General features: G+C 37.8%; 3 protein-coding genes across 12 annotated transcripts; all 3 read left to right on the forward strand.

Annotated features, from left to right (window-relative positions):
• Positions 1-2,665: 2,665 nt before the first annotated feature.
• On the forward strand, positions 2,666-30,914 carry PAIP1 (poly(A) binding protein interacting protein 1). 2 transcript variants are annotated; one of them, XM_036910926.2, is made up of 11 exons: positions 2,666-2,879; positions 3,668-3,837; positions 10,121-10,306; positions 13,556-13,668; positions 18,817-18,928; positions 20,341-20,466; positions 21,654-21,760; positions 22,282-22,399; positions 23,157-23,211; positions 28,692-28,785; positions 30,552-30,914. In XM_036910926.2, exons 1-11 carry the CDS (start codon positions 2,852-2,854, stop codon positions 30,643-30,645), a joined length of 1,203 nt encoding a protein of 400 aa, XP_036766821.2. In that variant the 5' UTR covers positions 2,666-2,851; the 3' UTR covers positions 30,646-30,914. The 2 variants fall into 2 exon arrangements, with proteins under 2 accessions (XP_036766821.2, XP_036766820.2); XM_036910925.2 differs by having other exon boundaries at positions 2,844-3,119.
• Positions 30,915-41,145: 10,231 nt separating this feature from the next.
• Positions 41,146-70,368, forward strand: C2H5orf34 (chromosome 2 C5orf34 homolog). 3 transcript variants are annotated; one of them, XM_036910920.2, is made up of 13 exons: positions 41,149-41,428; positions 43,995-44,228; positions 44,389-44,478; positions 46,375-47,012; positions 49,359-49,457; positions 50,611-50,734; positions 54,218-54,309; positions 55,701-55,770; positions 58,927-59,097; positions 59,455-59,591; positions 61,683-61,781; positions 64,983-65,023; positions 69,985-70,368. In XM_036910920.2, the coding sequence occupies exons 2-13, from the start codon at positions 44,034-44,036 to the stop codon at positions 70,176-70,178; spliced, it is 1,950 nt and encodes a 649-aa protein (XP_036766815.2). In that variant the 5' UTR covers positions 41,149-41,428; positions 43,995-44,033; the 3' UTR covers positions 70,179-70,368. The 3 variants fall into 3 exon arrangements, with proteins under 3 accessions (XP_036766818.2, XP_036766819.1, XP_036766815.2); XM_036910923.2 differs by lacking the exon at positions 49,359-49,457 and having other exon boundaries at positions 41,146-41,428; XM_036910924.2 differs by lacking the exons at positions 64,983-65,023; positions 69,985-70,368 and adding an exon at positions 63,444-64,555 and having other exon boundaries at positions 41,148-41,428.
• A 5,542-nt stretch (positions 70,369-75,910) lies between these two features.
• Positions 75,911-100,437, forward strand: TMEM267 (transmembrane protein 267). 7 transcript variants are annotated; one of them, XM_036910914.2, is made up of 4 exons: positions 76,435-76,575; positions 76,777-76,923; positions 95,368-95,755; positions 99,083-100,437. In XM_036910914.2, exons 3-4 carry the CDS (start codon positions 95,444-95,446, stop codon positions 99,416-99,418), a joined length of 648 nt encoding a protein of 215 aa, XP_036766809.1. In that variant the 5' UTR covers positions 76,435-76,575; positions 76,777-76,923; positions 95,368-95,443; the 3' UTR covers positions 99,419-100,437. The 7 variants fall into 7 exon arrangements, with proteins under 7 accessions (XP_057351392.1, XP_036766807.1, XP_036766809.1 ...); XM_036910916.2 differs by lacking the exon at positions 76,777-76,923 and adding an exon at positions 78,454-78,574 and having other exon boundaries at positions 76,466-76,575; XM_057495397.1 differs by lacking the exon at positions 76,435-76,575 and adding an exon at positions 78,454-78,574 and having other exon boundaries at positions 76,582-76,923.
• Positions 100,438-106,178: the final 5,741 nt, after the last annotated feature.

The raw sequence follows: 106,178 nt of genomic DNA on the forward strand, positions 1-106,178 counted from the left end.
GTTAAAGCCTATTTTGGACCAATCCCAGAGCTAAAATCTAAAGGTATAGAGATTAAAAGATGCCCTCTTCCTTCAGAAGGCTACTTGAGTGGAGGAAACAGTTAAATAAACCAATATTAACAATCCAGTATGCTAAGTGCCAAGACAGCTTCCTCAAGGTGCAACTATCACAAAAAAGGAAACCTAAGATTAGGCAGTTTGGGGAAGTCTTCCTGGAAAATGTCTTTCAAACCCAGCTTGACAAATCTTTTCCATATATAGTGCGTCCTTTCCCTACATTACAACATATTTTCCAACCTCTCTGAATTTAATGCACCTACTCTTTTATGATAAATCATTAGCAAAGGCATAAATGTGGAGGAGGAGGAGGTTTTTTGATAATTCTCTTCAGAGTCCCATATGGTGCACATATTTGTGTCTGTGTGTGTGTGTGTGTGTGTGTGTGTGTGTGTGACGCCTCTTGGCTTTTTGAAAGACCTAGCACCTGCCAGTTAGCCCTATAGCAGACCACAGATGGATCTGGGCCCTTGTAATATCTTGGCACATTTTCTGTAAATGGGAATAATTGGAACATCTACTTCATAGGATGTGAGGATTAAATAAGATGAGAAAAGTAAAGCTCTTAGAACAGTGGCTGGCACAGAATAAACACTCAAAAAATATTAGCTATTGTTATGATCATAAAGCTAAATCCATTCATGTTATCCCAAAGTCCACCTTTTATACACCATAAGGATAGGACTAAAGTTACACAATAGTAAATAGGAAGAAGGCAAAGGATAACATCTCACTTATCTACCTTATTTATCAAAAAGAGGCTGTAAAGACACCCTGATGTCACCATGGAAAAAATATCCTTATCCTCAGATAAGAAAGTCTCAGGTGTAGAAAAGGTGCTGGCCATCATAAAAGTTGTAGGGGAACAAAGGGTGATGAGTGCAAACAAAATCCTGAGACAGGACTGGGACATCTACTTCAGCAGAACATACAGCGTAACTCTGTTTTTGACCATGCTACTTGTACTTCCTACTTAATAGAAAAGTCTGCACAAGAAGCAACTGACAATTACAAAAGAGAATGGATTTTAAAGTTATATTACCTCACCTAACTTTTAAACTAAGCTTGTGTTTGTAACATATGCTCAGTGCTGCTACAACATACTTATTTTATAGATGAGGAAACTGAGGCTCAGAGAAGCTTACTTACCCAGGATCACAAAGGCATTATGGGGTCAAGGCCAGGTTCCAAACCAAGTTTCTACCTACTTGGAGTCCTACATTTTTCTCTAGAGGAAGGAACCACACTTGTTGCTGGCTTCTTTCCTTGACTTCATCATTTTGCCAACAATCAACAGCATGAATCATTTATTCATGATTGCCCTCATTAAAGTCACTTTTCTCATTCATTTAGGTGAAGACGTTAATATTTTATTAGCAAGAAGAGAAAATGGTTGTTTTTGCTCCTAACTGAAGTGATTCTCAAGATGACAAGATTAAAAGCCACTAGACCCTGCTGAAAATACGGTTACAATTAGAATTTGTGAAGATCTTTCCATCTAACAGTAACCTTTTCTCCTTTTCTTTTCATTGCTTATATTCATCCTTCATTTGCCTTTAACACTTTACGGCCTGAGAAAATCATTTACACATAAATAATGCCTAGAACTTTGATGTGCAATGAGGTAGTGACAAGCCACCCGAGGCTATTGAGCGCTTGAAATGTACCTAAACCCATCTCAAAAGGGCTAAAAGTGTAAAAATACATTGAATTTTGATTAGTACAAAAAAAGTGTCTCATTTTTATATTAATTACATTTAAATAATATCACTTTGGATATATAGGGTTAAGTAAAATGTACTAATACAATTAATTTCACCTGTTCTTTGTATTCATTTAATGCGGCTTCTAGAAAACTTATCATTACGTAAGTGGCTTGGCATTTGTGGGTCGCACTGTATTTTTATTTGATAGAACGGATAGGGGAGATAAAGAGGGCAGTTTCTATGAAAGGTAGTGCATTTAAAAAAATTCCTGGGGAGCAAAAGAGAAAAGGGCAGAGATTGAAATTTGGTCACAGTAGGTCTCACCTACTGTGATAAATACCGACTGTGGATCGAAAAGGGGAGGGAGGGGATGTATTTTGTTTTACCTCCCTTCCCCGCTGGTAACGAAGCAGGTGGCCGAGCTTCTTCCAGGGCCCCCCTCCCGACCGTCCTCGGGTCTCGGCCGGCGCCGGGTCATTGCACACACCTGCGCGCCCACGGAGCGGCGCGTCCGCGAACCCTGGTGCAGGCTCCACGCCCCCTCCCCTCTTATTTTTATTTTCCTGGCATCAACGCGCACTTCTCTCCTGAGAACCATCTTGTTGGTCGGGCCCACCTGGGGTAAGCGCCCCTCTCTGTCCCCAGCCAGGCCTCGGGAGCCGAGGTGCCCCCTCCGGCCTCGCGGCGGGCAGGGCTGTCCAGCGGCCGGGACACCGCTCGCCGGTCGGCCCGCTGGGCCGCGCCTGCCCGCCCGCCACTACCGGAAGGAGCAGCGCCGTGCGTGCCCAGGCCTCCGGGCCGCGGGGCGCCGCTGTGATCTGCAGCCGCCCCCTCCCCCCGCCGGGCCGGAGGGGGAGAGTCGGAAGGCGGGCGGCAGCTGCGGGGGGCGGGCGCTCGGGAGCGGCGAGTGCGGCGGTCCTCCGGCTGCCGTCCGCGCCGCCGGAAGCGCCGAGGAACCGAGCGGGGGCTCGTCACCCTCCTCCTCCATGAGGCCCGAGTGAGCGCGGCGGCGTCAGCCGATCCGCGGCGCCTCCCCCGTGTCCTCTCCGCAGCGCAGCGGTAGCGGCCCCAGGAGGAGGAGGAGGAGCATGTCGGACGGTTTCGATCGGGCCCCAGGTGCTGGTCGGGGCCGGAGCCGGGGCCTGGGCCGCGGAGGGGGCGGGCCTGAGGGCGGCGGTTTCCCGAGCGGAGCGGGGCCTGCCGTGCGGCCGCGGCAGCCGCCGTCGCCGCAACCCAAAGCCCCGGGTATCCTGCAGCCGCCGCCGCTGCGCCAGCCCAGGACGGCCCCGCCGCCAGGGGCCCAGTGCGAGGTCCCCGTCGGCCCCCAGCGGCCTCCCCGGCCTGGGGCGCTCCCAGGTACGGAGCCGCTCTCGGGGACCCCGTCCTCCTGGGCCAACGCTTCTCCACGGCCCGCGCGCTGTTGCCTCGCCCGCCCCTCCGGGTCCCGAAAGCATTCCCAGAAGGGCCGGGTTGTTACGGGGAGGGGACGAGCCCGGAACGGGGTTTGGAAGGTGGCTGCCGGAATCCTTTGTGCGCCCTGCATGGGGGAGGGGCCCAGTGCGCGGTCTCCGAGTTGTGCTGTCCCGGGAGGAAGTAAAAACTGCCTCCGCTCACCAGCCTCAGAAGCGAGCAGCCACCCTGTTTAACACACTACTTAGAAAAGAGTCAACGGGGGAGAAAAAGCATTCATTTCAGAGGCAGTTATGTTCACAAATGAGCTAAAGCAAGTCTTTTGTTCCTTTTTTGCAGGGTTTCTGTACATACTCTGGCAATAAGTTTAAATTTCGTGATGGTTCTTGTCTCTTATTAAAAATCAGCCCTTCTCGGATGGCTTTTCAGTGCATAATAAGCTGTTATACAAAGGAATGGACACATCTAAACCCCTTTTTTGTTTCCTTTCTCAGAACAAACGCGGCCTCTGAGAGCTCCACCTAGTTCACAAGATAATATCCCACAGCAGAACTTGGAGTCAGCAATGGCTAAACCCCAGGTGGTTGTAGCGCCTGTATTAATGTCTAAGCTGTCTGTGAACGCCCCTGAATTTTACCCATCAGGTTATTCTTCTAATTATACAGTAAGTACATCCTTTTACTACAACTCTAGGTTAAGTTTACTGGAATAATGTGTTTATTCATTAATCAGAGTATGCTGGTGCTTTGTGTACTACACATAAAAACATTTTATTTTGAGTCCATTGAACTCATAAGGAAACAACTGATTTAGCAGTGTATTTTGTAGTTACTACATTCAAGACGTCAGATTTAAATTGAGAGTGGACATTCTTGTCTGTTTTGTTCACCACTGTATTTCCAGCATCTATAGAGTATCTCTAGTAGAAATTTGTAAGTAAACTTTTATCTAATAAACTTAATGTAGTCAAGGACACTTTCAATCCATGAAACTGAAATCTGTGTCCAGACTTTATGGATGGACAACCTATAGAATAGTGATCTGGCAGAGGTGATTTTTTAACTTGATTTTAGCAAGAAAGACTAACAGTTTTCCAAACAGACTCTTCCAGTGTTTGCTGAGTAGTATGTCATTTCCAGTTGCTCTGCTTCCATGTTAGCACTTGGTATTTTCTGTTTTTTAAGTTTAGCAGTTCTGGTGGGTATGTGGTATCTAGTTATGGTTTTAATTTTTATTTACCTGATGACTAATGATGGCACACCTTTTTTGTTACTTTTTTTTTCTGGCTTTTCTTCCATATTTTATATTTTCTACCATATTTTAAGACAAGTATGGAAAAGCTGTATGCCATGTTTTGGAAACTCCATGCATTTTAGACTGTATAAGGAAAAAACTTCAGGGCTGAAAAGGGGAAAGGATAGGCATAGCAGAAAGAGCAGTTGATTTGGAGTGCAAGGGACCATCAGTCATGTAAAGTAGATGGGAGGGCAGCTTAAATTCTTAGCGGAAAATTTTATTTAGCTCAGAGGAAAAGGAACCATTGGAGAGCTGTGAGTAGTTGAATAAAGTGTTAAGGATACCTACCTTCTAATAGCCACAAACAGTTCCCCATTTGTTTGTCTCCACGTTGACTTGGGCTATTTTGATAGTAGGGTTGCAGTTTTTTTCAGTTGTGTACCAGCTAGCTTTACATAGTTCAAGTGACTCCTGGGCTACATAGAATAGTGTATTGAGTCATGTTAGTTCACCTACTTTAGGCATTCCTTGATATCCTCTATTAATTAGATCAGCTCCTTCTGCACCCAGTTTGCCAGAACAGATTGCAAACTAGAAACCTGTGACTCACATGTGATCAGCGGGTATGTTTTCTTTTGGCCTTCAGTGTTTTTCTTAACGGCTTTTTAATTCGATAGAGCAAAAATTGGCTGGAGCTGAGTAGATGTAGCCCCTTTACATAGATGGCATGAGCTCTAATTTGCTGATTGGCTTACTTCATTTATTTGTAATCCACCTGGATTCTGTATGCTTGCTACCCCTGCTCTGGTACATTCTCTAGCCTTAATCATTTACTCTTCAACCATCTGTGAGAGTTTTTCTCAACCCAGTTAGTGACAGAACAGCAGTATCCTTTTCCTCTAACTCTTAGGATAGGATTTTGTTGTGAGGGAAACTTCCTTATGGTAACTGTAATCCAAAGTTAGCTGTGTTCACACTCATTCAACCTATAGTTGAATATGTATCTGGGAATACAACAGGGAACAAAATGGATAAAAATTCCAGCCTTTGTAGAGCCTCTATTCTAGTGGTCTTCTGGGTTGGTTTCCAGGAATTCCTTGAGTCTGCCTTTGTTGTACACATGAAAATTTTGCTTGGTATCTTTGAGCTGGATCTCTTGAGAATGCATGCTTTTTCTAAAAGCCTTTATAATAATAGTCTTTTGCTCTGCTTTCTTAACCCTTCTAAAACTCTACACTCTTTTATCTTCCTCTAATCCTGCTAGAATTATCTGCTTTCCAGGACTTCTTACCAGTGAGATGCTGTATCAATCTATTCCTGGCCATTGCTTCTTCTCTGATAAACCATTCATCTTGAATATTTAATCACAGCTCACTATGAGAATCAGAAATTCCACATAGGAATTCCTGAAACATTTTTTAAGAGACAAAATTTCCTCCAACCCCCAATACTCACAAATTCCAGTTTTTTCTTAAGAATATCCCCCTTCAAAGTAGTGCCCAGCTCTTCTTTCAGAAGTGGCATTCTCCAAAATGTAAAATTATTCACTGTTGTTACTACTTTACTTTTCACTGTTCAGACCTCTGCAGACTGAGTCCCCTTATTGTTCTGATACTATTTATATGAGAGCTACTGATGCTCTTGCAATTTGAAAATCTATTGTCTTAACCCTTATCTTAGTGGACTTTGTTGACCACAGTAGGTCTTTTCTATTAAGTCCCCGTATGTCAGGTCCTGTGCTGGGTGCCACGGGTACCTTCATAGTCTATTTGAAGTTCCTCTTTTATGAGAACTAAATATTTTAAGATTCAATTTTTATTTTAATTTGTCCCCCTCTGTGCATGGTGTCCTTCACTCCAAGACTTGTAATCATCTTTCTTTCTAATTTCAACCTAAGAAATTATTCTGTAGCCTTTGATGCTAGGAGCACTTCTCCTCATTTATCTTTTCCTTTGGCTTCTGTGGCAGAACTTTTTCTTCATCCTTCCATCGTACAGATCTTTCCTTCTTCCCTCAGACTATAGCCCCTGAGGTTCTGTCTTTTTTCCATTCTATTACATTGGTGATCCAACCTATCTCCTAGAATCTGACCGTTGCTGATCTGTCTGATCATTAACTATGAAATCTAATTCCTCCTCAGAACTCCAAGGCTCATGTTTATAGTTTTGACTTCTTCATGAGGATCTCACATTCAAACTCAAGTATAAAAAAGGAATTTATCTTCTGCAAACCTCTTCTTACATTTTTATATTCTTTATAACTAACTGCTCAGGCTAAAAACTTGGTGGTATCTGAACTCACCTTTCTTTCCCACTTGCCCCTTTCAATCCAGTTAACTAAAGTAATTTTGACTGTTCCACCATCTAAGCATCTGATCAATTTCCTTTTTATTCCTGCTGCTTTGGACTAGACTCTCATCTCTTGACAATGTTTTCAGAGTACCTACCATGAAAAGTTCATTTTTCTAATTAATGTCCCTCCTAATCTCTTGTCACAGAATCCTTTAAGAAAAATAAATAAAAATGTAAATATTCTTCAGCTTGAAAGCCATTTGACCCTACGTTGAAGACTTAAAGAAATTTGAAATTTAAAAATCTGGTACTAAAGAATTCATGCAGGCTTTGATTCAGACACACTGGAGTGCTTATTTGTTCAGAGTACTCTGCCTCCTCTTTTGCTTAAAATGACATGTTCTGAATCCCATTATACTCAGAGTAGCTCTACTTTTTTTACTTTCAGATTTCAAATTTTCTTAAAAGAGAGTTGTGCTTATTCTTTTTAAAAACCTGGAAATTGGTATTCTAAACTGCATTTCTTGCTACAAGTGAATGAATGACATTTGATAGAAACAGGAAATTAGTACCTTCAGCTGGAACCTGTAGGCTTCCTGCTTTTCATTATCATTATAGTATGCTACTCTTAAGTATGTAAAACTAAACTATATATTAAAACTTACACTAATTCATTGTAAAATTCACATATATACGTAGCTTATGTTAAGTGTATTAATGTATGCATTTATAATGCTTAACTGCTTTCACAATTTTACAGTAAAGGATCAGTATTTATAATATGAACATTTCTTCACTGCAGTGGCAGCTATTATCCCTCGTGTACTTTCCAGAAATTTTCATTGCCTATAAATCCCTTTTCAAAAAAACTAAATTATACTGAAATACAGTTCTGTATTCTCTCTTCATTTAACATAGTACATTGGTGATAACTTCTGTATTGCTGCTTGTAAACATATCTTGTTAAACAGTTATATGATATTCCATTATGTGGATTTAAGGTAGCATGTTTAACCAGATCCTTGTTGATAAATTGTTAGATGGCTTTTTGGCAATGAATATCTTTGTACGTATGTCGAAGTTAGGTTTTAAGCCTCTGTTAGTTACTGAAGTATGATGTAGAAGTTACAGGTACAGGCTTTGTTCTGTGCTCAGTTCTTCTAAGTAGCTGTGTGTGCAGATAAAGTTGTTACATGGTCTTTTTTTGTTCAAACCTGCCCTAACTGCTGTGTGTCTGTCCATCCCCTTCACCGGGTTTTCCCACTGGCTTTCAACAGTCTCAGTTTGGACCCCAAGACCCTACATGATCTCCCTGTCTACCTAATTGATCTCATTAGCTACCACCCTATTTACAGTTCTGTGTTCTGGCCTTTCTCAAAATTGTCAGGCAAGCACCTGTCTCCTTGGGGCCTATATGCTTCTCGTGCCCACTGCATAGAATCTTCCCTCAGATATTTGTATAGCTGGATTTTCTAATTTCTTTCTGTCTCAGTTTAGTTGTTAACTCTTCAGAATCCTTCCCTGACCATTTTTTTCATAGTATATTTCAGTATTTGAATAGTGTTGTCCATGATGGAAGGTAAGCTCCATGAGAAGACCTCATCTCCTTTATTTATGCCGTGGCAGTACCCCAGTACCTAGAACAGTGTTTGGCACTTAGTATGCCCTCATCAGTCAAGCAGTTTTGAATGAATAACCAAAGTGACTTAACTCCTCTATGCCTATCTCTTTATCTGTGCAAGGGGAATAGTAGTACTTACCTCAGAATTTTTTAGGATCAAGTAAGATTAAGCATGGAAAGCCCTGTGTGTTTATCACATACTGTATATGCAACTTGTGGCCATTAGCTTATTAGTGAATTAATTAGTACCATTCTAGTACCAAAAAGTATAGCGTTTTATCTTTCTGCTGTTAACATACTTTTTACACTTTAGTTGCCTTGAGTATGACAACATGACTGTTGCATTTGGAAAGTTTCAGTGTTTTCCTAGAAATTTAAAAACTTGTTCAACACTTAGTGCTGTATTATGTGCTAGTCACCAGTCTAGAAATCATTTACTCATTTAATCCTCAGTCACACAGCTGTAACATTTATGATTAATGAATTTGAATTTCAACACTGGTGTCTTTATTTTACATTAGTCATTTAATTCGCATTCAACTGTGTGATTAAACAAACATTTACTGTATGAATTTACCTGCTCTTCTGCTCAGTGAATGCTATGTCAGCATAATATGGACTGACACATGAATCTGCTATTCCTGTAGTTGGTCTTATTACTTAATTGCCTCTCATAATACATGCAACTTGTCATGTTAAATATCATGCTAGTGTCTAGAGATACATAAAAATTAGACAACATGGCCTCTAAACGGTGGTCAGCTGAAAAAAAAAAAACAGTGGAAGAACAATTAGCTGTTTTGGTCTTTTCGCTAAGATTGGATGTCTATCTCCAACATGGAGCTTTCCTAAAGGGGAATTTTTTAAGTGTATTCACTGACTTTAGCACTCAACCCCTTCATAAAATTCTTCTATACTGTAGTCATAATCCTTTATTGTGTTTTCTTATTTGACTCTCTTTGGAGCAGGGTTTCATCAAGCAGTGTATTTATTAGATCATAACTGCTAAGTAGACTTGAGAATGCTTTGGGTGGTCTTCCAGGCATTGTGAGTGTAAGCATTGCTACTCTGATCTGATACCTTTGTTGTACTCACCCTGCTCAGCCTCCCACCCAGTAAGTAAAAGGTTGGGAATTGCCAAAGGTGATAGTGGTAGAGACATTAGCTGGAAACTACTGCTGCAATCATGGTTGGCCAGAGTCTCCTACCACTGTACTAGTAAGAAATTTCATAGTTACTTAACTCTGTGTGTGTGTGTGTGTGTGTAATTTCCCTGCCCTTGGGGATTGACAAGTGACAATTCCTAATAGCTTTTTTTTTTTAATATAAAATTATCAAATATTTACAGGAATATAGAGAATGGTATAGTGAATCCCTGTGGTCTCAAGAGTTAGCTACATGGGGCCATTCTTGTTTCTAAATCCTTGGCCCCTCCCTTCCCATTTTGAAGCAAATCCTAAATCTTACTTTATCCATAAATAGATCAAAACATTAATTTTGATATTGGTATACTGAAATGTTGGTTTAAACTTTCTCTCTTAGCTGTCTTGTAAATCTACCAGGGATGAGAAGAACATTCTCTCTACAGTTAGATGGAGCCCTGCTGTTATATATGGCATTCTGGCCACTGGGCAAGGAAGAAGGCTAGCTCAGTGGACTTAATTTTATTGAAGAAAATAACAAATTTTATCATGTTGAAGGACCCTTAAAATCATCTGTGCTAGAGACTCTCAAAGCTGCCTCATGTTTATTTTAGCCAGTTGCATGGGTTACAATTTCTTTTTAACTTTTATCTACAGGAATCCTATGAGGATGGCTGTGAGGATTATCCCACTCTATCAGAATATGTTCAGGACTTTTTGAATCATCTTACAGAGCAGCCTGGCAGTTTTGAAACTGAAATTGAACAGTTTGCAGAGACCCTTAATGGCTGGGTTACAACAGATGATGCTTTGCAAGAACTTGTGGAATTCATCTATCAACAGGTAGGTTGGCAAATAGCAGACGGTGATCATTGGATAGCTTCCTTAAAGCCTGAGGATGGTAGCTGGGCTGCTTCTTGAGGGAGACCAGGTTGATGTTCACTGACTTCTACACTCATAAACTTTTCGTGGTTCATGGGAACTTTTAAGTGTCTGTATAAAATTCCTATAGTTGGGGATCCAGGACTAGAACCAGACTGCAAATTCACCGGTGTAGCCGAGGCTCTGTATGGGCAGTTGAAGGAGTGTTGGGCATTTATGAGGAAGGTTGTAAGTATTGTACCTATTTTTGAATATTTTGTAGTCTTTTCTCCTAAATGTTGAATTATATAGCATTATTTGAGTATGGGAGAAAAAACAATCGTGAAATTTTTGTCTCTCATCTCATAAATGAGTCTTTAAAAAAAGACCACAAAGCACCCTGTCTTGAGTCTGTAACATTGCTATTTGTCTTGATTTCAGTTTTCAAGGATTTACATCTTAGCTCCTTGGAAGTCTCATGTCTAGATTGTTTCTTCTAGTTATGACCCTAGCGTTTTGGTCGATGACTCATTAATGCTATTTTAAGGGGGGGAAATAGACAACACAAGATTTTGAAGACAAATTTAAGATCAAGGTGTGAGACTGGCCAAAAACAGTAGGAGATGAACAGAAATATAAACTTTAGTGTGACTGCGGAAAGAGCAACTCAAAATTGGGATATGTGGAAGGGTGATTCTGGTAGCAGATTGTGATTTTTTTTTTTTTAATCCTCCCTAGTGTTTCATTTGATTGCTTTTCCAGTTGATTCTTGATTGTTAGTAGACCCCCCTGTATTACCTAGCCAACTCACAGGTTTCTGGAAATGCTTGAGATTTTAGGAAGATAGGACTGCTCTGTTTGTCTTGATACCTACTTTCAGCCTCTAAATGGATTGAAAAGGATTATGAGGTAAGAAAACAGGAATTATGCTTTTCTGGTTTCTCTTCTATTTAGTTTCAGCTCTTCAGTTGGCTGCTTCGTTATAGTTCCTCAGGGCTGGATGAAAGGGTTGTACCTGACAAACTACAATTTCTGCGATTGTCTCAAAGCTAATTCTTTGAATATGTACTCAATATTATTTTAAGTTTTAACACTAGTCAGTGAGACACAGATTTACCAACAGCTTTGAAGTCTCATTAAGGAAATTTATTCATAGAAACTAATGGAAGAAGACCTGTTATAAAAATGACAGATTAAACATACATATTCAACTGTGATTCTTCTCCAAATACCACTGAAATAATACTAAGAGGATTTTAAGAGTCCAGAGGTTCATCAGGACTGAGATGGGGAAAAGAGAAAATTGCTAGTTTTAGAGACTAGAAAGCCGGGGTGTAAGTGGTAGATCTAAAAACTTTGAATTACAAGTCAGTAGGGAAGCTGAGAATTGTCCCAGTTTATAATGCAGAATCTCCAACAGGCTCTAGGATAGGGATGGAATGAGACAAAAGATAGCTTGAAAATAGAAAAGGTACTAATACATAGGGAGTTTTACAGTTGAGGCTAAGTGTATCATCCAGGTTATGGTGAAAGGTGATCCCTAGCCACAAGTCTAGTGGTCCTAGAGCAGTCAGGCTTACTGGCATAGAGCAAAAGGCTCCAAGAAAGATTTCCCTACAAGATGAGTATACTTGCCATATTTGAAGATACTAAGAAGAAATTTATAAGCGAGTTTAGCGATAAATCAATGAGAAGCATACAAAGAACAAAAAAAAAATTAATGTTGGGCAAGAAGGAGAAATCACTATAATCAACTTTAAAAGACAGGAAACTAATAAATAAAAATCATGGTATAACCATATTGGCAGGTGGAGAGGTTGAGAAATAGTGGAATGTGGTGGGGTTAAGCAGAGTGGAAAGGAAATGCTCATCTTCCATTGTGGGAAAGCAGTAAGAAGTAATGTCTAAACTGAAAAATCACAGAGTATGTGAGACACAGAAGTTAAAACCTTTTTAGCAGAAAGAATTGAAAGTGGTTGCTTATAGGAGTAAAATTGAGGTGTAGTATGGAAGTAGGAAACCTTAATAACAAGCCTTGTAGAACTTCTTGTCTTTAAATCATGGTGGTAATTTTAAAAGTAAAAGAAAAATGGCAATGACAATAATAGGAAAAGTAGAATTTCTGAATTCAAGGCTTATGTGGTACCAGATACACATATGTGACATCAGGAGAAACTAGTCTTCCTTGATGAGAAGTATATAGTACAATGTTTCTTATGAACAAGAAAATTATTAAAAATGAAAAGATCTAATTAAAATTATATACTTCATGCCAGGTGATGCTAAACACTTGACATATTGTTATTTCGTCCACATGTAGTGATTGCAGGGTATCATGCTTTACCCCTCTGTCAAAGTATGTATAACATGGGAATAAGTTACTTGACTGAGGTCACCACAGCTAGTAAGTAGACCCAACATAGAGTCAGCGGGGCATCAGGCCATTTGTTAGATCTAGACTATGGCTGACTACTACTTTGTGACCTTGGCCAAGTCTCTTAACCTCTTAATGTGTGTTCTTCTTACCTTATATTAGATAATGAAATATGCTCTCTACTGTTCTTTAAAAACTGCAATTAAAACTTCCTAAGTACTGCTTTGGCTGCATCTCACAGTATTTGATATGTAGTGTTTTCTTGTGGTCTTAGTTTTTTAAGTAGGCTGTTGCAATTTCTTCTTTACCCAAGTGTTTTTTGGAGTGTTCTTTAAGTGTTAATCTTTTGCATCAAGTACCATTAATCACCTCTTTAGGAATCAAGAAACTGTAGCCCAGGGAGGTTTAGTGATGTCCAAGGTCATAAAGCAGGCCTGGGAATCTTGTCCTGGACTGCTAGATGCCAAAGTTTGTGCCATCCTGTCTGGAGAAACACAGATAAGAATATGAATATTCTTATTCATAACTGGGATTATGCAGCTGGATACATGTACATGTGTTTTGCAAAATGGGTTAGTGTAAATAGATATTGTTTATTTGCTTTCTGGTAACCTCAGGTAAATGATGGGAAGAACTTGCCTTAGACATTTTCCTTTGTACTTGTTCTGGTTCTTGATAATAAAGTTGGGAGGGAGAGTTATCTTAATTTCCTTTGCCTAACAATTATAAAAGACTTGTACGTTTGTCTGGGCAATATGGACAGAAATGTTTTTTCTTCTTTACAATGTTGCTATTAAGTATTTGCATTAATAACTTGATGTATCTGTGTCATACAAAACTTTTCCTCTTTTTGCAAGGCCACGTCTATCCCAAATTTCTCCTACATGGGAGCTCGCCTGTGTAATTACCTGTCCCATCATCTGACAATTAGCCCACAGAGTGGCAACTTCCGCCAGTTGTTACTTCAAAGGTCAGTGTGTGAGTACATGAAATTAAAGGAGAATTACTTCTAAATGTACTAGAATTTGACAATTCCTCTTTTCTAAAGACTGTGTATTACTGAAATTTTCAAGGGAAATTCTTAATTTTATAGTATTAAGTTTATGGTCATATATATCAATCTCTTTTTCTGCAATGGTTTATGCCTTTGGTCTTGTGCTTAGAAAGGCCTTTCTTTTTCCTGGATCTTAAAATTATGTATTTTTTAGTACTTTGATGCTTTTGGTTTGTGTTAACATTCTAATTTTATTTATTGCCACATGTTTAAACAGTTTTTCCTAAACCACTTTTTTGAGTGATGCATTTCCTTATTGATTTGAACTGCTAGCTTTGTTGCACTATGTCCTTATATTTGGGTTTTGATTCTGAACTTTAGTTTTATTTCATTCATCACTTGTTCTATTCTCATTTTATTGCCACAGTATTAAAAACCTCAAATTTTAAAATATCCAGTCTAGTTAGTTCCCCATTCTTTTTTTTTCCAGAATCTTCTTTGCTATTCTTGCATGCTTATACTTATTTTCTCCAATAAACTTTAGAATCAGAATTTGAAATTACACAAAGCTTGTGGCCATTTATTAGATATTTTTCGTATGACATTGAAGTCATAAGCCAAGATAGGGAAATGAATTTTCTTTTAATTTGAGTTGTTTTATTCAGTAAGTTTGTCTTCAAGTTTAGTGTAATTGGTCCACTAGATACTTTTAAAAAGTATTTATAATGGTTGCCAAGTACTCCATGGTGTGGCTTAACTGCACTAGAACAGAATAAAGATTCCAAAAGTAGACTCAAGAGATACTTGAAAATTAAACTTCTGATGAAGGTGTTACTTCAGATACTACGTAAAAGATAAATTGTGTTGCTGACACACCTGATTAGTCATTTGGAGGGAAAAAACAAAGTTGAGTTCCTGTCTCACTCCTTACACCAAAATGTATTTCAGATATATCAAAGATTAACTAAAAGTGAAACAATAAATATTAGAATATTAGAGGGAAAGTTGACAATTAAGCAAAAATCTTAGGTAGGTAAAGCCTTTCTAAGCAAGACATGATACCCATAGGCCCTAAAACAAGATATTAAACTTAATTATGTATGTATTATAATATGCGGGGATCATAAATTCATATGAAGTTAAAGCAGAAATAGTGAAATTTACAACACATGACATTGAACTCATTTGTTTAATATAAAAAGGCAGGCCTCTTAGGAATGAGTAAGAAAACAACCAGTATTTTAATAGAAATATTTGTATGGCTCAATTGGTTTTTTTGTTAAGGTATCATTGATACACACTCTTATGAAGGTTTCGTATTAAAAACATTGTGGTTACTACATTCACCCATATTGTCAAGTCCACCCTTACCCCACTGAAGTCACTGTCCCTCAGTGTAGTAAGATGCCACAGAGTCACTACTTCTCTGTGCAACACTGTCTTCCCCATAACACCCCCATACCATGTGTACTAATCATAAAACCCCTCAGTCCCCTTCCCCTTCTCCCTCCCTCCCCTTTTGTAACCTCTAGTCCCTGCTTGGAGTCCGTGAATCTGCTGCTGTTTTGTTCCTTCAGTTTTGCTCCACAAATGAGGGAAATCATTTGGTACTTGTCTTTCTCCATCTGGCTTATTTCACTGAGCATAGTACCCTCTAGGTCCATCCATGTTGTTGCAAATGGTAGTATTTACTTCTTACGGCTGAATAGTATCCCATTGTGTATATGTACCACATCTTCTTTATCCATTCATTTACTGATTGACACTTAGATTGTGTCCATATCTTGGCTATTGTAAATAGTGCTGCAGTAAACGTAGGGGTGCATATGTCTTTTTGAATCTGAGAACTTGTTTTCTTTGGGTAAATTCCTAGGAGTGGAATTCCCAGGTCAAATGGTATTTCAATTTTTAGTTTTTTGAGGAACCTCCATACTGCTTTCCACAATGGTTGAACTAATTTACATTCCCACCAGCAGTGTAGGATGGTTCCCCCTTTCTCCGCATCCTCTCCAGCATTTGTTGTTCCTAGTCTTTTCTATGTTGACCATCCTAACTGGTGTGAGGTGATATTGTGGTTTTAATTTACATTTGCCTGATGACTGGCATTGTGGAGCATCTTTTCATGTGCCTGTTGACCATCTGAATTTCTTCTTTGGAGAAGTGTCTGTTCATATCCTCTACCCTTTTTTTAATCAGGTTATTTGTTTTTTTGGTATTGAGGCGTGTGAGTTCTTTATATATTTTGGATGTTAACCCCTTGTCAGGTATGTTGTTTACAAATATATTCTTCCATACTGTAGGACGCCTTTTTGTTCTACTCATGGTGTCCTTTGCTGTACAGAAGCTTTTTAGTTTGATATAGTCCTGCTTGTTCATTTTTGCTTTTGTTTCCCTTGCCCGAGGAGATGTGTTCAGGAAAAAGTTGCTCATGTTTATATTCAAGAGATTTTTGCCTATGTTCTCTTCTGAGTTTTATGGTTTCATGACTTACATTCAGGTCTTTGATCCATTTCGAGTTTACTTCTTGTGTATGGCGTTAGGCAATAATCCAGTTTCATTCTCTTACATGCAGCTCTCCAGTATTGCCAACATCAGTTGTTGAAGAGGCTGTCATTTTTCCATTATATATTCATAGCTCCTTTATCATACCCTAATTGACCATATATGCTTGGGTTTATTATATCTGGGCCTTCTATTCTTTTCCATTGATCTATGGGTCTGTTCTTGTGCCAGTACCAAATTCTCTTGATTACTGTGGCTTTGTAGTAGAGCTTAAAGTTGGGGAACATAATCACCCCAGCTTTATTCTTCCTTCTCAGGATTGCTTTGGCTATTCAGGGTCTTTTGCGGTTCCATATGAATTTTAGAACTATCAAATAGGTATAATTAAAAAATATATAAATGACAAAGGAAAAGCTATCTAACCAATAATTAAAGAAATGCAAATTATAGCTTCTAGAAAAAATGTGACAGTGGGCACTTTTAAGCAAGCTTTTCTGCCATCCTACCTTATATTCCCCTCTGCTGCTCCCCCTGGCTGTGCCTTAAAGTTACACAGAGGCTCAAATTCCCAAGAATTTCCCATTCTTGGAAATTCAGATGTAGCTGGACTGAGGTGGAGCCTGGGCAAGGAGTTGGAGAGCTCCTAAAGTGATTCTTCTGTACAGTCAGGCTTGTAAACTATTCTTAAAATTCTCTGTTGATTATTTACCCTTGTGTGTCCTTTAAAGTACCATGATGCTGTCAAAGATGTTAATGTGGAGAAAGGCTAATCCTGTAACAAGTGAAAGCAAGGCATTATTCTGTTACCTAACTGAAAAATACATACATACTTTGACAAAGACAAAAGTTACCTTCTGGTAGTTGCAATGACTTTGTTCTTTGTTTTTCTGAAATAAACATATGTTGCTTTTGTGATTAAAAATCTTTAGCTTATAGATGTTAGGTTCTTTCCTCTCACCTAGATAATCAACCATGTACATGGGTAGGAATTTACATTTGCACATACTATGTTAACATAATTTAATGTATAATTTGCCAGTTGTTGCATTTATAAAACAAAAAGGTCATTTTATCCAAGCTCTTACCTGCAAAGTCATAAAAGAAAGGAGAGCAGCCAACAAGGTGCTCGGATAACAGAACTGGCATCAATTAACTGATCCTTTCCATTATTATACCAACTTTTTATGATGAGGAATTAATATATGAGAAGGTAACAAATACTTTAGTATATCTGACTTAAACAGAAGATGGTGCTCATTTAATATAGCTTGTAAACTTCAACCACATAGGCACAGTAAACTATCCTGAGTTTGTGGTTGATTCACTAACTGACCCAATGTAAATTCTTGGGCATGAAGTGACTTTTTCTTAAAAAAAAATTTAAACTGGTCTCATGTATGGAAGCCATTCAGTCTCCATAAACCCTGTGTCCTTAAAAGAACTGTCAAATACCAGTTTTATAAAACACATGACTTTCCCAGAGTTTTCTCACCACCTTACCAATAGAAATAAAAAAATATTTAACACAAAGTGTTTTATATATATATAGTTTTATATATATATATATAAAGTGTTTTATATATATATATGTGTGTGTTTATATATATATATAAAGACATTTAAAGTCTATTATAAAAATCCATTTTAGTAGCAGTAGTGGTGCCATAATTCACTGACACAGGCAGTGACAGGCTTAAACTGTGATTGTTTTGGATACCTTGTAGGAACTATGTCCCTAAGATCCAAAAAGAAGATTTGTTATTTATGGAAGGCAGATAGGCTAAATCAGGAAAAGAAAGCAAGGGAAAAACTTTTTGACATCTTCTGTCTTTATTGGAAACAGAGACCAACTTAGTTGCTTTCTGTGTTTTTATGTGATTGCAACTGAGGAATTTTTTCCTCTTTTCTCTGATTTGTATAATGGGAATTACAAGGATAATGGGCTTGGTAAGAACTCGCTTTCAGCTTAGTTGGAGGCCATCTATACATATTTTTAAAGATCTGTTTCAAAGTTCATGTATTCAGAAAAAGAAGAGCATTTTATAAAAACAGTGCTTTCTTAGGTGGCATTATGATTAGCCTGTATAATTTGGGGGGCGGGCACGGAGAGGGCTGTACAACACAGAGAGGACAAGTAGTGATTCTACAGGATCTTACTGCGCTGATGGACAATGACTGCAATGGGGAATGTGGGGGGAACTTGGTGATGGGTGAGTCTAGTAAACATAATGTTCTTCATGTAATTGTATAGTAATGATACCAAAATAAAAAAATAAAAACAGTGCTTTCTTAATAAAAAGCCTGTAATACAAATAAGGTGAGCTTTTTTTTTTTCTTTTTGGTGCCAATATACAACAAACCTCATGAAACCTATGTTGCTTAAACATATTACAAACTTGATCTGTTTAGAATAGTTGAAAATAATCCTAGCAATTAGTATGGAAAGATGATGCGTATTCTGGTTTCTTCAGTAGTTGGGAACACTTTTTATTGTAAAAGTAAGGTCATTGGTGCATTGTACTTTCCTCTATTGCTTGTGAACAACCAAACTGGCAAATGGTCGTTTTGTTTGACTATATTAAACAAAGCAATGCAAGATTATAAAAGGTGTATCTTTGTTAGATGTCGGACTGAATATGAAGCTAAAGATCAAGCTGCAAAAGGGGATGAAGTGACTCGAAAACGATTCCATGCATTTGTTCTCTTTTTGGGAGAACTTTATCTTAACCTGGAGGTGAGGAGAAATTTTTCTTGTTAAGTACTGACCAAGCCTAAGAATGTAAACTGGTAATAAGGATTCTGTGTCTATGTTAAACTTTTTACAACATTAAGTGTGAAATGGAAAAGGGGCAATGGGAGAGAAAGAAATGATGCCCCAGAACCTGCTCATGGTAGTGTCTGCCCTCAGATGAAGTGTCTGTAACATTTGTTTCTCCTGTTCATGGGCAGGGTGTTAGGAAGTAGTTCCTGGGCATTTTAAAGTCTTGATGTACTTTTGAAAAGCCTTGGTTTGTTTGGGAGTTTAAGTTTTTGAAATATAAACAGTCTTCCCTTTTTGAATCTTTGCATCATAAATATCAGTATATTGAGTATGTTACTTTCAGATGGTGGCTCAAAAGCAAATTACAGAATATAAAGCATTGAGTGAAGAGGAGAGAGACTAGAGTTTCTGGGGTTTTTATTCCCCATTCTAATTCACCAAGAATAGTTCTTGGTCATATTTTATATATTGCTCTTCCATGTAAAAACATGTACAAAGTCTACAGCTAAACATGATTGTAAATTGATGTTACATATGAATATATGCTTGTTAGGAGGCAGCGTTAAGTGCTGAATATTACTTTGGAATGATTTGCTTGATTTTTTATTTTTTGACTAGTTAGTTCCAGATAAAATTATACCTTAGTAAACTCTAATTTGAGGAATTAGTCTCATAAACACCACTCAAAAGTCTCTTGAATCCACCAGCAGATGTGCATCTCAGTCTCAGTCAGAACATCTGAAAGGACTGTGTTCAATCTAGTGGCTAATTTAACTCTTTTTACCACAGATGGGCTTAACTTTTTAAAAAGACATCATACCTTAATCTTTTTCAGTTTAATTTGTATATGAGCCAAAATAAGAGCATCAATCTAAAGTGTGCCTTAAATGAAGAGTCATTTTAAGAATTTGTTGATCATTTTCTATATGGAATTAATGATGCTATGTCTGTGAGGAGTATAAAGATAAGGCATGGCTTTTGAATCTAAAATTATTCTAAGCAGAGAGCTGAGATACATAAAAGCAATTCTAAAGCAAAATGGTATTTTTAAACAGCATAAAGAGCAGAGTAAAATGCTGTGTATTTCAGGTGTTAGTTTAATAGACTAGAGAATGCTTTGTGAAACTAACTTTAAAGGAGGCTTCAGTTATTCTGGCCATATGCTATGTGTGAAAATGAGAAATTTTACCTAAAGTTTATTAGTTTTATTAATGGTCTTAGTTACATGTAAAGTAAATCTAATTTTGTGAAGATACCAGAATCTGTTTCTGTGATTTTTGTATTGTTTAACTTAAAACACTTACTTGTCAACACATTATTAGAGCATTTATATATCTGTCTTATATTTTAGCATAATTGCTTTTTATTTTCTTTTGTTCCAAAAGATCAAGGGCACAAATGGACAGGTTACAAGAGCAGATATTCTTCAGGTTGGTCTTCGGGAGTTGTTGAATGCCCTCTTTTCTAATCCTATGGATGACAACTTAATATGTGCAGTAAAATTACTGAAGGTAAGTTTTACCTTTTTTTCCTTAAAAGTAACTGTTTTCCCCATTAGTGTATGATTTAGAGGAAGGAAAGTATATATAGTACACAAATGAATTCAAGATTAAATTACTACTTTAGGTTAAATAATTGACATTTTATGTTGCTTTCAAATTTAAATATTGGAAAAACAATATATGCATATTGTTTGATATAAGAGTCAAAATTTAGAAATGAAGAAAGGAAATCCTTCACTTGACCACCTTCTGTAAATTTCCTTTTCTTGCTTTCCCCTGTCTGTATGTGTGTGCTCATAAATAAGATCTTGTTCCGGTTGTGGCTTGCTTTTTTACCATCTAACAAAGATCTTAGCTTTTCGCATGACACACAGATTTACTGCTTTCTTCAGTAGCTTCCTCATCTTCTGTGGTACGCACGCACATTGTTTATCCATTCTGTCATTGAACAGTTGTATAATTTTCCGCTTAGCCATTGCAGCACTGTCAGTAATCTTTCATGTCTTTATATTGTAGTTGTATATGTATGTTAAATTCCTAAACATGGATTTGAGTGTGTATGCTTTAATTTGATACAAAATGCCAAATTTCCCCTCTAAATGTTAAACCAGAGTGTATTCCCACCAACACTGAATGTATGCATTTCTTTTCGGTGTCCTTATTAGTGATAGATATAATCAGTCCTAGTTTTTGTGTTGTCTCGTGATAAGTAAAACAAAGTCCTCATTTGAATTTGCATTTTCCTGATCACTAGTGAATTTAAGCATTTCTTCATGTTAACCATTTTTGTTTCTGTGAATTACTTGTTTATATCCTTGATTAATTTTGTTCCCTGATGAAGTTTTTCTTTTCTTTAAATTCAAAGTTTCTATATTTACTGCATGTTGCATATTTTTAAAAATTGATGGGCTATAAAATTTTATTCAATGTATCTTAGTTATACAGGGAATATACCATACCGTCATTAACACACAGGAGCTGTAAAGTTCTGCTGTAGTTCATTGCTTTAGTTTCTCTCAGTCAAGAAAAATATAGAGGGTCTAGAGATCCTTATTAGACAGTAGAGAATAATTGGGAATATTTAACTTGAGAAATTCATTTTGTTTAAAGAATGCTTGAATTGCTACTAATATCTTACTTTTTAGAATTTCTGTACTTTATTGAATTCCTTATTTTACTGATAGCTGCTTTTTTAGTTGACAGGGTCAGTTTTGGAAGATGCCTGGAAGGAAAAAGGAAAGACTGATATGGAAGAAATTATTCAGAGAATTGAAAATGTTGTCCTTGATGCAAATTGCAGTAGGTAGGAAAAGAAATAATATAGTCTAATAAAACTCTACTGGGCATGGTTTTTTTAATCTATACTTCGCCAGAATTATTGAAATCTTATCTACAGAAATAATTTCTATAAAAGTATAACATTTTACCTTCTCATTTAGCCATTTTTATTCCATCATGTTTATAAACTGAAAAAGTTAAGATTTTCCTGTTAGAAGATATGAGTGCATTGAAAAATAAAATGACTCAGACTTTAAGTTGTACTATAAATACTGGGTATAAAGTATCATAAGTCCATACAGGGGCATAAAAATGCAGGATAGTCACTGCCTTTAAAAATGACATAATGATGGTTACATGGAATTAATTTTCAAGGTTGTTTTAAAAATAAATAAATTTATGTTAGTATGGGAAATTTCTAGACTATCAAAGCATTGAATGTATGTGTTAAATTTATGAAACAAAATTTTAGTAGTCTGTGGTAGTTTAGAGCCCAACAGCACTTATTGGGATATACTTTAACTCATTTTTTGCTTTTGTCCTCAGAGATGTGAAACAGATGCTCTTAAAGCTTGTAGAACTCCGGTCAAGTAACTGGGGTAGAGTCCATGCAACCTCAACATACAGAGAAGCAACACCTGAAAATGATCCTAACTATTTTATGGTATGCCAGTGTTCACATTTTAAGTTTAGCTTATTGTTTGAAAACAATTCAGTTTTGGTGATTTCTAGATGACTTACATGAAACTGTTCTCGGAATTTAATTCCTACTGACACTTTTGACTGGCTTAGGGTCACATAGCAGCCAGCAGGACAGATAAGTAGAAGAAACATGGAATCCTCCAGTGAAAGGAAGGGTAAACAAGAGAAAGCTCCACCCAGTGGCTAATGAAATTAATGAGGTTTGGACTCTGTTGAGCATAGGGATTCCATGAAGTACTTTTTCCCAGAGAATTCATAACCAACCAAAGGCCTGCAACCCAAACTTTTGCTTTGTATATTGTAGTAAATTAAGAAAATAATAGGTTACCAGGCCAGTGATGCCTTAAAGCTCCTGCCATGACATACATAAAACATTTATGGAGAAATGCTCCTATGACCCCAGTCTTGGAAATTCTTTAAAAAATGACAGGAGGAACTACAACTAAAAATGAGCCAACACTAAATCACAAATGCACAATGCAACAGTTCACCATGAATGCAGCAGACAATAGATAGCAGGGTTTGAACCACAGAACTTGAGAGAAAGCAATAGAAATCTGAAAACTATAGACTTTCCCAGTGAAATGAAAATGCCTGCCAGGAAATTAGTTTTTTATTATCAGGTACAGACAAGTTGCATCAGTCATTTTTCATTAATTAATGTGCTTTACATCAATTCTGAAATGATTACATATTTTTATCGCTTTGATTCATCCTAGAATGAACCAACGTTTTATACCTCCGATGGTGTTCCTTTCACTGCAGCTGATCCAGGTATGTTGTTTTACAGTCCAGTTTTTGGTAAGGTAATTAATTAATTACAAAAAACCATACCTTCATCACCAAGTTTTAGCTTTTTCAAGAGTTCACAACATTTTAAAATATGGGGTAAAATAAAGGTTTGTCTCACAATATTCTTAATAGTGACCACTTGGAGCAAATTCTAATGGAAAGTCTGACTCAGTATCTTGTCACCTTCACAATGAAGGATTGGAAAAATTCTTCAATTAAATGCAACCATTTTTATTTTGTATTTCCACTAATATTTGTTTTTATACTTTCAGCTTTCAGGTGGTTAGAATGAAAGAGAAAAATGATTCCAGTTTACTGCGTAGTCAGCAACTTTCATTAACATGGGTTAATACTTGCAGTTAGGAAGAATTACAGATTTCATTAATGCTGGGGTCAAAGTTAATTAAAATCCAAATCTCTGCACACTTCACCTTCCAGACAAGGCCCATTTATAGAAAGATTGCTTTAATCATGATAAATGGGACTGCCTTGTGAACGGGAGAGAAGTTTTTCCCATTTTAATAAAAACTACAATCAGCTTATTGTTAAAATTTTCCCATTTGTTTGTTTCCTCTGGATAGAATCCTGTGCCTCCAGCACAAAGGAGATAGAAAGAAGGACTGATTAACCTTTGATTTTAAATTATGAAACTGTCAAAAACAAAAACCACAAAAAAAACTGACCTATATTAATTCACGGTCAAGATTAAACAATGTCATTTTGCTGTGTTAATGTATACCGTGGGTCTTTTTAAAGAAAGAAAATACTACAGATACTATTAAAACCATTCTCTGTTCTGTGATTGGTTCCCCCCACCCTCCCTTGTATCACTTCCCTCCCAGAGGCACTTACTATCCTGAGGGTTGGTGTCATTATAATGTTTTTTTACTTCATATGTGTCTGTAAACAAAAGGTATTACCACACTCAGTAGTAGTAACCTAAATGCTATCTTACTATGCACTTTCTCTGCAACTTATTTTTTATTCAGTATTATTTTCAGTATTTATCCGTGTTGTATATATAGCTTTAGTTCATTTTAAATGCCAAACAGTATTCCACTCGAGTAAACCATGGTTTATAGATCCCCTATTTACTGATGGTCTGGTGAATTGTTCTGTGGTTCACCCTTGTTACTACAGCAGTGCTGTACAAACATCTTTAGTCCCTGTGTACTTGCAGGAGTTTCTTTGGGGTGAAATAGAATTGTTTTAGGCTATGTGCAAGTCTTCAACTTCACTGAATGTTTCTAACTTTCTAGCATGATTACCACTTAAATATAACCACAAGCAACATGCGAGGGTTCCTATGTATCATCCTCGGCAACACTTACTGTTACCAAACCTAATTTTTGTCAGTTTGAGTGTATGAAATTGTAAACTTTATTCCCCTACTAGTGATACTGAATTGCTTTCCATGTTTCTGTTGACCTTTGGATTTCTTCCTTTGAGAATTGCCTATTTGTGTTCTTTGCTTATATTTCTATGTGATGTTTTCTTTTACTGATTTGTAATTCCTTACTAGCCTAGGAAATGATCCTTTGTCAACTTCTTCTAGGATGTGCTGTCTTCATTTTGTTTGCCTTGTCACATAGCAGCTTTGAGTTACAATGTAAACTAAGTGTTCCAGTCTCATTTGTGCTGTGACTGTCAAATTCCATTTTCTTCTAAAAAATTAATTTTGTTGCTTTTTACGTTAGGTCTTTAATCCATCTGCCTAATTTTCATAAGTGGGATATAGTAGGAATTAAGTATTTCTTCCATGGTCCCTTGTTCAGAAACAGGTATTCAAGTCATCCTTCCTCTCTCAGATAAAATGTCCCTTTGTTGTGTACCATAGAACTCTTCTATCAACTTGTGTCTTACTCCTGTATCTATGTAGATCTTCTGTTTGTCTCAACACTAGTACCACATTCTTCATAATTCTTACTGTAAGTCTTGCTGTGTTAAGAAAAATTTTTCTTTTTCCCTTATTCTTCAAAGTAACCTTGATGTATTTTGGTTCTGTGTTCTTCATCTTTGATCTGTTTAAATTGTTTATTTCTAGACTATTTTGTTTATAGAAATTCAGTTTGGCTTTTCTAATTGAATTTTATTAAGAGAATCTTGATATTTTCTCAGTTTAAGTCCTTTTTCTCATCGTTCTAAACATGATTATTTTTGTTTTACTGTCAGTCTTTCTAGTCCTCCTGTTATTTCTAACTATCACACACAAAGTTTTTTCTTTATTTTGTGTGATCTCTTTTACTGAAATCTCATATGTAACAGTCTTTCTTGGACTTTTTTTGGAAAAAGTTTTACAGAAAGCTACAAAAGGAAAAACTGTACAAACAACATTCACCTACCCTTTCCTTAGCTCTACCTTTTGTTAACAGTTTACTCTATTTGCTCTGTCATTTGTTCTCTCCACCCTCCTTTTTTTCTCACCATTTGAAGTTACATATATTATCGCTCTTTATGACTACTACAGTGTTTTAACCTGCTCTAAGTTTTTCTTCACAAAAAAATCCCTGTAGCTTGGATCAGAGGAACATCTAATCCAAAGTGCGTTTTATATTTGCTCCTGCCAGGAGCCGCAGGTTAACACTTAAAACAGGCTTTATTTTATTGTCCAAGGAGTTGTTTATGGGGATAGTAGAAATTTGAGGTCCATTGTTACAAATTCAGGAACACATTTCTTCAGAGTACTGTCCCCATTCCAAACCAGGCTGAGACAACCAAGCTTTTTTGCCATCTTCCTTTGCCACCTAGGGGTTTTTATTTATTTATTTATTTATTTTTGTTTATTTTTTTTTTCTTGGTCTACCTTTTGCTTGAGATATCAGCCCTTTAAAGGTCCTGGGTTTGTGCAGGGTGAGATGGGCATGTGGCATGAATCCCATCTCCATTTCACATGGGTCCAAGACCTTGCTTTCTGACCTTCATTGGTTTTGAAATCCGAGGCCATGTGGTCTGCGAGCCTCCCTGGTGCGGTGGTTATGTGCAGTTTTCAGTACCCTTTTTGATTTTGTCATCTGGTGACTTTATTTTCTTTTTTGTGGACTCATCCATACATTTTTACAATGTTTGTCTTACTATTACCTTAAGAATTTGTTGCAGGAAGGTTTTATAGTTAAAATTGTCTCCAAATTGCCAAAATTGGATGTGAATATCACCAACACTTTAAGCTGGAATTAGTTTTATAGAGACTGACAGTCTTGGGGAAATAAGGTCTTTACCCAGTCTTGCTCTCGAAATTTGAGGCAGCTGTTTTTCACAGAAACTAATATTAAGGTAGCTAGTTTTGATATACACTGATCCATTTTATTATTCAGAGATAAGTACTCCATACAGACTTGCTAATCTTAAAAGGTACTCGGTAACCCTGCCTAAGACAGTTGACAGATGGAGAGCTATAATATTACCTGTATTGCCCTGGAGGAGCCCAACCTAGGGAATGTTGGTATAGTTGAAACATTTATCAGGTAGTTACCTTCCAGCTGTTGCTAAGAAGGAAGAAAAGAAAACCTCCTATGCTCAGAACTTTTGCTCGGTTAGTCTCATCTGATTGAGAAACATGGACCAGTGGCTGTCCCCTGATAGTCAGGTAGCTCACTTTATCTCCTTGGGATAAGTAATGGGGGAGCTGGAAGTCAGGATGTTTAGTACAAGTCCCTCTTATAGAAGGGAAAATAGGAGTATGGAAGAACACAGTCTTTCCCAACAAATTATATAGCCAGTATTTTGTCTGATGGAAAGAAGCAGTATAGAATGTAAATAGCATACACATTGGCTGTGAAAGGTTCTCTGGTAGATTCACAGTGGTTTGATTTCCCACTTAGAGGAATATTGAGCATGAGGGGAGCAAAAGCAAGACAATTAGAATATAAGTTTTATAAAAGATATTCTCAAATATGTAATTGAAAGCTTACTGCTGGCCAAGATGAACAAATGGAACAAAGCAACTCAGAAGAAGCTAAATTGATTCAAGGAGAAGAAAACTCAAGAAATGCTTCGATTTATACCCTCAGAGATATGAGAAGGTACTGCATCCACAGACCAAGAAGAGGTTATTAAAAAAAGGAACATTCAGAAAACAAAGTGCTCTTGGGAATTAAATTATGTCATAGTAGAAAAGACACATTTAATAGAAGAAATAGAAGGTAAAGTTGAGGAAAGCAGGCAAAGAATAAAGGATGGAAGATAGAAAAGAAGAAAAAATTAGAGGACTGGAATAGGAGTTGCAATATATAAACAATAGAAGATCCAGTAGAAAACAAGAGAAAAGGGAGGAAGAGGGAAGGGAGTGAGGGAGGAGAAGGGAAGAGGAGAAAGAAGGAAACCTCCCAAAACTGAAGTTGACTGGTTTAAATGACTTAACGAGTGCCCAGCACAGTGGATGAAACATTATGAAATTTTAGAGTATTGTCTACAATGAAAAAAAATCCAAGTTGACAAAAATCAGAAAGGCTTTGGACTTTCCCATTGCACTATGGGGAACTTGAAGAGAATGGTGAATGCCTTCAAAATTCTGATGGGTAAAGTACTACAAATCTAGAATTCCATAAACATCTCAAGTACCAATCAGTTGGGAAGGGGGAAAAAATATTTTCAGATGTGATAAGTCTCACAATATTTACCTCCCATCTGCTTCCTCCCAAGAAGCTATTAGAGGATGCATGTTCCCCCAAACCAGGGGAAAAAGCCATCAATTAGGAAGAAAGGGGGCCCAGGAGATCAACATGAAAGAGATTTGCTGGTGGAGAAAAGGCCCAGGATGACAGCTATAGTTCATAGACAGTTCAGCAGATACAGAGGCTTCCAGGCCACATCAGAGGGCATCAGAAATCTTCAGGATGATGTCAGAAGATGAGCTTAAATCAGTATCTGATGATTGTGACAGACAATTGTTCAAACCTTTGTGAGTGCATTAGGTATGTGTAAACAAAGCCATGTAAACAAAAAGCAAGATAATTTACCTCTAGGAGGAACAAAAAGTTGTATGGAATAGAAAAATCATCATAGTTTTTACTACAGGGTTTTTACATAGATTAATGTTAACCCCAAACATCAATCTAACCAAAATTGTGACACCACACTGAGGGGATGGGGAAAGGAGGGAGCAGAGAAATCCTCAGTAGATTAATGTTTAAAATTCAATGGTTAAAGATGAACAAAATTACCAGGTAGCAATACAAGTTTAGCACATTATTTAGAGACATAGATTTAAATACCTGAACAATCAGAGGTGAAAATGATTGCCGCAAGGAAGGAAATGTGGAGGGGAGGATAGGAACTATTATTTTTCACAGCAGAACTTGTAAAACAGTTGGACTATGCCTGTGTATAACTTTGATTAAAAAAAAAATTACTGCTAGTTAAACATCAAATCTACTTAAATGAAAAGTATAATATTAAAAACAATTTTTTAGGGAGAATTGGCCATTTTATATGTTTTTTTCACATATATATATATTTTTTAATAGATTACCAAGAGAAATATCAAGAGTTACTTGAAAGAGAAGACTTTTTTCCAGATTATGAAGAAAATGGAACAGATTTATCAGGGGCTGGTGATCCGTAAGTTCTCTTTTGCTTCTTTCCTTGTGAAATTTCTTTGTGTGCAGTTTACAGATGGAGTTTAGACTAGAAAAAAAGATGATAAAAGCTTGTGCATTTTAATGATGATGTAGTGGTATATACATAGTATTTATTTTCCAAAATTTTTCAGAAAGTCATACTAGAAAAGTGATTCTGAAAATGTATATATAATTGAGGAGAAAAAAATGTTAAAATGTAGCATAATCAAGCATAGTTTCTATAAAAATAGATTCTGTTATAACTAAGACTTTAAAACATAACTGTAATACCATAAGACCTTGGGCAACTTCTGAGCCTGTTTTTTCCATCTATAAAATAGGAATAGTAGTACCCTTCCTTGAGTTTTTGTTTTTTTTTTTTAATTAAATGAGAATACATAAATACTTGTAACAGCCTTTTGGCACATAGTAAAAAGCCTGAATCTTAGCTGTTAAAGGGTAAGTTAAGATTAAAACATTTTTTTATATCCCATCTCATGTGTGTTGTAGATTAAAAATAAAAAAGAACCACCGTATTCTTTCTCCTATCTAGTGACATTTTAAGTGTAAATCAGTTTGAGATCATCTAATGTAATATTGCCATACTCTTATATACTAGATACTCTTATATACTAGATTAATAGGAAAAAATAAAGGAATGCAAAGACCCAAGCATAGAGTTGGGAAGGTTCAGCCCTGCTGAACTTGCCACGGAAAATTCAGGTGATTCTTGGCACTGAATTTTAGGTTATCCTCTAAAAAGTTTAGCTTGGTAAGCATTATATTCTTTTCCTCTAATGAACTTGTGGCCATTTCAACACATGGCCTTGTACTGGGAATGGGGGAGGAACAAAGACAAAAAGACCTATCAGCAGTTGGCAGGATTGGCAAGATAGTTTTGTCGCACATGTAGATGGGTAGGGTTATTGGGAAATGGGAACACATACAGGGGCGTGTTGTTGTAGAGGAAAGTGTAGAAAAGGGAAAAGATCTGGATTCAAATTCTGGCTCAGCCACATACTTAGCCAAATTTACATTATTTATTTAACCTCCCAGAGTCTTTTCCCCTAATCTCTAAGTGAAAATGATACTAGTCCTTGTCTTTTTTAAGATGGCTATGGGGATGCAGTAAGAATGTGTATATTAAGCCCTTAGTGGACACTTTAAATTCCCCCCCTGCCTTAACCATGGAAAGCATGGAAAGGATTGTTCTACATCCAAACACCTAGTAGTTGGAAAAAATCTGAAATAGATGATGATCTCAAAAGTAGCTTCTTGTTATAACAGTGATTACAAATAGATGGAATGTGACTAAATTGTCATTGCAGGAATACCATTTTTGATAGAGGCATAAAATACAATGTATCATTTGAGGTGAATGGCACATTTGAAATTATGTTCTAATTATAGTGTAATTGTTCATGTAAATTTATGAAATGAATGCCAGTCTTGAGCACTTACGTTTATATGTCAAGCCTTTGATTAAACTTTTGGATGAGATTAAGAATTTAACATGTGTTATCTAAAAGTATAGCATTATTTGAATTTCATGCACAAGGGATTTAATCCAGTAGAAAATTTAACTCATTAAAATAAGCATTTGGTTGTCCAAGGACTGACATTTATGTAGTTCTAAACAGTTGGTGCTTGTGTTCTTTTATAATTCAGTCTAGGAAAGTTATGTCACATTCCTTTTTTGAGTGGCTTAGCAATTTAAGATATTTCTGAATTGAAAATATTAATGAGTCATCTTTATTTCTTTCACAGATACTTGGATGATATTGATGATGAGATGGACCCAGAGATAGAAGAAGCTTATGAAAAGTTTTGTTTGGAATCAGAGCGTAAGCGAAAACAGTAAAGCTAAATTTCAGCATAGCGGTTTTAGCAGTTTAGAATATGGTGATTTAGCAGAACACAGGAAAGCAAGAAAATTTGTCACACTTATACCAAATTAAGGATGTTGAGTTATGTTACTAATGTATGCAACTTTAATTTTGTTTAACACTATCTGCCAAAATAAACTTTATTCCCTATAACTTAAAATGTGTATATATATATAATAGTTTATTATGTACAGTTAATTCCACTGTTTTGGCTGCAATAAAATCGATTTTGAAATAAATGAAATGTTGAAAGTAAATTTTACTAGCTGGTTAGAAGCTTACCCTTTAAATCCGAATTTTCTTGAGGGAAAAACTCTTAGTCTAGAAATGCATATTGCAAAAATGTAGCATCCTTTTTTAGATATTTAGTTTCACATTTAGTATCTCAATAAATTGGGTTTCCAGTATGAATCACAAATCATGAAAATCTTTAGCACTGAAGTCTTAGAATATATTAACAACTGATTTACATATCCAGATGCTATTTGATACCAAGGGCTTTTAAAATGTCTTAAAAAAAAAAAAAAAGACTTAGAACTCCCAATTAAACAACCAGAATTCTTCACTGAGGATTTACTGCAATTCTAGAATTTTTTTTTCACACCTAACTCGTACTCTAGAGCCTAGAACATTATTTTGCTTTATTTATATGGCTTTCTCTCTTTTTATTTAGTAGCATGAGTTGCATTGACTTTTTTACTAGAGAACTTTACTAGATCTTTGTCACTTCTTTTCATCTGCTTTATAATTGATATACCTTGAGGGTCACTTTTCTAATACTTGTACTATAATGTGGTACCACCTCAGCCCTATTGAAAAATATTTTTACCTAATGTCAAAGATTTTCCAACTAACTGAAAGTAAAACTTATGTACAGAAGGATTGCTTGTAAATATGCATGTAAATAGTTCTGTTAATAACCCACTGTCATTTGGTACATCTGTGTCTGCTCATACAGTTAGCTTTCTCACTTTCCTGCTTGTTTGTTCAGTCTGGATTAAAATTAGACTTTGGAAATAAAATTTACATAGTTTTGTTTCCTCTAAATTTTTGGAGTGATATCCTGGTATTTTTAAAAAATTCTGTTATCATAAAATTATTTAAGGTTTGAAATAAAAAGAGGAAGTACACTAGGATAGGAGATAATTCAGTGTGTGTTAAATAAGAATTCAGTTTAGTAACAAGGCTACTTGGAAAAATTGGCAAATAGAAAACATTAAAAACTTTTAGATTCCTTATTGTAAAAGGGATATACACACACATATACATACATGCATACATATATGTATATATATATAATTGGGATTTTTGGAACCTGTAATATCTATTTTGAAAAAATGAATTCTATAATGTGGCTATTACATTAATCTGCAGTGCTCTAAAGATTGTGCTTACTATAAACTTCAGGGATGGGGGAATGGGTGGTTGGGGATGGGATATTACATTAGACCAGGGCCCAAGTATATGCTAAGTGAATATATGTCTAGAAATTGCTGTGAATAATCCAGTTTTGTCCACCAGCTCCTGCTAAACTCAAAACAGCTACCAACAAGATCAGTGTATGTTCCGGTTACCAGTGCTACTAACCAGCCAAACTTAGTGTCTTCAAACAATAAGCATTTTATTGTGCTCATGGATTCTGTGGTTCATGAATTTGGACAGGGTACAGTAGGGAAGGCTTTTTTCTATTACGTAGTTTGTGAAGTTTCAGTTGGGAAAACTAAGGACTAGGAGGTGACTTTACAGCTGGGGGCCATAATTATCTGGAGTCTCCTCTTGGCTCACATGGCTTGATGACTAGGCTGAGATGACTTGAAGCCATCACTCGGTCAGAACCACCTACATGTCACTTGGACTTTTCACAGCATGGTAGCAGGATTTTGAGAGGGGGAGTTGGGAAAGATCCTGGAAGATGCTATATTTCAAAGCTACGTGCAGCATTACTTCCACTAGTGTTTGGTTCTGAGTCCCTAAAGCCATATCAGATAGGAGGCCATCAAGGAATGTGTGGTTGTGTTTCAAAACCAAAACACTACATCATAAAGAGTTGGGCCTGTGCTGCAGTCATTGGCCTTTAGGATTGCTGTATCTTCAACAGAAACATAGGTCAGTAAGTCTTTTGTAAGGATTATTAGTACAGTGAGGACAAAGGTGCTAGTGAATGTCATGGTCTTATGTTCTAGCAACAAAATACAAATACTGGGCTGAACCTGGCTGTTGTGTCATCAACTCAGACCCTCTTTGTGTTGTCAGTGACCTTCCAGCTAAAGACTGCCAGGAACACACCTGCACCTGAATATGTTGCGTTTAGTACTTATTGCAGTAAGGCAGACTTATTGCAGTAAGGCAGAATGTGTTCAATGGGGACTGTGGGCTGGGTCAGTAAAAGGGTGTTAGAACCTGTTAATAAGATTAGAGCTTTGGTTGGATAATTTGGGTGAGAGTCTGTTTTACCTGAGGGTTTCAGCGCTGGGCAAGTTCACTCTGGATTCTGTGAGACTGAAAAACGACAATGGAACGTCCTTGGGGTAAAAGGTTTATACCCAGCTTTATCCTCGTGGTGGCAGATCAAGCGCTAGAATCCTATCCCCCCTCAGTACAAGTCTCTCTTCTGTGGGGCCCAGATCACTGGGCAGCACTCTCTTTATAGTCAGTAATAACTCATTGCCCGCACGCGTGCAAGCCTGCACCTGCAAGCATTGCACGTGCGCAGTGGGCAAGGATACCAGGGTCAGGTGCAAATCCCGGCCATGGAATTTCCATTTTCTCTACAAGGTCTAAGAAACTGGAGTTCACTTGAGATTGATGATTGTCAGAAAGCAGGGGCAAGTCTTAGAATAGATATTTCATTAAATCTTACCTATAGGAAGTATGGAGGAATTTAGTTATTTTTTAAAAAAACAGACACATTCAGCAAGAGAGGACTGCTTGGTATGAGTAAAAACCTATCCAGTACTGAAGAACTGAAAATCATCAGCTCAAATTGGAAAAGAAAAAAAGCAACCTTACCATTAATCAAGCTAGGAAGACAGATGAAGCCAACTGCAGACTTAACAGGAAACACTTGTGTCTTGCCAATGGGTCTCAGCCTCAGGCAAGTTTGCTGTGGATTCAGTGTGACCAAAGAAATGACAGTAGAATGTTCTTGGGGTGAAAGGGTTTATTACTCAGCTTGTTCTCCAGCGGTATGTCGAGCACTAAAGTCTCTGCCTCCGCCCAGAGCACTGGGCCAAGCTCTCTAGATAGTGCAATAATAGCTTATTGTCTACAGGTGTGGAAGCACTAGCCTAGCAACAGACCAGTTACATCATCAAGTGGTTTAAGTTCAGTGAGAATCCTGGCCATAGGAACCCCAACTTCCCCACAACTTGTTATTCCCAAGGCCATGCAGCTATAAAATGCCATCATGACCCTTTTGTGTGACCATGCTTTGTTAACAATAACACCTTGTCATGCCAATGGGTTTCAGTCCCAGACAAGTTCACTATGGACTCAATGAGACAGAAAAATGACAGTGGAATGTTCTTGGGGTGAAAGCGTTTATACCCAACTTTATTCCCACAGTGGCAGGTCAATCACTAGAATCCTGTCCACTCGGAGTAGTCTTCATGCAGCAAGCTGGTCTCTGCCTCTGGGCCTCTCTGCCCCTGCAGCCATCTCAGTCTCTGTCCTTGGAGTTGCCACCATTCCAGTGTCTGCTCTTCTATAGCCCTGAGGCCCTGCAGCCGCCTGCAGCTTTGGGCAGAACTCTCTATATAGAGTCAGGAACAACATACTGCCCACTCATGTGTAGTGAGCAAGCCGACCTGGGCCACATGAGAATCCTGGCCATAGGAACCTTCACTTTCTCCACACACCTCCAGACATGCCTTGCTGTTCCCACCCATGCATGTAACTAGCAACCCAGTTGCTAAACCACCCCCGCCTCATGACAGCACCCAGTCCCTACTTAATCCGTTCCTCCTAATCCTGATTCAGAAACAGCTTCCAACTCAGAACTGGTCTCTTTTCCTTAGAACTTCCTCGGAATCCTTCAGCAGGAACCCAAACCTTAGCAAAGCCTTCCTCCCCCTGTGGAGAGACCCTTCCAAGGTTTCTCTGGAATATGCTCCCTAGCTTGCAAGTCAACAAATATGATTTAGTCTTATTGCAGGCTTGAGCCTGGTGGCCTCTGGCTGACTAGACTTTAGCAGATGTGAATAATTTAAGGCCATCTATGCTACTGTTGTATTGTGTGGGCCTGACAAAACACCAACCTTGGGTGCATCTGACACCGCTGCGTCATCCAGGCCGCTGGAGATCATGTTTCTTGTAGGTTTGTACCACAGTAAATTCATAGTCACCACCTTCAGTTAGGCCATCAGCACTGCCTAGTCTTACTGTTTCTTCATTCCCTTGTTTAACTATTTCAAACCCTCTCCATGCTATCTGCTGCTTCATCCCCTTACTGATGACTTACTTCACACAAGAAGAAAAGCCACCAGATATATGTGAGACAGGGACCGTGGGTGTAGTCAGAGTAGGGTGAGAGCCTCTGGAAAAAGACCCCTACCAAAACTCCATATTAAACAATTAAGCTAAGACAGAGTCACACTAATTCTCTAAAATATAAGACTAGGAATATAAGCATTCTTCAGTGAAGATTAGTTAAAACTAAAAAGCCAGGAGTAACTTAGCCTGGAATGTTTGAACATCTCCCAGATAAGAAAACACCTCAACATAGCCCATGTCTTGTTTGTGTCAATTAAATGAGGCTATTGTAAAATTTACTTTAGCCTGCTAAAAGGCCAGTTTATCTTTAACTTTACCCAGATGCTGCTTTTCCCCCTTCAGCCCCTAAACAAGTAATATATAATCTGGGCAATTAATATAGCAGGCAGGCCCAGCCGTAAGCAACATAGTGAAGGGCAGGAAAGATTCCATCTTAAAGGTAAGACTGCATTTTTACACCCAAGAAGTTAAGAAGATTATTAACTTACTATTTAACAGACAACAACTCAGCTCACCTTGAAAACAAGACAAGCAGCCTTGATTGATATGTTCCCAAACCAAGAAACTGCTATTCTGAGAAAGAATCAAAGCAGTAAATTTCTTATGTTAACTCTGCAAAATAGTCAGGAAAACTGATAAGAAATTTAGTGTCTCTTTAAAAACAAACATTTAGAGACCATTTGATGGCTCTGCATCCCTAGCTCTTTGTCTCTCAACCGCCTATAAATCCCCTAGACAAAGCACCGCTGCAGACTCTCTTGTCCCCTCCTGATGTGAGCCAGGAGCTCTGTTCTCTCACGGTATCTCTAAGTAAAAGCCTCTCCCTGGCTCTCCTACCTTGACTGTTTGCTGAGTTCATTCTTCGACTCCACAAACAAGAACCCTGGCATCATGTGTACACAAGTGCATCTGCATTCACTTCATCCCTCCTCTTCCTGTACAGAAAACAGTCTTCCTCCTATCAAAGGCCAATTATTCCACACATGCTCAAATCCCATGCCCTCTCACTGTGTCATGAACTCTATTACTACTTTGCTTGTATTCTTTCTCTCTTTTCCACTGGCCCTTTGCATGAGCTGAACATGCCATTCCTTTCATCAAAAGAAATCTGGTCCTCACATTTCTTGAGTATAGCCTATCTCTGCTCCCTAGTCAGACTTCTCAAGTGCCCCATTTTTTCCAATTTCTTACCACCTATTTGCTCTTCAAACCCACTGTGGCTTCTGCTGACACTATATACAATAGCCCTCACTGGAGTCATCAATGATACCCGTGCCACTAAATCCAGTAGACAATTCATTCTTATAGCTTGTTCTCTAGGCAGTATCTAACACTATCAGGTGACAGCAAAACTGAAAACCTCTAGCCATCTAGAATACAATAGCTTGCTTTCTAGCTTTGTGCTGTTCCTCAGAAATTCTTGTGGCATTATCTCCCCTTACCTATTCTGTAAGCATTGGTGTTCTTCAAAGCTCAATCCTAAGTATTCTTTTCTCATGTCACAATATTCTGGGGCTATGTCATCCTCTCCTGAAGCTTCAGTTAACAGGTATTACTACTGACTCCAGATTTGTTTCTAATCTCTTGATTCTGGACCTTTGCTAACTTGTCATTTCCACCAAGAGGACTCACAAAATTTAAGTCATGCTATTCCCTAAATTTGCTTTTCTTACATCCCCCTCTCATTGATACACTGCCACCTATATACTTGACCCAAGAAGAAACCCTGGAACTATTTTTAACTCCTACTGTGCAATAATCCCCAAGACTATTGAGTTGATCTCCTAAATATTTCTTGGAGCTATGCTCTCCATCCTCACTGGTCAGTTTTGAGTCTGAAATGCCATCTCTCTCCTGTTTCTTCTTTAGAAGACATCTACTGGGCTCCCCACATCTGCTCTGGCATCCTACAATCCATTCTCCACTCAGCAATTCTAGGAATTTTTCTAAATAGCATCACAAAACTCCTCTGTAGAAGACAGAGTTTATACACAGAAGGTACTTAGACATTGGAGGGGGAAAAGGTGGGCGTGAGGACCTAAGTCTGCATTGTGTAATACAAACATGTTACAGATCAGTGAAAAGATGGTTGTTTGAGGGTGACTTCATTACACTTTATATAAGACTAAGGTCAATTTGCACATCAGACTTTTTACAATGGAGATGAATTTAAGGAGTTAGAGTTCTCCCTATCCCTGGTGCTGCCTCCTTTGCTTAAAGCCCTTGTAATATCTATCACTGCTTTTAAAATAAAGTCCGTAATTCATAAATCCATGATAATCTGGCCCCTGCCCTATGGCTGTAGACCCATTTAAGCTTCTACCTAAAGGCCTCCCTCTCCTCTTTAATCATTCTTAAACCAAACTGGCTTTCTTTCAGTCCTTTTAAGTGTCAAGATGATTCCTTTAGGCCTCAGGACCTTAACACAGGCTCTTACTTTGGCTTGAAACACTCCCTCCACCATCCTCCTGATGCCGGGGTTCTTGTTCATGAAGCCAAAGAATGAGCTTCACAAAGCACTCAAGGTAGGAGAGCAAGGTACAGGCTTTTATTTAGAGATAAAGTGAAAGGACAGAGCTCCTGGCTACAAGAGAGCCTGGGTGGTGAGTTGTCTAGGGGTTTTATAGGCAGTTGAGGATTTTTGGGAACATGAAAAATGCTTAGGAATGTGGACTTATTAAGTGGTCCCTGAATATTTAGAATTAACTTAACACAAGCAACTTCCTGCTCTGATGATTTCTCCGAGATACAAGCATCTTGGTCTGGGAGCATATCAAACAAGGCCTTCTGCCCAGCCCCCAAGGTGGGCTGAGGTATAGTTTGCTAAAGAGTATAAGTTAAGAATTTCTAACTTCTTAACTTCTTGGGTATTAAATGCCATCTTATCTTCAAGGTGGAATCCTTCTTGCCTTTTACTATGTTGTTTATGCCTGGGCTTACCTGCTAAATTAATTGCCCAGTTTGGTCACTTCATCAGATCTGAAGGAGGAAAGACAGCACATAGGTCTGGGCCTTTTAGCATGCTAAAGTGAACCTTACATATAATTACAAATAACTAGCATAATAAAAACATGTGCTACTCTTCTTTACCTGGGGAATATTAACTGATCTCACTGAAGAACGACCCTAGAGCTTAACATTTAACACAGTTTTGGGAGGGGGTTTCCTTGCATGTAGTTACATTGCTCTGACTGCAAATATCCTGCTTTGCTTTTTCCAGAGGCCCTCACCCTGCCTACTCTGACTACACCCACCATCTCTGTCTCACTCCCACCCCTCTATTTTACCTTGCTACCACCTACTTACACTTTGGATTTCAGTGGAAGTATTTTCTCAGCCTAGGTTAGGCCCACCCCACTATATGCTATCACAGACCTCTGTATTTTTTTTTTTTTTTGTAGATAATTATTTTTTATTGAAGGGTAGTTGACACACAGTATTACATTACATTAGTTTCAGGTGTACAACATAGTGATTCAACATTTATATACATGACAATTCTAGGTACCAGCTATCACCATACCAAGCTGTTACAATATCTTGACTATATTCATTACATCCCGGTTACTTATTATTTTACCATTGGAAGTGTGTACTTTTTATTTATTTATTTATTTATTTTTTTGAGGGCATCTCTCATGTTTATTGATCAAATGGTTGTTAACAACAATAAAATTCTGTATAGGGGAGTCAATGCTCAATGCACAATCATTAATCCACCCCAAGCCTAATTTTCGTCAGTCTCCAATCTTCTGAGGCATAACAAACAAGTTCTTACATGGAGTACAAATTCTTACATAGTGAATAAGTTACATGGTGAACAGTACAAGGGCAGTCAACACAGAAACTTTCGGTTTTGCTCATGCATTATGAACTATAAACAGTTCAAATATGAATACTCATTTGATTTTTATACTTGATTTATATGTGGATACCACATTTCTCTCTTTATTATTATTTTTTATAAAATACTGAAGTGGTAGGTAGATACAAGATAAAGGTAGAAAACATAGTTTAGTGTTGTAAGAGAGCACATGTAGATGATCAGGTGTGTGCCTGTAGACTATGTGTTAATCCAAGCTAGACAAAGGCAATAAAACATCCACGTATGCAGAAGGTTTCTCTCAGAACAGGGGGTGAGGTTCTAAGCCTCACCTCTGTTGATCCCCAATTTCTCACCTGATGACCCCCCTGCGACTGTGCCTGTCTTAGGTTGTTCCTCCCTTGAGGAATCTTACCCGTCTCTGGCTAACCAGTCATCTTCCGGGGCCATACAGGGAAATGTAAAGTTGGTAAGTGAGAGAGAAGCCTTATTGTTTGAAATGGTTAGCTTTTTATTTCTTTGCATATTTATGCCCTGTAGCTTCTATGCCCAGCATTTGTCTTGAGGTATCTTTACCACTTGGAAGAATTATGATACTCGGTAAATTTGATATGAGGCACGAATTCTATTTAAGGGTTGTAATTAGGAAGGAAGAAGAAAAGCTATAGAAGTAGCAGGCGGAAGAAAACATGGGAAGATTGATTATTTCTTTGACATATCTTCTTGTAGAGTAACTTCAGCATGTATAGGTTTTAAGCTACTACTTAAATTGCACACACACATTAACATAATAGGAGTATAGTTACATAACCAAAGCATACTTGTAATTACCAGCCATCTCCAGTGAAACCAAGAAAACCAGTTAGGCACCTTAGGCATTTGTGAAAACTTACCTATGATATGGTGGATATTGTCCAACTGAACTTGAACAGTCTGAGAGAAATCAGACAAATTAAAACTACCCATTCCTGGGGAATGTTCACATCCCTTATGTTCTTTTAACAGTAAATAGTCAGTAGTTGTAAGATTTTGGCCTCTGTATTTTATTTTACAAACACTTACCACAACTGTGATCAAATTATCTACTCCTTAATTTTCCAGTTAATCTCTAGTCCCCCTCCTAGACCCTGGGTGTAGTTTCGTTTTATCCCCAGCATGTCTAGCAAATAGTAGGTTCTCCATAAATACTTAACGGCAATAAATAAATATAGCAGGCACATGCAATTAGTTGTTATTTTAAAGAAAAGGTGCAGATACATAGTTCAAAGATCTATTTTTCTGATACCTGACAATTCAAAAACTCTAGACTGGGAGATCTCTGAAATAAAAGGGCTTATTGAGACTTTACTGATGCTAGCCAGAAAGAGACTGTGTCCTGGGACAAAGTTTCTGCTTCACCAGCAGCAAGTCCTGCTACAGAAACTTGTCTGCCATGCCAGACTCAAGAAATAGGGCACACTTATAAGGGGTCTCAAGGAAAGACTACAGATAAAGAAGATGGGCTAACTCCTAGTGGGCAAAGGCCACGGATAGATGGTTAGCCCTTAGAAGGCTCGCGGATTGGGTGTGGTGATGGTCAGAGTATACACAAGCAGGAGGGATGCAGTTGTTCTGGGGACGTTCTAGATGACGCAGAAATTACTTTCTCCGGGAAGGTGGAATTTCTCATTAACTACAGCCCTCGGCTATGACTTGATTACTTCCCCTTGTCTCTTTCCCCCATTCTCCGGCCCTCATATCATTTAATTTTAGAACACCTCAGAATGTTTTCCTTATCATACCAAATTAGGGAGAGGTTTCTATCTTTGGCCAAGTTTTTTTTAACATCTTTATTGAGGTATAATAACAATTATACCTCCATAAGCCTCACTCACCTGAAACCCACCCGTGTGGTTAGTTACTGTTTAACTCATCAGAATGCTACGCTTCTTCACAGACTTTATCACAACCAGGTACGCCCAGTTCCACAGGAGGAACCGAAAATAAAGACCTTCGAAGAGGAATAGACTAGGAATCTCTCCCTCCGCTACTTCCGGTCCCGCCTTCCGCGGCGCGCGCTGGTGCCGTGGCAGTCGCAGCGGCGGGCGCGGGAGGGGCGGGACTTCCGGTCTTTTTGCGGGAGGAAAGCCAGTTCCCGAAGGCGGAAGGTTTGAATTGTCCCTAGCTACTGGTGATTATTGTGCCGGTCCTTAGCTGGAGCTTCCCGGCTTTGATTTAACGGAAGTTTAGGCTGAAACACTTTCTGTGGCCTTATTTCTCTGCGGTTGTGGTTGTTTTCTTTCATCAAGAAACATCACTTGTTGGTAATTTGTCAAACTGAAGAAATATTCCATCCCTCGAGAAGCAGTTGTGGGCAGACGCTGCGGCTTTGAGCATTTTGGCAAATTAAATTAGCACAGGAGCCATTGGTTGGTCTCATTCCCACGACTTTTCAGCCCAGAACTGTGAGTCCAAGACGTTGGTTATTGTTTTGGTGAGGCTTTTTCTGTAACTAAGATAGTGCATTTTGACAAATGATGTTCCCACTGATGTTAAGAACAAAATTGTGGCTTTTTAATCGTTCAGCATGCTGTGACGTAATGTACTGGGTGGTAAAATAAACAAAACAGGGATAAGACAGTAGAGATGAGGTTGGAAATTTGATTGGAGCCGGGTTATAGCTTTTTATGAAATGCTGGATATAAATGCATTTATTGTTATAAATACTGCCATTTAACATGTAAACAAGCCACGTAAAGTGGTTGGTGTGGTCTGGGTTGTGGAAGGTTTACTACAACAGCAATCCTGGAAGTGGGTTGGAGAGGGAAGAAACTGGAAATAGACCCCAGAGAATGCAGGAATTGAGGGGAGAGCTAATGGCCTGAAAGAGAAAAAGAGGAGTCAGGTTCAGGAGACAGACTTACAAAGTCAATAGGACTTGTTACAGAGGTGTGGAGAGAAACACTGGGAAGTCAAATATTGCTAAGATTGAGATGCCATTAACTCAAATTGCAAATTAAGGAGGAGCAAGGGTTTTTAAATTATCTTATCCTATTTAGTCGTTAAATAAAATCTTTATTGAACTCATTATTTGCCAAGTATCATCCTACATGCCGGGGACACAGTTATAAGACAGAGGTCTTTTCTGATTGAGTTTATATCGTAGTAGAGAAAAGACAAAAAGCAAGTCAATATATAAAATAGTTTTGGTAGAGATATGCCATTCAGAAAAAGATGAAATGGATAAAAAGTGATTAGGAGATGATTGGGAACAAGTTTAATCAAAATTATCAAGTCGTGCCTTTAGGAAATGATATTTGAGGTGAGATCTTATTGGTGACAAAGAGCCAGCAATATACTAAGCTAGGAAAAGGACATGGTAGGCAGAAAGAATAATGCAAAGGTTCTGAGACAGGAAACAGCTTGTTTAAAAAACCTTAAAAAGGCAGGTGTATCTTAAGTGGCCTGAACAAGGAGGTGAGAGGAGATAACATTTGGAGAGGTAGATGAAGCCAAGATTGCCTTTTATAGGCCATGGTTAGGAATTTGGATTTTATCCTAAGTGCAAATGGTAGGTTGTGAACCAGTAAGTGATAGAAATCATTTTTATATTAAAAGGTCCCTCTTACTACTACCATATGTAGACTGGACACCATGGAAAGCAAGAGTGCAAATGAAATTAGGGGATATTAACAAAAGTCCGCTTTTGGTGGGAATGGTTAGGTTCCATTTTAGCCATATTGAGTTTGATTTATTTGGTGGGACAGGGACATGAAGCAGACAACTGGAGAGAGGTCGGATAGATTTGGAAGTTCTCTAGAGAAAGGAAAAGGTTATGTCAGGCCATATGGTTTAATATTTACTTATATCCTGACATTCCACAAAAGATTATAGGTCAATCATATGTAGCTGATTACAGACTTTGAAAGGGGGTAAGATAAAAGAAAAAAAGCAAGGACAGGTATAAAAGCAATCTGAATGTGTATAGTAAGGAGAGATGATGAAATGGGGACTAATATCAATCAGGTTTTGAAAAAGCCTTGATTTAAAAGAATGGTGAAGAGACATGATTAAAAAAATAGATGTAGAGGGGAGCTATGGCAGCCCTTGTTTTTTTAAAATAAAAGGCAGAGAAAGAGTTTTGTGCAGGGGAAATTAGACAATGCCATCATAGGCTGACTAGTAGTGTAGTAGGGTGAAGACGGAACTCATTGGGTATAGGAACATATTGGTGACCATTGTGAAACAATTTCAGTAGAGAGGTGGAAGAGAAAGCTGGAATGCAATGAATTGAGGATTGATGGAAGAGAAAGGAGACCACAAGTCGATACTACACTTGAAAAGTTTATTGGTAGGAAATAGGGGTAAAACTGGGGAAAGTGGGATCTATGGAAAGTTATTTTTTTGTGTCAGGTGAAACTTGATTGCCTGAGTAGTAGAAGGAGATCATGTCCTAAAAGGGAACAGATAACTGGATTCTTCACAGATTAAAGGTCTGTGACAACCCTGCATGGAGCAATCTATTGGCACTGTTTTTCCAGCAGCATTTGCTCACTTCATGTCTCTATGTCACATTTTGGTAATTCTCACACTGTTTCAAACCTTTTCTTCTTATATTTGCTATGGTGATCTGTGACCAGTGATTATGAGTCACTGAAAGCTCAAATGATGGCTAGGATTTTTTAGCAATGAAATATTTTTAAATTACAGTATGTACTTTTTTTAGACATAATATTATTGCATACTTACTAGACTACAGTATAATGTAAACATACTTTTATATGCACTGGGAAACCAAAACATTCATTTGACTTCCTTTATTGCAGTATTCACTTTATCACAATATTTGCTTTATTGTGATGTTCTGGAGTCTAACCCGCAACGTCTCCAGGGTATGCCTGTACTAAAGTAATCACTTTACATGCAACAAAAGTAAATGCAATGACAAAATGTTTTCCTTGTGTTCTTAGAAAATACAGACTTATCCATTCAGGGAACTGTGTGTGCTACTCTGTTTCTTGTTCCCTTTAGTCTTCACCTTGGAAGGACATTTTATCCATAGTCAAAGTAATGGCGGCTGAAGTGCAAATGGTACTTTATGAAGATGATTCAGTACAAGTACAATATGTTGATGGTTCCAGACTACAGCTTTCTCCTTGTGGGTCTGAATTTTTATTTGAAAAGGCTCCTCCTGTTTCAGCACATCCTTTAGAACAGCCAGAAAGAATTCGTCAAAGGACACACTTTGTTATTAGCACTTACCGAGTAAGTAAAGATGATGCAAAAACAACTCTTTCTAATACCAAAATATTGTTGAGGTAGACAGAATATGGAAAATAATTACTATTCTGGATTATAGTCACTCTAAATTGATTTCAAATTATTTTACATTTTTAAAGGTTACATTGTGTATTTCTTTTTGTAGAAGCAATTGCAGCGAGCCCTCGATTTTCGAAACTCTGCTGCTATTTCCCCTTTTTTATCTGAAAGCCTCATACCTTCTGAAAGAAAAACGGTAAATATTTTAAACCTCATTTTTCATAAGTGATGTTTAAGGACAAGTAATTAGAAACAGTTTAGTATTTCATGTTTTTCTTCATGACACTTGGAAATGCTGTAGAATGTATATTTCTATATTTCACTAGACTTTATATTTTGTGTATTTGTTGAGACACAGAAGTTACACAGTTCCATCTCCCTGCCTTTTTCCTCATAGCCAAGGGTTATACTCTGAATTTTTCAGATTGATGGCTTTTTGATTCCCATAAATGCTAAAATTAAGAAATTATGTGGCAATTTTCAGTTGCTTGTGTGTGATTATTTGTTAATGTGTAGTAGAGATGTGTAATTACATATGGGTATACACATTTTATTCTTTTGCTTATATTCTGTTTTGAACTTTTAGAAATAATAACTTTTATTTATTGAGGATTTACTATGTGCCAATAACTAGGAATGATACTGAAAGTATTTCATAATACCAGTATGGCATGTGTACCTGCTAATCATTATGGGTGTCCAACTAGTCAGAACAGGTGTGTTGGCTTGATATCAGCCTCTTTTTATAGGTGAGGGAGCTAAACCTCAGAGAGTTTACCTAACTTGTCCATGGACATTTTTTAAGTGGCAAAGTCAGGATTTGAACCCAGGCTATGCCTTTTAACCACTTTCTGCTACCACCATGATGCTTGCCTTGCCTACTGATTAATTTTGTGTTTTGGTTTGTTTCATGGCAAAGGAATCATGGAAAATTGTAAGCTATAATTAGTCTATAAGGCTATTTTTGCACTATATCTTTTGAGTAACTTTATTCATTTAAATTGCATAGCTTGCTGCTGATGCTGCAGTAGGATTATTAGATAGTCTAGGAATGATATCTAATTCTAGAAGAGAGAACTTCCTTAACCGTCCTTACAAACCAGTTTTGCCATCAATGAATACTATAGTAACATCTGTATGCATGGATAGCACTGCAAATATGATGCCTTCCTGACACTAGTTTTTGTACATTTAAGGTTTTATATAAATGGAAGTTGAAATGTTTACTATTATTAATAAATATTGGCAAGATTAACTAATTAAGAGATTGTTATGTAACACCCCTTGTTTTTATCTTACTTGAAAAGATGCTCCACCCACTGTTACCTGGTGTGAATCTGTTCTCTACTGGTCAGAATCAGTTCACCATTAAGTAATTCAGTCTTTAAAAATGTTGTTAATTAAGCCACCTAGAATTTATTTTAGTATGTGATATGCCAGGTGCTATCTAGACCAGGTACCTTATATGTGTTATTTTATTTAATCCATTTGATAACCGTTTGAACTAGAATTTCCTGAATGTTATTCAGTAATTCCAGTACCATTTATTAAATAATTCTCCCTTTCCCCCATTATTTTGAAAAGCTTATGTTATCACAGTTAACATCTTAAGATATGGTTGAGTCCAACTCTGTATTCTCTGAGTTATTCTGTCAATTATTTTTATGATAGTTCAATATCACCAAGTTATGATTGCTTTTAATATAGTATATTGTAGTGCTTCTCTTATTTATATTCTGTCTCTGAGTAGGACTTCGGGAGAGGCTGAAAATCTATTTCTGATTAACTGTATATTTTAAACAAAAATTTGTCTAATATTAAATATAAGGATTTCTTTTTCTCTCATTTTTTTGTCTGTGTATGTGTGTGTGTTTTACATCACTTTTCCTAAAAGAGAGAATCTTAACAACATCAAAAATTCTGTGGAAAATCATATTTAAGCTGACACCTGGCTCTCCACTTTTCATTCTCTCTGGGTAGTAAACACAGAGCTTTAAGAGCTTTCTTACACAATGCGTAACTATCAAATATATGGCAAAATTGGGCTGTTAACAGAAAATACAAACTATCTCTTTTTCTCCCCTCAACTCAGCGTATCTTCACTGACATCTCAGAAGTGAGATGGCCCAGTCGTGATACTGATGATGGCATATGTCTGCAGAGTGGCACTGTGAAGATAGCATCTTTAGATGGTCATGCATATCTTTGTCTGCCCAAATCTCAGCACGAATTTTCAGTACATTTTTTGTGTAAAGTAAGCCAGAAGCCAGACTCATCCATCGTATTATCAGAAAAGAATAGTCAAGACAAAAAGGGCAAACCAGTTGAGACAGCAGGCAAGACCTGTACTCACGGGCGTTTATCAGGACAAAGGCTGAAGAATAAAGAAAATGAACTTTATTCTCAGATCGGGAAATCCAAAGAATCTTTAGAGGAAAAGAATTGTGTAACTGAAGACAGGGAGAGGCTGCCTCCTCCTGGTACAAAACACACATGTATATACACATGGGTACAGCAACACTGGTCCGTGGCTTCCTGTCCAGAGGAATGGAAATACCCTTTGTCCTTGGCACTTCATTTTCATAATAAAATCAGCAGGATGTCTGGAATTGATGCAGATATAACCCAGAGTAGAGTTTTAACTTCTCATGTGTCAGAGGAAAGAGGAAAAGAGGTCTCTGTTCTTCCCAGGGCCCTGTTGCTCAGCTGTCCGGTCCCACACCTGCACAGGTAATGGAAGAGTGACTTACCTGTCATAAAGCTTTTGTCTGAACCAGTCAAAAAAATTGACAAGGCTAATTTTCCTTCTGAATCATCTGATACAATGCATAAGGAATGTTCATTCAGTTGGTTCAGGAGTTTGCTAATAACTGATAGTAATTTCCTAGCAAATATGTTGCTGATGTTTCTTACCCTGTGTCCATACATTGACTGTTTATGAAGGCTGACTACACACTTGAGACTTTGTTAAGTGCAGAGACTACTGATGGCTAGGACACAGTCACTGCTTTCCAGGAGCTTAGAGTCTAATGAAGACCATGTTGCTGAAAAGATTATTAAAATATGGTAAGTGAAGGCCCAGGGCTCTGTGACAGCACGGAGGACCATCAGCTGCAGCTCTGCAGAGCCTATCACCTTGGTCGCTGGAGCGTGGATCTGACAATTTATGATCATGGGTTCTTTCCTCCATACCTAACCTCAGAGGCCACCTCTATCATTGGTTAACTAATTCTAAATATGTCCATTTTCAAAAGGGGTAAACACAGAGAGGCTTCTGTATGGCTGGGTATAAACCTTTTCCCTCCAGTGAGAGATGAATGACTTAATAGTTACAGCTTTGTAGCACGAACTGTATATAAGTAGTGCAGTAATGATGATAATAGCTAACACAAAGCACTTACTAGGTGCCAGGTACAGCTGTATTTGACCTATTTGATCCTCATAGCAACCCCATGAGGTAAGTACCATTACTATCCCATTTTGTAGAGGAACTTGAGACACAGAAAGGTTAAATAACCTGAACAAAGTTGCACAGCTAGTACTTGTAGAATTAGGGTTTGATTCCAGGTAGTCTCTGAGTACATTTTGTTTATTTCAAGCAAACTATGGGAATGATTTTCAGGCTTGTCATGATTATCTAGTTAAAATCGGAAATTCAAGCATTATGATCATCCATCAAAAGAGGATTATGCTTCTAATTTAACAGTTTTTCTTTAACTTGCCTCTAGCCTTAGGCTAAGTCCATTATCCTTAAACATGGCTCAACAGGCCTTCCATTTTCTGGTCCCTTCCTGTATCTTGCTTTCTCAACTCTTGCTAAACTGGATGTCTTGCAGTCCCTAGAATGCCTTCTCAAGCTTTCTTTTGCCCCTGCTCTTGTTCTTCCCTCGTCTGGAAACACTGGTTTCTCAGTTTGCAAACAGGCTCATTTCCAGGTTTGCGCATAAGCCTTTCTTCCTTAGGGTGGTTATCTCCAAGTCCCTAGAGGGATTAGATTCTTACACAATCCCATAGCATCCAGTAATTCTCCTTTCTTTATGTTCAATATTTACTTATTTATTTATTTTGGTTGGGTTTTTAAAATTATTTATTAAGGTATCATTGATACAATCTTATGCTCAGGTTTCACATGAGCAACATTGTGGTTACTACATTACCCCCTGTTACCAAGTCCCCACCACATACCCATTACAGTCACTGTCCATGAGCATAGTAAGATGCTATAGAGTCACTAGTTTGTCTTCTCTGTGCTGTACTTCCCCATGCCTTCCCTATTTTATGTGTGCTAATCATAATGCCCCTTAATCCCCTTTCCCTCCCTTCCCACCCACCCGCCCAACCCTTTTTCCTTCGGTAACCGCTAGTCCATTCTTGGGTTCTGTGAGTCTGCTGCTGTTTTGTTCCTTCAGTTTTTTCATTGTTGTTTTACTCCACAGATGAGTGAAATCATTTGGTACTTGTTTTTCTCTGCCTGGCTTGTTTCACTGAGCATAATACCCTCTAGCTCCATCCATATTGTTGCAAATGGTAGAATTTGTTTTCTTCTTATGGCTGAATAATATTCTATTATGTATATGTACCACATCTTCTTTATCTGTTCATCTACTGATGGACACTTAGGTTGCTTCCATGTCTTAGCTATTGTAAATAGAACTGCATATACTCAATATTTATTATTTAACATCCTACTAGATAGGAATCTCCACTGAGGGCAGTGACCATGTCTGCTTTTTGGGGTTTTATTTTTCCAGTATATATAGCACAGTGCCTTGCCCACCATAGATATTTCAATAAATATTTGTTGTTTGAATCCTAAATTTTAAAGGTTAGGAAAACTATTAATTTATGTGATTGTGCTGAGATTCAGTAATGAGATTATTGAAAATACTGAAAAAAATATGGAAAATAATTAGTTTTAAATTTTACCAATGCACTTTCATATTGATTTTTACTTTTCTTTAATCGAACAAGTTAAGCAATAAATGCATTATTGTTACAGTAGCACTCTCTGGTTGACTTCTAAAGTTAATTATGATGAGCAACCAGAATTAATAGCTTGTATTTTGTCCTTCACAGGTGGGATTTTTGTGATTCACTTTCCCAGAGGCTGTTTGATGAAGAATATTCCTATCGTGAGCTAGTGAAAGTGGTTTGGTACAAGGGTATTACATATAGGTAAGGTGCCCGCATTGGAGTTAGAGCTGTTTAGTGATATCACAGGGGGGGATGGGACTAGCCTTGCAGACAGACTCCCATGAGAGGACACGGGTTTGCTGGAGCCATTGTTCTTTGTTTGGTCCTAAGTTTTACAGGTCCTAAACCTTCATTTTATTAGTGCACGGAATGGTCTTGTGACTAATTCACATTAACCATATCCACAGGATGTTTGTGACAGCTCCAAAGCCAGTGAGGGATTCATGTGACTAGTGAATGAAATACTACGGCAGGTATTTAGGATAGACTCCTTCCAAGCATCAGGGCAACTGCTTGTCTGAATTAGTCACATCAGAAGGTTGTCCACTAAGCATGGAATTGGAGAAAGGAGAGAGCCTCCGGAAGATTTCGGCCTTCCTTCTTGCCACAAATATTCATGAGCTAGCTTCTCTGTGTCTGCACTATTCCACTGAATGATCCCCACCCCACCACAAGTACACCTCTTTAGTGACTGGAATACTAATGTTGCCTAGATTCAGAGTCTTACTTCTGTAATGTTGCAAGAGTACTGCAAAATTTTTCTTCTTTGGGCTTTCCTTTTCCTGCATGAAAACCAACCCCTTCTGACAATACATTCCTCATATATGTTTCAATAAAATTGACTTTACATGCGGTTTTATATGTTACACATCCAGAACCTTGATTGTACATGGTGCTTCAGGTACAATCAGCCACCTTCTCTCAGGGATTACTCTTTACACGTGGCTAATCTCATCCAGCAGATATTGATTCTACTAGTTTCATAATTCAAGAAAAATCTTATTTTCAGGTCCTGGAATTGTCATATTTAACTCCTATGTAATTGGCATTTCTTTGGTAACTGTCATGTGCCAGCCACTGTGATTGGGATGCCAGGATAAGAAGATAGATGCCTGACTTCCAGAAGCTGAGCTCAGTTATTAAAATAGATATATTAACTGATTCTGTGTGTGCTGTTTATTTTTTGAAGAAAAATTAATTTAGCTGGTTGGGATACAGAGTATAAAATTATCTGTTTTGCTGCATAGGCAAAAAAGCCCATACTACTTTGCTTTTTTTATTTTTAAGATTACCTTCAGGTATATTTTAATCTCAATTAGAAAAAAAAATTTTAATGATCATTTCTCTTCCTTAGACTTGCCCATAAAAATGTGAACTCTATGGAGATTTATCCTGGAGATGGATCTGTTTTCAAATCAGAAGGAGCTTATTTGGGGAACTATTTTACATATTACTCCATTCAAGAAGGGTCAGAAGAGGTAAGCTGACAATCAGGTCTCAGCTCAAGAAGCTTTTGAATATATAGTACTTCTAAATAAATATATAGGAAATTAGATTTTTATATAATGTTGCTTGCTACTATTCCCCAGTCTGGAGAATCAGTATAACCTTACTGCCAGTATTGGCACAGTAATTATTAACCACTTTATTTTTATTGTATTCTTACCCTGTATTCTGTCATCCATTTGCCTCAGCATTTTGTGTTTGAATCAGAAGTTAAATTTCTTCTGTCATAGACTAGGAAACACTAAAACTAGCAACATTACTTTGAATGAATATACTTCTCTAAATTAACATTTGATTAAAAGCACATTCTTTTTTCTCCCACCATGTAATTGTTTACATATTTAAAATACCTCCTAACTTCTAACTCTTCATATGCAACTATAAAGTTGAACACCGCTGTTCTTTGTGAAACATAAAATAATCTACTTAATGTATTAGACCAAAATGTAATGTGGATACTTTGTTACTAGTCTAAATTTGCTAGTCTCCAATCTGTCATTTGACAACCACCCTTTTATAGGGATCACCATAGTATCACATGTCTGCTTTGCAGGATGGAACATAATAAATATGTTTTCTTTCTGTGTTACAGAGTAAAGTATTTGAGTGATAAGATTATCAGAGTTGGTAGGGAGAAGAGTTAAAAATGGAGTGAATTTTTTCTTAACTATAGAAAATTGCAAATACACACATAAGTAGGACAGGTGTAACAGACCTTCATGTACCTATCACCTAGCTTGTTCCATCTGTCCTTCCCACTGCCCACTCTACTCCCTTATTTATTTATTTAATTTATTTTTTTATTATGGTATCATTGATCCCTATTTATTTTTATGTAAATCCCAAATACAATTTCATTCACAAATGTTTTTATGTATATTGGAGCAGATTCTCTCCTGGGGTCTGTTTGTAGGAAGGTACTTACTTATTTAATAAACATGAATTGAACTCTGCTAGCCAGGCACTCTGTTAAGCACTGGGTAAAGATGAAGAGTTTCCATCCCTCCTTCGAGGGTTCACAGTCTACCAGTCAGTCAGACAAACAAGCAAATAAATGAAAGCGAGCCCAACCTCTGTGTGTGTGTGTGTGTGTGTGTGGTGTAAGAGATACACAGGCAAATTAGAGTGGGTGTATGTATTTATAGTGCATCTTCCTGGAGCTTCAGTTTTACTCAGGTGACGGGAAGGGGGCAATTATTTTTACACTGAGGTAAATATAGGGAGTGGGAACATTAGCTTTTGGGATAGAACACAAAAGTTTGAAACAAGTTGTGCTTTTTGTGGTGGACTGCTTTGGGCTTCACTGTCAGACCTCTGTGTGCAACACATTCTGTCTAGAGTGAGAAGATGTCGAAACAATTGGCTCTGTTATTGGGATAAAATTGTTTGCTCCTTACTTTAACCTATACTCCAACATAAATTCCAGAAGGATTAAAGGGCTGAATGTAAGAAATCAAAATTTATAGTTATTCAAAGAAAATATAGAAAGACAATGTTTATAATCTTGGGGTAGGGGAGGCCTTCTTAAGTATAATACAGAATACCAGAAGCCATAAAAGTTTGATAAGCTTGAAATTTTCATACTTAAATTTTAAATATTTAAGTTTTGTCAGATAAAGTAAAAAACAAAGGTCTGGAAAAAAAAAGTTCAATGCTATAAATCAGTAATACAAAGACTAAAAAAAGAAAGTAATAGAAAAATGAGTACAAGGATAAGAATGGTCAAGCTATAGAAAAGGCAATATAAATAACCCATAATATTTGAAAACATGTTCAACTTTACTGCTAGCATCAAAGAAATATAAATTAAAATGACAGTGACATAACATTTTGCATTCATCAAATTGTCAAATGCTAAAAAGGTTGATAATATCTACTGGTAGCAAGGGTGTGGGGGAAAGAGAGGTTTCATACTTTCGGTTGGAGTGTAAATTGTTTTAGTCTTAGTTTGATAATACCAAGTAAAATTGGCCAAAAAGTCTGCTTCTAGGTATTGATACTAGAAACACATCAGCACATAGATACAAAGAAGCATGGTCAAGGATGTGGGTTGTGACATTATTTGTAGTAGCAAAAAACAGCTCTAGTGATCAGATTATGGGACTGCTGAGCAGCAGTTTAAAAGAATGCAAAAGATGGAGATGGAGAGAGAGACTGAAGGACCTCCAATACGCTATTGAGTGAAAAAAAGAAAGTTGTATAATAACATGTACAATGACATCTTTGTGTAAAGAACAAAAAACAAACCCTAAATCCAAATATATTACTGTATATAATACACATGTAAATGCACAGGGAAAGATTTGAGTATACAACAACTGAACCAAAGTGGTTACTTTTGGGGAGGAAGAGTCTGGGAATTTGTGAGGAGGGAGGGGTATGGAGGGACTTAAGTTTTATATTTTTTGAATTGTTTTCCCCCAAAAAATGTAGTAAAGTATTTATTGAGTACCTTAACATTGAAATGGGAAAGATTGAAAAGGACTCACAATGTAAGTGCTTCCATTAGAGAAGCTTTGGGGACACATACAGAGGGGCACCTGATCTAGTTTTGGAGACTCCAGAAAGGCCTTCTGAAGGAAGACCTGGCTAAGCTAGGATCTGTAATTCTAAAGGAAGAGCTATATAAAAGAGGGATGGAGGTTGGAGGATTCTATATAGGCTTTTTAATTTTTTTGTCTCAAGGGAAAGGGGACTTATGTAATAAATTTCCTGGTAATGTGTAGAAAAATAGTTTGGTTACCATGCTAATATTTTTTTAAATTTTTTATTAAGGTATGATTGACATACACTCTTATGAAAATTTCACATGAAAAAACAATGTGGTTACTACATTTACCCATACTATCAAGTCCCCACCCATACCCCAATGCAGTCACTGTCCATCAGTGCAGCAAGATGCCACAGATCCACTATGTGCCCTCTCTGTGATACACTGTTCTCCCCGTGATCCCCCACACCATGTGTACTAAACATAATACTCCTCAGTCCCCTTCTCCCTCCCTCCCACACCCCTGCCCTTTGGTAACCACTAGTTCATTCTTGGAGTCTCTGAGTCTGCTGCCATTTTGTTCCTTCAGTTTTGCTTCATTGTTATACTCCACAAATGAGGGAGATCATTTGGCATTTGTCTTTCTCCACCTGGCTTATTTCACTGAGCATAATGTCCTCCTACCATGCTAATTTAAGTATAGCTAAGATTTAAGTTGGGAGAGTAAGTTACAGGATATAGTATCTAACTTGAATGTGTAAGAGGAATTCTAAATTTTTTTTAAATGGGAAAAAGGAAAAACATCATAAAATACCTTTAAAAACATACCATTTATGGGCTTTTGGTTAAGTTAAAATAACTGTTTGCCTTGTCACTATGTAAATACATATGTCAAGAAAAAAATTGCTAAGTAGTAATGGTCAAAGTTCTTTACTGAGATTTTTCATTTTAAACCTATTTTCAGAGAGAAGAGAAAACTTACTCAGTAAATAACCTTCCTCCAGATAGACCAGGAAGTCTATTTTCTGTGTGTTCTCTACTTGAACAGGCAACTAGGTAAGTTCTTCACATTTAACTGAATCAAGTGTTACGTGTTTGAGAACCTGGATACATTTCTTAGAATAAGATTTATAATTTAGTAGGTGTAGTGGAAATGCATGTCTTTGGTAAAATGTGCCAGCTTTTTTGATCTCATCATTTATAGAGTAAGTTAATTATTATCATTATAAGGGTACTTCTGACATTGAAATTAAAAGTTAAATATGGAGAAACATCCCTATATGGCAAGCAAGTGCTACTTGGGAAAAAGAGCCTTTTCTCTGAGTACATGGGCATCATTATTGTTCCTTGGAATCAAGTTGAGGATTTGATGATACATTGAAAATTTTTATACTGCTTTACTATCCTCAGAGTAATAGTGATTTCTGAGAGTGTACAGTAGATGAAGTATAGTTCTGTTACTGAAAACTGGTTCTTGTCCCCAAAGTCAAATCACAAAACACAATGACAAGATTTTGAGAAAAGGAAAGGAATAGTTTATTAATTTGCCAGCAGATGAAGGAGTAGCAGGTTAATGCCTTAAAGAGCCACTGTACCCCTGAAGCACAAGCAATTAGGGCTTTTAGAGAGGAAATTGGGAGAGAGAGCCTGTGGTGTTCACAGACACACAACGTAGCAACTTGCAAGGATCTAAGCAGACATGCTTGCACCAATTCAATTGCTTTTTGTTTCTCTTATGCATTACTCCTCAGGACTCCAGGACAGGATGACTTGGGCTCTGCAAAATCAGCTTTCTGCGTTATCTCTGACCCTGAGCCTCAGAAAATAGGGAGAAAAAAGAGAAACTGCCACCTCTTAGTGGTTATAAAGTTTTTGGGGCTACTTGAGTTCATTTTCAAGTTAATCTTAGTGTTAAATTTTAAACCCGGAGATTTAATTCACTTTCCTCTGTTTAGTTCTTTGGTTCATATGTTCTTAAAAAAATTCTCCTAATTAATAAATCTGTGGCACCCAGAAGAGTGAAAGGGGATTATTAAGCTATTTATTTTTATAAACTTATGTCTAAGCACCTGCCAAAGTAGATTTGAAGGAGCAGAATTGGTCATTTTATTTCCTGGGGGTGGTTGATTCACATCCCCACCTTTCTTCCTTTTAGGAGCTATCAATCTGTCACCTCTTAAAAAGGAGCCCTGAAAATTCTCTCCATTTAGAGTCATTTCATTGCTAAAAATCAGAGGAATAACCTTAACTGTGTAAGATTAGCAGAAAGGGAAAAACAGTAGAAGTTTCCTTCTAGAGGCTTAAGGATTTCTGGAAGAAAAGAATTCTGGACATAGTTTAATGGAAATGAGTTACTTGCCTAAAATGTATAGCAGTGAGAATGGGTTGCTAGAACTGGAAAATGTCATTATTTGCAAATCTTTAAGTATGGTTTTTCATGTTAACAGAATTCTGCAACATTGTGCCAAGACGAGGCTTTCCTTAAGCCATAACTGTCAGATATGCTGCTGGAAAATGGTATCTTAAAATTATTTCAAAATCAAGATATTTTTTAAATTGCTCTATTGTTTGTATACACAACACTAAGTTCAAATTATTTTCATCTAAGTCATGTGAGAAATTATTTGTAATAGTAATTGGTTTATTCAGAAAAATATCCACTTAAACCCTGTAAACTCAGGCTTTTATGTTATATTTTCATTTACATGTTTATTTTGTTTTTCTTTTTTTTAGTGGAGGGCGAAGAGTTGGGGAATTGATTGGATTTGCAATATATAAAAACATAGTTATTATAAAACCTGATATTACACTATTCTACTCTATTTCCTATAACTGCAGTAAATTTTTTTTTAATTAATTAATTTATTTTGTGGTCATTAATCTACAATTACATGAAGAATATTATGTTTACTAGGGACCCCCTTCACCAAATCCCCCCCACAAACCCCATTACAGTCACTGTCCATCAGCGTAGTAAGATGCTGTAGAATCACTACTTGTCTTCTCTGTGTTGCACAGCCCTCCCCATGCCCCCCGCCACATGCTAATCGTAATGTCCCCTTTCTTTTTCCCCATCCTTATCCCTCCCTTCCCTCCCTTTCTCCCCAGTCCCTTTCCCTTTGGTAACTGTTAGTCCATTCTTAGGTTCTATGATTCTGCTGCTGTTTTGTTCCTTCAGTCTTTCTTTGTTCCTATAGTCTTTGGGTTTGAGGTGAGTCTCCTGTAAGCAGCATAGAGATGGGTCTTGCTTGTTTATCCATTCTATTATTCTGTGTCTTTTGATTGGTGCATTCAGTCCATTTACATTTAGGGTGATTATTGAAAGATATGTACTTATTGCCATTGCAGGTTTTAGATTCATGGTTGCCAAAGGTTCAAGGTTAGCTTCTTTAGTATCTTACTGCCTAACTTAACTCACTTATTGAGCTATTTTAGACACTGTCTGGTCATTCTTTATTTTTCTCCCTTCTCATTCCTCCTCCTCTGTCCTTTATGTGTTGGTTGTTTTATTCTGTGCTCTTTTGTGCTTCCTTTAACTGCTTTTGTGGGTAGTTGATTTTATTTTTGCCTTTAGTTAGTATTTGGTTGGTCTGCTTTCTTTGCTGTGATTTTATTTTCTCTGGTGACATCTATTTAGTTTTAGAAGTGCTCTCATCTAGAGCAGTCCCTCTAAAATACCCTGTAGAGGTGGTTTGTGGGAGGCAAATTCTCTCAACTTTTGCTTGTCTGGGAATTGTTTAATCCCTCCTTCATACTTAAATGATAGTCATGCTGGATACAGTATTCTTGGTTCAAGGCCCTTCTGTTTCATTGCATTAAATATATCATGCCATTCTCTTCTGGCCTGAAAGGTTTCTGTTGAGAAGTCTGATGATAGCCTAATGGGTTTTCCTTTGTAGGTGACCTTTTCCCTCTCTCTAGCTGCCTTTGAAACTCTGTCCTTGTTCTTGATCTTTGCCATTTTAATTATTATGTGTCTTGGTGTTGTCCTCCTTGGATCCTTTCTGTTGGGAGTTCTGTACACTTCCATGGTCTGATAATTATTTCCTCCCCCAGTTTGGGAAAGTTTTCAACAATTATTTCTTCAAATACTCTTTCTCTTCCTTTTTCTCTCTCTTCTTCTTCTGGTACCCCTATAATGCAGATATTGTTCCTTTTGAATTGGTCACACAGTTCTCTTAATATTGTTTCATTCCTGAAGATCCTTTTATCTCTCTCTGCGTCAGCTTCTATGCGTACCTGTTCTCTGGTTTCTATTCCATCAATGGCCTCTTGCATCTTATCCATTCTGTTTATAAATCCTTCCAGAGATTGTTTCATTTCTGTAATCTCCCTCCGGATGTCTGTAATCTCCCTCCGGACTTCATCCCTTAGCTCTTGCATATTTCTCTGCATCTCCATCAACATGGTTATGAGCTTTATTTTTAATTCTTTTTCAGGAAGACTGGTTAGGTCTATCTCCTTCTCAGGGTTTGCCTCTGTGATCTTGATCTGTATCAATTTCTTCTGCCTTTTCATGGTGATAGATATATTTGTGGGGAGCTGGTGCGTGTGTTGGGTAAGAGAAAGTCCCTTCTTGTCAGTTTATGGCCTTCCTCTCCTGGGAGAACAGCGACCTCTAGTGGCTTGTGCTGGGCAGCTGCGTGCAGACGGGGCTTCTGATCTTGCCCAGCTGCTATGGAGTTTATTTAGCTCTGCAGTTGCTGTGGGCATGGCCTGCCTTGGGCTGCTCCTCCAATATGGCGGAGCCGCAGTCGAAGGGGGAACAGGCGGGAGGCTGTTTATCGTGGTGAGGGGCCTCCGAGCTGTGCTGCAGTGGTTCCGGCACCCAGAGCTCCTTGAGGTTCGCAGCTGCTGGGCTAAGTGTCTTAGGACACTTCCATCCAGCTTTGGGGTCCCTGTCCCTTTAAGACTTCCAAAAAGCACTTGCTTTTCTTTGTCCCCCGGGCGCCGGCTGCGGGGACCCTCTCACAGGTCTTACTGTCCTGTTTCCCTAGTATCCAGGACCTCACGCATGCACTGTGTCTGCGCTCTGGGGCAGATGGCTAGGGCTGGGTGTTTAGCAGTCCTGGGCTCCCTCTCCCTCCCGCTCCGACTCCTCTCCTCCCGCCGGGAGCTGGGGTGAGGGGCCTCGGATCCCGCCAGGCCGCAGCTTGTATCTTACCCCCTTAGTGAGGTGCTGGGTTATCGCAGGTGTGGATGTGGTCTGGCTGTTGTCCTGTGTCTTCTGGTCTCTCTTTTAGGAAGAGTTGTCTTTGTTGTGTTTTCAAAAATATATTTGGTTTTGGGAGGAGATTTCCGCTGCTCTCCTCGCGCCGCCATCTTGGTTCTCTCTTGCAGTAAATTTTTTAACACTGTCTTGGAGTGATTCTCAGACTTTGATTTCTTTATCTATAAATTTGATTGTAAACCTCTAGGTTATTGTACTTCCTAATTTTTGTCTGTATTCTATGTAAAACTCAGCAGAATGGTGACTTTCCAAAGATGAAGGAACTTAATCTGCTTGAAATACTCTCTTGGGCATCCACTTCTGGAAAAGTTAAAACATGCATAAGGATTCTACAGTATTCGACTTTTAAATGAGTATATGAAGTTGCCTCAGAGTTCATTAATATTTTAAATCTTATTAATGGACAACTCTGTTTCCTGCTATTTTTATTTACTTGGTTTTAGGTACCTAGGATACATGATAGCAATATACTGCCTTTGCTTTTGAGAGACTCGCTCATACCCAGCGTGGGAAGATTTCTTGCATACTCTGATAACAAAGTACATGCTGTCTTTTTGGATGGCATTACTGTGACCTTAAATTGGAATTTCAGCTCCTTTATTGAAAAGTTACAGGTGAGTATACTCCAAACTGAAACCATTTTTTTTTAATCTATGGAAATTAAGTACTATATATCTTAATTTTTTGAAGTATAAAATCTGTCAAGAGGCTTTACTGATCTCATTGGATTTTCTAGCAAAAATCAGAAAGGTGTGGCAAACAGTCATTTTATAAAGGTAACTCATTACAGAGATAGGGACTAGTATTGTTCTTTTGATAATTATCTGTATGAGTGGTGATTAAGTAATACCTATATCCTATGTAAAATATAACTTTTAAATTAGTAAAAATAAAGTCTTGATGATTCATCTACTTACTATTTTTTAAATTGATAATTAAATTAAAAGATGGTTTTGTTTTTGATTTTTCAGTTTCAGAATGATAAAACTTACCCTTCCTCCTTGCTTCTTGAGGTAAATCAAGGTCTCAACTTAGGTTGGTGTAAGTTAACTTTTCCTGATGGGCAAGATCAGTTAATTCAGACTGAACACGCTGGACCATATGAAAGGTACTGAAAAACAATTTTAAAAATTATTTTCATGTTACTGAATAACTTTTATGACATGACAATTTAAATATTATTTAAATACGTTTGACTCTTGAGCAAATATATCTGACTCGCCCACACAGTCAAAAATCAGGTATAACTTTTGACTCCCCCAGAGCTTAATTGCTAATAGCCTACTGTATATAAAATGGGTCAAATAACTTCAGGTGCAACAAAGAGTAGAAAAGTAGAAAAGAAATGGGAAGGTTGTAGGATTCAACAGAGAAAAGAGCAAGCAGAGGGTGAATTAGCAAGTTGACACCTACCTGCTGGGAGATCAGGCCTGTGCTTGGAGGGATGCACTTTGCTTGGATGGCAAAGGTTTCCTACCTTCCTCTGAATTGCCCAATCTGGGCCTCAGCTGTGTTCCTCTCAGATCCCAGCATTTCTCGCTTGTCAGATAATGGCTGATTAGCTCAGTTGATTAGAGCATGGTGCTAATAACCACCATTTATAACACATTTCCTTTTCCATTTCTATCAACCACAACACCTGTGGAATCTGATGCCTTACAACCAATTACAGATATTATATGTGTATTTTTAAAAATCAACATATAAGTGGACCTGTGCAGTTCAAACCCATGTTGTTAGTGCTTACATGTGAATAATGTGCATGAAGTCATTTCAACAGCTATCAAAGTTTACATATTGGATCTGGCATAACTAAATAGACCTGATCAGCTTTAATTATTTTCATTTGTATTCAAGTGATTTTTCAAAATAAATGTATATGTACGTGTATACATACATACATGATAAAACTGGCTTGCAGTGGACTGTGGTCAACTGTGTTAACCAATTAACTAATTCCCTAACCGTTTGAAATAAGGTTTGCAACCTTATTTCTATAACATAGAAAAAATTAATTAGCTGATGATTATCCTTAAAGTGGAGAAGATTCTTGAAGTCGGCTTTTTATGAGTTTGCTTTTTCTTTGATTAAATTGTTATTATAATCATTCTACTTGTGAGTTCTTGACATGTTAGTGATTTTAATTGAGAGTGTTCACCAAAGAATTGCTTTTTTCTCTCTTGAATTTTTTTTCTGTTGAGATTTATTACGTTTTGGTCTAAATGCTCTAACCATTCATTGCTAGGTTGAATAATTTGCCACAGAAGGATAGTGTTTTTAGCAAACTTTACTGTTTATTTCAGCTAGTTACTTCAGTCCATCCATTTTATTGAACTTGATCCTTGTTTTGTATATCCAGTGAGTTACATTATACATATGTAGCTCCATGGGGAAGGGTGCTCCCAGTCTGGGGTGAGTACCCTATAAAAGTGGTGATACCGAAATAAGTCAAGGGAAAGGGTAGGTAGGGGGAAAGGCTTTTATTCCTTATAGCCTCTAGCCAGGCTTGGCACCATCAATCTCCTGATGCTCTGCTGCCATGGCATGTTCTCTACTTCCTGCCCACCCCTTCTGGGAGGAACTCCATGGGCAGGTCTTTAGTGACTGGCAAACCCACACCAATTACATACCAGGAACAGAGGGTAGGAGAGAATTGCCTTTGCCCTGGAGGCTGCAGCAGTAAACACCTGCTGATATATAAGTGGACTAAGGCCAGGAGGGAGATTCTGGAAATTCTTCCTTTTACCCCACAACATATATGTACATGTATGTGTATATATGCACTGATGGGTGTGTTTTGGTTTAAATTTTAGAGAGCAGATACACATTTAGTCTTGTGTGTAAAGACATTTTCATGATAAAATTTGATGAAACTCATTTTACTTTGAAAAACTATAAGAAAAATTTAGACATTTGAGTTTGAACTTTGAATGAAATCCAAGTATCACCTTTGTTCTGATTCTTAAGTTTCATCTTTATTAATCATGAATGTGAGTAAATAATTTTATTCTTAATGAATGAGAAAGACATGCTCTTCTGTTTCTAATGAAAAAGATTGAGAAAATTACCCAGCAAATGCCTCACTGTAGATTTTTTATTCTTTTTTCCAAATTGTCTTAATAATTTTTCTATTTTTTGAAGATTTTATAAACATTATAAAAGTTCATTTTTCAAATATTGTTTAATGTATTCAATTTAGATATGTGACAACAGTAATATCATGGTGTAGAAGACTAACCAATACTTGTTGGGGAGAGACGCCCACACATCCTTCATCTTTTGTTCTTGAAGAAAATTGGTATTTATTTTTCTTTTAAACTCAATCTGTGTAGGAGATCAAGTGGTAAATTCTAAGACTTTCTCTCAAGAAAACTTTTTCTTAGTTAAGTATATTTAACTCCTATAATGTTCATGATAGCTTAAGCTTAAAAAAATTTATCTTTAATCAGATATCTAACAATAGATTTTATCATATTATATTTCATCTGAAGATCTGAAAACTTCATATCAAAATGTGTGACTTTTAATATGATAACTTCATCCTGAAAAGTTTATGGAAAGTTTAAAGGAGGCTCTTTTTTTAATTTTAGTAATTTTAAAGGAAATAAAATGTTGGCTAACATAATAAGCTTTCAGAAAAAGTTGATTTTTAAATAATTTCTATCAAATTAATTACCTCCCCAAATTAATTGGCAAATCAACAAATGAAGCGAACATTTTAGTCCCTCTAGTGTGCCTGTCAATGTGCAAGGGACTAAAACTGGGCTTCTAAGAAACATTTATGGAAATTAAGACATTTTAGGAAGGAAGCAAAGGCAGAGATAAAAAAAAAGGGTATTTTCATCTGTGGAGACAGAAGACAATTTTTATGAAGAAGACACTATCTATTAGGGTGTAGTTTGAGTTTTGATAGGAGTAAATCTTGTAATTAACAGAGGAGTTCAGACTTGATGGAATTACAAGTTCCTAAGTGGAAAAAATGATACAAGAGAAGTCATTTGGAAGGTTAGTGTTACTGAGAGTATAACTGGAATATACTGGAAAAGAAGATACCGGGAACAACTTAGGAAGCTTAAAAGTCAGTTGTATGGTGTCTTAGTATAGCATGGTAAAGATATAAACATTAAGCTGATTCTTACCGTCTTTTCCTAAGTTACCTAGAGAATGAGATACAAATCAAATCCGTAGATGTTATTGGAATATCTCAGGTATCTTAAGGATTCAGCTTCCCAGATCCCTTATTCTTCAGCTACAGCCTGTTTGGAGCAGAAAGGTTGCCCAAGTAGCTAGCAAAAACATAGCTGGGAAGAAGGGGAAATTGTACATGGCTATAAAAGTGGTTACTTCATCATTGCTCAGCTGATAAAGTTTGTAAAATGCTAGTATATGAAAGCTTTGAAGAGGATAACTGTCAAGATATACTGAAAAATGAGGGAGAGATCAGAGTGCAGAGTGTTGATAAGCAGCTATGGGTGGAAGCATTGAGGAGCAGCAGAGAGAAAAAGAAATTGAGGAGGAGTAGGGAGGGGAGATCCAGCCATTTGAAATAATAGCTCCATTCCCCTTGCAAAGCCTTGGACATCTGCATTGTGATTTGTTTTCTTGTCAGGAGTAAGTTGAAGGAAGAGAAGTGATGGCACAATAAGCACCTATCTAAATTGTAGTTCAGTATTTTTTTTCCAACTTACCTTCTATTATTAGCTTACTGATTCAACTTTTTAATAGGGATGCTGGTCAAAAAATAGTACAAAAGATATTTCATAAGAAGTTGGTTCATCATGAGTGACAGCATTAAAGGTAGTTTGTATTGCTGCTAACGCCTGGAAAAAACATGTCATATGTAAAAAAAAAAAAAAGTGTTTTGCAATAATGAAGAATCATCAGGCTTAGAGTAAGTCATATCCAAGTCTTTACCACAGATGCTTAAAATGATGAAAGATCTCTGATTCTCCGTCCATAGGCTGGAATACAAGCAAAGAGTGCAAGCAGACAAGAAGGTGCATGTGGTCCATTGTACTAAATTCCAGTAAAGCAGACGAGTCACATACCCTATTTTGAACTGTGGAGACTTTTCTAGGGACTTGAATAAAGAGACGTTTTAAACATTAAAGTCCTCATTAATTTTGTAGAGAGTCAGTTCATTTACACTATTTTCTAGTTCTGTATCACTGCTTGTGTTTCATTTGAGTATAATGAGGAAAAAGAGAAAGAACACACACATAAAAAGTTCTGCTGAAGTTGCATATATTCAACCCTTTACCCCATACCAGTGGCCCCAAGTTTCTGTGGAACATGGTAAGAGCTAATGTTCATGTTAATAACCCTTTGAGTCAAGGAGAAGAAAACGCTTAATATACTTTTAATAAGAAAACAATAAAATGAGTAAATAATCTATTCCAGAAATGTAATAGAAAATAGTTATTTTGTGACACCTAATTCAACTGTGTAAAAACTTGGCCTTTGTCCAACTTAGCATAGAAATTATGTGTTAAGTAAATTAAGTGTGTATGTTCCAAAACCATTCATTCCCTGAGTTCCATGTAAATGAGGTCTTACAAAATGTGCAAAGTACAAATGAAAAAGAAAACTGTTTTCTCCTGAGACAATCTAGGTATGAGATCATAAAATTAATAATTGAAAAAAAGACATTACAATTAAGTGTATGATTAATTAACATAATGCTATAGGAATTCAATGAAAGTTCTATCAGATAAGTGATTGGATTTTAGTAGGTTTTTAAAGTTTGAGTAAACTTTAAAGAGGAAAATAGAGGGTGTACCACATTAGTACTCAAATGTTGTAGCAGGGATGCCCATTACCATCCAATATCAATACTTGATTCAAAAGTCCTTGAGGTGGGGATACTTATTCAGTTGCCTTACTTTTTTTTTTTTAAATTTTTTATTAAGGTAATTATTGATATACACTCTTATGAAGATTTCACATGAAAAAACAATGTGGTTATTACATTTACCCCCATATTATCAAGTCCCCACCCATACCCCATTGCAGTCACTGTCCATCGGTGTAGTAAGATGCCACAGATTCACTATTTGCCTTATCTGTGCTACACTTTTCCCAGTGACTCCTCCCACCATGTGTACTAAACATCCCCATCTCCCTCGATCCCCATCTCCCTCCCTCCCTCCCTCCCCGCCTTTCCACACCCCTCCCCTTTGGTGACTGCTAGTCCCTTGGAGTCTGTGAGTCTGCTGCTGTTTTGTTCCTTCAGTTTTGCTTCGTTGTTATACTCCACAAATGAGGGAAATCATTTGGCACTTGTCTTTCTCCGCCTACAGTTGTCTTACTTTATAAAAGCACTCAATAAGTTATCAGTTGAGGCAAGCTGATTTGTTGTTATATAAAGCCAATATAAAGAGAATTCTTAACTTCTAGGTTCTTCTGTCTAAAAATCTGTATTTATGAAAAAATCAAATATGCTTATTTGAAATATTGCGAATACAAAAAAGACAGCATGAACTCTTTTTTTTGCACACAGGTCTGTGGCTTCTGAACTTGAAAAGATAAAGAAGTTTAATTGTATCCTTTAAACAGAATATATTGTCCTACATAATTGCTTCCTTTCCATTCTAGGTTTAATTCATGGTTCTTTACTTTATATTAATCCATATTTATATATTGTGGAGGGTTACTGAATATTTAAGATTGAAATTTTAAGGTGTATCTTGTCTATAGAAAGTATGTCATGTTAATGTTTGTACTTTTCATTGGGTTTAAATTGGGCAAAGGACAGTGAACTAGGATTAAGTTTCCCTGTAGCGACTTTTTTTTTATTAAGGTATCATTGATATACACTCTTATGAAGGTTTCACATGAAAAACATTGTGGTTACTACAGTCACCCATATTATCAAGCCCCCCCCATGCCCCATTGAAGTCAGTGTAGTAAGATGCCACAGAGTCACTACTCGTCTTCTCTGTGCTACACTGTCTTCCCTGTGCCCCCCCACCCCACCCCCGTATCATGTGTAGTAATCATAATACCCCTCAATCCACTTCTCCCTCCCTCCCCACCCACCCTCTCCCACCCCTTCCCTTTGGCAACTGCTAGTTCCTTCTTGGAGTCTGTGAGTCTGTTGCTGTTTTGGTCCTTCAGTTTTGGTTCATTGTTATACTCCACAAATGAGGGAAATCATTTGGTACTTATCTTTCTCCGCCTGATTTCACTGAGCATCATATCCTCCAGCTCCATCCATGTTGTTGCAAATGGTAGGATTTGTTTCTTTCTTATGCCTGAATAGTATTCCATTGTGTACCTATAGAGACTTTTCACTCTAAATTATAACTGAGACCTATCTCTGACTTTCTGTTTTCTTTTTTTCATTAGGAGTTTTAGTATTAAAAAGAATTTTTTAAATTTCAGCTTTATTGAGGTATAATTAATGAGCGAAATCATAAGATACATTGTGTAAGGATTACCCTGTCTTGTTAACTAACATATACATCACCTCACATATCTATCATCGCCCTCTTTTTTTGGTGAGAACATGAGTTCTACGCTCCCAGCAAACCTCAACCATACAAAACAATAGTTGCCATGCTATAAATTGGTTCCTCAGACCTTATGCATCTTGTAGCTGAAAGTTTGTACCCTCTTACTGACCTATTTTCCCCTTCCCCCAGTACCTAGCAACTACCACTTTATGCACTGTTTCTCTGAGTTAGACTTTTTTTTTAATTTCACAGATAAATGACGCCTTGTAGTGTTTGTCTTATCTGTCTGGCTTATTTCACTTAGCATAACACCTTCAAGGTCCATCCTTGTGTTGTTGCAAATGGCAGGATTCCCTTTTTTCTTAGGGTTGAATGGTATTCATTATATATATATATATATGTGTATATATATATCACATCTTCTTAATCCATTTATCCACTAATGGACATTTAGGTTGTTTCCATATCTTAGCTATTATGAATAATGTTGCAGTGAACATGTGAGTGCAGGTACCTCTTTGATAGGCTGTTTTCATTTCCTTTAGATTTATACCTAGAACTAGGACTGCTGGATCATATGGTAGTTCTATTTTTAATTTTTTGAGGAACCTCTGTGAAGTTTTCCATACTGGCTGTACCAATTTACATTTCCACCAAAGTACACAAGGGTTACCTTTTGTCCACATATTCACTAACACTTGTTATCTGTCTTTTTGATGATAGCCACTCTAACAGGTAGGAAGTGATACGTCCTTGTGGTTTTGATTTGCATTTCCCTAATGATTAGTGATGATGTGCACTTTTTCATGGGCTCATTTGTATGAGTACTGCTGGCCATTTGTATGTCTTTGGAAAAATGTCTTTCAGTTCCTCTGCCCATTTTTTAATCAGGTTGTTTGTTTTTTCACTACTGAGTTATATACGTTCTTTATATATTTTGGATAACCCCTTATCAGATATATGATTTGCAAATATTTTTGCCCATTCCATAGATTTCCATTTCATTTTGCTGGTGACCTTTGTTGTACAGAAGCTTTTTAGTTTAATGTATACCACTTGTTTACTTTTGCTTTCAGTGACAAATCCAAATAATCATTCCAAGACCAGTGTCAAATAGCCTACCTCCCTATGTTTTCTGCTAGTAGTTTTTATCACTTAAGGTCATAAAGTCAAGTTTTTAATCCATTTTGAGTTGATTTTTGTGTATGGTGCAAGATAGGGGTCCAGTTTCATTCTTTTTTAACATGTGGCTATCTAGTCTTCCCAACACTCTTTATTAAAGAGACTATCCTTTCCCCATTGTATATTCTTGGCTCCTTTGTTGTATGTAAATTAATTGACCACATATGCATGGGTTTATTTCTGCCAATGCCATACTGTTTTGATTACTATAGTTTGTAAACATAGTTTGATCAGAAAGTGTGATAGCTCGAGCTTTGTTCTTTCTCAAAATTATTTTGACTCTAAGAGCCTTTGGATTCCATATATATTTTAGGATTGTTCTATTTCTGTGAAAAATATCATGGAATTTTGATAGAAATTGCATTGAATCTGTAGATTGCTTTGGATGGTATAGACATCTTAACAGTATTAACCTTTGTAATCCATGAGTATGGAATGTCTTTCCATTTATTTGTGACTTCTTCAGTGTCTTTCATTAATGTCTTACAATTTTCAGTGTAGAGATTTTACACCTCCTTGCCGAAATTTTCCTAGGTATTTGTATTCTTTTTGATGTAATTGTAAATAGGATTATTTTCTCAATTTTTCTGATAGCTTTATTAGAGTACAGAAACACAGCTGATTTTTGTGTATTGATCTTCTATCTTGCAACTTTACTGAATTTGTTTATTCTAACAGTTTTTTGGTGTTTTGGGTGTCTTCTATTTATCATGTCATCTGCAAATATATACCATTTTACTTCTTCCTTTCTTATTTGGATACCTCTTCTTTTTATTGCCTAATTACTTTGGCTAGGACTTCCAGTACTATGTTGAACAAAACTGTCAAGAGTGAGCATTCTTGTCTTGTTCCTCATATTAGAAGAAAAGCCTTAAGTTTTCACTCTTCAGTATGATGTTAGCTTTGGGCTAGTCATATATGGCCTTTATGTTGAGGTATGTTCCCTGTATAATCCAACTTGTTGAGAATATTTCTGTATCAAGATGATCGTATGATTTTTATCCTTCATTTTGTTAATGTGTATCAGTTTGACTAATTCAGATGTTGAACCACCTTTGCATCCTTGGAATAAACTACACTTGACCATGGTGTATGATCATATTAGTGTATCATTGAATTCCATTTGCTGATACTTTGTTGAGGATTTTTGCATCTGTGTTCTTCAGGGTTATTGGCCTACAATTTTATTTTCTTGTAGTGTCCTTGTCTAGTTCTGGTTGTCAGGGTAATGCAGGTCTCATAAAGTAAGTTTGGAAGTGATAACTTCCTCTCCCATTTTTTGGAAGAGTTTGAAAAGGATAAGTATTAATTCTTCTTTAAATATGTGGTAGAATTCACCAGTGAAACCATCAGGTCCTGAAATCTTATTGATTGGGAGGTGTTTGATTGCTTATTAAATCTCACTGGTAATCAGTCTGTTCACATTTTCTGTTTCCTCTTGATTCAGTCTTGGTAGGTTGTATGTTTCTAGGAATTTCTTACAGGTTGTCCAATTTGCTGGCATATAATTGTTCATAGTATTGTAGCTTATGATCATTTGTATTGTGTGGTATCAGTTGTATTATCCCCTCTTTCATTTCTGATTTTGAGTCCTCTCCCTTGTTTTTTGCTATGTCTACCTGAAGATTTGTTTATTTTGTTTATTTTTTAAAAGCCAGCTCTTCATTTTGATCATCTTTTCTATTGTCTTTTTTATGTACACAAGCTCCTTCCAGGGAGACAGCTGCAACTTGGAGCAGATCAGAGGGAGTATGTCAAGATGTCACCTGCCAGCCTCCCTAGTCTCCCAGGAGAATCACACTTCTGTTCTAAATTAGAATCCTTACTGTCAGGCAGTAGCTTCTAAAGTATACAAATAGGCCTCTTTCAGGGAAAGACTGGGAGGTGGGTGCTTCTGTCTGCTCCCTGTGCTCTGAGTCCTGGTTGGGTAGCCATAGGCAGTCTTTGTGAATCCACTAGGAACTGTTTCTTTGTTTACTGTAGTCTTTTGGGTCTCCTGGATGCAATGTTGGCTTTCAGAGCTCTGTGTTTTGGGGGCCCATTTTGCAGGTGGAGGCCTTAAAAGTTGGAGTGTTAGATGTTGGGTTCAAACCCTTTGCTCCTTAGGGAGAAGCTGGGAGTTGTAAAGTCTCTTCTGATTGTATGTTGCTGAGCTAGGGGTGGGGTTTATTGCAGTAGTGTATGTTGGCCTCTTCTATCCATTTAATTGTGGGTATTTCCTGTTGTATAGGAGTTACTCAGATAGTTCCTGGATTTCTTTCAGAGAGAATTGTTTCATGTGTACCTGTGGATTCAGTATGAGCTCTATAGGTGAGCTCAGGAGCCTCCTATGTTGCCACCTTGGACTGGACTCTTACTTTTCTTATGAAACCTGTAGTTCTATACATTCCCACCCCATTCATCTATATTTCTTTTATCTTGTGATTTTTCTGTAATCCTGTTCAAATAATAAGGTAGCTTTGCAACCAGGGAAACTTTTTTTCCATTAAGATCTTTTTGAAATTAAGAAATACATTACACATATTATTTATATTCCAGTCACCCCTACTTTTGTTCCCTTTTATTCCCACATCACTTCTTCACTTAAATGTTACTGAGATTTCCTCTCTTTCACCAAACCTCCATCCAAACACACATATACATACTCCCATTCCCATTCCTTTCCTCCTTTTACAATGTAACTGATTTCTTCATCATAAGGAGTGGACTTAATAAGGTCTTTAATCCCAATTCTATTATGAATCTAAGAGATCTTCCTTCCAGTGGAGACATATTTTAGTATGAAAGCTGTATTAAACTTTCTGAATTTACAAGTATTCATATAATGAAAAATGTGGGGGAATGTTCCTTAATTAATCAACTTAGTGTTATTGGAGAACAGTGGTATCCTAAACCAGATTTCTAGCAAGAAAAACAAAGAGTCTTCTGATCATCATAAACCGAAATCTTCAAAAACCTTGTTGGAAGAAGTTAACGAAAAGAGAGTATCAGTGGCTTTGAAAAAAACCTCTGAAATTCTTCAGGATATTGACTGTCTTCTGTCAAACTCTAAAAAGTGAAAAATGGAAGTATTACAGTATATTATTGAACCTTAAGGATGGTGTTTCAAGTGATTGGTATAAAATTACTAGTAAGCCAAGAAACTGTATATATTACTTCTGTACAATGATTATATAAGAAATGACATTTAACTGTGGAGGTATTTTACTAACATAAATATTAAAACATATTTATAATATAGTTTACTAATTGAGAACTATTTTGAACAACTTCTTATTTCAGATTTATGAGAACTGATTATAACTGTTGATGTTTTATCTTACATTATTTTCAAGGTTTTTTTTAAATATGCAGAATTGTGTGCATTTGGTCATTTGTTATTTAGTCTCTCAAGCAAGTATTTCTCAGTATACCTTTGTGGGATTAATGGGATTAATACATAAATCAAGTAATATAGAAATCAAATGTACAAATACATATGACCTGATTGTTTCTCCTACAACTCCTGATGCTTGGTCAATAACAAAATGAGTGAAAACAAAACAGTTCCTACAACTCGTGACCGCCCTCACATGGTTTCGGTGTCCTTGAGGTATATATAATTCTTTATCAGATGATACCATTATTTAAATTTCACCCATATAATCATGATCAATAACTCCAGGTCTTACTATTAATCCTTTTAATGTCCAACTATTGCAGCCTAAAAGCAATTCTACAAAATTAGTTGGTAAAGGGCCAAAAATTCCTGTACTAAGTAATTGGACTCCTTGTGATGGGTATAAATATACAGGTTGAGAAGAGGCAAGATCTACAGCAGCACTTCCTTTAGTTGCTGCTTATAAATCATGCCATGTTCTTTTTTTTTTTTTTGGTACCATTGATCTACAATTACATGAGGAACATTATGTTTACTAGACTCCCCCCTTCACCAAGTCCCCCCACAATCCCCATTACAGTCACTGTCCATCAGCATAGTAAGATGCTGTAGAATCACTACTTGTCTGTCTTCTCTGTGTTGCACAGCCCTCCCCGTGCCCCCACCCCACATTATACATGCTAATCTTAATGGCCCCTTTCTTCCCTCCCCACCTTATCCCTCCCTTCCCACCCAGCCTCCCCAGTCCCTTTCCCTTTGGTAACTGTTAGTCCATTTTTGGGTTCTGTGATTCTGCTGCTGTTTTGTTCCTTAAGTTTTTGCTTTGTTCTTATTCTCCACATATGAGTGAAATCATTTGGTACTTGTCTTTCACTGCCTGGCTTATTTCACTGAGCATAATACCCTCTAGCTCCATCCATGTTGTTGCAAATGGTAGGATTTGTTTTCTTCTTATGTCATGCCATGTTCTTTTAAATGGAGAAGATGCCTCTGTATTATTTTCTAGGGCCTCAGAGGCTGGCCCGGTCGAAGGTTTAAAGGCTGACTCATTGATAGGATTACCATCTTTATCAAATTTTGAACGACATTCATTAGACCTTAGACCGATGTCTCCCTTTTTGACATTTTGGGCAAACGGACGGCGGTTTATTTTTAAAATTTGGCTCTTTTGTCCTCTTCTGTGATCTGCAATCTTTTTTCATATGCCCTTGTTTGCCACAACCAAAACATTTCAAATTTTTTGAATTTTCCCTTGATTTTCCCTTTAGAGCAGTTGCTAGTAAATTAGCTTGGTATGTAGAGGAACCTACACTGGCACAAGCCTTGATATAATCTTCCATTCTAGCTCCTGCAGATTTTAAAGGTCTAAGAACTCTTTGGCACTTCGTGTTTGCATTATCATAAGCTAGCATTTGCAACAACATTTCCCTTAAATCTGGATGTGCTACTGTATGTCTTGTTATCCTGCAGCCTTGCAACAAAATGAACATATGGTTCATTGAGTCCCTGTTTAAGTTTACTGAATGGTAAGGCAGGCTTTCCAGCCACTTGTATTTTTTCCCAAGCTTTCAGGCAACACAGACGTATCTGTTACTGCTGTGTCCTCAAACCTAGCTTGCCTTTCTAACTGCAGCCAATCTCCTTGTCCTGCCAGCTGTTCAGCAGTTATAAGAATTGGAAGATTGGCATGCTGATTCCTCAAGGCTTGTGCTTTTGCTTCCTCATACCACCATGTTTTGAATTGTAAAAACTCAGAAGAGTCTAAACAGGTATGAGCCAATAAATCCCAATCATGAGGAATCATCCTTTCTTGTTCTGCCAACCCCAAGAAACCCACAACATATGGCGAATTAGTGCCATAAGTAGAGATGGCTTGTTTAAAGTCTTTTAATGTTTTATAAGGAATAGGTGTATAAAGTGCTCTGACTCCACCTTGTGGAAAATCAGCATCCTCACCTGGCCCAAAGGAGTTAACTGGTGCCACTAAAGGTGTCAAATAAGCATCTGTATCACCCTCTCTCTGGGCTTTGCATATTCCTGCCATGAAAGCAGATGCAGCAGTGACAGAGGCTGAGGATTTCTTACGATGAGAGAGACGGGCAGAACTCTCATCATCACTTTCTGAAGAGGAAGATGATGAAGTCAGAAGAATGTGGAGATGAGGAATGTTTACTTGATTTTACCACATCATCCAAGAGTTCTCTCATTCCTGGGTATCAGATTTAGTTTCAGACAGTGGAGGAGTTTTTTTTGAGGAAGGATCCATTGATGGTGCAGAAAAAAGGAAAATAATTTACTCTTAGGGTAATGACAGTCAATATTTCCTAAACAATCAGAAAGTGCAATTTGCCAATGAGTATTTTCTTGAAATACTTGCATAATATTTTGTTTGGATGACAGAAGAATAATGGAGTGGGGATCTTGGCCAAACATCTTAGTCTCTGTCATCCTTTAAGGATGATAGAGTCTACTTTGTCAATGTAAGGTTGCAACGAGGGTTTAGTCTGATACTGCAAAAATATCCATTCTAACCAACTGTCACATTGACAGAGCAATCCTGTGGGAGAATGGGGAGAAAAGTAAATAACAATAAGGGTTTGTGTAAGTCAATTTTTGATAATTGAGTTTTTTGAATATGTTGTTCTATCCACTTGAGTTCTTCCTCAGCTTTTGAGGTTAAGTCTCTAGGACTATTAAGATCTGGGGGTCCTTTTAAGGTGTTGAAAAGATGTAATTTATAAGTAGGAATACCTAATAATGGTCAGATCCAATTAATATCTCCTAGAAGCTTTTGAAAATCATTTAAAGTTTTAAGATGATCTCTCCTTATTGGAATTTTCTGAGGGATTATGAATGCTCTTGATTTCATTGGATATGGCCAATACTTGTAGGTTTACTTCTATTATGTATTTGTCTTCCTGTTCTGGTAATGTGGGTACGTCATTTGACCACTAGCTTATTGAAGCCAATACGACTTTTCAAGAAGTAATGTATATGCGACTTTTCAAGAAGTAATGTATAAGAAGTGATTGTTCACTGTCTTCATTACCCCCCATGAAAGTCCGTGCAGTGAATCAGTGTATTTTGTGATTCTTATGATTATGGCTGGACATAAGAGTATGAGAAAAAGCACCGACCTACTTCAAATGCCTCTTCGCTGCATGTTATCTCCCTGTATGGCCCCAGAGGATGGCTGGTTAGCCAGAGACGGGTAAGATTCCTCATGGGAGGAACAACCTAAGACAGGCACAGTCGCAGGGGGCCAACAGGCGAGGAGAAGGGGGCCAGCTGAGGCGAGGCTTAGGACCTCGTCCCCCATTTGTGTGAGGCATTCCCTGCTGCCCTTGTCCAGCTCAGGTCAAAACTCCGTCTATAGGCATAGACCTGATCACCTGCAATTACCTTCTATTTGCACTAAATCTATTTTCTGTCTTTATTTCACATCATGTAAATTTAAGAAGAAGACTTTTATTTCATACTGCAGGATTTAGAGAACTATGTTAAAAGCCTTCTGTTAGAAACTATCTGCTTGCTATATTTTTTATTATCTACTACTTAAAAGAAAAGGGGGAAACGTGGGATTAATACATAAATCAAGTAATATAGAAATCAAATGTACAAATACATATGACCTGATTGTTTCTCCTACAACTCCTGATGCTTGATCAGTAACAAAATGAGTGAAGACAAAACAGTTCCTACAACTCATGACCACCCTCACATGGTTTCGGTTGTCCTTGAGCATCACGCCCTAGGGCTAGACTCAAGGTCAGATAATGATTGGATATTGAACCCCCTACTCAAAATTCTTTGGATGTTTGGGTTCATTTGCTCAATGAATATGAGTACCTTTTCCACATTACTCCTGCGCTGTTATGCCTTGAGTCCCCTGGCTGGTCCTTTCAGATCTTCAATAACTCATCACGTCTCCTCCCTTATCTGCGGGTCAGAAGCAGGGAGGGACTGACATACCTGTAAGAATTAGACCTTTAAAAAAATTTAATCTAGGCAGTGTTGCTTCAAGCTAAGAATCAAGCACTTCAGCAAAGACTAAATTTTATCTTAACTGTCTTAAGAACCAGATATTTTCACTACTTTTGAACATTTGAAAGGATTTATGCTACAAAGTGTGTGAAACAGAAAGGAGCTCACCAAAACTGCAATTTATTACAACCTTGTCTATTGGGAAATAACTAAATCACACTTTAAAAAGACTTTAGGATTACTCCAGTATAGCCAGAAATGTTATAACTTGTGATTTCTAGGAAAAAAAGACCAGCTTCTTCACATCAAAGGCAAGGAGCAACAGAGGAAACAAGGAGAAAAAGGGAGAATAAAGCAGAGCATATTAGATTAGCAATGATAATGTCGGTGGTTTGAAGGTCAAAGTGTTCTCTCCCAGCTCATCTCACACTGGGCTCCTTGCCACCTTCAGGTCTCATCGCAAATACTTTTTCAGAGGGGCCTCCCCCAATTACTTGTTGTTGTAACACCCTATTTATTTCCTTTACAGCACATATTACACTCATGCAACTTGTTATTTTGCTGTCTGTAACCCTGCGCTAGAACTGGAGCTCCATAAAGTCATTGCACAGCCTTGTTACCAAGCTTAGTGCCTAGCACACTGAGAGCACTCAGTATGTGTTTTATAAATGAATCACCACCTTAGGGCAGTACACTGACTACAGAGAAAGGAACAACTGTGTTTTGGTTGCAGAAAGCCAACTATGTTCCTCAATAGCTTTAGAAAGCCTAGGCAAAGACGTGTACCATGCTGCCGTAAGGGTTGTTACTACATACAGACAGAAAAAATTGTCCTTGACATGACTAAAAGCACCCAATATTGTGGTTAATATATTTGGTGACAGATATTAGCTTTTAAACTATACTGGTTAAAGTGTATAATTTTCCCCCTCAGCTAGTCTTCTCCATTGTCTAAAAACCAAGAGTGTGACAAGCAATGAAAAGATGTCACTGAGAAACGAAGCCATACTTTTAAGGTTTTGTGAAATACCCAGGAGTTTGCTTGAGATTGGAGATCCCAATTTTCTATTTAATAGTCCTCTTTAAAATAAATAATACCACCCCACTACTTTCCATCTGACACCTGCTTTGAGAAACTGGAGGTAAAAAGGAGAAATGTCCCTCTTTGGGCCTGTTTTTTCTTGGGCCAGTGCTTTCTAGAGCCAAACGTCAAGCTAGACTTTTTCCTAGGTGCTAAGAACCACTACTCAGAGGCAGGGAGATAGGGTGGGACCTGGCCATAGTGCCAGTAAACAAGCTACATCTGTGAATCCACTTAATTAGGAGCAAGCTACCCTTTTACACAGTTGCTTTTTCTCCTGGGCATTTAGAAGTCATGACTGTTCTAGCCCTGCTCCGCTGTTCAAAAAAAGTAGACCCCCTCCAGAACGTCTGCCCGCATGGTGGCAAAAATAATTTATGAAGAAATCCCCAAGGGCGGTGAAGCGCTTTGGAGATCTTGGGTCTAAAAGATCGCAGAAAAACTGACGCCCACCCTGAGGGATCCAGTAAAAGTCTGAACTATCTCCACACCTCGGGAACCACGCCAGCCCGTGGCTCCCAGCCCTGACGTCTGTGGGTCGGATATTCCGTGGCCGCTTTCACGTCCCCAGCTTCCGGGCGGCAGCTTGGATGCGTTCTGGGTATTTCCGTGGTTACAGCCACGGCACGGCACCGGCTACGTCGAGAACGAATCCTAAGGTATGACAGAAACTAGCGAAGTCATCTCAAAGGCCTTTTTTGGGGGCAGTGTAGAGAACTCTCCGTACCCACCCGCTCCAACGAAGAGCACTCAACCGCCGCTTCCGGTCGGCTCAGAGCTGGGCCAGTATCCAGTATCCCGGCGTCCTCTCGGCCGGCCTTGCGGGCTGGAGCCGCTCTGGCCAGCGTCTGGCCTCTCTGTGGTGCCGGCCGTTGGGCGGAAGGAGTGGGGGCGGGTCCGCCATTCGCACTGCGGCTCCCGGCCTTGATAGTTGGTCGTTGTTTCTGCGGAGCTGCTGCAATGAACCGGGCGGGAGGGGGACAGAATGGACTCCGCGAAACTGCGTCCTGAGGTGGGGGGCAGGAGGCAGGGTCCGCCAGTGTCCGAAATCTGGAAGTTCCAGGTTCAAGATGGGGAGGGCGTGCATGGGCGGCAGACGCGTGGGACCTAAGAGCAAGGCGGGTGTGCTTGACCCTCGGGCCGGCGCTGTGGGGCGGTCCGGAGATAAGCGCGAAGCCCCGGCGCCTTCCTCAGCCTTCGTCGCGCTTTCTAGATCCCGTAGGCACCCAGCCCTCGCCTAGGCTCTGCGTCATCGGCGTTTCCCTGGCCCGGCTGCCTGGGGTCTTGCTGGAGTTGCCCATTGCCCTCCTTTCGGGCTGAGAGCTTTTACCCGCCCCGCCTCCCTGTTGGTGTGAATGCTGTAAGTGGGCCATGATCCTTTCCCTGCATATAAAATGTTTAGTTCCTGTCAATCCAAATCTTCCTTCTTTATTTTCTTAATCTATATTAAAAATTATTTATCATACCAGCCTTAGGAAAGAATGACTTTGGGATTTTGCTAAAAGTTGAAACAGGTGGAATTCTGATTTGTATGTTTTATTTGCAGTGGTCGTAGGAACTAAACATTTCATACGAGGCTGTAGAAAGTTAACATGCAAGTGAACAGAATTTGTGTTTCCTTTGAAATTAGCTGCATTTGATTTGGCACCTGCTTTAAGTATTGTAGCGTTAAAAAATTAAATGTATTAACTTTGGCAGCAACTACGGTGAAGAAAATTTGTAAAGTATATTAAAGGCAGTTAACTGGATTTGGTAAATATTTGTGAGAAGTGGAAAGTGGGGTGAAGCAGAAGATATTTGCATTGGGAATTTGTTAGCTCTTGTTTTGGCAGAAATGTCTAAAAGATTACTAATAATGCGCATTAATATATAAATAAAGTAACTGGCTAATTATGTGTTTGTCGAGTTAAGGAAAAGACTACTTAAATGCGTGCTTGGAAGACTCCATAGTTGAAGGTGTTGTACAGTAATAGGGATGGGGTGCCGCAGAGCTTGGCCATTGTAGAAAGTGGCTCCTTAAAGATAAGAGAACTATATGACCTGGGTAACTGGCTGTTGTGGCAGAGAACTCATCCTAAGTGATATCTTTAGTTCATAGGCTGAAGATTGCTTACCTGTTTACCCCATGCATTAGTATAATGAAATATTAGGCATCATGAGCAGTTGAGATTTTATGCAAGACAGGTTTAAAAAAAGTGTAATTTCTACTCTTAAGGAGTCTGCCCCACAAAAATGAGTATGTAAAATAAAGGTAATTTACAGGTTAGGGAGTTCCAGAGGCCATTATGTTTGTTGGGGGAGGAGCCAGGAAGTGGAAAAAGGTAAGAAAAATGGGTACACTTGGATGTCCTAGTCAGAGACAATAAATGAGAGGAAGTACACTTACCAAGCCTCTCTTCCTCATACTCTGAATCTAAGCCAGCGATGTTAAATATCTGCACCAACAGAGTATATTAAATGTCAGAATTCTGGGTTTCAAGGACCGTAATTTTACCTTTCTTAAAAATAGAACCAGTACTGTCTTCATACTGTTTTATCCACTACTGCATAACATACTACCCCAGAATTTATAGGCTTAAAACTGAACAATTATTATCTCATTGTGTCTGCGAGCTGGTATTTAGAAGAGGGTTAGCTGGGTGATTCTGACCCAGGGTGTCATGAAGTTGCAGTCCTATTGTTGGCAGGGCTGCAGGCATCTGAAGGCTTGTTGGGGCTAAGGGATCTGCTTGCAAGTTCATTCACATGAGCTTTTTGCTCCCGTCTAATTAAGCAAGCTATTTTATACTTTCCATTCATAAAATGCATTGTGCTGCCCCCTTATGTGGTTGTGTTCCTATTCATAAACAACAATACAGTTATTTTGTAAACAGTAGATTTTCTTTTTCAGGTCACTGTAAAATTGGATGGTCATTTAAATGCTTGAAGTGATCTTTTGATGTTTCATTTTGCTCATGACTCTTCATTAGCTACCCAGTCCTTTTAGAATCGGAACTTAGGTAAAACATAAGGTTAGTAACATTTAGATATCCTTTTTGATGATAAAAATTAATTTCATGAGTAAAAGAAGATGTATGCAATGCTGTGGCTTTAAAGAGACAACATGCAATTTGCAATTAAGTGGATGATGATCTTTTATTTTTGCTTTCTCAGATAAGATTTGAAAGTAAATTTGTAATTAACTGCATACATAAGCATAGTCTCAGTGGCAACAGAGCTTTTTTGTCAGGCTTCTGTGTAGTGTGTGCCCAGCCTGCATTTTCCTCACACTCATCCACCCGACTGGTCTTCTTTCCCGTTAGGCTAACATACAGCCACAGCTTAACAAAGCAGGGCACGGTTTCTGCTGCGGCCACATCTCTCTGGCTTGGTTATTAATTCAAGCTTTCTGGGTCCCACTTCCCGTCCAGCCTAGTGGATACTGGCATTTATCTTTGGCTCAAAGAGATGTTATGAACTTTAAAATGATATGCCTTGAACCTTTAAAAACTTGACTTCCTTTTCCATTCAAGTGTCAAATGTTTATTTTTTAAAGTAGAGATAAATGATACTTAATTTGTGAAGTATAAATCCTGAGGTTTACAGCAAGGACTCATGACCTTGGAGGTCTTTTTACATATACTACATTTTTTGTCTCTTGCTTGAAAGTACCTTGAAATCATTGTTTCCTCATCCTGGAAGAATTTGTAGACTATGACCCAATCTTAGTGCTTTAGAGAACAAGTTTCATTATTGCAAATGACCAAGATTGGCAGGATTGTTATAGACTACATTAGCTTTAACAAAGTAGTTCTCTGCAGGCAAGTATTCTTCACATTAGTGTGAATGAGTTAAAGAAAACTATATATGTTATTTCATGTGGAGATACAGAAATCTTCTGTACAGACTTTTCATGGGTCCAGTAGTATATACATATGAACAGATTATTTTATATTGTGCTATAAATGTGACTTATGAGAATTGTATAAAATTTTATTGTGTATTTTATGCTAGTACTTTTATTAATACATATTTATAATGTCAAATATTTCTACTTTTTTAAAATTACACTTTTAAAAAGCTAGCATCACAGTCTGAGTTGTTTAATTACTTCGGACTTTAACTTTGAAAATAGCTTCTTTGGTTTTGTGGGCATAACAGTAAGACACTGAAAATTTTTATGAAATCAAAGAAAGGAAAAAAAAGTAACGATCACATGTAAGTCCTCCAGTGAGAGACAAGCCAAATGAACAGCTGTCCAGATTTTTTAATGTGTATGTACATATTTTTAACAAAAATGTAATATTTCACATATTTTACAAGCTGCTTTTAAAAGTTTAATATCTATTGGGCATCTTTCCATGTCAATAAATATGGGAATAAGTATTTCTTTAATGGCCGCATAATTGTGTGGAATTTAATTCACTAGTCCCATATTTTGGACATGTAGTTTCTAATTGTTCCTTATTATGAAGAATGCCATACTGCACATCCATGTGTAACTCTTCGTATTTTTCTAACTACTTTATTAGGATAAATACCTAGAATTGGAAATGCCAAGTCAAAAGTTTGCTCATTTTTTTAAATGATTTTGTACATATTGTCAAACTGTCCACTAGAAAAATTAGACCAATTTATACTTCTAATATACCATAAGAGTTATCATTTCCCCACCACTACTAACAGAAAGCTTTAGCAATCTTTTGTCAATCTTCCATTGAAGTCTCATTGTTTTAATTTAAATTCAATTGATTACTAATAAAGTTGAAATCTTTTAATAATTTTTTGACCATTTGCATTTCTTCCTTTTCCAAAATGCCTTTTCATAGACATTGCCTGCTTTATTATTGGGATACTTATTTCTTCTTACTAATTTTAAGAGCCCTTAATAAAGTAAGGCTTCTCATCTTTCTCCACCATAAATGTTCTAAATTTCTACCATTTGTCTTTATGTCTATCATGCCAAAGTTTTACATTTTTATGTAGTCATGCCTACCAATGTTTAAAAAATAATTTTGAGCTCTTCTATAAAAGTCTAGCTAGCTGGATTATGAAGAAGTCTGTTTATAAATTCATTTAAACAACCCAAATTTGATCACCAAACTAATTACAAAAGCTATCTAACCATGGAAGTTTTCCAGGCAGCTAGTCAATAAAACTGATACCGTTTCTTAATTTAACCAGAGAAATGTTTTCTATATATTGCAAAACCCTAGTCTATGTGACGATTTAAAATCTAAAGTTTTTTTTAACAAGTTAACTGGTTAACTGTATAAAACTGCGTTGCACAGACAGAAAGCAGATGATTTCCATCTCAGGTTTTATCTGATGATTGACTCTGCAGTAGTACCTAGCAATTAATGCCTTTTCCACCAGACTGATTACCAATCATTTCTTGTTCTGGTCATTTCCTGTTCAGTATAGTATATATTTGGGAGGTTTCTCTTCTATTGCATCTGGGAGGATGAAAAAGCCCACCTGCTACATTATATGCTGAAAAGGCCAAATACTATCTTTTCCCTTGCAGTTACAGTGTGGGAGTGCGATCTAGGCCCAGCCCATCAGACACTTACCCTTCGCACTCCAAATTTTGTATTGAGCACAAAGAAATACTGCCAAGAATCTTGTATGATAGCAGAGACAGCAGCACTGGCTGCACTGCCAGTGGTGATACCTGGTGATGGACTGGGCACTATAAACTGGGCTTAGTGGCAGGAAGGTCTTCAGACCAGTTGTCCAGGATCATTTTCACTGGGTGCTTGAAGCATAGTTTTGAAGCCTGGTTCTTGAAACCTGGCAAGTCTGGTTTCCCAGTATCTTTTCAATAAATTTGTTTGGCTTTTATTTTGAGTTAATAATTGAGTTAATATAGGACAGAATGGAACCTACTGGCATCTACTCTTTTTTTTTTTTTTTCATGTACATGAACTTTTTTTTTTAAATTAATTAATTTATTTTTTTTTGTGAGGGCATCTCTCATATTTATTGATCAAATGGTTGTTAACGACAATAAAATTCTGTATAGGGGAGTCAATGCTCAATGCACAATCATTAATACACCCCAAGCCTAATTTTCATCAGTCTCCAATCTTCTGAGGCATAACAAACAAGTTCTTACATGTAGAACAAATTCTTACATAATGAATAAGTTACATAGTGAACAGTACAAGGGCAGTCATCACAGAAACTTTCGGTTTTGCTCATGCATTATGAACTATAAACAGTTCAAATATGAATACTCATTTGGTTTTTATACTTGATTTATATGTGGATACCACATTTCTCTCTTTATTATTATTATTTTTAATAAAATGCTGAAGTGGTAGGTAGATACAAGATAAAGGTAGAAAACATAGTTTAGTGTTGTAAGAGAGCAAATGTAGATGATCAGGTGTGTGCCTGTAGACTATGTGTTAATCCAAGCTAGACAAGGGCAATAAAACATCCACGTATGCAGAAGATTTCTCTCAGAACAGGGGGGGTGAGGTTCTAAGCCTCACCTCTGTTGATCCCCAATTTCTCACCTGATGGCCCCCCTGCGACTGTGCCTGTCTTAGGTTGATCACTTGAGGAATCTTACCCGTCTCTGGCTAACCAGTCATCTTCTGGGGCCATACAGGGAAATGTGAAGTTGGTAAGTGAGAGAGAAGCCTTACTGTTTGAAAAGGTTAGCTTTTTACTTCTTTGCATATTTATGCCCTGTGGCTTCTATGCCCAGCATTTGTCTTGAGGTATCTTTACCACTTGGAAGAATTATGATACTCGGTAAATTTGATATGAGGCACGAATTCTATTTAAGGGTTGTAATTAGGAAGGAAGAAGAAAAGCTATAGAAGTAGCAGGCGGAAGAAAACATGGGAAGATTGATTATTTCTTTGACATATCTTCTTGTAGAGTAACTTCAGCATGTATAGGTTTTAAACTACTAATTAAATTGCACACACACATTAACATAATAGGAGTATAGTTACATAACCAAAGCATACCTGTAATAACCAGCCATCTCCAGTGAAACCAAGAAAACCAGTTAGGCACCTTAGGCATTTGTGAAAACTTATCTATGATATGGTGGATATTGTCCAACTGAACTTGAACAGTCTGAGAGAAATCAGACAAAACAACCCATTCCTGGGGAATGTTCACATCCCTTATGTTCTTTTAACAGTAAATAGTCTGTAGTTGTAAGATTTTGGAGCGCTACAATTTGCACTTCTCCTAATTCTTGGTTGAGTTCCAACAGTATAGATCCAGTCAAATTTGTTGTTTTACTGTATGCACAGGCCAGCTTAGATATCTCCTTCCTCATTCCCATGGCAAGTCCAGGAGCTGGTGGGATGAGTGCATCTACAGCTGTAGCAGTGCGTGGATCTTTGTTGGGGTTTTTTGATGATCATCTTCTGGCATGAGTCTTGTTCCAGAGAGTGCTGATGTTGGAAGTTCTCTTTCATATCGTATCTTAGTTCATTTTCGGGGTAGCCCAATTAAGCTTTGATCTTCTGTATAGACGCAAACAGACCCTTTGCCTACACTTTTATATGCCCTTTATACCCTTGTGTAGAACTCACTGGAGGTTACCACACAGGAATTGCCCTTTTTTTTTTTTTTTTTTTTGGTATCACTAATCTACACTTACATGACGAATATTATGTTTACTAGGCTCTCCCCTATACCAGGTCTCCCCTGTAAACCCCTTTACAGTCACTGTCCATCAGCATAGCAAAATGTAGAATCACTACTTGCCTTCTCTGTGTTGTACAGCCCTCCCTTTTCTCCTACCCCCCCATGCATGTTAATCTTAATACCCCCCACTTCTCCCCCCCCTTATCCCTCCCTACCCACCCATCCTCCCCAGTCCCTTTCCCTTTGGTACCTGTTAGTCCATTCTTGAGTTCTGTGATTCTGGTGCTGTTTTGTTCCTTCAGTTTTTCCTTTGTTCTTATATTCCACAGATAAGTGAAATCATTTGGTATTTCTCTTTCTCCGCTTGGCTTGTTTCACTGAGCATAATACCCTCCAGCTCCATCCATGTTGCTGCAAATGATTGGATTTGCCCTTTTCTTATGGCTGAGTAGTATTCCATTGTGTATATGTACCACGTCTTCTTTATCCATTCATCTATCGATGGACATTTAGGTTGCTTCCAATTCTTGGCTATTGTAAATAGTGCTGCGATAAACATAGGGGTGCATCTGTCTTTCTCAAACTTGATTGCTGTGTTTTTAGGGTAAATTCCTAGGAGTGGAATTCCTGGGTCAAATGGTAAGTCTGTTTTGAGCATTTTGATGTACCTCCATACTGCTTTCCACAATGGTTGAACTAACTTACATTCCCACCAGCAGTGTAGGAGGGTTCCCCTTTCTCCACAGCCTCGCCAACATTTGTTGTTGTTTGTCTTTTGGATGGCAGCCATCCTTACTGGTGTGAGGTGATACCTCATTGTAGTTTTAATTTGCATTTCTCTGATAATTAGCGATGTGGAGCATCTTTTCATGTGTCTGCTGGCCATCTGTATTTCTTTTTTGGAGAACTGTCTGTTCAGTTCCTCTGCCCATTTTTTAATTGGGTTATTTGTTTTTTGTTTGTTGAGGCGTGTGAGCTCTTTATATATTCTGGACGTCAAGCCTTTATCGGATGTGTCATTTTCAAATATATTCTCCCATACTGTAGGGATCCTTCTTGTTCTATTGATGGTGTCTTTTGCTGTACAGAAGCTTTTCAGCTTAATAGAGTCCCACTTACTCATTTTTGCTGTTGTTTTCCTTGCCCGGGAGATATGTTCAAGAAGAGGTCACTCATGTTTATGTCTAAGAGGTTTTCGCCTATGTTTTCTTCCAAGAGTTTAATGGTTTCGTGGCTTACATTCAGGTCTTTGATCCATTTTGAGTTTACTTTTGTATATGGGGTTAGACAATGGTCCAGTTTCATTCTCCTACATGTAGCTGTCCAGTTTTGCCAGCACCACCTGTTGAAGAGACTGTCATTTTGCCATTGTATGTCCATGGCTCCTTTATCAAATATTAATTGACCATATATGTCTGGGTTAATGTCTGGATTCTCTAGTCTGTTCCATTGGTCTGTGGCTCTGCTCTTGTGCCAGTACCAAATTGTCTTGATTACTATGGCTTTATAGTAGAGCTTGAAGTTGGGGAGTGAGATCCCCCCTACTTTATTCTTCTTTCTCAGGATTGCTTTGGCTATTCAGGGTCTTTGGTGTTTCCATATGAATTTTTGAATTATTTGTTCCAGTTCATTGAAGAATGTTGCTGGTAGTTTCATAGGGATTGCATCAAATCTGTATATTGCTTTGGGCAGGATGGCCATTTTGACGATATTAATTCTTCCTAGCCACGAGCATGGGATGAGTTTCCATTTGTTGGTGTCCCCTTTAATTTCTTTTAAGAGTGACTTGTAGTTTTCAGAGTATAAGTCTTTCACTTCTTTGGTTAGGTTTATTCCTAGGTATTTTATTTTTTTTGATGCAATTGTGAATGGAGTTGTTTTCCTGATTTCTCTTTCTGTTGGTTCATTGTTAGTATATAGGAAAGCCACAGATTTCTGTGTGTTGATTTTGTATCCTGCAACTTTGCTGTATTCCGATATCAGTTCTAGTAGTTTTGGGGTGGAGTCTTTAGGGTTTTTTATGTACAGTATCATGTCATCTGCAAATAGTGACAGTTTAACTTCTTCTTTACCAATCTGGATTCCTTGTATTTCTTTATTTTGTCTGATTGCCGTGGCTAGGACCTCCAGTACTATGTTAAATAACAGTGGAGAGAGTGGGCATCCCTGTCTAGTTCCCGATCTCAGAGGAAATGCTTTCAGCTTCTCGCTGTTCAATATAATGTTGGCTGTGGGTTTATCATAGATGGCCTTTATTATGTTGAGGTACTTGCCCTCTATTCCCATTTTGCTGAGAGTTTTTAACATGAATGGATGTTGAACTTTGTCAAATGCTTTTTCAGCATCTATGGAGATGATCATGTGGTTTTTGTCTTTCTTTTTGTTGATGTGGTGGATGATGTTGATGGACTTTCGAATGTTGTACCATCCTTGCATCCCTGGGATGAATCTCACTTGGTCATGGTGTATGATCCTTTTGATGTATTTTTGAATTCGGTTTGCTAATATTTTGTTGAGTATTTTTGCATCTACGTTCATCAGGGATATTGGTCTGTAGTTTTCTTTTTTGGTGGGGTCTTTGCCTGGTTTTGGTATTAGGGTGATGTTAGCTTCATAGAATGAGTTTGGGAGTATCCCCTCCTCCTCTATTTTTTGGAAAACTTTAAAGAGAATGGGTATTATGTCTTCCCTGTATGTCTGATAAAATTCCGAGGTAAATCCATCTGGCCCGGGGGTTTTGTTCTTTGGTAGTTTTTTGATTACCGCTTCAATTTCGTTGCTGGTAATTGGTCTGTTTAGATTTTCTATTTCTTCCTGGGTCAATCTTGGAAGGTTGTATTTTTCTAGGAAGTTGTCCATTTCTCCTAGGTTTCCCAGCTTGTTAGCATATAGGTTTTCATAGTAGTCTCCAATAATTCTTTGCATTTCCGTGGGGTCCGTCGTGATTTTTCCTTTCTCGTTTCTGTTACTGTTGATTTTTGTTGACTGTCTTTTCTTCTTAATAAGTCTGACTAGAGGCTTATCTGTTTTGTTTATTTTCTCGAAGAACCAGCTCTTGGTTTCATTGATTTTTGCTATTGTTTTATTCTTCTCAATTTTATTTATTTCTTCTCTGATCTTTATTATGTCCCTCCTTCTGCTGACCTTAGGCCTCATCTGTTCTTCTTTTTCCAATTTCGATAACTGTGACATTAGACCATTCATTTGGGATTGTTCTTCCTTTTTAAAATATGCCTGGATTGCTATATACTTTCCTCTTAAGACTGCTTTTGCTGTGTCCCATAGTAGTTGGGGCTTTGTGTTGTTGTTGTCGTTTGTTTCCATATATTGCTGGATCTCCATTTTGATTTGGTCATTGGTCCATTGATTATATAGGAGCGTGTTGTTAAGCCTCCATGTGTTTGTGAGCCTCTTTGCTTTCTTTGTACAGTTTATTTCTAGTTTTATGCCTTTGTGGTCTGAGAAGTTGGTTGGTAGGATTTCAATCTTTTGGAATTTTCTGAGGCTCTTTTTGTGGCCTAGTATGTGGTCTATTCTGGAGAATGTTCCATGTGCACTTGAGAAGAATGTATATCCTGCTGCTTTTGGATGTAGAGTTCTATAGATGTCTATTAGGTCCATCTGCTCTACTGTGTTGTTCAGTGCTTCCGTGTCCTTACTTATTTTCTGCCCAGTGGATCTATCCTTTGGGGTGAGTGGTGTGTTGAAGTCTCCTAGAATGAATGCATTGCGGTCTATATCCCCCTTTAGTTCTGTTAGTATTTGTTTCACATATGCTGGTGCTCCTGTGTTGGGTGCATATATATTTAGAATGGTTATATCCTCTTGTTTGACTGAGCCCTTTATCATTATGTAGTGTCCTTCTTTATCTCTTGTTACTTTCTTTGTTTTGAAGTCTATTTTGTCTGATATTAGTACTGCAACCCCTGCTTTCTTCTCACTGTTGTTTGCTTGAAATATGTTTTTCCATCCCTTGACTTTTAGTCTGTACATGTCTTTGGGTTTGAGGTGAGTTTCTTGTAAGCAGCATATAGATGGGTCTTGCTTTTTTATCCATTCTGTTACTCTGTGTCTTTTGATTGGTGCATTCAACCCATTAACATTTAGGGTGACTATTGAAAGATATGTACTTATTGCCATTGCAAGCTTTAAATTCGTGGTTACCAAAGGTTCAAGGTTAGCCTCTTTAGTATCTTACTGCCTAATTTAGCTCACTTATTGAGCTGTTATATACACTGTCTGGAGATTCTTTTCTTCTCTCCCTTCTTGTTCCTCCTCCTCGATTCTTCATATGTTGGGTGTTTTGTGCTGTGCTCTTTCTAGGAGTGCTCCCATCTAGAGCAGTCCCTGTAAGATGTTCTGTAGAGGTGGTTTGTGGAAAGCAAATTCCCTCAGCTTTTGTTTGTCTGGGAATTGTTTAATCCCACCATCATATTTGAATGATAGTCGTGCTGGATACAGTATCCTTGGTTCAAGGCCCTTCTGTTTCATTGTATTAAATATATCATGCCATTCTCTTCTGGCCTGTAGGGTTTCTGTTGAGAAATCTGACGTGAGCCTGATGGGTTTCCCTTTATAGGTGACCTTTTTCTCTCTAGCTGCCTTTAACACTCTTTCCTTGTCCTTGATCTTTGCCATTTTAATTATTATGTGTCTTGGTGTTGCCCTTCTTGGATCCTTTCTGTTGGGGGTTCTGTGTATTTCCGTGGTCTGTTCGATTACTTCCTCCCCCAGTGTGGGGAAGTTTTCAGCAATTATTTCTTCTAAGATACTTTCCATCTCTTTTCCTCTCTCTTCTTCTTCTGGGACCCCTATAATACGGATATTGTTCCTTTTGGATTGGTCACACAGTTCTCTTAATATTGTTTCATTCCTGGAGATCCTTTTGTCTCTCTGTATGTCAGCTTCTATGCGTTCCTGTTCTCTGATTTCAATTCCATCAATGGCCTCTTGCATTCTATCCATTCTGCTTATAAACCCTTCCAGAGTTTGTTTCATTTCTGCGATCTCCTTTCTGGCATCTGTGATCTCCTTCCGGACTTCATCCCATTTCTCTTGCATATTTCTCTGCATCTCTGTCTGCATGTTTATGATTCTTATTTTGAATTCTTTTTCAGGAAGACTGGTTAGGTCTGTCTCCTTCTCTGGTGTTGTCTCTGTGATCTTTGTCTGCCTGTAGCTTTGCCTTTTCATGGTGATAGGAATAGTCTGCAGAACTGGGACGAGTGACGGCTGGAAGGACTTCCTTTCTTGTTGGTTTGTGGCCCTCCTCTCCTGGGAGAACAGCGACCTCTAGTGGCTTGTGCTGCGCAGCTGCGTGCAGGGTTTCTGCTTCCTGCCTGGTTGCTATGGAGTTAATCTCCGCTGTTGCTGTGGGCGTGGCCTGGCTCCGGCAGCTACTCCAAAATGGTGGAGTCGTGTTGGAGCAGGAGCTGCTGGGAGGCTATTTATCTCCGTAAGGGGCCTCCCTGCTCCCTGCAGCCCATGGGTTAGGGTGCCCAGAGATCCCCGGATTCCCTTCCTCTGGATTAAGTGACCTGCCCTGCCCCTTTAAGACTTCCAAAAAGCACCCGCCAAAACAAAACAAAACAACGAGCACCAAAAAAAAAAAAAAAAGAAAAAATTTTTAAATAAAAAGAAAAGAAAGGTGGTCGTTCGTTTTTCTTTATTCTCCAGTGCCAGCCTCAGGCCTCTGCTCACCGGTCTTTCTGCCCTGTTTCCCTAGTATTGGGGTTCCTATCCCTTTAAGACTTCCAAAAAGCACTCGCTAAAACAAAACAGCAAAAAAGCAAAAAAAAAAAAAATGGTCGCGCGCTTTTCTTCTGTCCTCTGGCGCCCAGCCTCCAGTGCCTGCTCACTGTTCTTGCTGCCCTGTTTTCCCAGTATCGAGGGCCCTGCACTCTGGCCCGGATGGCTGGGGCTGGGTGTTCGGCAGCCCTGGGCTCCGTCTCCCTCCCGCTCTGCCTATTCTTCTCCCGCCGGGAGCTGGGGGGAGGGGCGCTCGGCTGCCGCCCGGCCGGGGCTTCTATCTTACCCCCTTCGCGATGCGCTGGGTTCTCTCAGGTGCGGATGTGGTCTGGATATTGTCCTGTGTCCTCTGGTCTTTATTCTAGGAAAGGTTGTCTTTGTTATATTTTCATAGATATATGTTGTTTTGGGAGATTTCCGCTGCTCTACTCACGCCGCCATCTTCCGCCCCCCCCCCCCCGTGGCATCTACTCTTTCAAATGAAATTTAGAAACATTTTATAAAGTTCCTAAAAAAAATACCTTTATGATTTTGATTAGAATTACATTAAATTAATAGATTAAGGAAAATAACACCATCAATTTTTTCTTACTCAAAATGGTCTGACTTTGTACCAGTCCCATCAAAGAAGCCAAACTACTTTGCATGCTAAAGAATAAGACGTTTATTACAGGGATTAAAATTGTGAGGTTGGGAGAGCAGGCTGGGCAGGCTGCTGCCTCTGAAGCTTGTTGAACCTTCAGCTGCTGCGAATCGGCTTGACAGTTAGGCAGGGAAGCTGGATGTGTATGAGAGAGAGCTAGGACAGAACGGAACCTGAGTTGGCCTCAACTCCACTTTTGATGCTGTGGATGACCTACAGGAGAGGCTTGCACTTGACCTTGGGGTTGCGCATTCAGATCCAGGAATTGTAGAAGCTGCAGGAAGATCTGAAGGAGCTGTAGGCCCAGCTGCTTCCCCATGTCAGCAAAGTGGGCTAACAGCAGCAACACAGGTGAGCTCTGCGGGCACTGACCTTCAGAGAGCAAAAACAATAGCTGCTGCTCCACGTCTGCCTTCCAGGCCTCATGTACAATGTCTCCTGTAACCAACACTACCCAGAACTATTGAGTTCTGGAAAAGGTACTTCCGATTTAGCTCAGCTAACATAGTACAAAGCCACCAGAGCTCTAAAGAACTGATTGGTCTTTTGCATCCTTTAACACAGTTTTAGTACAGTTTTATAGCTTCTTCATACACATTTCCTATTTAGTTTATTCCTTGCTGTTGAATTTTTATTGTTGTGAATGATCATACTCTAACTTTTTTCTTATGATTATTGCTGATATATTAAAGATTAGTGTTTATCTTGAAGAAGCCACCTTTTTCAACTTAAATTCTAAATATTTTCAATTGATTCTCTCTCTCTTGATACACACTTATTTCACTTGCAAACTAGTATAATTACCTTTTTCTTCCTGGTTAAGGTAATGATACATTTTCTGTCCCTCCTTACCTTCCTTGTCTCATTATATTGACTAAACTGCCAGAACAGAATTACAAAACCATATTGTTTCTGACTTCTAAGGTAATGTTTCTTGGTTTTCATCACTTTGGTTTCTGTTAAACTGATGTTTGTCAATGTTTAGTGAACTTAAGAATTACCTGGTAGTCAATCTTGCTAAAAATGCAGATTCCCAGGGATGGATGTTACATTTTATCTTTATTTATTTAATATATAGTACCTGGTGGATAACATATACAGTGTACGATGACTACGCATTAATTGATTCAACAAATACTTACTGAGCCCCTACCATGTGCTAAAGGTACAGTGGTGAACAAAGCAGACAAAGTCTTTGCTCTCTGAGCTTTTGTTTTCTTTCCTGAATGTTTACAGAACATAAACACTTGAAAGATAGGCAAGTCTTTTGGCTCTAAAGGTATTATTTGCACCACCATTTAAGTTTAGTTTCTTTAAGCTAGTTAGGCCACTACATTTTTCTTTTTTAACAGGTGTACAAGTTATGAATCATACTGCCTTCTGGTCAGAATTTGGCCTGAACATTTTTTTTCTTTATTAAGGTATCATTGATACACAATCTTCTGCTCAGGTTTCACCTGAGCAACATTGTCGTTACTACATTCCCCACTATTATCAAGTCCCCAGCATATACCCCATTACAGTCACTGTCCATCAGCGTAGTAAGATGCTATAGAGTCACTTCTTGTCTTCTCTGTGCTATACTTCCTTCCCCGTGCCCCACCCGTATTATGTACGCTAACCATAATGCCCCTTAATCCCCTTTGGCCTGAACATTTCTACTTTTTAGATTGTATTGAAGTTTTTCTTGTGGATAAGTAAATGTTAACTTTTACAGATGTTCCATGCACATTTGGAAAGTGTGTATTATATGTTATAAGACAGTTTTTGAACTGTATGTGAAATCAAATTTATAAATACATTATTCAGATTATCTGTAACTTTTCTTTTTTGGCTACTGGATTTAACTTAACTTTTACTGCTTTGCTGCTGGATGTGTCAGCAGCTTCTTACATAACTTTACTGTGACTTGAATATTTTACTCCTTTTGGTCCCACTAATCTTTTGCTGTGAATTCTGTTTGATGTTAGTATACCCCTGGTACTTTATTTTGTTTGTATTTTCTAGATAAAGTTTTCTCATCTCTTCTCATTTCTGTATTGCTGAGCCTTTGAGATGTTTTCTTATGAACAGTAACTTGGTGGATATGTACTTTTGCCCCAGTCTATCTCTTTACAGAGAAATGAAGTACATATATGTTTATTGTGGTATTTATGTTTTATATGTTTGGTCCCTGTTGCTTTTTGGAGGTAGGTGAGGGTGAAGTTTTCTTCTTTCCCTTTTTTTCCTCTTCTGTTTTGCTATGTTGATTAAGTTTTCTTTATTCCTCTCCCCTCCCCCTCAAGATTTATAAGTTCTGCTCCTTAATTCTTTTTTCCCAGAAATCATAATTAGGTATTATAATATCTAAGGCACAACTCTTAAAATGCACGATTGTCATACAGGTACCATAATTTAGTTATGTTTCAAATCCTACCATCATGATCCTTTAGTTCTGTAAAGGTTGCCCCACAATATTTGACATTTAGTGTTGGTTTAATCACATTCTCTTTTGCAAAAAACGTTTCTTTTTTGACTTGGAAATTCTTGGGAAATTATTTTGAATTTATTTTTTTCTTTCAATGCACAACTTTTTGTTCTTTTTTTCCATCCAAGCTTTGAGAAAATCTTGGAAAGTGTTCTTATTCACTAATTGTGTTTTTTTGAAGCCTCATTTACTATGCATTTCTTCTGTTGATTTTTTAATTTAGGAATTAGGCTTTTTCAGACACTCCTTTTACATGGAAGCCTGCTGTTGTTATTGACAATAAAATGTATTTGCTAGCTTTTTAAAATCTTTGTTGGAGTATAATTGACATATAATAAACTGTACATATTTAAAATGTACAATTTGATATATTTTGATGTATGTATGAAATTATGAACCATGAAACTATTACCATCATCAAGATAATGAATATATCTGTCCCCTCAACATTTCCTTACATTCCTTTTTAATTCTTCCTGTCCCTCCTGCCCCCAGGCAACCGTATCTGCTTCCATCACTGTCTTTGCATTTCCTGGAATTTTACATATAGGGAATCATACTGTGTACTCTTTTTGAAAACATACTTCTAAGTGAAAATTTCAAATATATTGGAAATTTCAAGATTGTATAGTCATTACATAAATTTAACAGTTGTAACAGTTTCCTGTAATTGCTTCATTTATTTACTTTTTCTGAGTCAATAGACTTTTTTAATAGCCACTCTGGGTTTACAGAAAAATTGGCAGATAGTATGGTATTCCCATATTTCCCTCTCCTGCACACATTTCTTCCTATTACTAATATTTTACATTAGTGTGCTACATTTATTACAATTAATGAACCAATATTAATACATTATTATTAACTGAAGTCTATAGTTTACATTTGTACAGTTCTGTGGGTTTTGACTGTACCTTTTTTTATGGTTTGACTTCCTAGTATTATTTTGAGGTTCACCCATGTTTTTGTATGTATCGCTTTTTCGTTTGTTTATTCCACATTTTGTTTATCCAGTTGGGTTGTCTGTTTAGAGCAAATGTAGATAAAGCTGCTGTTATATTCATGTACAAATCATTGTGCAGATGTATGCTCTAATTTCTCTTGGGTAAATACCTAGGAGTGGAATAATGTAGTGACCAAGACATATGGTAGGAATATGTTTGACTTTGAGAAACTAAAGTGAGTATACAGTTTTACATTCCCACCAGCAACATATAACATTCTGGTTGATCCACATCTTGTCAACACTTGGGATGGTTAGTCTTTAATTTTAATCATTCTAATAGATATGTTTGGTATCTCATTGTGGTTTTAATTTGCATTCCCTAATAATAATGTTGGGTAATTTCATGTGGTAATTGACCATCTGCATATCATCTTTGTAAAGTTCTTTTTCAAGTCTTGTGCCCATTTTTATATTGCTTTATTGTTTTTCTGTTAATTCTGTTTTGCGAATTCTTTATTCTGGATACATCCTTTATCAAATATGACATGTACAAGCATTTTCTGCTAGTCTGTGGCTTGTCTTCATTCTCTTAACATTGTCTTTCAAAAAGCAGGAGTTCTTAATTTTGATGAAGTTCAGTTTATTGATTACTAAAACAGCTTTTGATGTTGCATGTAAGAACTTTTTGCATAATCCAAGGATACCGAAATGTTCTCCTCCAGAAATTTTAGTTTTATGTTTTACTTTTAGGTCTGTCATCCATTTTGAGTTTTTATGTATGGAGTAAGGTGTGGGTTAATGTTCATTATTTTTGCACATGGATGTCCAGTTGTTCAGCATGATTTGTTGAAAAGAATATCTTTTCTCTATTGACTTGCTTTTGCATGATTGTCAAAAATCATCTGACTGTGTGTGTGGATCTATTTCTGAACCCACTGTATTTTGTTCCATTGAGCTCTTTGTCTTTCTTTGTACTGATACCACACTGTCTTGATTACTGTAGCTTTGTAATAAGACTTGAAATCAGATGCTTTAAGTCCTTCAATTTACTTCCTCTTTTTCAAAGTACTTTTCTAGGTGTGTTCTAGGTCTCTTGCATTTCCCTGTTAATTTTAGAATATACATAATGAGCCATGTATTGTTTTTATTACAGAATGGAAGTTGAGTCATTTTCAATAAATCATTTAGTTATTCTTTAGCCTCAAAGTTAAAATAACACAAAACAAAAACTTTAGGTATCACACAATATTGATACCTTTAGTTGGGTAAATGAATTTAATATTCTATGCCAGGTAAGTGCTCAACAGAGAATTATGATTGCCTTTTTATATCACTGAAAGCTCTTTGGGTGGAGACAAGAGAAAGCAAAAAAGGATTTATTAGAAAAATGCTGGGTAGCTCATAGAACAAGGGTGAGCTGGAGAAACGAGCACAGCCCTGAGAATATTAGAGATTGGATCAGAGGACTTGATGTCCTTATGATTCTTTCTCATAAACTGTTCCATGTAGTGGAGCCTCTAGTATGCAAGAAGAAAAGGAACTTTCTCCACCAGCTCCACTTAGGAAAATTCTAGATAGGAGTCTGATTGCTAAAGCCCAGGTCACCATCATTAGATTAATCACTGCTAATCTAATCACTACTGGAAAATGATTACTAACTAGTAATTACTAATAACTACTAGTAAGGGATATAGAGAATTCTAATTGGTTAGCTCCAAAGTTTGGGTATTGTGATGAGCAGTTTTCCCAAAGGATGTTAAAGAAGTATAGAAAGTAGTTGCTGGGTATACAGACACAATGGATGCCCACTAAACTATTTGATAACCTCAAAGTAATATATTACAGTCAGTGGACTTTCTTAATGTTTATATTACAAAATATAATATTTAATATCTGCAATTGTATAATATTATATATATATATATATATTATATATATTTGGCTTTCCCTTGCTATATACTACCATCTAAACTGTTATTCCTACAAAGCTAATCTATTCTCTTTGGGCCACATAGCATGTTATATATAACATGTAAGATACACCATTTTTAATACTTGAAAGTTGCTAAGATCTTAAATGTTCTTACCACACACACAAAAAGGTAACTGTGTGAAGTGATGGATGTTTTAACTAACCTTATTGCAGTAATAATTTCATAATATATATGTATGCCAAGTCATCACATTATACACTGTAAATTTACACAGTGTTATATATCAGTTATATCAGTATAGCCAGGAATAATAAAAATAAGATGAAATTATTGACAACAGCTTAAAAATAAATACCAGTTTTCACAATTGTTTTATATTTGTGAAATTATTGCTGATATTGTCTTGTTTAAATATTATATGGCAGCTTATAATCTCCATTAATATTTTCCTCTGCTTTCTATTTTAGAGTAACTGGGAATATAAACAAGAATAAGCTGTTTGTTTTCTGATGGCTTTTAGTATACACTGACATATGGCCTGTGATGGCATCCGAGACTGAGAAGACCCATGCTCTACTCCAGTCTTGTAGCACTGACTCTCTTATTGCCAGCCTTGGTCTGGGGCTATTTGCCCTAGTAGCTGACAGAATTCTTCAGTTTTCCATAATTCAGCAAAACGACTGGCTTCGAGCCCTCTCAGATAATGCTGTACATTGCGCAATCGGCATGTGGTCATGGGCAATAGTCATTGGAATCAAAAAGAAGACTGACTTTGGAGAAATCGTCTTAGCTGGATTTTTAGCCTCTGTTATTGATGTAGACCACTTTTTTCTAGCTGGATCCCTGTCTTTAAAGGTAAGAAGCATGTATGTTTAATTTTGCTGGTCTTTAATTTCTTCAGCACCGTTATATTGATCTTCACAGCATCCTTTTAGTTTGAGAAGATTAGCCTTATTTTAAAATAAGAAAGCCCATTCATCCCACTTTTTTGAGCATTGAGTACTTCCTTGAATGTACACACAGACATGTTGCTAATCAAGTTATTTGGCATCACAGAGTGCCAAGGTCTCACTAATTGTACCTGTGAAGTTCTGTATTGGTTTTACTGAGGATGTATTTAGCCAAGTCTTAAAGGAAAGGGTAGACAACTGGTTTAAAGCAACAGGGGGTCATTCTTGGGCTTTCCTAGTTCTTTTTGTATCAGTGTTCTTTCCTCAGGACCACACTTAAATTTGCCCCCTCATTCTTAACGTTTTATCTTTTAATATGTAGCTCCTAAGTGCTCCGTAACAGTTGAATAGCTTTAAGGTGATTCCCAGTCCTGGGGAATGTCCTTAATGGGCCTCATCCCTGAGACCCTCTTGAGGCCAAAAGTATGCATTGCAATGGGCTGATTAGGACATAGTCCCTGGTGGAGAAAGGGAGGAATTTCATTGAGGCTTTAGGGATTTAGCTATACAGCTACCTATCAAATGAGCTGATCCTAAAATGGCAATTCAGTTAATATTTTCTAAGGGTCAGAAGGTTTGCCTACTTTTTACATGTTTCTGGTCTGAAACATTTCAGGAAAGTAATACAAACTCATAGAGCAAGGCCTTAGCATCACCACTGGCCTAGAACACTGCCTGGCTCACATAGTAGTGTGTTCAGTAGTATTTGTTGAAAGGAGAAATGATCACTTCTTTTTCCAATTATGTGTCAAGGACTGTACCAAGTATTTTTCAGAGGTTGTTTCACTTATTTAGAAACTTAATCAGTAAGGAATCAGTAGTTCCTGACTAAAGACAAATTTTAACTTTTTTGCTGTAAGTGGAAGCAGCATAACATTGATATTAATTGAAATCAGAAGACCTGGGTTTGAACCCTAGTATGTGGTGTTAGCAAAGCACTTTTAAACTTTTTTAAGGCTTAATTTCTGTAAAATGTGGACTCTTAACGATACCCCATAAGGTTCTTGTGAGGACTAAATGAGCATGTTAAGTGGCATACCCTGGCAAATAGTTAATAATAAATGTTAGTAGAGACTGGGATAAGCTCTGAAACATAAAAAGTGTGGGTCATGAATGCATTCACCTAGAACTTAACTCTCCTGTTGTAATTTTTTAAAACATTTAGGCTCTATACTATATTATTTGATTCATTTAGAAACAGTAGTGTTAAGAATATGGGCCACAGAGTCAGACAGACCCAGTATCAAATCTCAGCTCTGCCACTTAGTAACCGCACAACATGGGGAGCTACTTAGCATCCCTAAGTCTGAGTTTACTCCTCAGTAAAATAATCCCTAACTCAGGATTGTTATAGGGAGCTAATGAGATAGTGCACGTAAAGTATACCATAGTGTTGGTATTGATTCTTCTTTTTTGAATGAAGTATTAACATTTGTTCACATTCACCATAAGATTCTATGTGATCATCAGTAATAAATGTCAAAATTGAGTATTTGTGATAGTTATTTTCAAGTACTTCTACTTTTAAGCAATTCTGTAATTTTATAATGCCCTTTTCTCCTTCATTATTCACTATTTTTCTGTGAATGAAAAATAATGCATTGATGATTTAGGAATCAGCCAACCAACAGAAATTCCTTATTTCTTCTTTAGCTCTATTAATGTAAACAAACTTCACAAATAAAAATGTGAAGAGTTAAATATCCCTGCAAAGATATCCAGCACAAAACTGCTAATCATCTCTCAACTTCAGGCTATTGCTTTCTTTCAAGTAATGATTCCCGTAGACTCCCTGATTCCACTCTGATATTGAGAGCATGGATTATTGTGGGTATAGAACTTAAAAGCAAAGGTAGAAACAAGTGGAATAGTAATACAGAAATGTTTTGTGTTCTGACAGAGTAGAAATAAAACAGCTAAAATGTGGTGGAGAAGGGAGAGGGAAGAGAAATGTAGAAAAACTCTTTGGTGTTCAGTCAATAGGGGAGTTAAAGAACATAGATTTAAGGAATAGGTTTATAAGATTCCCCATGTAAGGGTGATGTGACTTGACAGTGTGGCAAGGTAGAGTCTCTTTAATGGATGCCTTTTTTTTTGTGGTGGGAAGGTTGTATCCTTAATTTATTCTTTACTATAGATAACTAAATTTTTTTCTTTCCTACGTCTTTTGCCCTGTACTGTCTAGTCTCCAAAAGGTACCTTTCTCCCTTCCTTTTTACCATCTTCTTCCCCAGAAACAATGCCTTTCACAGCCTTGAGACATGCACACTAATTCCTTTCTCTTTGGTCATTGCTTTGATGGACCAGGACCCTTTTCAGCATTTCACACTTGGTTAAACTTTCTCTTTCTAGAGGTAATTTTAGATCAATCTTAGATTTCCCTTAATTTTTCCTGGCTTTGGATGGGAGTATGAGCTAAGGCTCACTGATTTGACGTTTATTTTAATACTTAGGAAGTTGGGCATTCTGACTTTTATCTATGCAAAGTGGGGTTTGGTATAGTTTTATTTTCCTTGCTCTGTAATGTTTTTGAGGATTTGTGGAGAGAGTTGGCTTTAGGCAATCTTCACTCTATCCTCAGCTTTCTTTTTATTAGAAATTATCTTGTTGCAAATTAGTCTTTACAGTGAGAGCAAAACCTTATTCATGGATCAAGCAGGGATTAAGCCTGAAATTTTCATTTGTTTAGATGTTGGTTACATATTTTGCAATGGTTTAGAAATTTTACTGAAGCTTATTTAACCCAACTTTAGAATACTTATTTAAAATAAGATAATTTTTATAAATGTTAATAAATTCTGAAAGTACTCAAGTGTCCTATAAAATGTTTACAATAAAAATATTCACCTTTTGTGCCTTTATTGATTTTATTCAGTTGTGAGATTTTTTCAGCACTCTTAGAGGCCCCAGCCAGTTCTTTAAAACTCCAAATTTACACAAACCATACATTTAGGATATAAATTACATTTGTATTGTGACTTTTGTAAGCAGATAATAAGAAACTTTAAAAAATGCAATCACCATGTTCTGGATATATTGATTTCATTTTTAATGCAAAGAATATCCTGGTCACACTTTTATCTTCTTCGTCTTATACATAATAGATTTAATACATGCATTCAGAGATGGGTTTCTAGCAGACTCCTGGAAAATACTGTAGAATACTAAGAAGCATCTATAGAATTTTGTTTTCCAGGAAAGGAACAATACTAGCTATTGCTTTCCCCCACAGTCCGCTTTGACTCTTCCTCGAAGACCTTTCCTTCACTGTTCTACTGTGATACCTGTTGTGGTTCTGACCGTGAGGTTTACTATGCATCTCTTCAAGCTCAAAGATTCCTGGTGCTTTCTTCCCTGGATGTTATTTATATCCTGGAGCTCACACCATATCCGAGATGGAATTCGTCACGGTTTGTGGATATGCCCATTTGGAAAAACTTCTCCTTTGCCATTCTGGCTTTATGTAATAATCACATCATCTTTACCTCACATCTGTTCATTCATTATGTATTTAACAGGGACCAGACAAATGATGTCTTCAAAACATGGAATTCGTATTGATGTCTGAGGTAGCCATATGACAATCATAAAGAAGCAAATGCTTCAGACAATTAAGTATCCAACATTAAAGTGAATTTTTAAAAATGTATTAATTAGGTATGTACACTAATTATAATTCTGAATCCTCTTGCTCAGGAAGCATGTACAAGTTAATAAAAACTATTTGTTGTAATTCTACTTTTCTATAGCACTTGAAGTACAATATTATAGTTCTGTTTATTTCATGAAATATTTGTTTATCTGACTTTACTAATAGCTTTATTAGATTAATACCCAGTTAAGTTTTCTGGTACTATACCATTAACTTAGTTCATTTCCTGATGAAAAACAGTTCAAATTTTTGGGTGACTAATTTATAGTAAGTTAGCATTCTATTTGGATCCACATTTTTCTGAGATATGGAAACAGTGAAACCGCCAAAATAAATGAGATCATGAATAAGATGTGTAGTGAACACTAACATTTCTTTGTTTGTAAATGTTGATCTTGACTGAAGTTTAATTTGCCAAGTGTTTAGTGAGTTGTGAATACTGGCAAATCCTGCCCAGTGCCATGTGAGAGGCCATTGAAATATTTTTAAAAGATGATAATGAACATTAGATCTAGGTCACTGTTTCTTAACATCTGCCTGATGTTAAGAAACAAAACATATTTTTTCAAAATGAAGTTTTAGGAAATTTGCTTTTTCCTTTGTTCCTTTAGGTTTAAAGGTTAAAAATTATTAACCTTTATTAGCAAAGGAAAATTTAGTTGCAGTAAATTTTACATTTGCATAATTTATTGTTACATTGATATAAACATCAGTGTCCCAAAGGCACCTGCATTTTTGTATAACATACCTACCATTTGCTGTCTTCAGATTTTCTTACGTGTTTGTGATCTGTAATGCTAGTGATTGTGTGCCTTATTCTCTGAGAAATGATGAAACAATGCCTTATCCAAAGCAGATTTTTCTCACTTATTAAGTTAAAGAATTCTGTAAATTGTTACAAAGGTTTAAGCTCTTTAGTTAATTTTTCTTTTTTTTGTTAATGAATTGGCTGTAATCTATTATATTTTAAAATCTATTAGATGTTAATCTGTTGTTATCTTTCAAGAGCAATTACTGTATTAGGTTAGTTGGTTTAACAGGAAATATTATAAAGGGGGTAAATTTAATTAAGGTAAAGATTTTTAAAAAGCAAATGATTTCCGAAATCCATGGAAATGAAGCATATATCTTATATAACTTTTTCTGATTAAATTATAAAACTGCTGTTTTCTTTCTCCATACTAAACAAAAGAGTATGACTAAAATAGAGGGCCTTATTTATTTAAGAATGTCATGTTGGCATTTTGGGGTTGTTCTGACTTGATTCAAATAGGAATTCACTTTGACCATGACACCTTGCTTAAACAATTACTGACTTTCAAGTGTGGGTTTCTTTGGTCCTACCTCTACCATCAGAAATGTTCCTTGTCCTCTAAATGGCCTCTGAAAACTGTTGTTATAACCTCTAGAAATATAGCAACCAGCTTCCCATGCCACCATTTTGTTCCTTTTTGTAGTGAAAAAGTCTGTCGTTACAACATATTGAAAGTTGGATTGTGTCTTGTCTGCATGTGTGTGTTTTCTCCATCCCCTAGGTGTCCTTCATTCACTTAGTGTTTCTGTCTTGGCTGTTCCACTGATTTGATTTCCACATGTACTGTTTTCTGCAGGCCATGTTAGTTATGCTGACTACTCAGGAGAACTTCCACCACTGGCCTACTTCCTATTTCATCCCCAAGTCTGGTTTCTTTTTTAGTGGTGGGCTAAGAACCCCTGTTGTGTTTGGGTTAAAACTCCATTTATGCTCCTTTCTCTAACTTAGACCATTCTTCTCCTAGGCAGCCCCCTTCATCCATGTTCTGGAGATATTGATTTCATTTTTAATGCAAAGAATATCCTGTTCACACTTTTATCTTCTTCACCTTATACATAATAGATTTAATACATGCATTCAGAGATGGGTTTCCAGAAGACTCCTGGCAGGTCTCCCTGCCACCCCAAATTTAGGCAGATACTTCTTGGCTTCTTTTTTCTTTCGGCTGGTCAAGTCATCACTTTGTTTTTCCCATTTTCCCAACTGAAGAGGAGAAGAATAGGGACTATTCTTGTCCTTGTTCACCACTGTCACAGTTAAACCTTATACCCATCACAGTGCTGTTTCCTTCGTTTGATCTTATCGTATTACTCACTTGCCACCCCACGTAGCCTCACACACTGCTAAGACTCGCTTTCACTTTCTTTGATGGTGTGAACACCTACATCCCTTTGTCCTTTTATTCCAACACTTGATGTTACCCTCAGTCATCTGCCAGAAGTCTGGACTTCCTGTTCTCCTCTTCCACACCACTGACCCTCAGGCCGCCTCCTCACATCAGCCACCCACCTGTACAGCAGGCCTCTGTTTTTCCTCTTTAGGTGGTACTGCTTATCTCTGAGGTCTCAGACTTCGTTTCCTTTTTCTAGACCAGTGCTTCTCAAATTCCAACATATGTCAGAATCACCTGTGAGGCTTGTTAAAACAGGGACTGCGTAAGTCCCAGAGTTATGACTCGATAGGTCCCAAGAATTTGTGTTTCCAGCAAGTACCCAATTGCTATTACTGCTGTTCAGGAGCCACACTGTTAAGAACCACTGCTCTAGGCCCACCCTGTTTCTTTAACTTCCCTTTCCTCCCCTCCCTTCTCTTCACTGAGCCACCTCTTTGCCTTATCAGTATCTTTAATTTTTCCTTATCTTCCTTTGTCATCAGGTCCATCAGCCCTCTGCTAGTATATTTAACTCTGTCCTTGCCCTACCTATGCAGTGCTGTTAGTGTTTATTATTTCAACCCCTAATGCCCTGATTTCTGGTGTACTATCCAACTAGCCAATCCAGAACAATCCCTATAGTCTGCTTTCCCAGTTCTACTTTAAGCCACATGCCTGTAAAGTAGTTACAGAACCCTGCTAACTTGGCCTACTATAGTTAATACTATCTAACTTCAACTGGGTACTTAGTAACACTTTGCTCACTACTGAACAATTTTTTCCCATATATTGTACCAGAGAAGCCAAGCCTCAGAATGTCTGCCCCTGTGAGTTCCAGCCCCAAGCCAGGAGGCTCATGGCATTCTACTGATCTGAGCAACTCCGTTTTATAACCAATCCCCACAGTTACTTGTACTTTGCATAAACCCAAGGCTTTCTTTTCTTCCCAAGAATAATTATAATAATTAAAGGGTTTCTAAAGCATCTTACCCTTTGACTGACCTTGTAAGGCATATAATGGCTTACATACCCAGCAGCATTAATTAATGTTGCTTCAAGGTCTGGGAAGCATTCCAATCCCATCCACCCCATAATTGCATGAACAGGAAGGGAATGTCAGATTAGAGCTCTAACACTGGTTCTTCTCAGACATCTGTGTGACCTTTCAAAGAAAGCACCATTTAAATGCACACATCCTTTATCATTCAATTTTCATTTGAGCACCACCCAGTTTCTCTGGTCAGCTATATTGATACCATGCACATACAGTGGAAGGCAGAGAGAAAATTGTCCCTAAATATCTAGGTGATGCTAAATAAAATATAAATGGTGAGATAATTGTTGCATAACATACTGCGTGCAAGTGTTACATAGCTAAACGACAGTGGTCACATCTCACTACTCTTAGGTATTTTATGCAATCACAGGGAGTGGTTGGAGCTTTTCAAAGTATTCACAAGAGACCCTGCTGTAAGGACCTCATTGTATGCTGCAGAGGCCCTGCTCTTCTTGGAGAACCGTGAGTAAATACCACCCTTCCCTCTTCCTGGACCTCCACTGCTCTTTTCCCAGAGTCGAACAATAGTCTCTCAGTGTTAGGCCTGGTTCCTTGGCCGTCAGACACTGATGTTGCTCTAGATTCTAAATGGAATTGCCACAGGGCTGCTGTTGGTCAATCTGGCCTCACAAAGGGTGGTGTGGGCCCCAGGCCAGTCCTTCTAGAAAGAGTTCATTATGCCATTTCTAGGGTGTGAGATGCAGAGCAAATCACTCTGCAAGCCCCCTGCTCCCATCTCAACATGTCCATCTGTGGATAAAATGAAGGTTCCTGTGGCCAGGATTCTCACCTGGCCCTGGTTGACTAGCTCACTACGCATGTGTGAACAATACTTTGTATTTGACTCTAAATTAGAGCCCTGCCCAGTGCTCTGGGCAACACAATGGCACAGCTGCAAGGCTGCAGGAGAGCAGAGCAGAGGCTGGAGTTGTGGCAGCGCCAAGGACAGAGGCCCAGAGGACAGCTGTGTGGGTAGAGAGGCCCAGAGGCAGAGACCAGCTTGCTGCATGCAGACTTGCTCTGAGTGGACAGGATTTTAGTGATCGATCTGCCACCGTGAAAATAAAGTTGTGTATAACCCTTTCACCCCAAGAATATTTTACTGTCACTTCTTTGGTCACACTGAATCCATAGTGAACTTGCCCGGGGCTGAAATCCATTGGCAAGACACCATCCAAGTGAGATGGGATTAAAATACACTTCAGGGGGTCTTTGAAATAGGAAAAATACTGCAGAAGAGTGAGAAGAAAGTATGGAGGAGAGAGAGGAACCTGCCTGCTTGGCCTGCTAGGGGCTATTGGATGTGTGTGTGCCTCTGTTACTCTCCTTTTGCTGCTATAACAAAATACCATAAATTCAGTGGTTTAAAACAAGACAGTTGTATTATCTTAGAGTTCTGTATGTCAGAAATGCAACCCAGTTCTCCCTTTGGGTTGAACCATGGCATCAGCAGAGCTGTGATCCATCTGGAGGCCCTGGGGGAGAAGCTGGTTCGCTGCTGCTGTCAGCTTCTGGATGCTATCTGTACCCCTGGGCTAGTGGCCCCCTCACTCCATCTTCAACACTAACAATGGCAGGTCAGTTTCATGTTGCATCTTTCGGATCCTCTTTTAGTATTCACCGCAGCTAGGGAAGGTTCTCTGATTTAAGGACCCTGTGATTACACTGGGCCCACTTGGATAACCCAGGATTAACTCATCTCAAGGTTCTTAATCCAGTTTGCAAAGGTAACATTCAGAGCTTGCAGGGATTAGGATGTAGAGCTCTTTGGGGGCCATTATAATGCTTACCCTTAGATATTTTAAATTATTGTTTTGTTGGAGGAGATCTGTTTTTTAATATGAGCTGGCTAGCCACCCCTCACATACCTGAGACTGCTCTCTTGAATTCTGTGCATTGGGCCAGAATCTAGCCCTGGTGTCTTTGGACAGGTCACTCATCCTTTTTGAGCCAATGAGGAATAGGCCAGATGCTTGCCAAGACTCCCTTCCTGTTGTAACTCTTGTAATCCTTTCCCAGTAATGGGGCTCCTCAAATTCTGGAGAATTTAGTTTTACCCCAGGGAGACCTGGGTTGGGTTTCTGACATACAACTGTATGATAATTCAATTGTCTTGTTTTAAACCACTGAATTTACAGTATTTTGTTATAGCAGCAAAAGTAACAGAGGACACAGTCTTGCCAATGGGTTTCAGCCCTGGGCAAGTTCACTGTGTATTCAATGAGACCAAAGAATGACAATGGAACGTTCTTGGGGTGGAAGAGTTTATACCCAACTTTATTCCCACAGTGGCAGGTCAGTCACTAGAATCCTGTCCACTCAGAGAGAGTCTGCATGCAGCAAGCCAGTCTCTGCCTTTGGGCCTCCCTGCCCCTGCACAGTCTATCTTCAGCGCTGCCACCACTCCAGCCTCTGCTTTCCTGCAGTCGTGCAGCCTTGCAGCCTTGCAGCCGTGCCACTGTGTCACCCAGAGCACTGGGCGGAGCTCTTTATAGAGAGTCAATAACATGTTGTCCACACATGTGAGCTAGCCGACCAGGACCAGGTGAGAATCCTGGCCACAGGAACATTCACTTTATCCACACTCCACCCCTCCAGGATTCTTGACTCCTCAATCTTTTGCAATGGTCCTTGTTAGAGGAAGGTGGAATATTGTAACCAAATTCCATAATAATTTAATACAATATATAAATAACAAAAATTATGACAAATTATACTAACCCTCAAGCCTGAGGAGATCCATTGTCACCAAATGGTCATCCTGGCTGTGTTCAAATCAGTTCTACTCAAATGAGTAACCAAAAGGACCATGGGTGGGCCTTACAATACCCACCTTCTTCAGCATTTCCAGCAGAAAGTCTTGCTTATCTTGTTGCTTTGTCTCTGGCTTCTGCTTCGTCCTCAACTGCCAGAACCACTGCTACGATTTCAATTGTTGCCACAGCTCCAGTAAGATTCTATTTGACTTTCCATCCAATTTCTGTCTGCACCTGCCTTTATCAAATCAACCCACATCTGGGTCCTCATGACCTTCATAGGGCCCTTTAAATTCTTCGAGTAGCAGACCATATTTTCTTCTGTGCTTTCATTGCTTGAGCCTGAGGATAGAAGCAGAGCATGGAGTGCTCCACGACCTGGGGAGGGAGCTGCACCTCTCCTGGAAGAACCCGCAGTTGCCAAGTCCTTCAGGCTTTCCACCAGCTTTCAATCAGGTGGGGTTTCAACTGAGGAGGGGCTGATGTCTCCGGCACCAGTAGGGCCTCCCCCACAACCTACTTGTCAGATCTTGGCTCCTCCTCTATTTCTGGGGCTGATGGCTCCAGTACATCTTTCACCTGCCCCACAGCACCTGGCAGCCTGCACTCTCATGCTGCTGCTTCTCCTCAGGCTGCTTTCTCTTGGTCTCCCATGACATCCTTTACTAATTTCCACA

The sequence above is a fragment of the Manis pentadactyla genome, chromosome 2 (assembly GCF_030020395.1).
Source record: "Manis pentadactyla isolate mManPen7 chromosome 2, mManPen7.hap1, whole genome shotgun sequence".
Classification (NCBI taxonomy): Eukaryota; Metazoa; Chordata; class Mammalia; order Pholidota; family Manidae; genus Manis; species Manis pentadactyla.

What these genes read in the sequence shown, in the direction of transcription:
- PAIP1 (XM_036910925.2), top strand. Translation starts at nt 2,852, where the DNA reads ATGTCGGACGGTTTCGATCGGGCCCCAGGTGCTGGTCGGGGCCGGAGC. An exon ending in GTGCAGTAAAATTACTGAAG is followed by an intron (nt 20,467 to 21,653) that starts GTAAGTTTTACC and finishes CTGCTTTTTTAG; the next exon opens with TTGACAGGGTCAGTTTTGGA. An exon ending in TTTCACTGCAGCTGATCCAG is followed by an intron (nt 23,212 to 28,691) that starts GTATGTTGTTTT and finishes ATTTTTTAATAG; the next exon opens with ATTACCAAGAGAAATATCAA.
- C2H5orf34 (XM_036910920.2), top strand. Translation starts at nt 44,034, where the DNA reads ATGGCGGCTGAAGTGCAAATGGTACTTTATGAAGATGATTCAGTACAA. An exon ending in CACGCTGGACCATATGAAAG is followed by an intron (nt 59,592 to 61,682) that starts GTACTGAAAAAC and finishes TATTCAATTTAG; the next exon opens with ATATGTGACAACAGTAATAT. An exon ending in AAAGATAAAGAAGTTTAATT is followed by an intron (nt 65,024 to 69,984) that starts GTATCCTTTAAA and finishes TAATCAACTTAG; the next exon opens with TGTTATTGGAGAACAGTGGT.
- TMEM267 (XM_057495409.1), top strand. Translation starts at nt 95,444, where the DNA reads ATGGCATCCGAGACTGAGAAGACCCATGCTCTACTCCAGTCTTGTAGC. An exon ending in CTGGATCCCTGTCTTTAAAG is followed by an intron (nt 95,756 to 99,082) that starts GTAAGAAGCATG and finishes TTTCCCCCACAG; the next exon opens with TCCGCTTTGACTCTTCCTCG.